This window comes from Lolium perenne, chromosome 1 (genome assembly GCF_019359855.2).
Source record: "Lolium perenne isolate Kyuss_39 chromosome 1, Kyuss_2.0, whole genome shotgun sequence".
Lineage (NCBI taxonomy): Eukaryota > Viridiplantae > Streptophyta > Magnoliopsida > Poales > Poaceae > Lolium > Lolium perenne.
In genome coordinates this window covers 31,538,041-31,682,219 of record NC_067244.2, presented here as the reverse complement: position 1 = coordinate 31,682,219, position 144,179 = coordinate 31,538,041, and the positions used below count along the sequence as shown (strand labels likewise).

Here is a 144,179-nt window from a genome sequence, read left to right as displayed (position 1 = left end):
AGGAGAGCCGGGAGGCTCCCAGGACTGCGGTTGGCCCTGGTCCCTCCGAGCGACGGCCCGCAAAGACTTCGGCATGCACGTCCGATGCTGGTGCAAGGGCGTGCCACCTGACCTATACCTGGTCAGGAAGGTGATGGAGATGCCTCGCTTAGTTTCCTGCATGGCATACACGTAAACATTAAATACGAGCCTCGATCGGCTCTCAGGTTGTCCTGTGAATCGGCTCAAAGAGCTGATCCACCCATGATTCGTACGAGGTGTACGAATATATGGTGGTCCTGCTTGATCAGAATAAAGCTAAAACGACCTACTATGATTTAGGGTTTTCACCACATAATCGGAACATCCTACTCGTGATTGAGCCTGGCGGCCACGCACGGTGATCGTAAGCCGTCCCTAGACAAGGCCTAAAAACCAACACGAGGTTGATCCCCGGAACATCCTGTCTAGGGCTAGCAAACTACACCCTACGCGCCACTGGATCCTTCAACCCGTTTGTAAGGCCTAACTATGCAGATATTAAACTAATCCTTGAAGAACAAGGAGCAATCATAACGGATCGGATCTACTAAATAATGATCAAGCGGGGTGCCGCCCTTACACCTAAGATAGGCGTAAGGGCGGCTAGATGTCTAAGGGTTGCACGACGATAGCATATGATACGATGAACAATGCTAACCCTAACACATCTAAGATAACTACGTTGCTCGCCATCAAAAAGGCTTCAGTACGAGCAACGCATGGATAGCGAATAAACTTGTACTGCCTAGATCGCAAGATGCGATCTAGGCAGCATGTTGCTTACCCGGAAGAAAACCCTCGGGACAAGGGAGTTGGCGATGCGCCTAGATTGGTTTGTGGTGAACGTGATTGTTGTTTATTTCATAAACCCTAGATACATATTTATAGTCCGTAGACTTTCTAACGTGGGAATAATCCCAACCGGGCACGAGCCAAACTCTATCTAATCAACACGCATCCTACTATATTACAGATACACGGGCCAACTAGCCCAAACTTTGCATATAAGGCCGATTCACGTATATTCTTCCATATATATTCTTCAAGCCCATCTTGATCGCGGCCCACCTCTAATTCGGTCAAATTCTGGTGATAACACATGCCCCCCTGGTTTTGGAATTGATAATTCCAAAATCACCCTGCTTTTCTTCGTCGGGTCATGTCGTGGCAGAGCAGAACCGTCGCAGTATCCTTCATCATGATGCCTTGCCTTCTCAACTTCTCCGCGTGACTTGGCAGTTTTTTTTTTCTTGGGCACCACTCCCTCGGAAACTGCTATGGCATTTAATTTCCACTATATCCCCTTTTATTTAACCGCTCCAAACAGTTTGCTTCTTCAGCCCCTTCGCATTAGCACTCCAAAAGCCCTCCTGTGCCACCATGTCTTCTTCCTCCTCTGCCTCATCGGATCTTTCCACCCAATCCTCCTCTTCCCGCGAGCCGACGCCGGAGTGGAACCCGGAGGAGGCCCACGCGGCCAACATCCGCCGCGCCATCGAAGCCAGGGAGGAGTCTAGTCACGACTTCTCCGTCTGGTCTGGGGACGACAAGTCCTCGACTGACGGGGAAAGCGACCTCCGCTTCCTCGCCGACGGGGAAACGGAGGAGGAGAGCGATGACGATCGCTTCTCCTGTGACGACTTCACCTCCCCCGAGGAGGAGGAGGAGGAGAAGGAGGAGGAGGACGACACCTCCTCCGACGAACCGCCGGCCAAGCGCTTCTGCCCCTGGCCGGGGAACCTCAGCAACTTCGACAGCGACGACGACGACGCTGACGAAGAGGACGAGGACAACGAGGGTCCTATCGGCGGCCGCTACAGCAGCGACGAGGAGCCCGCCGGGAGTAGCGCCGACAGCGGCGACGACGGCGACGACAAGGGCAGCGACGGCCCATAGATAGGACCCTTAGCATAGGATCAGTAGTGGTAGATGGGGCAATGTATCCCCTAGTACTTCCTTTTGAGAGCAATCAGCTCTTTTTATGTAAGAAATCCTGCTTATCAATGAAGAATTTCCCCCAATTGGATTTTGCCGATTTCCCTTGAGCTAATTTAGCCGATTTCCCCTCATACTGATTTTGCCGATTTTTCCACTTAGCCAATGCTTAATGAGCCGATAGCAACGCATCGGTCCTTCACAATCCATCCTTCAATTCTTCAACTGATGACTTTGAGATCTAGTGGATAATGTGGAGTCTTCAAGAGAGCCCTTAAATTCCTCCCACCAGGTCCAGTGATCCTCTTCTGCAAGAATTCACCATTTTTGAAGAAGGTTGCGACGAAGGATCAGCCGATGACACCCCAATCGGCTTCTAAAACAGAGCATCTACCAGGCCAGCTGCCCCCCGAGCCTTAGTCAAGGCGAGAATAATGGTGAGGATGCACAGATTTGAACTCAGGTAATTCTGAGACAGCCACCATGCAGAACCAGCCGAACTTGCCCCCATCGATCGCCTCTTCCTCCGTTGAAAGCCGATATTGTAGACGAAACACCAACGGCTTAATGAGCAAAAGGCTGCCTTGCATGCCAAAACTGACTTCTGACAGTACCGCTGAACTGGCGCAAAGGGTTGGAAGTCCTCGAAGAGAAGGTTCGGGCACCAAAATCGGCTCCTTGCAGCTGAGGCAGCTCTCATTGTTCACCCCTTCGAGGAAGCAGAAGGCCTCACAGATGAACTGGACTTGGTGAAAATCCGCGTCTTGAACACGCAACAGGTAGATCCTGTGTAATTGTACTAGAGTCGATGGCTGTACATCGGCTTTGTTTCTTAGCTCTAAAGTCGATGACCTTGCATCGGCTGTATACCATGAGAAATTTTTTTTTTACTGGCCGATTTTCTATCAGCCCCCAATATTTCACCGCACATGTATCGCACATGTTCATCCGATTAGGTGCCCCCCGAGCCGAATCTGTCAGGTAACTGCAGATATCGGCTCTGTAGTTAGCCAAGGCACTGTATTTGAATGTCGGCAACGTTAGGACTAACGTTGACTCTCATCAGCCGACGTAAAACCGCTGCCCATTAAATCGACGTTGAACACAGGCAGACTGTGTGGTGAGGATAATTTTGGCCGATTGCTGGAATCGGCCTCCATGTTGATCGAATCGCTCAATGAAGGTTTTGCAATGTTCCTCCATAGATATTAGGGGCCGATCCCAAGGATCGGCCTCGCCACGTTTGCCCATTGGTTTGTTCTTGCTACACGGTCAGGCCGGTGGATAAGACCAGCCTAACCCCATCCTTTGTCACGTCGATGCGCTCGCAGTCGTCCAAATTGATGCTTGAGAGTGGCTCTTGGCCTGCTGTTTCCCAAGCGTTCATGCCAGCCGTTAAGATCTCGGCTGAGTCATCTGCATGGACGACCTCTACCTCATCTCCATCCCACTGTATTACGCATTGGTGCATCGTGGATGGAATGCAACAGTTGGCGTGGATCCAATCTCTTCCTAGCAGAACAGCATAGGTGCTCTTGCTATCGACAATAAAGAACGTCGTAGGGATGGTTTTCCTTCCTACGGTCAGATCCACGTTCAGAACACCTTGTGCGTCAGATGCTTGGCCGTTGAAATCGCTCAGTGTCACGTTGGTCTTGATCAGCTCCGAGCTAGAGCGTCCCAACCGACGTAGCATGGAGTATGGCATAATGTTGATTGCCGCTCCGGTGTCCACCAGCATCTTGTTGACAGGCTGCCCATTGATATAACCTCGCAAGTACAGGGCCTTCAGATGTCTGTAGCTTCTTTCTCGTGGCTTCTCAAAGATAACTGGCCGTGGGCCGCAGTCAAGTTGTGCCACAGGTGCTTCATCTAATCCTGGAGCACTAAACTCCGTCGGAAGGATGAACACCATATTCGTGCCAGCCGATGTTTCATCATCGGCTTTCCTTTGCTTGGGGCGCCACTCCATTTTTTGTGGTCGACCCTCTTCATCCAGGGTTCGTTGAATTTTCGCGGCCAGATCAGGCCGCGCCTTCCTTAGCGTGTGCAGGTATAACCTTTCGGCTTCCTCCAAGCCATGCAGTCACTGAACCCTACGCTTTTGGGAACGGCTGAGTCCATCAGGGCACCACCTTGGCCGGTGGTACCTGTCTTCTTCTTCTTCATCATCGTCTTCCAAATCCTTGAGATCTTCCACCCGAGGGGACTCAGCGTGCTCGTTCCGAGGCGGGGGAGGCCCTAGACGTTTGAACACGGACACGTTAGCTGCATCCTTCCTCTTCTGTTTACATTTTGGGCAGTTGCCGATTGTAGGCAATCGGCTCATTCCTGAATCCCAGCAGTGTCTGAAGAAGGGACAGTCCCAGTGCCTATCCTCGTCGTCTTGCTCCCTTGACTTTTCCTTGGCACGGCGCTCGTATTCCTCCTCATCGCGATCATGCCGACGATGTCTCCTGGCGTCCCTAGCCAGACGATCTCTTTCACCATCGTCGTTGGGTCGTCGGCGTTGGTCATATTGACTCACATACTTGTTGAGGAGGTGATCAGAGAGAGGTCGCTGATATCTCACATTCCTTACTTCTCCCTCTGTGATGTAGCGCTTGCCATCATGACGGAGCCGATCGCGTGGAGCGGCCTCCTCTGTGTCCTTGCTACGAGAGCAGCTGCCCTCGTCTCCGCCCTTACCAGAGTGGTGTCCAGGTCCTACCATGTTGATGTTGAACGAGAATCCTGGCTGGCACCCTCCAGGGTAAGTGCACTCCACCATGTTAATGGCGGGGAAGGGGTGAGTGTCGACTTTCATGGCATACTGGTTGAAAATTAGACGTCCTTGTTCTATCGCCATTTGGATCTGCTGACGCCACACCCTGCAGTCGTTGGTGGTATGGGAGAACGAGTTATGCCATTTGCAGTATGGCTTTCCGTTCAGCTCCTGTACCGTGGGGATTTTGAGGCCTTCGGGTAACTTCAACTGCTTCTCCTTAAGTAAGAGGTCAAAAATTTGCTCAGTTTTAGTTACGTCGAAATCAAACCCTCTGGGCGGACCTGGTGGCTTAACCCATTTGCAGGATATGGGGGTTGCCCCCCGAGTCCATTCAGCCACTGCTACCTCTTGATCTCCCGCAGACCCTTCATCTTCATTTGCTTCAACCAAGACTACCGCACGCTTGAATTTGCCCTGGTACAAGTCTGGGTGGCGCTGTTCATATAACGACAGTTTCTGAACCATGTGCGCCAGTGAAGGGTAGTCTGCTTGGGAGGCCATATCCTTGATTGGTGATGCAAGGCCCACCACTGCCAACTCGACTGCTTCTTTTTCAGTCACACGAGCCGAATAACATCGGTTCCTAACAGTTCTGAAGCGCTGGACGTATTCTGCCACAGTTTCTCCACGCTTCTGACGTACTTGTGCTAGATCGGCAATGCCGGCCTCGGAAGCCTCTGAATAATACTGCATGTGGAACTGCTCTTCCAACTGCTTCCACGTCCGGATTGAGTCTGGTGGCAGCGATGTGTACCACCCGAAAGCCGATCCCGTGAGGGACTGTGCGAAGAACCTCACACGCAGTTCATCTGCCGCTGAGATCGTGCCCAGCTGTGCCAAATATCGGCTCACATGCTCGATGGAGCTGGAACCATCTGATCCATTAAACTTGGAGAAATCAGGGAGCCGATATTTGGGTGGTAGCGGGATCAACTCGTACTCGTTGGGGTACGGCTTGGAATAGCCGATTGTCCTCCTTTTCGGCACCATGCCGAACTGGTCTCTCAGGATTGTACTGATTTGATCCGCGGTGCTGGCTGCAGGAGTCGAACTCTGAAGATTCGCCGGAGTGGCATACTTAGCCAGCCATGCTTGCTTTTCCATCTCTGAGCCAACTGCAGGAGCTGAGCTCTGGAGGTTTGTCGGAGTGGCATACTTAGCTAGCCACGTCTGCTTCTCAAGATCTGTCGCTGAAGTTCCTCCTGCTTTTCCAGAAGCCCCTGCTGTTGCAGTCTGGTTTGTGAGCGCGCAGTTACTGCAGTCTGGCACGTATGTGCACGTGTATCCGTGAGGGATCACCTTAGGCGCCTCATGCATGAACTGGTAGTCGCTAGGGTCACCACCGATCTTGTAGACGACGTATGCCGGTGAATTCGGCACTTCTGGTGCTGCCAACACGAATGGCAGCGGTGGACGGGACTGGAGTGGCATCTCTCCTTGGTAAGTCCCGAGAGCTGGTCCTGACGGAGAGTACTGATACCTCATGATTTCCTGGATCACCCGAAGAGCGACACGCTCCAAAGTGTTCACCAGGCTCTCAGAATGGCGGTGCAGCGAGTGGGCTACCATGTAGTTAATCTCCTGACGCAGGGACCTGGTGCGTTCTTCTGACGGGGCGGACAGGTCCACTCCATCGAGCGCGCCTTCAGGTGAGAACCCTTTCCACCTGACGCCATGTGAGCGGGTTCTGTGAAAAGAGCCGATGAGGTCGGCTTCGAGGATTGCTTTGACCTCGTCATACTTCTTCTTGAGCTCCTCGGTCAGATCCTCGTACGTGACTGGGGTGCCGTCCGCCATCTCAGATGTAGATGGCGATGTGGTTGATGTCGCAGATGGTCCCACCGGGCGTGCCAGAATGTGTTGCGGTCAGAAACCCACCGGCGAGCAGCGACGGGCAACACAGGAGAGCCGGGAGGCTCCCAGGACTGCGGCTGGCCCTGGTCCCTCCGAGCAACGGCCCGCAAAGACTTCGGCAACTGCGGCTGGCCCTGGTCCCTCCGAGCAACGGCCCGCAAAGACTTCGGCACGCACGTCCGATGCTGGTGCAAGGGCGTGCCACCTGACCTATACCTGGTCAGGAAGGTGATGGAGATGCCTCGCTTAGTTTCCTGCATGGCATACACGTAAACATTAAATACGAGCCTCGATCGGCTCTCAGGTTGTCCTGTGAATCGGCTCAAAGAGCCGATCCACCCATGATTCGTACGAGGTGTACGAATATATGGTGGTCCTGCTTGATCAGAATAAAGCTAAAACGACCTACTACGATTTAGGGTTTTCACCACATAATCGGAACATCCTACTCGTGATTGAGCCTGGCGGCCACGCACGGTGATCGTAAGCCGTCCCTAGACAAGGCCTAAAAACCAACACGAGGTTGATCCCCGGAACATCCTGTCTAGGGCTAGCAAACTACACCCTACGCGCCACTGGATCCTTCAACCCGTTTGTAAGGCCTAACTATGCAGATATTAAACTAATCCTTGAAGAACAAGGAGCAATCATAACGGATCGGATCTACTAAATAATGATCAAGCGGGGTGCCGCCCTTACACCTAAGATAGGCGTAAGGGCGGCTAGATGTCTAAGGGCTGCACGACGATAGCATATGATACGATGAACAATGCTAACCCTAACACATCTAAGATAACTACGTTGCTCGCCATCAAAAAGGCTTCAGTACGAGCAACGCATGGATAGCGAATAAACTTGTACTGCCTAGATCGCAAGATGCGATCTAGGCAGCATGATGCTTACCCGGAAGAAAACCCTCGAGACAAGGGAGTTGGCGATGCGCCTAGATTGGTTTGTGGTGAACGTGATTGTTGTTTATTTCATAAACCCTAGATACATATTTATAGTCCGTAGACTTTCTAACGTGGGAATAATCCCAACCGGGCACGAGCCAAACTCTATCTAATCAACACGCATCCTACTATATTACAGATACACGGGCCAACTAGCCCAAACTTTGCATATAAGGCCGATTCACGTATATTCTTCCATATATATTCTTCAAGCCCATCTTGATCGCGGCCCACCTCTAATTCGGTCAAATTCTGGTGATAACACGAGCATAAATACTCCCTCTTGGAGTCACAAGTATCAACTTGGCCAGAGCCTCTACTAGCAACGGAGAGCATGCAAGAACATAAACAACACATATGATAGATTGATAATCAACTTGACATAGTATTCAATATCCATCGGATCCCAACAAACACAACATGTAGGATTACAAAGAAACGATCTTGATCATGATAGGCAGCTCACAAGATCGAGCATGATAGCACAATTAGGAGAAGACGACCATCTAGCTACTGCTATGGACCCATGGTCCAGGGGTGAACTACTCACACATCAATCCGGAGGCGATCATGGCGATGAAGAGACCTCCGGGAGATGATTCCCTTCTCCGGCAGGGTGTCGGAGGCGATCTCCTGAATCCCCCGAGATGGGATTGGCGGCGGCGGCGTCTTTGGAAGGTTTTCCGTATTGTGGCTCTCGGTACTAGGGGTTTCGCGACGAAGACTTTAAGTAGGTGGAAGGGCAGGTCAGGGGGCCACACGAGGGCCCCACACGCTAGGGCCGCGCGGCCAGCACCTGGGCCGCGCCGCCCTGTTGTGTGGCCGCCTCGTGGCCCCACTTCTTATCCTCTTCGGTCTTCTGGAAGCTTCGTGTGAAAATAGGACCCTGGGCGTTGATTTCGTCCAATTCCGAGAATATTTCCTTACTAGGATTTCTGAAACCAAAAAGCAATGACAAAGAATCGGCTCTTCAAAGATCTCGTCAATAGGTTACTGCCGGAAAATGCATAATAATGACATATAATGTGTATAAAACATGTGAGTATCATCAAAAAGTAGCATGGAACATAAGAAATTATAGATACGTTTGGGACGTATCAGTGCGGCAGAAGCGGGGAGAAACGGTGTCGGAATACATTCAGCATTTCAGGACTGTCAAGAACCGATGTTATTCGGCTCGTTTAACTGAGAAAGAAGCAGTCGATCTGGCAGCGTTGGGCCTCGCAGCGCCGATCAAGGATCTGGCTTTCCAAGTGAAATACAATTCACTGGCGCACATGGTCCAGAAATTAACATTGTATGAGCAGCGCCACCCAGAATTGTACCAAGAAAAGTTCAAACACCCGATAGGCCTGGTCGAGACAGAAGAAGTTGGGGACTCTGCAGAAGACCAGGAAGTAGCCGTGGCTGAATGGGCTCGGGGGGCAGATCCCGTGTCCTGCAAATGGGTGAAACAACAAGGGCCTGCAAAAGGGTTTGACTTTGATGTAAGCAAAGCTGAGCAGATATTCGATTTATTGCTTAAGGAAAAACAGCTGAAGTTACCCGAAGGCCATAAAATCCCTACAGCGCAAGAAATGAACGGGAGACCGTACTGCAAGTGGCATCACTCGTTCACCCATATCACCAATGACTGCAAAGAGTTGCGTCGGTAGATCCAAACGGCGATAGAACAAGGCCGTTTGATCCTTGGTCAGTTTGCCATAAAAGTGGACACGCAACTGTTTCCTGGCGTCAACATGGTGGAACACAATCACTCCACGAGGCGTCAGCTAGATTTCTCATTCGATGTTAACATGGCAGGCCTGTATACCACCATGGCAGGGATAAAGAAGAAATCGGTCACTCCCATGGCAAGGAAAAGGAGGAGGCCGGCCCACGCAACCGGCCCCGATATGATGACAGACAGTACATCACCGAGGAACAAGTGAGAAACATGCGGTATCAACGACCGCTCTCCGCGCATCTCCTTAACAAATATGAGCGTCAGTACGACCGACGCCGGCGGTACGACATTGATGACGAAAGATATCGTCGGTCTGATGTAGACAACGGAAAATGTCGTCGGTATGATCGAGACGACGAAGGATATGAGCACCGCGCTAAGGGGAAGTCAAGAGAGCAGGAAGACATGGACAGACACTGGGATTGTCCTTTCTTTAAGCACTGCTGGGATTCAGGAATGAGCCGATTGCCTACAATCGACAACTGCCCGGAATGTAGACAGCGGAAGGAGGACACAGGTGAGGTTTCAGTGTTCAAGCGTCTAGGGCCTCTCCCATCTCAGAACAGACGAGCTGAGTCATCTCGAGTGGAAGATTTCGAGTTGTCAGAAGATGAAGAAGAAGATAGATACCACCGGCCAAGGTGGTGCCCTGATGGACTCAGTCACTCCCAAAAGCGTAGGGTTCAGTGGCTACATAGCTTGGAGGAAGCCGAGGCACAATACCTGCACACGTTGAGGAAAGCGCGGCCCGATCTGGCTGTGAAAATTCAGCAAACTTTGGAGACGGAGATTAGTCCACAGAAGAAAGAATGGCGCCCCAAACAAATAAAAGCCGATGCGAAGGCATCGGCTGGCACAAATATGGTGTTCATACTTCCGTCGGAGTTTTGTGCTCCAAGAACCGAAGAAGTGCCGGTAGCACAGTTTGACTGCGGCCCACAGCCAGTTATCTTTGAAAAGCCACGAGAGAAGAGCTACAAACATTTGAAGGCCCTGTACCTAAGAGGTTATATCAACGGGCAGCCTGTCAGCAAGATGTTGGTTGACACGGGAGAGGCAGTCAATATAATGCCATACTCCATGCTACGGCGTTTGGGACGCTCTAACGCAGATCTGATCAAAACCAACGTCACACTAAGCGACTTCAACGGCCAAGCATCAGAAACGCAAGGCGTTCTGAACATGGATCTAACCGTGGGCCGAAAAACCATCCCTACATCAATCTTCATCGTCGACAACAAAAGCACCTACGCTGTCCTGCTAGGGAGGGATTGGATTCACGCCAACTGCTGCATTCCATCCACAATGCACCAATGCCTGATACAGTGGGATGGAGATGAAGTGGAGGTCGTTCATGCAGATGACTCGATCGAGATCTCAATAGCTGGCATGAATATTTGGGACGCAGAAGACCAAGAGCCGATCTCTGGAGTCAGTTTGGACGGCTGTGAGGGCATCGAAGCTACAAAAAACGGGGTGAGGCTGGTCTTATCCACCGGCCTGACAGAGTAGCAAGAGCAAAGTCAATGGACGTACGTGGTAAGGCCGATCCCTGCGATCGGCCCCAAAAAATAAAAAGCAATGATCTCACCTCAAGCATGTCACGTAGTCGTAGTAGGGAGACTCCCTCCCGTAGTAGAGCACAAATAAATTGTAAACCATCATTGAGCAATGCAATCGAAAAGGGGGCCGATTCCAGCAATCGGCCCAAATTATCCTCACCATACGTTTTGCCTGTGTTCAGCATCGATCTAGCAGGCGACGGAAAGCTAGGATATGGATTTACATCGGCTGATGAGCTAGAAGAGATTGACATTGGTCCTGGGGATAAGCCACGACCAACATTTGTCAGCAAAAAGTTAGATCCGCATCTGAGGGGCCTGATGATAGCTTTGTTGAAAGAATACCCAGATTGCTTTGCACAGGATTACACAGAGATGCCCGGGTTAGACAGGAGCATCATTGAGCATCGGCTCCCTCTTAAGAAAGGATTTCGGCCGTTCCAGCAGCGAGCACGACAGATGAAGGCCGAAATTTTAGAAGAAGTCAAGAAAGAGATCGAGAAAATGTTGAACGCCGGGTTCATCAGGCCATGCAGGTATGCCGAGTGGATTTCAAGTATCGTACCTGTAGAGAAAAAGGACGGCCGATGGCGCGTCGCCATAGATTTTCGGGGTCTCAATAGAGCCACTCCAAAGGATGAGTATCCAATGCCGGTAGCAGAGACATTGATCAATGCAGCTGCTGGTCATAAGGTTTTAAGTTTCATGGATGGCAATGCCGGTTACAACCAAATTTTTATGGCTCCAGAAGATATACACAAGACTGCGTTCAGAGTACCAGGTTCGGTGGGTTTGTTTGAATATGTAGTCATGACATTTGGACTGAAAAATGCCGGCGCAACATACCAAAGAGCCATGAATTACATCTTTCATGATCTGATCGGCAAGTTGGTGGAGATTTACATTGATGACGTGGTAGTCAAGTCTGTTTCAGTAGAAGGACACTTGGAGGATTTGCGACGCATCCTGGACCGAACTAGAAAATTCGGGCTAAGAATGAATCCAAAGAAGTGTGCTTTTGGTGTAACGGCCGGTCAATTCTTGGGTTTCTTGGTTCATGAACGCGGAATTGAGATCGGCCTGAAAAGTCAGGAGGCAGTGCGAACAATGAAGCCACCTACCACGAAGAAGGAACTCCAGTGTCTCATCGGCAAAATCAACTTCATCAGAAGGTTCATCTCCAATCTGTCAGGGCGAATCGAGCCGTTCATGGGATTGGTAAAAATTAAATCTGATGAGGAGTTTCGCTGGGGGGCAGAGCAACAGCGAGCATTTGACGAGATTAAAGAGTATCTAACGAAGCCACCTATGTTGGTTCCGCCCCAGCAAGACAGACCATTCTATATTTACTTGTCAGTAGCTAACACTTCCATCGCCTCAGTGGTGGTGCAAGTTTATGATGGTCTGGAGAGAGTCGCTTTCTACATCAGCAGAAGGATGTTGGATGCAGAGACTAGGTACCCTGAGATCGAGAAGTTGTGCCTCTGCCTATTTTTTACCTGCACCAAGCTTCGTCACATCTTGCTGTCAGCGGAAATTGTCATCATATGCAAATCAGATGTCATCAAACATATGCTATCGGCTCCTGTGTTGAAAGGCCGACTCGGTAAGTGGATGTTTGCATTATCGGAATTTGATATCCGGTATCAGCCTGCGAAAGCAGTCAAGGGACAAGCGTTGGCCGATCTTATTGCTGAACGAATCAACACTGATATAGCAGCACTATCTGTGCGTGCATGGGCCATGTTTTTCGATGGATCGGCTTGTGATGATGGTTGCGGCATCGGCATTCTACTCGTGTCGCCCCGGGGGGCAACATATTCCTTCTCCATCAGGCTACCTACCCCTTGCACCAACAATGTCGCTGAGTATGAAGCAATACGCAAGGGAATGGAGTTGCTTATGGAAGCCGGGGCAGAAGCAGTGGAACTTTTTGGAGACTCAAAATTGGTGATTTCCCAACTCACGGAGGAATACAAATGTAAGAGCGAGTTCCATTATGGATGCAATGCCATGAGCTGATGGCACAATTTAGGTACATAAACTTCAACTGGATCCCGAGGTTGCAAAATACCGAGGCGAACGATCTCACACAGATGGCGTCAGCCTACAAGGACGTAGCAGGTGGAGCCGATGTTTAGGTACAGTTCCTGGAATCGGATGACTGGAGAGCCGATATCTTCAATTACTTGAAAGATTCGGCTCGGGGGGCACCTAAACGGATAAGGTACAAGGCCATGAAGTATGTCCTTATTGGGGATGACATGTTCTACAGGACTTTGGAAGGCTTACTTCTCAGATGTCTGGGACCAGCCGAGTCAAATCGGCTCGTACACGAGGTACACGAAGGCGCCTGTGGAACTCACCAATCGGCTCATAAGATGAAATGGTTGATCAGGCGATCGGGGTTTTATTGGCCCACCATGCTTGAGGATTGTTTTAAGTACTATAAAGGGTGTCAAGCGTGTCAGAAGTTTGGGAAAATTCAGACGGTACCCGCATCAGCAATGAACCCCATCATCAAGCCTTGGCCATTTCGAGGTTGGGGCATGGATATGATCGGCAAAATCAATCCTCCATCGAGCAAAGGCCATATGTGGATTTTGGCCATTACAGATTATTTCACTAAATGGGTGGAGGCCATCCCTATGAAGTCAGTGGCATCGAAAGATGTTATCAATTTCGTGAAAGAACATGTCATTCATAGATTCGGGATTCCCCAGACTATCACGACCGACGGAGGTTCGGTCTTCGTTTCTCACGAGTTTAGAAAGTTCTGCGAGGACATGGGAATTAAGTTGATCCGATCGTCTCCATACTATGCTCAAGCAAATGGGCAAGCTGAAGCGTCCAACCAGAGCCTTATCAAGCTGATTAAGAGGAAAGTCGACGAGCACCCTAGACGTTGGCACGAGGTATTGTCAGAGGCTTTGTGGGCTTATCGCATGTCATGTCATGGAGCGATAAAAACCTCGCCATACCATCTGGTCTATGGACAAGAAGCCGTATTGCCCTGGGAAATCATGGCTGGGTCGAGACGTATTACGTTTCAGAATGATTTAACAACTGAAGAATATGCAGCCCTGATGAGTGATAGCATTGAGGATCTAACAGAACTTAGACTGTGGTCGCTTGAGAAAATTAAAGAGAACAAAGCCAAGGTAGCTCGCGCATATAATAAGAAGGTGAGACCAAAGGAGTTCCACGTTGGTGATCTGGTATGGGAAGCTGTATTGCCATTGGGGACTAAGGATGCAACGTATGGTAAATGGTCTCCAAATTGGCACGGGCCGTACAGGGTCGACCAAGTTTTAAAGGGTAACGCATACATGCTCGAGGAGCTGAGCGGTGTGATGTTCCCAGTGGCTGTCAATGGTCAGTGATACGTCCAATTTGCATCACTATTTTATATCATAATTTGCTGTTATTCATTGATATATTTCATATTGGGACACAATACTTATGTTATTTCATCTATTTTGCATGTTTCATCATTATTGGAGGATCGAACACCGGAGCCAGGATTCTGCTGGAAAAAGCACCGTCAGAACGCAATATTTCGGAAGATCAACTCTGGAAGGAAATTATACCAAAAATCCTATTTTTCAAGATGACGAAGGAAGCCAGAAGGAGGAGCCAGGAGCCGCCAGGGTGGGCCCACACCCTAGGGAGGCGCGGCCCAGGCCCTGGCCGCGCCGGCCTATGGTCTGGGGGGCCCACGACCCTTTTCGCCTCCTTTTCTTCGCCAAGCCCTTCGTCCCGAAGACCTAAGCCACAGAGGGTACCTCGCGAAGAGTTACAGCCGCCTCTGCGGGGCGGAGAACACCAGAGAGAAAAGAGCTCTCCGGCGGGCAGGAATCCGCCGGGGAAATTCCCTCCGGGAGGGGGAAATCGACGCCATCGACACCGTCATCGAGCTGGACATCATCGCCATCACCATCATCATCATCTCCACCATCATCACCGCCGTCATCACCGCTGGACACCGCCACCGCCGTAGCAATTTGGGTTTGATCTTGATTGTTTGATAGGGGAAACTCTCCCGGTATCGATTTCTACTTGTTGTTGATGCTATTGAGTGAAACCATTGAACCAAGTTTATGTTCAGATTGTTATTCATCATCATATCACCTCTGATCATGTTCCGTATGATGTCTTGTGAGTAGTTCGTTTAGTTCTTGAGGACATGGGTGAAGTCTAAATGTTAGTAGTGAACTATGGTTGAGTAATATTCAATGGTGTGATATTTAAGTTGTGGTGTTATTCTTCTAGTGGTGTCATGTGAACGTCGACTACATTACACTTCACCATTTATGGGCCTAGGGGAATGCATCTTGTACTCGTTTGCCAATTGCGGGGTTGCCGGAGTGACAGAAACCTAAACCCCCGTTGGTATATCGATGCAGGAGGGATCGCAGGATCTCAGAGTTTAAGGCTGTGGTTAGATTTAATTCTTAATTACTTTCTTGTAGTTGCGGATGCTTGCAAGGGGTATAATCACAAGTATGTATTAGTCCTAGGAAGGGCGGTACATTAGCATAGGTTCACCCACACAACACTTATCACAACAATGAAGATTATTTAGCCGTATGTAGCGAAAGCACTAGACTAAAATCCCGTGTGTCCTCGAGAACGTTTGGTCATTATAAGTAAACAAACCGGCTTGTCCTTTGTGCTAAAAAGGATTGGGCCACTCGCTATTATTACTCTCGCACTTTACATACTCGTACTTTATTCAACTGTTACATCAAAACCCCCTGAATACTTGTCTGTGAGCATTTACAGTGAATCCTTCATCGAAACTACTTGTCAACACCTTCTGCTCCTCGTTGGGATCGACATTCTTACTTATCGAAGATACTATGATACACCCCCTATACTTGTGGGTCATCAAGACTATTTTCTGGCGCCGTTGCCGGGGAGTGAAGCGCTATTGGTAAGTGGAATTGGTAAGGAAGACCTTTACTGTTGTGCTGATTTTATTTCTCGCTGCTATAAGTCATTATGGAGAGATCTTCTCTTCAATTTCTATTTGGGAAATCTACTACTACTGCAACGGTAGTGGATGAGGCGCCAGGTGAGGAAGTGATACCATATAAAATACCTATGAAAATTATTGAACGTGTTATGGATAACCGCTATGAAGGGGATGGAACTGTCCATCCTGGTGATCATTTACTGTTTTTGCATGAATTATGCGGGTTATTCAAATGTGCAGGTATTGCTATGGATGAAGTGAGGAAGAAACTATTCTCTTTGTCGCTGTCCCAGGTGGCGGCGCATTGGTATAAATTACTGGATAATGGGGATTCTCTTGAATGGAATGATATTGTGCCCCGGTTTTATTCTAAGTTCTATCCTCCAAGTGAAATTCATAAGGATCGGAATCGCATATATAATTTTTGGCCTCATGATGGAGAGAGCATCGCCCAAGCTTGGGGGAGATTGAAGTCTTTAATGCTCAAATGCCCCATTCATGAGCTTCCTGGTAATGTTATTATTGATAATTTCTATGCAAGACTTTCTTTTCAAGACAAGACCTTGCCGGATACTTCTTGTTCTGGATCATTTACACGCAACAAAGAAGAGTTTAAAAGGGACCTTCTTGATCGGATCCAAGAAAATATCGAAGGTTGGGAGAACGACAAGGATAGAGACTCAGGTAAAATTTATGATTATCAATGCATTGAAGCTTTTATGGATACTGATAAATTTCGTAATATGAGTGCTATATATGGTCTTGATTCTCAAGTTGCTGTAAATCTTTATAAAGCTTTTGCCTCTCATTATGAATTGCCAAAGAAGAATTTTGATAAGTATCATGAACCGTATAAAGATAAAATTGATTCATCTATTAATAAATGCATTGTAGTTGAAACTGCTGATCGTGTTATTCCTGAAGCTTATATTGAAAAAACTCCTTTCCCTGCTAAAATGAAAGAGTACTCTGTTATAAATAGTGCGGTTCATAAAAGTGAAAAGAAACCTGTAGAACCTGAAGAACAAATAAAAGTTGAACCTGCTGTTGCAATAGTTAAAGATCTTGTGACTGAAAATGTGGAGGATGGTCATATTATTTTCTGTGAAGATGCTTCTAATATTGTTTCACATCCTAATAAACCCAAACAAGCTAGTGTTCCTATGATATCTGTTAAAATTGGTGATCATTGTTATTATGGATTATGTGATATTGGTGCAAGTGTTAGTGCTATTCCGTATGAGCTTTACATGGAGATTATGCACGAAATTGATTCTTGTGAACTTGAAGATATTGATGTGGTTATTCAGCTGGCTAATAGAGAAACTATTTCTCCAATTGGTATTGTTCGAGATGTGGAAGTTTTATGCGGTAAGATTAAATATCCTGCTGACTTTTTGGTACTTGGTTCTGCTGCAAGTGATTATTGTCCTATTATTTTTGGTAGACCTTTTCTAAATACTTGTGGAGCTATTATAGATTGCAAGAAAGAGAAAATTTTGACTAAATTTGCTGGTGAATCTTATGAGTTTAACTTCTCTAAATTTACTAAAACTCCTTATAAAGCTGATTTGCCTAGTAATGATTTTAAAATGGAGCAATGTGCATCTATTGTTCTTGTTCCTAATAATCCTTTGCAGCAACATTTGGAGGATAGCGAGAGCGAACTTTTTAGGAAAGAAAGAGATGAGCTTGAGGAAATTTTTCTTCGCCAACCTATTCTCAAGCATGATTTACCGGTGGAAGATTTGGGTACAACACCGCCACCAAAGGAAGATCCTGTTTTTGATTTAAGGCCTTTACCTGATAATCTTAAATATGCTCATATTGATGATAAGAAAATATATCCTGTTATTATTAGTTCTAAGCTTTCAGAGATTGAGGAAGAAAGGTTATTGGAAATATTGAAGAAGCATCGAGGCGCTATTGGCTACACTCTTGATGATTTGAAGGGGATTTCTCCGTCTATATGCCAACATGCTATTAATATGGAAGATGATGCAAAGCCTGTTGTTGAACCTCAGCCATTGCCTAATTCCAAAGATGAAGGAAGTGGTAAGGAATGAGGTATTACGACTTCTTGAAGCTGGTATTATATATCCTATTGCTGATAGTAGATGGGTTAGTCCTGTGCATTGCGTTCCCAAGAAAGGAGGTATGACTGTTGTGCCTAATGATAATGATGAGCTCATTCCTCAAAGAGTAGTTGTAGGGTATAGAATGTGCATTGATTTTCGAAAAGTTAATAAAGTTACAAAGAAAGATCATTACCCTTTACCATTTATTGATCAAATGCTAGAAAGATTGTCTAAAAATACTCATTTTTGCTTTCTTGATGGTTATTCTGGGTTTTCACAAATTGCTGTTAAAGCTAAAGATCAAGAGAAAACCACTTTTACTTGTCCCTATGGAACTTATGCTTATAGACGCATGCCTTTTGGTTTATGTAATGCTCCTGCTACTTTTCAAAGATGCATGTCTGCTATTTTTCATGGTTTTTGTGAAAGTATTGTAGAGGTATTCATGGATGATTTTTCCGTCTATGGGAATTCTTTTGATAGTTGCTTGCGAAACCTTGATAAAGTTTTGCAGAGATGTGAAGAAACTAACCTTGTTCTTAATTGGGAGAAATGCCACTTTATGGTTAATGAAGGAATTGTATTGGGACATAAAATTTCTGAGAGAGGTATCGAAGTTGATAGAGCTAAAGTTGAAGCAATTGAGAAGATGCCCTATCCAAGGGATGTAAAAGGTATTCGTAGTGTTCTTGGTCATGCTGGGTTTTATAGAAGATTTATTAAAGATTTCTCCAAGATTTCAAAGCCTCTTACTAATCTTCTTCAAAAAGATGTACCATTTGTTTTTGATGACGATTGTAAGGAAGCTTTTGAAACTCTTAAGAAAGCCTTAACAACTGCTCCTATAGTTGAACCTCCTGATTGGAACTTACCCTTTGAAATTATGTGTGATGCTAGTGATTTTCTTTGTAGGCGCTGTTCTTGGACAGCGAGTAGATAAAAAACTGAATGTTATTCATTATGCTAGTAAAACTCTTGATGCTGCTCAAAGAAATTATGCTACAACTGAAAAGGAATTATTAGCTGTAGTCTTTGCTTGTGATAAATTTAGATCTTATATTGTTGATTCAAAAGTTACTATTCATACTGATCATGCTGCAATTAGATACCTAATGACAAAGAAAGATGCTAAGCCTAGGCTTATTAGATGGGTACTTCTTTTGCAAGAATTTGATCTACATATTGTAGATAGGAAAGGTGTTGATAATCCTGTTGCTGATAATTTGTCTAGATTGGAAAATATTGCTTATGATCCTGTTCCTGTTAATGATAGTTTTCCAAATGAACAATTGGCTGTAATAAAGGTGACCTCGCGAGACAGTCCTTGGTATGCTGATTATGCTAACTTTATTGTTTCCAAGTACTTGCCTCCAACCTTTTCAGCTCAGCAAAGGAGGAAATTCTTTTATGACTTGAGGCATTATTTCTGGGATGACCCACACTTATATAAAGAAGGAGTGGATGGTATTATGCGAAGATGTGTCCCTGAATATGAACAACAGGAGATATTGAGTAAATGTCATGGTAGTGCTTATGGAGGACATCACGCAGGAGAAAGAACCGCGCAAAAGGTTCTACAATCAGGTTTTTATTGGCCAACTCTCTTCAAGGATGCGAGAAAGTTTATTTTATCTTGTGATGAATGCCAAAGGGTTGGTAATATCTCCAGACGCAATGAAATGCCTATGAATTATACTCTTGTTATTGAACCGTTTGATTGTTGGGGATTTGACTTTATGGGACCTTTTCCGTCTTCGGAAGGTAACACTCATATACTTGTTGCTGTTGATTATGTTACTAAATGGGTGGAAGCTATACCTACAAAAAGTGCTGATGGTGAGACCTCTTTAAGAATGCTCTTAGATATTATTTTTCCTAGATTTGGAGTACCTAGATATATTATGACTGATGGAGGTTCTCATTTTATTCATGGAGGTTTTAGAAAAACTCTTGCTAAGTATGGTATTAATCATAGAATTGCTTCGCTTATCATCCTCAAACTAGTGGTCAAGTAGAATTATCAAATAGAGAGATTAAATCTATTTTGGGAAAGACCGTTAATAAAACTAGAAAGAATTGGGCTAGTAAATTGAAGGATGCACTTTGGGCTTATAGAACTGCTTATAAAAATCCCATGGGAATGTCACCTTATAAAATGGTTTATGGGAAAGCTTGTCATTTACCTCTAGAACTAGAGCACAAAGCTTATTGGGCTGTTAGAGAATTAAATAAAGATCCTAAACTTGCCGGTGATAAGAGGTTGTTGCAATTGAGTTCTCTAGATGAATGGAGAAGTGAAGCATATGAAAATGCTAAACTCTTTAAAGAGAAAGTTAAAAAATGGCATGATAGGAGGATTATCAAAAGAGAATTTAATATTGGGGATAAAGTCCTATTGTATCGGTCTCGTCTCAGATTCTTTGCAGGGAAATTACTCTCGAAATGGGAAGGACCATATGTTGTCGAGGAGGTGTATCGTTCAGAGCAATCAAAATTAGCTCTCTCCAAGGCAATGCTACGCAAGTGGTGAATGGACAAAGACTCAAGCATTATATCTCAGGTGATTCCTATAATGTTGATGTTGATATTATTCAAGTGGAAACACCGGAAGCTTTCATCAAAGGACAAATTGACAAGTCCGCGTAACTCGACTTTGAATAGGTAATGATCTTGGTAATGAAAAGTACGCAATTTACTTTCCGAACTATATTTTTGCTGTTTTTGGAAAATATGAGAAATTACGAGTTCGAAACGGAGTGGAAAGGACGCACGAGGGGTGCCACCATAGGGCGGCGCGGCTGACCTGGCCCGCGCCGGCCTATGGTTTGGCCGCCCGTCGCCCCCTTTCCGACTGGTTCGATCTGGTACTTTCCTTTTGTCGAGAAAATTTTTGCTATATAATCCCCCCAGACCCCTGGAGGTCCGTATATCGTTTTCTCGACGTGTTTTGTTTCGAGCTGTTTCTGCCAGGATCTGTTTTTGGTTTAGAAGTACCATGGTCTCCAAGAACAAGGGCAAGGAGTTTCCGGATGAAGATGATCGAGATCTCGGGTGGAAAGAGGAAGACAAGGACGTCAAGGAAGAAGATGAAGAAGAGGTGGAGGAAGACTCGCGCACGCCCGCGTGCTACCATCGCAAGCATCAAGGTGGTGGACAACCCTTTTTGTGCAAACAAGAGCGCAAGAATTCGCACCTGAGGAGCAGTCCCACGTCATTACCTAGCTCCGAAAACATCTCCATCAGGCACTCATCACCCCTTCCACAATCTAATTTTCAATAATCAAATTGAAGGGACTCCCAAGGCAGCATTGCCTAGCCAATGGGATATAGATCGCTCTAACACTGCAGGAGAAGGAGCCTGAGGCTGAAGAGTGGGGAAATAACTCCAAGAGCTGGGACTCGCCATCGACATACTCTTTAACCGTCGAGCACAATTCGGAGATGATTCGCAATCTCATATACGGGATTGACGAGCTTCGTGAGCTTATTGAGAAGCTTGTCAGAATTCATCACCACCATCACCGAAGGAGTAATTCATCATCGGTATTGGCATCCCCTTGGTTTGTTCCAAGCTTGGGGGAGTGCCGCGGTATCACATTATCACTACCTTTTACTTTTATTGTCAAGTAGTATCATATCATGAGTAGGGAAGTTATCATATAAGATGGGTTGCGTTTGGAAGTATCTCTCCTTTAGTTGGTTATCTATGTATCCCTTGGTGTGAGTTATCGTTATGGAATATTAATGAGAAGTCTTATCATTTACATATTGCACATCTTATTTTAGTTTGCAATCTCTACTATATGATTCACCTTGTTGTTAGTATTGGTATCACTTTGGGAGCATTGAATAAATCTATTTGGTTTTGGCAAACTTAGCATTGGTCAATAGCAACAACACTTTGAGGTTTAAATAGAAAAGAGAAATACATGTAGATGTTTCATTGTCTTTCTTGTTAGCTCATAGCTTATTATTCTGAAGTTAAAATTGTTTGTACTTACAAGGAAGATGCATGATTGTTTCTATCACATGTATATTTGTTTGTTTCCTCGACTCTTATGCTTGCTAATTAACCTTGCTAGCCAAAGACCTGTCGAGAGGGAATACTTCTCGTGCATCCCAACCTTAACCCAAACCTATGCCATTTGTGTCCACCATACCTACCTACTACATGGTATTTTCTGCCATTCCAAGTAAATACTTCATGTGCTACCTTTAAACAATTCAAAACTTAGTATCTCTTATTTGTGTCAATGTTTCATAGCTCATGAGGAAGTATGTGGTGTTTTATCTTTCAATCTTGTTGGGCAACTTTCACCAATGGACTAGTGGCTTCATCCGCTTATCCAATAACTTTGCAAAAAGAGCTGGCAATGGGATTCCCAGTCCCAAATTAATTAAACTAAATAGACACTCCTCCATGGTATGTGATTGATGGACGGCACCCGAAGGATTCGGTTAGCCATGGCTTGTGTAAGCAAAGGTTGGGGGAGTGTCATCATCATAATAAAGCTAAAATAAAAGGCACTCCTTCATGGTATGAGATTGTTGGCAGGCACCCGAGGATTCGGTTAGCCATGGTTTGTGAAAGAAAGGTTGGAAGGAGTGCCACACAAAATGAAAATAATATGGGAGCCGCTCTTAGGAGGTTGTCTGGCAAGGGGGTTAGAGTACCCGCTACCAGTCGTTGACAACAACAAACACCTCTCAAAATGTTACTTTTATTCTCTCTATATGATTGCAAAAATTGAAAAAGCTCTAGCACATGATTTAATCCCTGCTTCCCTCTGCGAAGGGCCTGTCTTTTACTTTATGTTGAGTCAGTAAACCTATTTCCCTCCATCTCAAGCAAGCATTTGAGTAGTTGTGATCAAACCATTATATTGTGATTTGCTACATCATGTCTTTTATTCTTCTTTGTTTAGTACAAGTTTTATCTGAATGAATATAGCTTTGCAAGTTATCAATGATCATGAGAAAACCATTATGATTGAGTATGCAAGTTGTGCCTTATAAACTTTAACATGGGAGCGCTGCTCAATGAGATATAATCTGTTAATTGTTCTCGACCAAGAACGAAGTTTGCCATCACCAATTATGATTTCTTATGCACCTTTACTTGTGATTACCTTATACTTGTTTCAATATGAGTTATAAGAGATTGTTTACTATAATGTCCTGTGTGAATGAATATGATGCTTCTTGTCCGTATTTTATTCATCGACTCTTCACTCCATAAACATGTGGTCATGTCTATCGAGCTCAGTTTCGCTTGGGGACAAGCGAAGTCTAAGCTTGGGGGAGTTGATACGTCCAATTTGCATCACTATTTTATATCATAATTTGCTGTTATTCATTGATATATTTCATATTGGGACACAATACTTATGTTATTTCATCTATTTTGCATGTTTCATCATTATTGGAGGATCGAACACCGGAGCCAGGATTCTGCTGGAAAAAGCACCGTCAGAACGCAATATTTTGGAAGATCAACTCTGGAAGGAAATTATACCAAAAATCCTATTTTTCAAGATGACGAAGGAAGCCAGAAGGAGGAGCCAGGAGCAGCCAGGGTGGGCCCACACCCTAGGGCGGCGCGGCCCAGGCCCTGGCCGCGCCGGCCTATGGTCTGGGGGGCCCACGACCCTTTTCGCCTCCTTTTCTTCGCCAAGCCCTTCGTCCCGAAGACCTAAGCCACAGAGGGTACCTCGCGAAGAGTTACAGCCGCCTCTGCGGGGCGGAGAACACCAGAGAGAAAAGAGCTCTCCGGCGGGCAGGAATCCGCCGGGGAAATTCCCTCCGGGAGGGGGAAATCGACGCCATCGACACCGTCATCGAGCTGGACATCATCGCCATCACCATCATCATCATCTCCACCATCATCACCGCCGTCATCACCGCTGGACACCGCCACCGCCGTAGCAATTTGGGTTTGATCTTGATTGTTTGATAGGGGAAACTCTCCCGGTATCGATTTCTACTTGTTGTTGATGCTATTGAGTGAAACCATTGAACCAAGTTTATGTTCAGATTGTTATTCATCATCATATCACCTCTGATCATGTTCCGTATGATGTCTTGTGAGTAGTTCGTTTAGTTCTTGAGGACATGGGTGAAGTCTAAATGTTAGTAGTGAACTATGGTTGAGTAATATTCAATGGTGTGATATTTAAGTTGTGGTGTTATTCTTCTAGTGGTGTCATGTGAACGTCGACTACATGACACTTCACCATTTATGGGCCTAGGGGAATGCATCTTGTACTCGTTTGCCAATTGCGGGGTTGCCGGAGTGACAGAAACCTAAACCCCCGTTGGTATATCGATGCAGGAGGGATCGCAGGATCTCAGAGTTTAAGGCTGTGGTTAGATTTAATTCTTAATTACTTTCTTGTAGTTGCGGATGCTTGCAAGGGGTATAATCACAAGTATGTATTAGTCCTAGGAAGGGCGGTACATTAGCATAGGTTCACCCACACAACACTTATCACAACAATGAAGATTATTTAGCCGTATGTAGCGAAAGCACTAGACTAAAATCCCGTGTGTCCTCGAGAACGTTTGGTCATTATAAGTAAACAAACCGGCTTGTCCTTTGTGCTAAAAAGGATTGGGCCACTCGCTGCAATTATTACTCTCGCACTTTACATACTCGTACTTTATTCAACTGTTACATCAAAACCCCCTGAATACTTGTCTGTGAGCATTTACAGTGAATCCTTCATCGAAACTACTTGTCAACACCTTCTGCTCCTCGTTGGGATCGACATTCTTACTTATCGAAGATACTACGATACACCCCCTATACTTGTGGGTCATCAGTCAGCATCTCAAGAAATATTTCCCAAGTATGTGGGATGATGGACAGTGAAATATGGGGGCCGATGCATGAAATCAGCCAGTAAAAAAATAAAGAAAATATACAAAGCAACAGGACGCAAAGCACAGCCGATGCACAGACATCGACTTTAGACTAAAAAGCCGATGCGCAGCCATCGACTCTGGAGGTACAAACTGTTACGAGCAGGTATCAGGTTACATGGATAGGCTCTACTGAAGGAATGCCTCGAAGGCACGGAGGGCGTCAGCACGGACACGATCCACCTCGGCGATCTCGGCCTCGTCATCTTCGTCCTCGCCCGTCACTAGCCGTTTGTTCAGGGCACGTATTTCTGCCAGATCAGTTTTCAGTTGAGCTTTGAGGCCTTCTGCTTCCTCTTGGGAGCGGACAATAAGAGCTTCCTTATCGTAAATAAGCTGTTTGGTTGCCCGGACCCTCTCTTCAAGGTCCTCCAATTCCTTTCGCAAGGTCTCAAGTTCGGCGGTGCTGACAGAGGTGTCAGTTTTGGCATCTAAGGCCGCCTTTTTCTCATTGAGCAGCTGACATTTGTCTGCAATGTCGGCTTTCAACGGAAGTTGGGCGTGGCATAGATCGATTCTCTGACGAGCTAACTTCACCCTTGACCCGTAGACAGACAGAGTCACAACTGGCCAAAGTTTCACCTGCAACGTTACCGGGAGATGGTGGTTGATTTCTTCAAGAACGCTCTTCACTTCCTCGGGGTCTTCGACCAACGTCTCGACCGGGGAGGAAAGCAAGGCTTTGAGACGCTGGAATTGACGTAGGACAGCGCTGGGTCGTGGTTCATCGCATGCCGTAGAAGGAGCTGGTTCGATGGATTCAGGGTCGAACGTTAGCAAGCCCGAGAGGTCACAACCCTGACAAACAGAAACAGCGTCAGTATGTAGCAAATGGGGAGGGTAAGCCAAACGAAAGGAGTATACCTCTCCTGAGACCAGGGGGACAGCCGATAATGAGGTAATCGGCTCTTGTGTTTCTGCTGGGGGCTTGGCCAAATTGGCGACCTTGTCAACGGCACCTTTAGGGATTACTAGATCCAGGTTTGCGGAGGGCATCTGTACTTCCTCGACTCCCCCACTAGAAGTGTCATCAGTCTGCAAAGGAGGTGGTTAGCCTATGTGAGCAGCAATGGATTAGCATGAAAGATGAGCCGGGGAGAGTATGGAGGGTAATTACATTTGAAGCCTCTTGGTTTGATGAAGGGGCTTGCGGTTCCTTTCGAGTCCTCTTGCTGCTCACGCCCTGCCCCGCTTTGATTGGAGCTTGGGGGGCAATAGGTTCAGGAACTGGCCTTTTCCTGGAAGCCGATGGTGGCAAATCTGGCTAGCTCTGCGTGGTGATTTTCCCAGAGTTGTCCGAGCTCGAATCCCCTCGATTGGATTGTGTTTCCTCGCTGGAGTTGTCTTCGGTGGAGGCCTATAAAAAAAAGTTAGTAAGCACAAGCATGTTTGCAGAAGCCCATAAGGATAGATGAAATCAGTCAAGGCATGGATCAACATACGTGCAAGCTCTCTTGATCTGGAGAAGGGCTCCGGCGCTTCAAAGTTTTCCTGGCGGTGATGTCTACTTCCCCCTCCTTTTCCTGTAGACAGTGTTGGGCCTCCAAGAGCAGAGGTTTGTAGAACAGCAGCAAGTTTTCCCTTAAGTGGATCACCCAAGGTTTATCGAACTCAGGGAGGAAGAGGTCAAAGATATCCCTCTCATGCAACCCTGCAACCACAAAGCAAGAAGTCTCTTGTGTCCCCAACACACCTAATAGGTGCACTAGTTCGGCGAAGAGATAGTGAAATACAGGTGGTATGAATATATATGAGCAGTAGCAACGGTGCCAGAAAATAGCTTGCTGGCGTGTAGTTGATGGTGGTGGTATTGCAGCAGTAGTAACCCAGTCCCACAGAACACAAGCAGTAGTAACTCAGCAGTATTTAGGAACAAGGCCTAGGGATTACACTTTCACTAGTGGACACTCTCAACATTGATCACATAACAGAATAGATAAATGCATACTCTACACTTTTGTTGGATGATGAACGCATTGCGTAGGATTACACGAACCCTCAATGCCGGAGTTAACAAGCTCCACAATTTGTTCATATTTAAGTAACCTTATAGTGTAAGATAGATCAACATAACCAGATAGATCACATCAATACCATCATAATGATAATTAACTCCACAATCTACAAGAGATCATGATCATAGCCTACGACAAGAACCACACGGTGCACACACTAGTCACCTTTACACACGTGCAGGAGGAATAGAACTACTTTAATAACATCACTAGAGTAGCACATAGATGAATTGTGATACAAAACTCATATGAATCTCAATCATGTAAAGCAGCTCATGAGATCATTGTATTGAAGTACATGGAGAGAGATTAACCACATAGCTACCGGTACAGCCCCGAGCCTCGATGGAGAACTACTCCCTCCTCATGGGAGTAGCAGCGGTGATGAAGATGGCGGTGGAGATGGCAGCGGTGTCGATGGAGAAGCCTTCCGGGGGCACTTCCCCGTCCCGGCGGCGTGCCGGAACAGAGACTCCTGTCCCCCAGATCTTGGCTTCGCGATGGCGGCGGCTCTGGAAGGTTTCTGTGGGTTTCGTCAATTGGTGTCGAGGTTTTAGGTCACGACGGCTTAAATAGGCGAAGAATCGGAGTCGGAGGGGGCCTGGGCTGGCCACACCATAGGGGGGCGCGCCCCCCCCTTGGGCCGCGCCACCCTAGGGTGTGGGGCCCCCCTGGCACTCCTCCGACTCTCCTTCGGTGTTCTGGAGCCTTCCGGGAAAAATAGGAGGTTTGGCGTTGATTTCGTCCAATTCCGAGAATATTGCCCGAACAGCCTTTCTGGAACCAAAAACAGCAGAAAACAGCAACTGGCCTCTCGGCATCTCGTCAATAGGTTAGTTCCGAAAAACGCATAAAAATGATATAAAGTGTGAACAAAACATGTTGGTATTGTCATAAAACAAGCATGGAACATCGGAAATTATAGATACGTTGGAGACGTATCAGCATCCCCAAGCTTAGTTCCTACTCGTCCTCGAGTAGGTAAACGATAAAAGATAATTTCTGAGGTGACATGCTACCAACATAATCTTAATCATACCATTGTAAAGCATATGAGATGAATGCAGCGATTCGAAACAATGTAAATGCAATGAGTAAACAATTGAATCATATAGCAAAGACTTTTCATGAATAGTACTTTCGAGACAAGCATCAACAAGTCTTGCATAAGAATTACTCATAAAGCAATAAATTCTTAGTAAAGGTATTGAAGCAACACAATGGAAGATTAAGTTTCAGCGGTTGCTTTCAACTTGTAACATGTATATCTCATGGATATTGTCAACATAGAGTAATATAATAAGTGCAATAAGCAAATATGTAGGAATCAATGCACAGTTCACACAAGTGTTTGCTTCTTGAGGTGGAGAGAGATAGGTGAACTGACTCAACATTGAAAGTAAAAGAATGGTCCTCCATAGAGGAAAAGCATCGATTGCTATATTTGTGCTAGAGCTTTGATTTTGAAAACATGAAACAATTTTGTCAACGGTAGTAATAAAGCATATGTATCATGTAAATTATATCTTACAAGTTGCAAGCCTCATGCATAGTATACTAATAGTGCCCGCACCTTGTCCTAATTAGCTTGGACTACCGGATCATCACAATGCACATGTTTTAACCAAGTGTCACAAAGGGGTACCTCTATGCCGCCTGTACAAAGGTCTAAGGAGAAAGCTCGCATTGGATTTCTCGCTATTGATTATTCTCAACTTAGACATCCATACCGGGACAACATAGACAACAGATAATGGACTCCTCTTTTATGCATAAGCATGTAACAACAATTAATAATTTTCTCATATGAGATTGAGGATATATGTCCAAAACTGAAACTTCCACCATGGATCATGGCTTTAGTTAGCGGCCCAATGTTCTTCTCTAACAATATGCATGCTTAACCATAAGGTGGTAGATCTCTCTTACTTCAGACAAGACGAACATGCATAGCAACTCACATGAAATTCAACAAAGAATAGTTGATGGCGTCCCCAGTGAACATGGTTATCGCACAACAAGCAACTTAATAAGAGATAAAGTGCATAAGTACATATTCAATACCACAATAGTTTTTAAGCTATTTGTCCCATGAGCTATATATTGCAAAGGTGAATGATGGAATTTTAAAGGTAGCACTCAAGCAATTTACTTTGGAATGGCAGAAAATACCATGTAGTAGGTAGGTATGGTGGACACAAATGGCATAGTGTTGTTTGGCTCAGGATTTGGATGCATGAGAAGTATTCCCTCTCGATACAAGGTTTAGGCTAGCAAGGCTTATTTGAAACAAACACAAGGATGAACCGGTGCAGCAAAACTCACATAAAAGACATATTGAAAACATTATAAGACTCTACACCATCTTCCTTGTTGTTCAAACTCAATACTAGAAATTATCTAGACCTTAGAGAAACCAAATATGCAAACCAAATTTTAGCATGCTCTATGTATTTCTTCATTAATGGGTGCAAAGCATATGATGCAAGAGCTTAATCATGAGCACAACAATTGCCAAGTATCACATTACCCAAAACATTTATAGCAATTACTACATGTATCATTTTCCAATTCCAACCATATAACAATTTAACGAAGGAGAAACTTCGCCATGAATACTATGAGTAGAAACCAAGGACATACTTGTCCATATGCTACAGCGGAGCGTGTCTCTCTCCCACACAAGCATGATGTAATCCAATTTATTCAAACACAAACAAAAACAAAAACAAACCGACGCTCCAAGCAAAGCACATAAGATGTGACGGAATAAAAATATAGTTTCAGGGGAGGAACCTGATAAGTTGTCGATGAAGAAGGGGATGCCTTGGGCATCCCCAAGCTTAGATGCTTGAGTCTTCTTGAAGTATGCAGGGATGAACCATCGGGGCATCCCCAAGCTTAGAGCTTTCACTCTCCTTGATCATAGTATATCATCCTCCTCTCTTGACCCTTGAAAACTTCCTCCACACCAAACTCGAAACAACTCATTAGAGGGTTAGTGCACAATAAAAATTAACATATTCAGAGGTGACACAATCATTCTTAACACTTCTGGACATTGCATAATGCTACTGGACATTAATGGATCAAAGAAATTCATCCGACATAGCGAAAGAGGCAATGCGAAATAAAAGGCAGAATCTGTCAAAACAGAACAGTTCGTATTGACGAATTTTAAAATGGGACCAGACTTGCTCAAATGAAAATGCTCAAATTGAATGAAAGTTGCGTACATATCTGAGGATCATGCACGTAAATTGGCTTAATTTTCTGAGCTACCTACAGGGAGGTGGACCCAGATTTGTGACAGCAAAGAAATCTGGAACTGTGCAGTAATCCAAATCTAGTACTTACTTTTCTATCAACGGCTTTACTTGGCACAACAAAACACAAAACTAAGATAAGGAGAGGTTGCTACAGTAGTAAACAACTTCCAAGACACAAAATAAAAACAAAGTACTGTAGCAAAATAACACATGGGTTATCTCCCAAGAAGTTCTTTTCTTTATAGCCATTAAGATGGGCTCAGCAGTTTTAATGATGCACTCGCAAGAAATAGTATTTGAAGCAAAAGAGAGCATCAAGAGGCAAATTCAAAACATATTTAAGTCTAACATGCTTCCTATGCAAAGGAATCTTGTAAATAAACAAGTTCATGAAGAGCAAAGTAACAAGCATAGGAAGATAAAACAAGTGTAGCTTGAAAAATTTCAGCACATAGAGAGGTGTTTTAGTAACATGAAAATTTCTACAACCATATTTTCCTCTCTCATAATAACTTTCAGTAGCAACATGAGCAAACTCAACAATATAACTATCACATAAAGCATTCTTATCATGAGTCTCATGCATAAAATTATTACTCTCCACATAAGCATAATCAATTTTATTAGTAATAGTGGGAGCAAATTCAACAAAGTAGCTATCATTATTATTCTCATCAAGTGTTGGAGGCATAGTATAATCACAACAAAATTTACTCTCCATAGTAGGTGGTACCAAAAGACCACTATCATTATAATCATCATATATGGGAGGCAAAGTATCATCAAAGAAAATTTTCTCCTCAATGCTTGGTGGACTAAAAAGATCATGCTCATCAAAACCAGCTTCCCCAAGCTTAGAATTTTCCATATCATTAGCAACAATGGTGTTCAAAGTATTCATGCTAACATGTTCCATGGGTTTTTTAATTTTCGCATTAAACCATTCATGTCTTGACTCAGGAAATAGTACAAAGAGCTCACAGATGTTTTCCATTATGCCTAACTAGTGTAAACAAGAAACAAAAAGTTGCAATTGCAGGATCTAAAGGAAATAGCTTCGAGCACAAACACAATGGCGCCAGAAAAGTACTTTACCTGGAACCGGAGTATGAGTGCCTTTTTCCTTTCCTCCCCGGCAACGGCGCCAGAAAAGTGCTTGATGTCTACTTCCCCCTCCTTTTCCTGTAGACAGTGTTGGGCCTCCAAGAGCAGAGGTTTGTAGAACAGCAGCAAGTTTTCCCTTAAGTGGATCACCCAAGGTTTATCGAACTCAGGGAGGAAGAGGTCAAAGATATCCCTCTCATGCAACCCTGCAACCACAAAGCAAGAAGTCTCTTGTGTCCCCAACACACCTAATAGGTGCACTAGTTCGGTGAAGAGATAGTGAAATACAGGTGGTATGAATATATATGAGCAGTAGCAACGGTGCCAGAAAATAGCTTGCTGGCGTGTAGTTGATGGTGGTGGTATTGCAGCAGTAGTAACACAAGAAACGGTAAACAAGCAGTAGTAACTCAGCAGTATTTAGGAACAAGGCCTAGGGATTACACTTTCACTAGTGGACACTCTCAACATTGATCACATAACAGAATAGATAAATGCATACTCTACACTTTTGTTGGATGATGAACGCATTGCGTAGGATTACACGAACCCTCAATGCCGAAGTTAACAAGCTCCACAATTTGTTCATATTTAAGTAACCTTATAGTGTAAGATAGATCAACATAACCAGATAGATCACATCAATACCATCATAATGATAATTAACTCCACAATCTACAAGAGATCATGATCATAGCCTACGACAAGAACCACACGGTGCACACACTAGTCACCTTTACACACGTGCAGGAGGAATAGAACTACTTTAATAACATCACTAGAGTAGCACATAGATGAATTGTGATACAAAACTCATATGAATCTCAATCATGTAAAGCAGCTCATGAGATCATTGTATTGAAGTACATGGAGAGAGATTAACCACATAGCTACCGGTACAGCCCCGAGCCTCGATGGAGAACTACTCCCTCCTCATGGGAGTAGCAGCGGTGATGAAGATGGCGGTGGAGATGGCAGCGGTGTCGATGGAGAAGCCTTCCGGGGGCACTTCCCCGTCCCGGCGGCGTGCCGGAACAGAGACTCCTGTCCACAAATCTTGGCTTCGCGATGGCGGCGGCTCTGGAAGGTTTCTGTGGGTTTCGTCAATTGGTGTCGAGGTTTTAGGTCACAACGGCTTAAATAGGCGAAGAATCGGAGTCGGAGGGGGCCTGGGCTGGCCACACCATAGGGGGGCGCGCCCCCCCCTTGGGCCGCGCCACCCTAGGGTGTGGGGCCCCCCTGGCACTCCTCCGACTCTCCTTCGGTGTTCTGGAGCCTTCCGGGAAAAATAGGAGGTTTGGCGTTGATTTCGTCCAATTCCGAGAATATTGCCCGAACAGCCTTTCTGGAACCAAAAACAGCAGAAAACAGCAACTGGCCTCTCGGCATCTCGTCAATAGGTTAGTTCCGGAAAACGCATAAAAATGATATAAAGTGTGAACAAAACATGTTGGTATTGTCATAAAACAAGCATGGAACATCGGAAATTATAGATACGTTGGAGACGTATCAGGCGGCTACATTCCTCACCGTCGTTCTCGCCTTGGTTGGGGCTCGGGGGGCAGCTGGCCCGGAAGATACTTTGCTCTTGGAAGCCGATTTTGGTGAAATCGGCTGGCTCTGCATCACGACCTTTTTCAAGGGCGGCGAGCTTTTGCAGAAGAGGACCACAGGAGCCGGTGGGATGAATTCAAAGGGGGAGCCGTCATCATGTGTAGGTTCTGGACCATCTTGTTGCTGCAAGGAGACAGAGCAAGGTTATAAAAATCATTGTAAGCCACTTCAAGAAAATTTGCGAGTGGTAGTACCTGTTCTGCGGGGATATTATATTCAGCATCGAGTTGTTTCAGCAACGGTCCCAGAGCTCTCCTGAAGGCATGAGTTTTCCACATTGACCACCAGGTCTCAAAACCATCGGTTGACGAGGTGAAAGAGAGGTTGTTAGGGACTGGGATGGCTAGAGCATCAAAGAAAGAGTAACACCTCTGACCGGTGAGGAGATCGGGCAAGTCAGCTCTGCTCTGTGTTAAGTGGTGGAGGAAGAAATGGGGAGACACCTGCCCAAGACCAAACTGCCGGGCTGCTACGACCGGCTGATAGGACTCATAACTAGGTTTGATTATTCTGTTTGATGTGCTCATGCCAACTGGAAGGAAGCAGGGACGGATCATGGTGGAATACAATTGTCGGGTGCTGGTGTCATCGGCAAAGCTGTCTAGCCTGAAGGAGACTGGGTTTTCAAAATTTTCAGATTCCGTGTAAGGAAAGAAAGAGAGGATTGTCCAGGCCTTGGAAGAAAATGCTGAACCACTTTGATGCTTCCTTGGGGATCAGTTTACTACCTGGATGGCTATACAAGGCTTGGCCATAGCTAGTGCATCGGATCTGCTTCCCGTTAGCATCTGGAAAGGTGCAAGTGGCCAAAAGTGGAAGTTTGGGATATGGTTCTGGAAATACAGCTGAGCCCATAGCTGAATAAACCACCAGGGATCTCCTGTTTTGACTGTTTTTTGGGAAGATAATTTGACGGACATTAGTTGGAGATATCGATAGACCTCTCCAAGGAACAGTTTGCCGATGCCAAGCTGGGTGCCTCTGGCAAGTTCATAGGCCAAGGGAAGATAATTCTTGGTCGGAGCAAGTGAAGGGCCACAGAATATGAAGTGTTCCAACCAGAAATTTAGGAAGGCCGTGTGTTCTTTCTCTGTTACAGGGCCTTTATTTTTCATGTGGCGTCGAAGGTAAGCACCCCAGTTTGTGCACTCTGTTTTGGAACAGAGCTTGAAAGGGACCCTTGGTAGCATAAAAGCAGAGGGGCTGGGGGATGTAACATCTAGGCCAGTGATCATTACCACATCTAGCAGAGTTGGTGTCATGGGGCCATGGCCAAACATGAAGCAGTTCAGAGCATCAGACCAGAAGTAGCCGATGGTTTTTAGAAGGTTTTCATGCTTCTCAAGGGGAGACAATGATAAGGATAGAGCATCGGCTATTCCTGTGGTTTCCCATTTGGATTGGTAAGTTTTGGATACTCTACTATACCAGGAAACCCAATCTTCAGGAGGGTTAGGCCAGGCTCGTAAGCAGTCGGCCCAAGAAGTTAGATCTAAATTCTGGTTCACGAAGGGGATCCTATGGGCCTCGCAAGAAATCAGATGGGCAGGACTCTCGACAGTACGGGGGCCAAGACAAAGAGAGTTAATTCATGGTGAAATAAGGCATTAATGGTGGAATAAGGCATTAATTCAGATGTTTGCTATTAGTTCTAACACTATGCTCGGATGGCGAGGGGCAGTTAAAGATTACCTTCAGGCCAGAGACCGTTGCGTTGGCATTGGACGATTCCGCCATCTGATTCGCTGGCGGAGATGAATCTGCGCGGTTGGGGATCTGGGATTCGCATTTCCGCGAGTTGAATCTGTTCGATGGGCAATTGGAGATCTGAGTTTGGTCCTTTAGAAGAGGGTCACAGGTTACCGTTTGAATTTGGGGAATGTCCGCTTGGACCTGTCTAAATAGGTAACTGAGTCTGGCCTTACTGGCGTTTTATGGTAAAAGACCGATGCGTTGCTATCGGCTCTTTGTGCGTTGACCTACTTTGACAATCGGAAAAATCAGACATAGAAGCATTCTTCATTGATTAAAAGGGGTTTTTACAATAAGAGCCGATTGCTCACAAAAGGGAGATCTGCTACCTAATGTACTACTACTAGCCCTATTCTAGTAGTCCCTAATCTAGGGGCCGGCGCCGGTGCTGCCCTCGTCGTCGCCGTCCTCGCTGCCATCGGCGTTGCTACCGGCGATGTCTTCGTCGCTGCTTCTGAAGCCGTCGGCAGGGGCTTCTTCTTCGTCATCATCGTCGTCGTCCTCCGACCCGGCGCGGAAGCGCTTCGCCGGCGGGTATTCATCGGAGGAGGTGTCGTCCTCCGTTTCATCCTCTTCGTCGAAGGAGATGTCCTCGCCCCAGGAGAAAGCGTCGTCGTCGCTCTCTTCCTCCAACTCCCCGTCAACGAGGAATTGGAAGTTATCCTCCCCGTCGGTCAAGGATTCGTCATCCTCTGACCTGACGGCAAAATCCCAATCCGCCTCATCCCACCACAGTGGGGCGAGGGCCTCGTACGCCGCTATCGGGTCGTACTCCGGCATCGGCTCATGGGAGGAGGAGGATTGGGAGGAGAGACCCGAAGAGCAGGAGGCAGAGGAGGAGTCCATGGTTGCAGAGGAGGGGAGTTTCAATTGCTAATGCAGAACAAGAGGATGAGGAGGCAAACTGCTTGGATGAGGTTAAATAAAGGGGATACAGTGGAAGATGATTCAATGCTGTGGCGGTTTTCGAGGATGCGGTGCCAAAACTGTCAAATCGTGCAGTACGGAGAAGTTGAGAAGGCAAGGCATCATGATGGAAGGGCACTGTAGCGATTCTGCTCTGCAACGCGTAAACTGATGAAGGAAAACAGAGTGGTTTTGGAATTATTATTGCCAAAACCAGGGGGGCATGTGTTATCGCCGGATTTTAGCCAAATTAGGAGATGGGTAGTGATTGAGATGGGCTTAGACGATATGCACATAAAGTGTTTCTGAATCGGCCTCGTGCGAGAGTTTGGGCTAGATTGCCCGTATATCTGTACATTATGGTAGATCACGTTTCAGTTTAGAATTAAGAGATAGAGTTTGGTTCGTACACAGTTAGGTTTATTCCAAAGATAGAAAGTCTACGGACTATAAATATGTACCTAGGGTTATTGAAAAAGGAAGACGATCACGTTCACAACAAACACAATCTAGGCGCATCGCCACCCCTTGTTTCGAGGGTTTCTTTCGGGTAAGCGTCATGCTGCCCAGATCGCATCTTGCGATCTGGGCAGTATCAGTTTATTCGTTGTTTTGTGTTGCTCATACTGAAGCCTTGTTGATGGCGAGTAATACCGTTATCATAGATGTTTTGGGGCTAACATCGATACTTTTCTGATATGTTTACTTAGTTATGCTGCCCCTAAATATCTAGCTGCCTTTGCACCTATCTTAGGTGTAAGGGCAGCATCTTGCTTGGTCTTTATTTAGTAGATCTGATCTATTATGGTTGTTCCTTTTTCTCCAAGGATTAGTTTGATATCCGCATGGTTAGGCCTTGCAAACGGGTTGAACGATCCAGTAGTGCGTAAGGTATGGTTTGCCGATCCAAGAGGGGTTGTTCCGGGAATCGACTCTGTGTTGGTTTTTAGGCCTCTTCCAGGACTAGTTTTATGTTATCTTTCGTATCTGCCAGGCTCAACTACGCGTAGGACGTTCCAATTATGCGGTGAAAGCCCTAGACTGTCGTAGATCGATTTAACTTGGTATTAATAAAGCAGGATCCCCATATTATCGTAGATCCAATACGAACCATTGGTCAATCGGCTCTTTGAGCCGATTCACAGGGTAACCTGAGAGCCCATCGAGGCTCAGATTTAATGTTTACGTGTCTGCCATGCAGGAAACTAATTGAAGCAATCCATCACCTTCCTGACCAGGTATAGGTCAGGTGGCACGCCCTCGCAATAGCCAGGACGTGTGCCGGATTTTGCGGGCCGTCGCCCGAGGGACCAGGGCCCACCAGCAGTTCTGGGAGCCTCCCGGTGATGTCTACGGGTGCTTCTATTCTTGTAGATAGTGTTGGGCCTCCAAGAGCAGAGGTTTGTAGAACAGCAGCAAGTTTCCCTTAAGTGGATCACCCAAGGTTTATCGAACTCAGGGAGGAAGAGGTCAAAGATATCCCTCTCAAGCAACCCTGCAATCACGATACAAGAAGTCTCTTGTGTCCCCAACACACCCAATACACTTGTCAGATGTATAGATGCACTAGTTCAGCGAAGAGATAGTGAAATACAAGTGGTATGAATGAATATGAGCAGTAGTAACGGCGCCAGAAAAGTGCTTGCTGGCGTGCAGTTGATGGTAGTAATATTGCAGGAAGTAAAGATGCAGTAAAACAGTAAACAAGCGATGATTGCAGTATTTGGAAACAAGGCCTAGGGATTATACTTTCACTAGTGGACACTCTCAACATTGATCACATAACAGAATAAATAGATAAATGCTATACTCTTGTTGACTGCCAAAACCCACCGGCGGGCAGCGGCTGTCAACACTGTAGAGCCGGGAACAACCTAGAGCTGCGGCTGGCTGAGGTCCCTCCGAGCGACGGCCCGCAAAGCACTTCTGGTCACACGTCCGATGCTGGGTGCAAGGGCGTGCCACCTGACCTATACCTGGTCAGGAAGGTGATGGAGATGCCTCGCTTAGTTTCCTGCATGGCATCACGAATATATGGTGGTCCTGCTTGATCAAGATAAAGCTAATGAGATCTACGACGATTTAGGGTTTTCACCGCATAATCGGATCATCCTACTCCAGGTTGGGCCTCGCGGCCACGCACGGTGATCGTAAGCCGATCCTAAACAAGGCCTAAAAACCAACACGAAGTTGATCCCCGGAACATCCTGTTTAGGACTTGCGAACGATACCCTACGTGCCGCTGGATCCTCCCCCCCTTTGTAAGGCCTAACTATTGCAGATATTAAACTAATCCTTGTAGAACAAGGAGCAATCGTAACGGATCAGATCTACTAAATAATGATCAAGCGGGGTGCCGCCCCCACACCTAAGATAGGTGTGAGGGCGGCTAGATATGCAAGGGTTGCACTACGCTAGCATGTTACGCGAAGAACTATGCTAACCCTAACAAATCTATGATAACTACGTTGCTCGCCATCAACAAGGCTTCAGTACGAGCAACGCATGAACAACGTGGAGCTTGTGCTGCCTAGATCGCAAGATGCGATCTAGGCAGCATGTCGCTTACCGGATAGAAACCCTCGAGACGAAGGAGTTGGCGATGCGCCGAGATTGGTTTGTTTGGGTTGAACGTGTGTTGTTGTTTATTCCATAAACCCTAGGTACATATTTATAGTCCAGCGGACTTTCTACCGTGGGAATAATCCCCACCGTACACGATACAAACTCTAACTTTCAATCTAAGATGAAATCTACTATAATTAAAGATACACAGGCAATTTAGCCCAAACTCCTCGTGCAAGGCCGCTTCAGAGATCCTCCACGTGTAATCTTCCAAGCCCATCTCTCTTACGGCCCACCTCCTGATTTGACCAAAATCTGGTGATAACACATGCCCCCCTGGTTTTGGCAATGATAATTCCAAAACCACTCTGTTTTTCCTTCGAAGGGTCATGTCATAGCAGAGCAGAGCCGTTGCAGCATCCGTCATCATTATGCCCTGTCTTCTCAGCTTCTCTGCAAAATTCGATAGCTCTGGCATCACCTCCTCGGAAACTGTAATGGCGTTAAAGTTCCACCAGGCTTCTCATTATTTAACTGTGCCGACTGATTAGCTCTCTTTATCCCCTTCCTCTGCTCCAGCCATCGGCACCCAAAAAACCCTCTTCTCCTGTAGCAATGTCTTCCTCTTCCTCTTCCCTCTCAGGCCTCTCCCACCAATCCTCGCCGAAGAAGAAGAACGAGGACAACCTTCACTCCGAGGTGAACCCCCTCCCCTCCGACAATGAGAAGAAAGAAGGAGAAGTAGCGAAGGCCAAGGCCTCCCCCTCCGCCAAGCTCCCGCCGAAGAAGCGCTCCCACATGTGGGCGGACAGCGAGGACGAAGATGAAGACGAAGAAGGAGAAGAAGAGGAGGAAGATGAATCTTCCTCTTCCGCAGGGTATCCGCCAACCAAGCGCTTCCGCTCCTGGGCGGACAGCGAGGATGATGATGATGATGAGGAGGAAGAGGCTCCGGCCAAGGGCTGGGGTAGCAGCGACGAGGAGCTTCCTGGGAGCAGCGCCGATGACATCGACGGCGGTGACGACGAGGACAGCGACGACTAGTAGAATAGGGCTAGTAGTAGCAGTGCACTAGGCACCAAATCCCTCTTTTGAGAGCCATCGGCTCTTTCTTGTAAAGCCACTCCTTTGAATTAATGAAATTGTCCTTTCAATCAATCCAATTTCATTCCTTTCGCCTGTCTCGCCAAGACCGATAGCAACATATCGGATTTCTTTTCTTTTGGACGCCCATGAAGCCGGACTCTCATGTCAATTAGCCCGTCGGTCAAGCACTTCTCAATTTCAGGCTGCGATTTGATATCTGACCATAATTCTTCGCAATCCCTTAGCCGATGACTGCTCATCGGCTCTTTTGAGAATCCAGTCCCTTTGCAGCGACAGGACAGTCCAAAATCTGTAAAAGCCGACGGCCTCCTTTTCTGATTCCTCTCCATAGCTTCAGCAATCTTCTTTCGCAACCGGAACTGCTTTCAGAGAGGATCACGATGCAGGGTCGGTCGATGCAACTCCAATCGGTTTCTTAAGAACCGAATATCTATGTAGTCCGTTGCCCCCCGAGCCTTCATCAAGGCGAGAACAGTAGTGAGCCAACCACATGTGCCACCATCGGCCTCCGAATCGTAATGCAGAATCAGCCGATTCCATCAAAATCGGCTCTCCAAAGAATTTTTAGGGCGAGCTGCCCCCGAGCCTTAATCAAGGCAAGAATACCGGCGAGGATGCATAGGTCGCTGATCAGCTTTCTTCTACTGAACGTCGACGTTGATGTAAACCTTGAGCACATAGCCAGTAGGTCTTGGTCTTGTGTAACTGTACTAGAGTCGATGGCTGCGCATCGGCTTCGCAAATTTTTTTTTATTTGGCCGATTTTTCTTAATCGGCCCCCAATGTTTCACTGCACGCATGTTTACACACATTTATCTGCACATGTTCATCTGACTGCATGCCCCCCGAGCCGAATCTGCCAAATGACTGCAGATATCGGCTTCTATGGTTAGTCAGGGCACTGCACTTGCACGTCGGCTCCGTAAGTATTCATGCTGACTTTCATCTGCCGACGTGGCCGCTGCCCAGTGGATCGTTGCTGAACACAAGCAGAATATGTGCTGAATATGGGGTGAACATAATTTTGGCCGATTGCTGGAATCAGCCTCCATATCCATTAGAGTGCTGACTGAAGGTTCTGTAATGCTCCTTCATAATTTATGGGGCCGATCACAAGGATCAGCCTCGCCTGGTTTGCTCATTAGTATGTTCTTGCTACTCGGTCAGGCTGGATAAAACCAACCCGACCTCTGACTTTATGCGCTTGCTGTCGTCCACCTTGAGTGCATCGTAGAATCGTGGAGTACTAAGCTCCGTCGGAAGGACGAGTACCATGTTTGTACCAGCCGATGTTTCATCATCGGCTTTCTTCTGCTTGGGACGCCATTCCATTTTCCGTGGACGACCCTCTTCATCCAGGGCTCGCTGAACTTTCGCAGCCAGATCAGGCCGTGCCTTCCTTAGCGTATGCAGGTATAACCTTTCGGCTTCCTCCAGGCCGCGCAATCGCTGAACCCTGCGCTTTTGTGAATGGCTGAGTCCGTCAGGGCACCACCTTGGACGGTGGTACCTGTCTTCTTCTTCTTCTTCTTGTCCCTCGTCTTCGGAATCCTCGAGATCTGCCCACCGAGGGGACTCAGCACGTTTGCTTTGTGGCGGGAGAGGCCCTAGGCGCTTGAACACAGACACGTTGGCTGCCTCCTTCTTCTTCTGGTTGCAGTCTTGGCAATTGCCGATTGTGGGCAATCGGCTCATTCCTGAATCCCAGCAGTGTCTGAAGAAGGGGCAGTCCCAGTGCCTGGCGTTGTCATCTTGCTCCCTTGATCTTTCCGTGGCACGGCGCTCGTGCTCCTCCTCATCGCGATCGTGCCGATGATGGCTTCTGGCTTCTCTAGCCAGACGATCTCCTTCATCATCATAGCTGGACCGTCGGCGTTGGCCATACTGACTCACATATTTGTTGAGGAGGTGATCAGAGAGGGGTCGCTGATATCTTATGTTCTTCACCCCTCCCTCTGTGACGTAGCGCTTGCCATCATGACGGAGCCGATCGCGTGGAGCGGCCTCCTCTGTGTCCTTGCTACGAGAGCAGCTGCCCTCGTCTCCATCTTTGCCAGAGTGGTTCCCAGGTCCTACCATGTTGATGCTGAACGAGGATCCTGGCTGGCAACCTTCAGGGTAAGTGCACTCCACCATGTTAACGGCGGGAAAGGGCTGGGTGTCGACCTTCATGGCGTACTGGTTGAAAATTAGACGCCCCTTTTCTATCGCCGCTTGGATGTGCTGACGCCATACCCTGCAGTCGTTGGTGGCATGGGAGAGCGAGTTGTGCCATTTGCAGTATGGCTTTCCGTTCAGCTCTTGCACCGTGGGGAATTTGAGACCTTCAGGAATCGTCAACTGTTTCTCCTTGAGCAGGAGGTCGAAGATTTGCTCAGTCTTGGTCACGTCAAAATCAAATCCCCTGGGTGGGCCTGGTGGCTTTACCCATTTGCAGGGCACGGGGGTTCCTCCCCGAGTCCATTCAGCCACTGCTACCTCTTGGTCTCCCGCAGGAACTTCGTCTTCCTCTGCATCGACCAGGACCACTGCACGCTTGAACTTGTCTTGGTACAGGTCCGGGTGGCGCTGTTCATATGCCGATAGTTTCTGAACCATATGCGCCAGTGAGGGATAATCTGCTTGGGAGGCCATGTCCTTGAGCTGTGATGCAAGGCCTGCTACTGCCAACTCGACTGCTTCCTTTACAGTTATACGAACCGAATAACATCGGTTCCTAAGATTCCTGAAGCGCTGGATGTATTCTGTCACAGTTTCTCCGCGCTTCTGACGTAGTTGTGCTAGATCGGCAATGCCAGACTCGGAAGCCTCTGAATGGTACTGCATATGGAACTGCTCTTCCAACTGCTTCCAAGTCCGAATGGAGTCTGGTGGCAAAGAGGTGTACCACCCGAAAGCCGATCCCATGAGGGACTGTGAGAAGAGCCTCACGCGTAGCTGATCCGACACTGAAGCCGGTCCTAGTTGCGCCAAATATCGGCAGACGTGCTCGATGGAGCTGGAGCCATCTGATCCACTGAATTTGGAGAAATCAGGGAGCCGATATTTGGGTGGTAGCGGGATCATCTCGTTTTCGTCGGGGTACGGCTTGGAATAGCCGATTGCCCTCCTTTTCGGCACCATGCCGAACTGGTCTCTCAAGATAGTACCGATCTGATCCATTGTGCTGGCTGCAGGAGTTGAACTACGAAGATTCGCCGGGGTGGCGTGCTTAGCCAGCCATGCTTGCTTTTCCAGCTCGAGCCAACTGCAGGAGCTGGGCTCGGAGGTTCGTCGGGGTGGCGTACTTAGTTAGCCACGTACGCTTCTCAAGCTCGTCGGCGACGTTCCTCCTGTTTTCCCAGAAGTCCCTGATGTTGTGGCCTGGTTTGTGAGTGCCCAGTTGCCACAATCCGGCACATACGTGCACGCGTACCCGTGAGGGATCTCCTTAGGCGCCTCGGTCAAGAACTGGTAGTCACTAGGGTCACCACCGATCTTGTAGACGACGAATGCCGGTGTAGCCGGCACTTCTGGTGCTGCCAACGCATATGGCAACGGTGGACGGGACTGGAGTGGCAACTCTCCTTGATGTGTCCCGAGAGCTGGTCCTGACGGCGAGTACTGGTGCCTCATGATCTCCTGGATCATGCGAAGAGCGACACGCTCCAACGTGTTGACCAGGTTCTCAGAGTGGCGGTGTAGCGAGTGAGCCACCAAGTAGTTGATCTCCGCCGCAGCCCCTGGTGCGTTCCTCCGACGGGGCGTAGAGGTCTATCCCATCGAGTGCACCTTCCGGTGAGAACCCCTTCCATCTCGATGCCATGGGAACGGGTTCTGCGGAAAGAGCCGATGAGGTCGGCTTCGAGGGTGACTTTGATCTCGTCATACCTCTTCTTGAGCTCGTCGGGCAGCTCCTCGTACGTGACTGGCGTGCCATCCGCCATCTCAGATGTAGATGGCGATGTGGTTGATGTAGAAGATAGTCCCACCGGGCGTGCCAGAATGTGTTGACTGCCAAAACCCACCGGCGGGCAGCGGCTGTCAACACTGTAGAGCCGGGAACAACCTAGAGCTGCGGCTGGCTGAGGTCCCTCCGAGCGACGGCCCGCAAAGCACTTCTGGTCACACGTCCGATGCTGGGTGCAAGGGCGTGCCACCTGACCTATACCTGGTCGTGAAGGTGATGGAGATGCCTCGCTTAGTTTCCTGCATGGCATACACGTAAACATTAAATACGAGCCTCGATCGGCTCTCGGGTTATCTGTGAATCGGCTCAAAGAGCCGATCCACCCATGATTCGTACGGGGTGCACGAATATATGGTGGTCCTGCTTGATCAAGATAAAGCTAATGAGATCTACGACGATTTAGGGTTTTCACCGCATAATCGGATCATCCTACTCCAGGTTGGGCCTCGCGGCCACGCACGGTGATCGTAAGCCGATCCTAAACAAGGCCTAAAAACCAACACGAAGTTGATCCCCGGAACATCCTGTTTAGGACTTGCGAACGACACCCTACGTGCCGCTGGATCCTCCCCCCCCCCTTTGTAAGGCCTAACTATTGCAGATATTAAACTAATCCTTGTAGAACAAGGAGCAATCGTAACGGATCAGATCTACTAAATAATGATCAAGCGGTGCCCCCACACCTAAGATAGGTGTGAGGGCGGCTAGATATGCAAGGGTTGCACTACGCTAGCATGTTACGCGAAGAACTATGCTAACCCTAACAAATCTATGATAACTACGTTGCTCGCCATCAACAAGGCTTCAGTACGAGCAACGCATGAACAACGTGGAGCTTGTGCTGCCTAGATCGCAAGATGCGATCTAGGCAGCATGTCGCTTACCGGATAGAAACCCTCGAGACGAAGGAGTTGGCGATGCGCCGAGATTGGTTTGTTTGGGTTGAATGTGTGTTGTTGTTTATTCCATAAACCCTAGGTACATATTTATAGTCCAGCGGACTTTCTACCGTGGGAATAATTCCCACCGTACACGATACAAACTCTAACTTTCAATCTAAGATGAAATCTACTATAATTAAAGATACACAGGCAATTTAGCCCAAACTCCTCGTGCAAGGCCGCTTCAGAGATCCTCCACGTGTAATCTTCCAAGCCCATCTCTCTTACGGCCCACCTCCTGATTTGACCAAAATCTGGTGATAACAACTCTACACTCTCTTGTTGGATGATGAACACCACTAATTGTGTAGGATTACACAAACCCTCAATGCCGGAGTTAACAAGCTCCACAATATTTGATATTCATGTTTAAATAACCTTAGAGTGCACGATAGATCAACACAACTAAACCAAGTACTAACATAGCATGCACACTGTCACCATCACACTATGAAGGAGGCATAGATCACATCAATACTATCATAGCAATAGTTAACTTCATAATCTACAAGAGATCACAATCATAACCTACGCCAAGTACTACACGATGCACACACTGTCACCATTACACCGTGCAGGAGGAATAGACTACTTTAATAACATCACTAGAGTAGCACATAGATGAATAGTGATACAAAACACATTGCAATCATAAAGGGATATAAATAAGCACTTCACTATGCTATTCATAACAGTGAATAAGTATTCTGTGAAATATAGCCTAAGAGACCCACACGGTGCACACACTGTCACCTTTACACACGTGGGACAAGGAGTCTCCGGAGATCACATAAGTAAAATCCACTTGACTAGCATAATGACATCTAGATTACAAGCATCATCATATGAATCTCAATCATGTAAGGCAGCTCATGAGATTATTGTATTGAAGTACATAGGAGAGAGATTAACCACATAGCTACCGGTACAGCCCTTAGCCTCGAGGGAGAACTACTCCCTCCTCATGGGAGACAGCAGCGTTGATGAAGATGGCGGTGGTGTCGATGGAGAAGCCTTCCGGGGGCACTTCCCCGTCCCGGCGGCGTGCCGGAACAGAGACTCCTGTCCCCCAGATCTTGGCTTCGCGATGGCGGCGGCTCTGGAAGGTTTCTCGTACCGTGGCTTTTCTGTATCGAGGTTTTAGGTCGAGGACCTTTAAATAGGCGAAGAGGCGGAGTCGGAGGGCTGACGAGGCGACGACACAATAGGGGGGCGCGGCCCAGGCCCTGGCCGCGCCGCCCTATCATCTGGTGGCCCTGTGGCCCCCCTCTGCTGGCTCTCAGGTGTTCTGGAAGCTTCGTGGAAAAATAGGATGCTGGGCATTGATTTCGTCCGATTCCGAGAATATTTCCTTACTAGGATTTCTGAAACCAAAAACAGCAACTGGCCCTTCGGCATCTCGTCAATAGGTTAGTTCCGGAAAACGCATCAAAACGATATAAAGTGTTAACAAAACATGTAGGTATTGTCATAAAACTAGCATGGAACATAAGAAATTATAGATACGTTTGAGACGTATCAAGCATCCCCAAGCTTAGTTCCTACTCACCCTCGAGTAGGTAAACGATAACAAAGATAATTTCTGAAGTGACATGCTATCATAATCTTGATCATTACTATTGTAAAGCACATGAGATGAATGCAGCGATTCGAAGCAATGATGAAGATAATGAGTAAACAAATGAATCATATAGCAAAGACTTTTCATGAATAATACTTTCAAGACAAGCATCAATAAGACTTGCATAAGAGTTACTCATAAGCAATAAGTTCTTAGTAGAAAGCTTTGAAACAACACAAAGGAAGATATAAGTTTCAGCGGTTGCTTTCAACTTCAACATGTATATCTCATGGATAATTGTCAACACAAAGTAATATAACAAGTGCAATAGGTAAACATGTAAGAATCAATGCACACAGTTCACACAAGTGTTTGCTTCTAGGATAGAAAGAAGTAGGTAAACTGACTCAACATAAAGTAAAAGAAAGGCCCTTCGCAGAGGGAAGCAGGGATTAAATCATGTGCTAGAGCTTTTTAAGTTTTGAAATCATATAGAGAGCATAAAAGTAAAGTTTTGAGAGGTGTTTGTTGTTGTCAACGAATGGTAGTGGGCACTCTAACTACCTCATCAACCAGACTTTCAAGAGCGGCTCCCATGAAGGACGTTATCTCTACCAGCAAGGTAGATCATCCCTCTTCTCTTTTGTCTACACATGTACTTTAGTTTAGTTTTTATTTTTTTATTTTTTTAGATGACACTCCTCCCAACCTTTGCTTTCTCAAGCCATGGCTAACCGAATCCTCGGGTGCCTTCCAACATTTCACATACCATGGAGGAGTGTCTATTTGCAAAATTAAGTTGCTTACTGATGAATCAGAGCAAAACATATGAAGAGAATTATTAATGCAAGTTAATTAATAGGGGCTGGGAACCCCATTGCCAGCTCTTTTTGCAAAATTATTGGATAAGCGGATATGCCACTAGTCCATTGGTGAAAGTCTGTCCGAAGTAAATGACAAGATCGAAAGATAAACACCACATACTTCCTCATGAGCTATAAAACATTGACACAAATAAGAGATAATATCTTTTGAATTGTTTAAAGGTAGCACATGAAGTATTTGCTTGGAATGGCAGAGAAATACCATGTAGTAGGTAGGTATGGTGGACACAAATGGCATATCTTTTTGGCTCAAGGATTTGGATGCACGAGAAGAATTCCTCTCAATACAAGGCTAGGCTAGCAAGGTTGTTGAAGCAAACTCAAGTATAAAATGGTGCAGCAAGACTCACATATGAACATATTGTAAGCATTATAAGACTTTACATCGTCTTCCTTGTTGTTCAAACACCTTAACCAGAAAATATCTAGACTTAGAGAGACCAATCATGCAAACCAAATTTTAACAAGCTCTATGTAGTTCTTCATTAATGGGTGCAAAGTACATGATGCAAGAGCTTAAACATGATCTATATGAGCACAACAATTGCCAAGTATCAAATTATTCAAGACATTATACCAATTACCACATGAAGCATTTTCTGTTTCCAACCATATAACAATGAACGAAGCAGTTTTCAACCTTCGCCATGAACATTAAAAGCTAAGAACACATGTGTTCATATGAACCAGCGGAGCGTGTCTCTCTCCCACACAAGCATTTATTCAGAGAATGAAAATAACAAAACGAAAATAAAAACAAACAGACGCTCCAAGTAAAGTACATAAGATGTGAACGAATAAAAATATAGTTTCAAGAGAAGAAACTTGATAAGTTGTCAATGAAGAAGGGGATGCCTTGGGCATCCCCAAGCTTAGATGCTTGAGTCTTCTTGAAATATGCAGGGATGAACCACGGGGGCATCCCCAAGCTTAGACTTTTCACTCTTCTTGATCATAGTATATCATCCTCCTCACTTGACCCTTGAAAACTTCCTCCACACCAAACTCGAAACAAACTCATTAGAGGGTTAGTGCATAATCAAAAATTTCACATGTTCAGAGGTGACACAATCATTCTTAACACTTCTGGACATTGCCCAAAGCTACTGGAAGTTAATGGAACAAAGAAATCCATCCAACACAGCAAAAGAGGCAATGCGAAATAAAAGGCAGAATCTGTCAAAACAGAACAGTCCGTAAAGACGAATTTTAAAGTGGCACCAGACTTGCTCAGATGAAAATGCCCAAATTGAATGAAAGTTGCGTACATATCTGAGGATCACGCACATAAATTGGCAGATATTTCTGAGTTACCTACAGAGAGCCCTGCACAAATTCGTGACAGACAGAAATCTGTTTCTGCGCAATAATCCAAATATAGTATCAACCTTGCTATCAAAGACTTTACTTGGCACAACAATGCAATAAAATAAAGATAAGGAGAGGTTGCTACAGTATTAACAACTTCCAAGACACAAATATAAAACAAAAGTACTGTAGTAAAATAAACACATGGGTTATCTCCCAAGAAGTGCTTTCTTTATAGCCATTAAGATGGGCTCAGTAATTTCAATGATGCACTCGCAAGAAATAGAAGTTGAAGCAAAAGAGAGCATCAAAAAGCAAATTCAAAACACATTTAAGTCTAACATGTTTCCTATGCATAGGAATCTTGTAAATAAACAAGTTCATGAAGAGCAAAGTAACAAGCATAGGAAGATAAAACAAGTGTAACTTCAAAAATTTCAGCATATAGAGAGGTGTTTTAGTAACATGAAAATTTCTACAACCATATTTTCCTCTCGCATAATAATTTTCAGAGGCATCATGAACAAACTCAACAATATAAGTATCACATAAAGCATTCTTATTCACATGCATAAAAGTATCATTACTCTCCACATAAGCATAATCAATTTAATTAGTTGTAGTGGGAGCAAATTCAACAAAGTAGCTATCATTATTATTCTCATCAAGTGTAGGAGGCATATTGTAATCATAATTAAACTTATCCTCCATAGTAGGCGGCACCAAAAGACCATTATCATTATAATCATCATATATGGGAGGCATATCATAATCAACATAAACTTTCTCCTCAATACCCGGAGGACTAAAGAGATCATTTTCATCAAAACCGACCTCCCCAAGCTTAAATTCTTCCATAGCATTAGCAACAATGGTGTTTAAAGCATTCATACTAATAACATTCCCATTAGCATGCATAAGTTTCATGGGTTTTTTAATTTTATCTTCAAACACATCATGTCCTAATTCAAGATAAAGTTCATAAAGATCTCTCATTTTGTTGTTGTCTTCCATTAAGCCTTACTAGTGTAAAACAAGAAACCAAAAGATGCAATTGCAGGATCTAAAGGAAATAGCTTCGAGCACACACACAACAGCAACAGAAAAGTACTTAGTTACCTGGGACCGGAGTGTGAGTGCCTTTTACATTTCCTCCCCGGCAACGGCGCCAGAAAAGTGCTTGATGTCTACGGGTGCTTCTATTCTTGTAGACAGTGTTGGGCCTCCAAGAGCAGAGGTTTGTAGAACAGCAGCAAGTTTCCCTTAAGTGGATCACCCAAGGTTTATCGAACTCAGGGAGGAAGAGGTCAAAGATATCCCTCTCAAGCAACCCTGCAATCACGATACAAGAAGTCTCTTGTGTCCCCAACACACCCAATACACTTGTCAGATGTATAGGTGCACTAGTTCGGCGAAGAGATAGTGAAATACAAGTGGTATGAATGAATATGAGCAGTAGTAACGGCGCCAGAAAAGTGCTTGCTGGCGTGCAGTTGATGGTAGTAATATTGCAGGAAGTAAAGATGCAGTAAAACAGTAAACAAGCGATGATTGCAGTATTTGGAAACAAGGCATAGGGATTATACTTTCACTAGTGGACACTCTCAACATTGATCACATAACAGAATAAATAGATAAATGCTATACTCTACACTCTCTTGTTGGATGATGAACACCACTAATTGTGTAGGATTACACGAACCCTCAATGCCGGAGTTAACAAGCTCCACAATATTCGATATTCATGTTTAAATAACCTTAGAGTGCACGATAGATCAACACAACTAAACCAAGTACTAACATAGCATGCACACTGTCACCATCACACTATGAAGGAGGCATAGATCACATCAATACTATCATAGCAATAGTTAACTTCATAATCTACAAGAGATCACAATCATAACCTACGCCAAGTACTACACGATGCACACACTGTCACCATTACACCGCAAGTGTGAGGAATAGACTACTTTAATAACATCACTAGAGTAGCACATAGATGAATAGTGATACAAAACACATTGCAATCATAAAGGGATATAAATAAGCACTTCACTATGCTATTCATAACAGTGAATAAGTATTCTGTGAAATATAGCCTAAGAGACCCACACGGTGCACACACTGTCACCTTTACACACGTGGGACAAGGAGTCTCCGGAGATCACATAAGTAAAATCCACTTGACTAGCATAATGACATCTAGATTACAAGCATCATCATATGAATCTCAATCATGTAAGGCAGCTCATGAGATTATTGTATTGAAGTACATAGGAGAGAGATTAACCACATAGCTACCGGTACAGCCCTTAGCCTCGAGGGAGAACTACTCCCTCCTCATGGGAGACAGCAACGTTGATGAAGATGGCGGTGGTGTCGATGGAGAAGCCTTCCGGGGGCACTTCCCCATCCCGGCGGCGTGCCGGAACAGAGACTCCTGTCCCCCAGATCTTGGCTTCACGATGGCGGCGGCTCTGGAAGGTTTCTTGTACCGTGGCTTTTCCGTATCGAGGTTTTAGGTCGAGGACCTTTAAATAGGCGAAGAGGCGGAGTCGGAGGGCTGACGAGGCGACGACACAATAGGGGGGCGCGGCCCAGGCCCTGGCCGCGCCGCCCTATCATCTGGTGGCCCTGTGGCCCCCCTCTGCTGGCTCTCGGGTGTTCTGGAAGCTTCGTGGAAAAATAGGATGCTGGACATTGATTTCGTCCGATTCCGAGAATATTTCCTTACTAGGATTTCTGAAACCAAAAACAGCAGAAAACAGCAACTGGACCTTCGGCATCTCGTCAATTGGTTAGTTCGGGAAAACGCATCAAAACGATATAAAGTGTGAACAAAACATGTAGGTATTGTCATAAAACTAGCATGGAACATAAGAAATTATAGATACGTTTGAGACGTATCACCCGGCTCTTCGTGTTGCTCGTCGCTACTCGCCGGTGGGTTTTGGCAGGCAGCATGATTATACTATGCCTCCTACACTTGATGAGAATAATAATGATAGCTACTTTGTTGAATTTGCTCCCACTACAACTAGTAAAATTGATTATGCTTATGTGGAGAGTAATAATTTTATGCATGTAGCTCATGATAAGAATGTTTCATGTGATAGTTATATTGTTGAATTTGTTCATGATGCTACTGAAAATTATTATGAGAGAGGAAAATATGGTTGTAGAAATTTTCATGTTACTAAAACACCTCTCTATATGCTAATTTTTTTGAAGTTACACTGGTTTTATCTTCCTATGCTTGTTACTTTGCTCTTCATGAACTTGTTTATTTACAAGATTCCTATGCATAGAAAGCATGTTAGACTTAAATGTGTTTTGAATTTGCTTCTTGATGCTCTCTTTTGCTTCAACTCTTATTTCTTGCGAGTGCATCATTAAAATTGCTGAGCCCATCTTAATGGCTATAAAGAAAGAACTTCTTGGGAGATAAACCATGTCTTTATTTTGCTAATGTTTTGTTGTGTCTTGGAAGTTGTTTACTACTGTAGCAACCTCTCCTTATCTTTATTTTATTGCATTGTTGTGCCAAGTAAAGTCTTTGATAGCAAGGTTCATACTAGATTTGGATTACTGCGCAGAAACAGATTTCTGTCTGTCACGAATTTGGGCAGGGTTCTCTGTAGGTAACTCAGAAAAATCTGCCAATTTACGTGTGTGATCCTCAGATATGTACGCAACTTTCATTCAATTTGAGCATTTTCATCTGAGCAAGTCCAGTGCCTCTAAAAAATTGTTCTTTACGGACTCTTCTGTTTTGACAGATTCTGCCTTTTATTTCGCATTGCCTCTTTTGCTGTGTTGGATGGATTTCTTTGTTCCATTGACTTCCAGTAGCTTTGTGCAATGTCCAGAAGTGTTAAGAATGATTGTGTCACCTCTGAACATGTGAAATTTTGATTATGCACTAACCCTCTAATGAGTTTGTTTCGAGTTTGGTGTGGAGGAAGTTTTCAAGGGTCAAGAGAGGAGGATGATATACTATGATCAAGAAGAGTGAAAAGTCTAAGCTTGGGGATGCCCCAGTGGTTCATCCCTGCATATTTCAAGAAGACCCAAGCGTCTAAGCTTGGGGATGCCCAAGGCATCCCCTTCTTCATCGACAACTTATCAGGTTTCTTCTCTTGAAACTATATTTTTATTCGGTCACATCTTATGTACTTTACTTGGAGCGTATGTTTGATTTTATTTTTTATTTTTGATTATGTTTGAATAAATTCATGCTTGTGTGGGAGAGAGACACGCTCCACTGTTGCGTATGAACACATGTGTTCTTAGTTCTATCTTTAATGTTCATGGCGGAGTTGAAAACCGCTTCGTTAATTGCTATATGGTTGGAAACAGAAAATGCTGCATGTGGTAATTGGTATAATGTCTTGAATAATTTGATACTTCGCAATTGTTGTGCTCATATAGATCATGTTTAAGCTCTTGCATCATGTACTTTGCACCTATTAATGAAGAACTACATAGAGCTTGTTAAAATTTGGTTTGCATGATTGGTCTCTCTAAGTCTAGATATTTTCTGGTTAAGGTGCTTGAACAACAAGGAGACGATGTAAAGTCTTATAATGCTTACAATATGTTCATATGTGAGTCTTGCTGCACCGTTTTATGCTTGAGTTTGCTTCAAACAATCTTGCTAGCCTAGCCTTGTATTGAGAGGAATTCTTCTCGTGCATCCAAATCCTTGAGCCAAAAACTATGCCATTTGTGTCCACCATACCTACCTACTACATGGTATTTCTCTGCCATTCCAAAGTAAATTACTTGAGTGCTACCTTTAAAATTTCATTCTTTATCTTTGCAATATATAGCTCATGGGAAAATAGCCTTAAAAACTATTGTGGTATTGAATATGTTGCTATGTATCTTATTTCTTATAAGTTGCTTGTTGAGCGGTAACCATGTTTCTGGGGACGCCATCAACTTTTACACCTTTGTTGAATATCATGTGAGTTGCTATGCATGTTTGTCTTGTGTGAAGTAATGGTGATTTTCATGATCAAATGGTTTGAGTATGCATATTGTTAGAGAAGAACATTGGGCCGCTAACTAAAGCCATGAATCATGGTGGAAGTTTCAGTTTGGACACAAATCCTCAATCTCTTATGAGAATATTACCTGTTGTTAAAATGCTTAAGCATTAAAAGAGGAGTCCATTATCTGTTGTCTATGTTGTCCCAGTATGGATGTCTAAGTTGAGAATAATCAAAAGCAAGAAATCCAATGCGAACTTTCTCCTTAGACCTCTGTACAGGCGGCATAGAGGTACCCCTTTGTGCCACTTGGTTGAAACATATGTTATGCAATGATAATCCGTGTTAATCCAAGCTAATTAGGACAAGGTGCGAGCACTATTAGTATACTATGCATGAGGCTTGCAACTTATAGGATGTCTTATACATAACACATATGCTTTATTACTACCGTTGACAAAATTGTTTCTATGTTTTCAAAATGAAAAGCTCTAGCACAAAAATAGTAATCCATGCTTCCCTCTGCGAAGGGCCATTCTTCTACTTTATTGTTGAGTCAGTTTACCCACTTCTTTCTATCTTAGAAGCAAACACTTGTGTCAACAGTGCATTGATTCTTACATGTTTACCTATTGCACTTGTTATATTACTTTGTGTTGACAATTATCCATGAGATATACATGTTGAAGTTGAAAGCAACCGCTGAAACTTATATCTTCCTTTGTGTTGTTTCAAAGCCTTCTACTAAGAATTTATTGCTTTATGAGTAACTCTTATGCAAGACTTATTGATGCTTGTCTTGAAAGTACTATTCATGAAAAGTCTTTGCTATATGATTCAGTTGTTTAGTCATTGTCTTTACCATTGCTTTGAATTACTTCATTCATCTTATATGCTTTACAATAGTATTGATCAAGATCATGTTGGTAGCATGTCACTACAGAAATTATTCTTTTTATCGTTTACCTACTCGAGGGCGAGTAGGAACTAAGCTTGGGGATGCTTGATACGTCTCAAACGTATCTATAATTTCTTATGTTCCATGCTAGTTTTATGACAATACCTACATGTTTTGTTCACACTTTATGTCATTGTTATGCGTTTTCCGGAACTAACCTATTGACGAGATGCCGAAGTGCCAGTTCTTGTTTTCTGCTGTTTTTGGTTTCAGAAATCCTAGTAAGGAAATATTCTCGGAATTGGACGAAATCAACGCCCAGCATCTTAGAATTCCACGAAGCTTCCAGAACACCCGAGAGCCACCAGAGGAGAGCCACAGGGGGCCCACACATGGGGCCGGCGCGGCCAGGGCTGGGCCCGCGCCGCCCTATTGTGTGGTGGCTCCGTACCCCCTCCGACTCCGCCTCTTCGCCTATAAGAAGCCCCCTGACCTAAATCTTCGGGACGAAAAAGCCACGGTACGAGAAACCTTCCAGAGCCGCCGCCATCGCGAAGCCAAGATCTGGGGGACAGGAGTCTCTGTTCCGGCATGCCACCGGGACGGGGAAGTGCCCCCGGAAGGCATCTCCATCGACACCACCGCCATCTTCATAACCGCTACTGTCTCCCATGAGGAGGGAGTAGTTCTCCATCGAGGCTAAGGGCTGTACCGGTAGCTATGTGGTTAATCTCTCTCCTATGTACTTCAATAGAATGATCTCATGAGCTGCCTTACATGATTGAGATTCATATGAGTTTTGTATCACTATTAGTCTATGTTCTACTCTTGTGATGTTATTAAAGTAGTCTATTCCTCCTTCACGGTGTAATGGTGACAGTGTGTGCATCGTGTAGTACTTGGCGTAGGTTATGATCATAATCTCTTGTAGGTTATGGAGTTAATTATTACTATGATAGTATTGATGTGATTCATTCCCCCTTCATAGTGTAAAGGTGACAGTGTGTATGCTATGTTAGTACTCGGTTTAAATTGCAAAGATCTATTATGCTCTAAAGGTTACTTAAATATGCATGCCGAATGTTGTGGAGCTTGTTAACTCCGGCATTGAGGTGCTCTTGTAGCCCTACACAACGAATGGTGTTCATTATCAAACAAGAGCATATGTAGCACAAAGGAAGAGAACTTATTTATTTTTGTGATCAATGTTGAGAGTGTCCACTAGTGAAAGTATGATCCCTAGGCCTTGTTTCCAAATACTGCAATCATCGCTTGTTTACTGTTTTACTGCATCTTTACTTCCTGCAATATTACTACCATCAACTGCACGCCAGCAAGCACTTTTCTGGCGCCGTTACTACTGCTCATATTCATCCATATTACTTGTATTTCACTATCTCTTCGCCGAACTAGTGCACCTATACATCTGACAAGTGTATTAGGTGTGTTGGGGACACAAGAGACTTCTTGTATCGTGATTGCAGGGTTGCTTGAGAGGGATATCTTTGACCTCTTCCTCCTTGAGTTCGATAAACCTTGGGTGATCCACTTAAGGGAAACTTGCTGCTGTTCTACAAACCTCTGCTCTTGGAGGCCCAACACTGTCTACAGGAATAGAAGCGTGCGTAGACATCACATAGTATTCAATATTCATTGGATCCCAACAAACACAACATGTAGCATTACAAATAGATGATCTTGATCATGATAGGCGGCTCACAAGATCTAACATGATAGCACAATGAGGAGAAGACAACCATCTAGCTACTGCTATGGACCCATAGTCCAGGGGTGGACTACTGATGTCTACGGGTGCTTCTATTCTTGTAGACAGTGTTGGGCCTCCAAGAGCAGAGGTTTGTAGAACAGCAGCAAGTTTCCCTTAAGTGGATCACCCAAGGTTTATCGAACTCAGGGAGGAAGAGGTCAAAGATATCCCTCTCAAGCAACCCTGCAATCACGATACAAGAAGTCTCTTGTGTCCCCAACACACCTAATACACTTGTCAGATGTATAGGTGCACTAGTTCGGCGAAGAGATAGTAAAATACAGGTGGTATAGATGGTGGTAATATTGCAGGAAGTAAAGATGCAGTAAACGAACATGTAGCAGAACAGTAAGTAGGCGGTGTTTGCAGTATTGGAAACAAGGCCTAGGGATCATACTTTCACTAGTGGACACTCTCAACATTGATCACATAATAAAACCACTCTACACTCTCTTGTTGGATGATGAACACCATTAATTGTGTAGGGCTACAAGAGCACCTCAATGCCGGAGTTAACAAGCTCCACAACATTCGATGTTCATATTTAAATAACCTTAGAATGCATGATAGATCATTGCAATTACATCTCAAAAAAAAAAAGATCATTGCAATTATACCAAGTACTAACATAGCATGCACACTGTCACCATCACACTATGAAGGAGGAATAGATCACATCAATACTATCATAGTAATAGTTAACTCCATAATCTACAAGAGATTACAATCATAACCTACGCCAAGAACTACATGATGCACACACTGTCACCATTACATCATGAAGGAGGAATAGAGTACTTTAATAACATCACTAGAGTAACACATAGATGAATAGTGATACAAAGCTCATATGAATCGCAATCATGTAAGGCAGCTCATGAGATCATTGTATTGAAGTACATAGGAGAGATATTAACCACATAGCTACCGGTACAGCCCTTAGCCTCGATGGAGAAGTACTCCCTCCTCATGGGAGACAGCAGCGGTGATGAAGATGGCGGTGGTGTCGATGGAGATGCCTTCCGGGGGCACTTCCCCGTCCTAACGGCGTGCCGGAACAGAGACTCCTGTCCCCCAGATCTTGGCTTCGCGATGGCGGCGGCTCTGGAAGGTTTCTCGTACCGTGGCTTTTCCGTATCGATGTTTTAGGTCAGGGGGCTTCTTATAGGCGAAGAGGCGGAGTCGGAAGGGTCACGGGGGACCCACACAGTAGGGGGGCGCGCCTGGCTCCTTGGCCGCGCCGCCCACACGTGTGGGGCCACCAGGGCTCCCCTCTGGTGCCTCTCGGGTGTTCTGGAAGCTTCGTGCAATTATAAGATGCTGGGCGTTGATTTCGTCCAATTCCGAGAATATTTCCTTACTAGGATTTCTGAAACCAAAAACAGCAGAAAACAGGAACTGGCACTTCGGCATCTCGTTAATAGGTTAGTTCCGGAAAATGCATAATAATGACATAAAGTGTGTATAAAACATGTGTGTATCATCATAAAAGTAGCATGGAACATAAGAAATTATAGATACGTTTGGGACGTATCAAGCATCCCCAAGCTTAGTTCCTACTCGCCCTCGAGTAGGTAAACGATAACAAAGATAATTTCTTAAGTGACATGCTATCAACATGATCTTGATCAATACTATTGTAAAGCATATGAGATGAATGCAGAGATTCAAAGCAATGATGAAGACAATGAGTAAACAACTGAACCATATAACAAAGACTTTTCATGAATAGTACTTTCAAGACAAGCATCAATAAGTCTTGCATAAGAGTTACTCATAAAGCAATAAATTCAAAGTAGAAGGCATTGAAGCAACACAAAGGATGATTAAGTTTCAGCAATTGCTTTCAACTTGTAACATGTATATCTCATGGAGAGTTGTCAACATAAAGTAATATAACAAGTGCAATAGGTAAACATGTAAGAATCAATGCACACAGTTTACACAAGTGTTTGCTTCTAAGATAGAAAGAATTAGGTAAACTGACTCAACATAAAGTAGAAGAAAGGCCCTTCGCAGAGGGCAGCATGGATTACTATTTTTGTGCTAGAGCTTTTATTTTGAAAACATAGAAGCAATTTTGTCAACGGTAGTAATAAAGCATATGCATTATGTATAAGATATCCTATAAGTTGCAAGCCTCATGCATAGTATACCAATAGTGCCCGCACCTTGTCCTAATTAGCTTGGATTAACATGGATTATCATTGCATACATATGTTTCAACCAAGTGTCACAAAGGGGTACCTCTATGCCGCCTGTACAGAGGTCTAAGGAGAAAGTTCGCATTGGATTTCTCGCTTTTGATTATTCTCAACTTAGACATCCATACCGGGACAACATAGACAACAGATAATGGACTCCTCTTTAATGCATAAGCATTTAACAACAGATAAAATTCTCATAAGAGATTGAGGATTTGTGTCCAAACTGAAACTTCCACCATGATTCATGGCTTTAGTTAGCGGCCCAATGTTCTTCTCTAACAATATGCATACTCAAACCATTTTATCATGAAAATCGCCCTTACTTCAGACAAGACGAACATGCATAGCAACTCACATGATATTCAACAAAGGTAAAAGTTGATGGCGTCCCCAGAAACATGGTTACCGCTCAACAAGCAACTTATAAGAAATAAGATACATAGCAACATATTCAATACCACAGTAGTTTTTAAGGCTATTTTCCCATGAGCTATGTATTGTAAAGGCAAAGAATAGAAGTTTAAAGGTAGCACTCAAGTAATTTACTTTGGAATGGCACAGAAATACCATGTAGTAGGTAGGTATGGTGGACACAAATGGCATAGGTTTTGGCTCAAGGATTTGGATGCACGAGAAGTATTCCTCTCAATACAAGGCTAGGCTAGCAAGGTTGTTTGAAGCAAACTCAAGTATAAAACGGTACAGCAAGACTCACATATAAACATATTGTAAGCATTATAAGACTTTACATCGTCTTCCTTGTTGTTCAAACACCTTAACCAGAAAATATCTAGACTCTAGAGACCAATCATGCAAACCAAATTTTAACAAGCTCTATGTAGTTCTTCATTAATAGGTGCAAAGTACATGATGCAAGAGCTTAAACATGATCTATATGCGCACAACAATTGCCAAGTATCAAATTATTCAAGACATTATACCAATTACCACATGCAGCATTTTCTGTTTCCAACCATATAACAATTAACGAAGCGGTTTTCAACTCCGCCATGAACATTAAAGATAGAACTAAGAACACCAGTGTTCATACGCAACAGCGGAGCATGTCTCTCTCCCACACAAGCATGAATTTATTCAAACAAAACAAAAACAAACAGGCGCTCCAAGTAAAGTACATAAGATGTGACCGAATAAAAATATAGTTTCAAGAGAAGAAACCTGATAAATTGTTGATGAAGAAGGGGATGCCTTGGGCATCCCCAAGCTTACACGCTTGAGTCTTCTTGAAATATGCAGGGATGAACCACGGGGGCATCCCCAAGCTTAGACTTTTCACTCTTCTTGATCATATATCATCCTCCTCTCTTGACCCTTGAAAACTTCCTCCACACCAAACTCGAAACAACTCATTAGAGGGTTAGTGCATAATCAAAAATTCACATGTTCAGAGGTAACAGAATCATTCTTAACACTTCTGGACATTGCCCAAATCTACTGGAAGTCAATGGAACAAAGAAATCCATCCAACACAGCAAAAAAAGCAATGCGAAATAAAAGGCAGAATCTGTCAAAACAGAACAGTCCGTAAAGACGAATTTTTAAGAGGCACTGGACTTGCTCAGATGAAAATGCTCAAATTGAATGAAAGTTGCGTACATATCTGAGGATCACGCACGTAAATTGGCAGATTTTTGTCAGTTACCTACAGAGAACCCTGCCCAAATTCGTGACAGACAGAAATCTGTTTCTGCGCAGTAATCCAAATCTAGTATCAACCTTGCTATCAAAGACTTTACTTGGCACAACAATGCAATAAAATAAAGATAAGGAGAGGTTGCTACAGTAGTAACAACTTCCAAGACTCAAATATAAAACAAAAGTACTGTAGCAAAATAAAAACATGGGTTATCTCCCAAGAAGTTCTTTCTTTATCGCCATTAAGATGGGCTCAGCAGTTTTAATGATGCACTCCCAAGAAATAAGAGTTGAAGCAAAATAGAGCATCAAGAAGCAAATTCAAAACAAATTTAAGCCTAACCCACTTCCTATGAAAAGGAATCTTGTAAATAAACAAGTCATGTAGGCATAATGCAACAAGCATAGGAAAACTAGACAAGCGCAACTTCTAGATTTTCAGCATATAGAGAGGTGTTTTAGTAACTTGAAAACTTCTACAACCATATTTTCCTCTCTCATAATGATTTTCAGTAGCATCATGAACAAACTCAACAATATAACTATCAAATGAAACATTCTTATCATGAGCTATATGCATAAAATTATTACTCTCCACATAAGCATAATCAATTTTATTAGTTGTAGTGGGAGCAAATTCAACAAAGTAGCTATCATTATTATTCTCATCAAGTGTAGGAGGAATAGTATAATCATAATAAAATTTACTCTCCATAGTAGGCGGCACCAAAAGACCACTATCATTATAATCATCATATATGGGAGGCATATCATAATCAACATAAACTTTCTCCTCAATACCCGGAGGGCTAAAGAGATCATTCTCATCAAAACCGACCTCCCCAAGCTTAGAATTTTCTATATCATTATCAACAATGGTGTTCAAAGCGTTCATACTAATATTACTACTAGCATGCAAATAAGGTTCCATAGGTTTTTTAATTTTCGCATTAAACCATTCATGTTTTGACTCAGGAAATAGTTTAAAAAGCTCACAGATGTTTTCCATTATGCCTTACTAGTGTTTAACAAGAAACAAAAAGATGCAATTGCGGGATCTAAAGGAAATAGCTTCGAGCACACACACAACGGCAACAGAAAAGTACTTAGTTACCTGGGACCGGAGTATGAGTGCCTTTTACCTTTCTTCCCCAGCAACGGCGCCAGAAAAGTGCTTGATGTCTACGGGTGCTTCTATTCTTGTAGACAGTGTTGGACCTCCAAGAGCAGAGGTTTGTAGAACAGCAGCAAGTTTCCCTTAAGTGGATCACCCAAGGTTTATCGAACTCAGGGAGGAAGAGGTCAAAGATATCCCTCTCAAGCAACCCTGCAATCACGATACAAGAAGTCTCTTGTGTCCCCAACACACCTAATACACTTGTCAGATGTATAGGTGCACTAGTTCGGCGAAGAGATAGTAAAATACAGGTGGTATAGATGGTGGTAATATTGCAGGAAGTAAAGATGCAGTAAACGAACATGTAGCAGAACAGTAAGTAGGCGGTGTTTGTAGTATTGGAAACAAGGCCTAGGGATCATACTTTAACTAGTGGACACTCTCAACATTGATCACATAATAAAACCACTCTACACTCTCTTGTTGGATGATGAACACCATTAATTGTGTAGGGCTACAAGAGCACCTCAATGCCGGAGTTAACAAGCTCCACAACATTCGATGTTCATATTTAAATAACCTTAGAGTGCATGATAGATCATTGCAATTATACCAAGTACTAACATAGCATACACACTGTCACCATCACACTATGAAGGAGGAATAGATCACATCAATACTATCATAGTAATAGTTAACTCCATAATCTACAAGAGATTACAATCATAACCTACGCCAAGAACTACATGATGCACACACTGTCACCATTACATCATGAAGGAGGAATAGAGTACTTTAATAACATCACCAGAGTAACACATAGATGAATAGTGATACAAAGCTCATATGAATCTCAATCATGTAAGGCAGCTCATGAGATCATTGTATTGAAGTACATAGGAGAGATATTAACCACATAGCTACCGGTACAGCCCTTAGCCTCGATGGAGAACTACTCCCTCCTCATGGGAGACAGCAGCGGTGATGAAGATGGCGGTGGTGTCGATGGATATGCCTTCCGGGGGCACTTCCCCGTCCCGGCGGCGTGCTGGAACAGAGACTCATGTCCCCCAGATCTTGGCTTCGCGATGGCGGCGGCTCTGGAAGGTTTCTCGTACCGTGGCTTTTCCGTATCAATGTTTTAGGTCAGGGGGCTTCTTATAGGCGAAGAGGCGGAGTCGGAAGGGTCACGGGGGACCCACACAGTAGGGGGGCGCGCCTGGCTCCTTGGCCGCGCTGCCCACACGTGTGGGGCCACCAGGGCTCCCCTCTGGTGCCTCTCGGGTGTTCTGGAAGCTTCGTGCAATTATAAGATGCTGGGCGTTGATTTCGTCCAATTCCGAGAATATTTCCTTACTAGGATTTCTGAAACCAAAAACAACAGAAAACAGGAACTGGCACTTCGGCATCTCGTTAATAGGTTAGTTCCGGAAAATGCATAATAATGACATAAAGTGTGTATAAAACATGTGTGTATCATCATAAAAGTAGCATGGAACATAAGAAATTATAGATACGTTTGGGACGTATCAACTACTCACACATCGATCCGGAGGCGATCATGGCGATGAAGAGACCTCCGGGAGATGATTCCCCTCTCCGGCAGGGTGCCGGAGGCGATCTCCTAAATCCCCCGAGATGGGATTGGCGGCGGCGGCGTCTCTGGAAGGTTTTCCGTATCGTGGCTCTCGGTACTGGAGTTATTCTCGACGAAGGCTTATGTAGGTGGAAGGGTAGGTCAGGGGGCGCCACGAGGGGCCCACACGCTAGGGCCGCGCGGCCCCAGGCCTGGCCGCGCCGCCCTAGTGTGTCGCCGCCTCGTGGCCCCACTTCGTTTCCTCTTCGGACTTCTGGAAGCTTCGTGGAAAAATAGGACCCTGGGCATTGATTTCGTCCAATTCCGAGAATATTTCCTTACTAGGATTTCTGAAACCAAAAACAGCAGAAAACAGCAACTGGCTCTTCGGCATCTCTTCAATAGGTTAGTGCCGGAAAATGCATAATAATGACATATAATGTGTATAAAACATGTGAGTATCATCATAAAAGTAGCATGGAACATAAGAAATTATAGATACGTTTGGGACGTATCAAGCATCCCCAAGCTTAGTTCCTACTCGCCCTCGAGTAGGTAAACGATAACAAAGATAATTTCTGAAGTGACATGCTATCATAATCTTGATCATACTATTGTAAGCATATGAGATGAATGCAGCGATTCGAAGCAATGATGAAGATAATGAATAAACAAATGAATCATATAGCAAAGACTTTTCATGAATAATACTTTCAAGACAAGCATCAATAAGACTTGCATAAGAGTTACTCATAAAGCGATAAATTCTTAGTAAAGGCATTGAAGCAACACAAAGGAAGATATAAGTTTCAGCGGTTGCTTTCAACTTCAACATGTATATCTCATGGATAATTGTCAACACAAAGTAATATAACAAGTGCAATAGGTAAACATGTAAGAATCAATGCACTCAGTTTACACAAGTGTTTGCTTCTGGGATAGAAAGAATAGGTAAACTGACTCAACAATAAAGTAGAAGATAGGCCCTTCGTAGAGGGAAGCATGGATTACTATATTTGTGCTAGAGCTTTTCATTTTGAAAACAAGAAACAATTTTGTCAACGGTAGTAATAAAGCATATGTGTTATGTATAAGATATCCTATAAGTTGCAAGCCTCATGCATAGTATACCAATAGTGCTCGCACCTTGTCCTAATTAGCTTGGATTAACATGGATTATCATTGCATAGCATATGTTTCAACCAAGTGTCACAAAGGGGTACCTCTATGCCGCCTGTACAAAGGTCTAAGGAGAAAGTTCGCATTGGATTTATCGCTTTTGATTATTCTCAACTTAGACATCCATACTGGGACAGCATAGACAACAGATAATGGACTCCTCTTTAATGCATAAGCATTTAACAACAGATAATATTCTCATAAGAGATTGAGGATTAGTTGTCCAAACTGAAACTTCCACCATGGATCATGGCTTTAGTTTGCGGCCCAATGTTCTTCTCTAACATTATGCATACTCAAATCATTTGATCATGAAAATCTCCCTTACTTCAGACAAGACGAACATGCATAGCAACTCACAAGATATTCAACAAAGGGTAAAAGAGTTGATGACGTCCCAAGAAACATGGTTACCGCTCAACAAGCAACTTATTAAGAAATAAGACACATAAGTACATATTCTTCACCACAATAGTTTTTAAGGCTATTTTTTCCATGAGCTATATATTGTAAAGACAAAGAATAGAATTTTAAAGGTAGCACTCAAGTAATGTACTTTGGAATGGCAGAGAAATACCATGTGGTAGGTAGGTATGGTGGACACAAATGGCATAGTATTTGGCTCAAGGATTTGGATGCACGAGAAGAATTCCTCTCAATACAAGGCTAGGCTAGCAAGGTTGTTTGAAGCAAACTCAAGTGTAAAAGGTGCAGCAAAGCTCACATATGAACATATTGTAACTATTATAAGACTTTACATTGTCTCCTTGTTGTTCAAACACCTTAACCAGAAAATATCTATACTCTAGAGACCAATCATGCAAACCAAATTTTAACAAGCTCTATGTAATTCTTCATTAATGGGTACAAGATACATGATGCAAGAGCTTAAACATGATCTATATGAGCACAACAATTGCCAAGTATCACATTATTCAAGACATTATACCATTTACCACATGCGGCATTTTCCGTTTCCAACCATATAGCAATGAATGAAATAGTCCAACTTTCGCAATGAACATTAAAGATAAAGCAAAGAACACATGTGTTCATACGAAACAGCGGAGCGTGTCTCTCTCCCACATAAAGAATGCTAGGATCCGATTTTATTCAAACAAAAAACAAAAACAAAAACAAACAGACGCTCCAAGTAAAGCACATAAGATGTGACGGAATAAAAATATAGTTTCACTAGAGGTGACCTGATAAGTTGTCGATGAAGAAGGGATGCCTTGGGCATCCCCAAGCTTAGACGCTTGAGTCTTCTTAAAATATGCAGGGATGAACCACGGGGGCATCCCCAAGCTTAGACTTTTCACTCTTCTTGATCATATTGTATCATCCTCCTCTCTTGACCCTTGAAAACTTCCTCCACACCAAACTCAAAACAAACTCATTAGAGGGTCAGTGCATAATTCATATATTCAGAGGTGACATAATCATTCTTAACACTTCTGGACATTGCACAAAGCTACTGAAAGTTAATGGAACAAAGAAATCCATCAAACATAGCAAAACAGGCAATGCGAAATAAAAGGCAGAATCTGTCAAAACAGAACAATCCGTAAAGACGAATTTTTTAGAGGCACCAGACTTGCTCAGATGAAAATGCCCAAATTGAATGAAAGTGTACATATCTGAGGATCACACACGTAAATTGGCAGATTTTTCTGAGTTACCTACAGAGAACCATGCCCAAATTCGTAACAGCAAGAAATCTGTTTCTGCGCAGTAATCCAAATCTAGTATTGACTTTACTATCAAAGACTTTACTTGGCACAACAATGCAATAAAATAAAGATAAGGAGAGGTTGCTACAGTAATAACAACTTCCAAGACTCAAATATAAAACAAAGTGCAGAAGTAAAATAATGGGTTGTCTCCCATAAGCGTTTTTCTTTAACGCCTTTCAGCTAGGCGCAGAAAGTGTGAATCAAGTAACATCAAGAGAAGAAGCATTGACATCAAAAAATTTCTCACAAACAAAACTTGTTGCAGAGGGTACCTTAGATGCTCCATTATCTAAATTTACCATAGTGGTACTAAGGGTTTTATCAATTTTAGGCTTATAATAATTCTTTGGCTTAGGCACCTTAGAAACATACATAAATTTTTGCTCCTTTCCCACATAAGCTTTCTCCTTAAATTTAAGAGAAGAAAAAGTTGAACCCAATGTTCCCATAGCTTCTTCAAGTTTACGAATTCTATGGGTTTGATTATCATGGATAGCACAAGTTTCTAAAGTAGCAATTCTTTCATTAATTCCTCCTAGGGATTTATCAAGTTTATCAGTATTATCAAGTAATACCCCCAATTTAGTCTCAACACTTGGAAGATTTTTCTCTATGGCTTCCAACTTTTTCATGACATCCTCAAGAGAGATTTCAATTTTAGTTTCATTAATAGGTGGTATTCCAACTAGACTCTCAATGATGCAACTAGCTTCTAAAGCAGGAGTACCTAGGAAATTACCCCCGAAAGAGTATCAAGAATATACCTATTCCAGCTAGATATACCAACATAAAAGTTCCTAAGTAGGATAATAGTGGAGTGTTTCTTAGTGCACCTATGATGGGCATCACTAATTCTATACCAAGCATCTTTAAAACTTTCTCCACCTTGTTGCTTAAAAGAACGAACTTCAACTTTAGGATTACTCATTTTTAGCAGTAGTAAATAAAGCAAATTAAATAAAGTAAATGCAAGTAATTAATTTTTTTGGTTTTGATATGGAGAACAAGACAGTAAATAAAGTAAAACTAGCAACTAATTTTTTTGTGTTTTGTTTTAGTGCAGCAAACAAAGTAGTAAATAAAATAAAGCAAGACAAAAACAAAGTAAAGAGATTGGAAGTGGAGACTCCCCTTGCAGCGTGTCTTGATCTCCCCGGCAACGGCGCCAGAAAATATGCTTGATGCGTGCAGTTAACACACGTCCGTTGGGAACCCGAAGAGGAAGGTGTGATGCGTACAGTAGCAAGTTTTCCCTCAGAAAGAAACCAAGGTTTATCGAACCAGTAGGAGCCAAGAAGCACGTTGAAGGTTGATGGCGGCGGAGTGTAGTGCGGCGCAACACCAGGGATTCCGGCGCCAACGTGGAACCTGCACAACACAATCAAAATACTTTGCCCCAACGTAACAGTGAGGTTGTCAATCTCACCGGCTTGCTGTAAACAAAGGATTAGATGTATAGTGTGGATGATGATGATTGTTTGCGAAGAACAGTAAGAACAATTGCAGTAGATTGTATTTCAGATGTAAAGAATAGGACCGGGGTCCATAGTTCACTAGTGGTGTCTCTCCCATAAGATAAACAGATGTTGGGTGAACAAATTACAGTTGGGCAATTGACAAATAAAGAAGGCATAACAATGCACATACATATATCATGATGAGTACTATGAGATTTAATCAGGGCATTACGACAAAGTACATAGACCGCTATCCAGCATGCATCTATGCCTAGAAAGTCCACTTTCAGGTTATCATCCGAACCCCTTCCGGTATTAAGTTGCAAACAACAGACAATTGCATTAAGTATGGTGCGTAATGTAATCAACACAAATATCCTTAGACAAAGCATCGATGTTTTATCCCTAGTAGCAACAACACATCCACAACCTTAGAACTTTCTCGTCATCGTCCTGCATTTAATGGAGGCATGAACCCACTATCGAGCATAAATACTCCCTCTTGGAGTCACAATTATCAACTTGGCCAGAGCCTCTACTAGCAACGGAGAGCATGCAAGAACATAAATAACATATATGATAGATTGATAATCAACTTGACATAGTATTCAATATTCATCGGATCCCAACAAACACAACATGTAGCATTACAAATAGATGATCTTGATCATGATAGGCAGCTCACAAGATCTAACATGATAGCACAATGAGGAGAAGACAACCATCTAGCTACTGCTATGGACCCATAGTCCAGGGGTGGACTACTCACACATCGATCCGGAGGCGATCATGGCGATGAAGAGACCTCCGGGAGATGATTCCCCTCTCCGACAGGGTGCCGGAGGCGATCTCCTGAATCCCCAGAGATGGGATTGGCGGCGACGGCGTCTCTGGAAGGTTTTCCGTATCGTGGCTCTCGGTACTAGAGTTATTCTCGACGAAGGCTTATGTAGGCGGAAGGGTAGGTCAGGGGGCGCCACGAGGGGCCCACACGCTAGGGCCGCGCGGCCCCAGGCCTGGCCGCGCCGCCCTATTGAGTTGCCGCCTCGTGGCCCCACTTCGTTTCCTCTTCGGACTTCTGGAAGCTTCGTGGAAAAATAGGACCCTGGGCGTTGATTTCGTCCAATTCCGAGAATATTTCCTTACTAGGATTTCTGAAACCAGAAACAGCAGAAAACAGCAACTGGCTCTTCGGCATCTCGTCAATAGGTTAGTGCCGGAAAATGCATAATAATGACATATAATGTGTATAAAACATGTGAGTATCATCATAAAAGTAGCATGGAACATAAGAAATTATAGATACGTTTGGGACGTATCAAGGTGCGTTACTTTTCCCATAAGAGAACTTATCCTTGTTTCCAACCAGGCGTCGACTTTCCCTGCCCTTTATCTATGGAGAAACCGGCCCAGGCATTTGTGCACCTATACCAATAAGGTGGACCGTTCCGAACAATTCATATGCCCTGCCCTATACACCATAGATAGACCGACCCGAACAACCCTTACAATCCATCATAGACCTTTAATAAGTCTGCCCTCTCCTATATCTAATGGTAGACCATTACGGACCATTGTCCTCACCTTTACCAATAGATAGACCGATACATGCAACCCTTATCACTAGTCTGTTGATACAGGGAAAAGATACTGACTTCCCCAGAGCCATTATAGATATTATGGTTAACGAAATATTTACGGCGCTAGAACCACTAGACGGCATTGGTACTTAGTCCTAGATGAGTAGTACCCTTGCAATGGAAGCGACTGGTGATGCTCTAATACTATCTCTCATAGATCGATTTCCCACCCCTCTCGACGTGGCGACACCAATTAAACATACCGAAGTAGGGGAACCAATCTACTCTTCTTTTTTTTTACATCAATATAAGATGTTTCACGTACTTTTAAATTAGACTAGTTACAAACTAAAGCCAGTGAACCTACAAATAAAATTATATAACATACAATTTTTTTTTGAACAACAGATAACATACAAATTAAAGTGCATGAACAAAATAAAATGCTTCAACATCTTATATTTCCAAAACTCGGAGGGAGTATAAAAGAGGCGGAGGTGGAGTTTCATATTATTTGTTGCAAATTTGTTTGCAATCGTGTAGAAAAGGGACGAGTTTGAGTAACTCCCCTGGGCCCTATAGATATGCTTGTCATCGTTGTTCTTTTCCCCAAATCAATCAGTATCGTCAACCACATGGCGCAAAAGGCCGTGTCAGCGAACGGCACTAGCGGCCGGACGAAGCCGCACGCCGTGGTGATCCCGTTCCCGCTGCAGGGCCATGTCATCCCGGCGGTGCACCTCGCGCTGCGTCTGGCCGCGCGGGGCTTCGCCGTCACGTTCGTCAACACGGAGTCCGTGCACCAGCAGATGGCCGGAGCCCTCGGCATCGGCGTTGACCGGGACCGCTACGACATCTTCGCCGGCGCCGGCGCGGACGTGCGGTACGAGCTGGTGAGCGACGGCTTCCCGCTGGGGTTCGACCGGTCGCTGAACCACGACCAGTTCATGGAGGGCGTGCTGCACGTGCTCCCGGCGCACGTGGAGGAGCTGCTCCGCCGCCTCGTCGTCGACCCTGCCTCCACGTGCCTCCTCGCCGACACCTTCTTCGTGTCGCCGGCGACGCTGGCGAGGAAGCTCGGCGTGCCGTGCGTGTCCTTCTGGACGCAGCCGGCGCTCAGCTTCGCCCTCTACCACCACATGGACCTGCTCGCCAAGCACGGCCACTTCAGATGCGAAGGTAACCATCTCGTTATGCCATGGCGTTGCAAATCATCAGTTACGTTTCTGCAAATCGTGTTAACTAATTTAAGTAATTAGAACGAACATCGAAGGTAGCATCACAAATTCACAAATTCGGAATGTCTTCTTGCTCTCTTCTCTTTGTCCACCGCTGTTCCGGGCAAGAACGAAGATGATGAAACGGACAAGTCATGATGAACTGTCCCCCAATCGATAAGAGGCAGAGCCATCACATCCCCTTTTGTTTGTTGGCTTCTTCTGTGTACAAGTTCCATTTCGGCAACCGAGTTTTTTCTTTTTACTTGGAACAGCTCGACTCCAATTAAACAGGCTCAGCTAATATACTGGCCACCAGAGTACTCACAGACGAGGCGTCCCGCCAGATCTGGCGAGGGACTAGCTGGTCAGCACCAACTGCTGCCATGGCATGTGCTACCTTATTACAAGAACGTGAAGCAAAGCGAACCTTCACATAGATAAAGTTTGGGAGCATCTAGAGCTCAGTCAACTGAGATTTAATAAATCTCAATCGCTGACATCAGGCATTGTGTATTAGCTAATTTCTTCCATTGGTGTTTAGTGGGATGCGTTAACCTGTGCATGTTACTTTTTTGCGTTTGACTGTTCTAAACGTACAACGGAGATGCACTAGAAGGCCACGGAAGCATTCACAATCACAAATAGTATAAGAAAAAAAATGCAAACTCTGTACTTGTATTTTTCGCTAAAAAAAGCTGCTGCATCCACGTATAAAAATAGTAATATCTTAGATGCGATCGAAAAAGCCTTAGTTGGAACCACACGTAACTGATAAAATATTAACTGCAACACAGCTGGAAAAAATCTCAGTTGCAACCCACGTATATCTTTAAAAAAACTTAGTTGCAATATACATGTAACTGGAACACTCTCAGTTGCAACCTATATGCAACTAGAAACATCTCAGTTGTAAGTTGTAACCCACGTGGAACTTCAAAAATCTCAGTTCCAACTCAGGTGAACCGAAAAATCCTCAGTTACGGCCCACGTGCAACTAGAAAAAATATCCATTACATCCACGTGCAATGAGAAAACCTCAGTTGCAACCCACATGTAACTAGGAAAATCTCAGTTATAGTTCACGTGCAACTAGAAAAATTTATCCGTTACATCCACGTGCAATGAGAAAACCTCGGTTGCAACCCACATGTAACTGGGAAAATCCTTAGTTGAGACTCACATGCAATTAGGAAAATCTCAGTTGCAACCCACATGAAATTGAAAAACTATCAGTTGCAACCCCTGAAAAAATGTTAGTTACGACCCACGTGCAATAGAAAAAATCTTAGTTGCAACAAATGTGTAATTTCTCATGCTAGCACAAATCTGAACGTATGCCAAGGGTTTTTCTCAGTTGCAGTGTTCTTAAATTTTCAACAGTAGGGCACACACACAAAAAAAATCTAATTTTTTTTATGAAGCCCACGACAAAGGAGCAGCCACATCAGCCCACAAATAAAGCAATACCCAGCGGCAGCCCAGACCAATTCTTTTTACGCCAAATGGTAGCCCACCTAACAAAACAAGAGCTAAATTGTACGAATCGTAAAACAGTAATTCAATGGTAAATTAGGTGACTGAGATTTATTAAATCTCAGACGCCTTAGAACTAGCAATTCCGATAAAGTTTAGCCTAAGAAACGACTTAATATCGCGGAAAATAATTCCTTCAGGTGCCAGGTCACGGTCTGAGGAATTCATAGCATTGACTAGATTGAGAGAGTCCGATTCAAATTGCACATGCCCCATCCCCCAGTCATTTGTTGCTTGGATAGCTTCGCCGCACCCCACCGCTTCAGCCTGCAGTGCTGATCCTACATGTTCGATATACCCAGCACCAGTGTGGGGATCCCGGACTAGCTGTCCGAAATTCCTGTTATGTACACAGTTCACGATCCCATGATCAGTGCGTCGTGAACACATAACCGAACTGATATCAAATTACATCATCCTTTACAAAATGGAAAAGAAAATTACAATAAGGTCACATGACCAAACTTTACATAATAGCCTCAAAAGGCCTAATCTAATCATCAGAGTCGCAGAATCACTTCAATCAGCGTAGAACCCAAGTCATCTGCCATAACCCTACAGGCAACTGACTGGGAAGACGTTCCTAGCTCGCATAGACGTCGTCAACTCCTTCTTCATCTGTCGAAGTCCTGCAGGTCCGGCCAAGTAAATAGCCAGGGACAAAGCCGTGAGTATATTTGAATTGTACTCGCAAACCATCAAGAAGGTGATAACAATTCTAACTAAAGAAGACAAGAGAGGAAAAATAGTTTCTCTGGTGGATATAGCATGTGAAAGAGAATCAGTTTCTCTTGTGGATATAGCATCCCACATCACAGTTGAAGGGGACACTAAGAAAGTCCTATGACATCTCTATATCTTTGTTAAAGCAGAGTTCCTCTACATGAAACACTAGGATGGGTCACCCTCTTTTGTTTCATTTTCCTCGACCATCTCCACATGGTCGGCACACCATCTTTCCCGTACCCTTCCGGTACTTCCAACGCACATTTCCTTTGGAAATCATTTTCAAAACCAAAACTCGACACAGCTCTGTAACGGCCATCCCAACCGTCCATGACCGCGGACGCGGCTATTCGAATAGTTTTAACTCTGCAGAGTGTGCACACTTTCACCACAACTATCCGGATACCTATCGTGTGGGCATCGTCCCCGCATAACAACATATGCCACGACGGATACCCGGACATAACCTTTCGCCCATTCGACTTAACACGAGGTCCTACCCTATGGAGTATGTACCTCCCCGGCACCGTGGCAGCTCACCTCCTCTTGAGCGTGGCTCCACCGCCAAGCCAGGAGACCCATAGTGTCTTCCGGACGGGTCAGCCCCGAAGGCCTCCCGTTATACTATTGTCCCAACCATGACAACCCGGACTCGGGGGGTAACCGTACCCTTGTATAGTTGTGCGGTGCCTCATGCTAAGAAGAACAAACGTCAAGTTAAGCCCCGTGCCCACGTTGGAGTAGCTATGGTTGCGCTGTTTAGTTGTTCCGGGCGAATACAAAGAACCATGTGTCGTTTTTCTCAAAGCCCAAGTCACACACACATTCATTTTCTCAATCATCTTTGACAAGATCCTTTTTGCCTTCATAAACCATACACTTGGGTAAGGTCATCTCACCCAAGGTTTTCATAAACATTTACAACAAGGTAAACCTTGAGGGGTTCCCAACCTAAAGTTTTATGTAGGAGCTAAGATATAACAATGGCATGATACTAGCCGTCATACCTCTAAGGAGATGGTAATTGAGGTGTCAAGGGGATCATACATGCTTAGGATAAGCACGCATGGGGACAACATAAGTAGGAGGATTCGACAAAGGGTCATGATGTTGATCATCATACCACTAAGAAGATGGTAAAATAGGTGGTCAAGGGGGCATACATGCTCGGGGTAAGCATGCATAACAACAACAAGGAGTTCAACATACTCGAGAGTAAGTATGCATAACATCAACAAGGGGAAATGATGCTAACCATCATACCTCTAAGTGGTGCAAGAAGGGTGTCAAGAGGTCGACACACACAAGATAAGTGGGCGTACCCATCACACTTAGAGGGGTACACCAAGATCGTGATGTTGACCACCACTTCCCTAAAGGGGATGGTAGGTGAGGTGTCAAAGAGAATTCAACATGCTCACGGTGAGCATGCTCCATCAACATAAGTAGATACCACACAAAATAGATCAAGAGACAAGAATAACAACAAAGTAACCACAATATGTGATTTAACATTCAGAGATCAAGAGATGGCTTGCCTTGGTTGGCTTATTTGTCCCTGGACTTCTTCCATTTCTCCAAATCCTTCTCCTTCAACTTCTCCCACGTTCGTATCTAGCGTCGCGAAAATAAACGGCAACATACAATCAATCAAATAGTTCAAGATCCTAAGATTTTATGTGATGCAAAGTAAATATGCAGGGGTACTTGTTTTGTAAAGTGAACCAAGAATGGATTAAGTTTTCAAGAAAAAGGAAAATTGTTGAGAAACAAATAAAAAGAAAGATTAAGAAGGGCTATCATTCCATGTAACAAACCAATTTTTCAAATGGACATAAAAATATTCAAAATGGGCCTAGTAGTATTTTTCCTAGATGAACAACAATAATACCAGAATAACACAAGTGGAATTAATCAAAAATATAAAATCTATGATTTTACAACTAAGATGGAGTGTGCAGAATCAAACAACATGTTTATTCTACCAAAAATCGCAGAAAAATCCTAAAAACATAGGACCAGTGGCACGTGAAAGATCTTGAAATTATCTTTCTAACGCAACTGGTTTCATCTCAATTGGACGTATAAAACTCGAGCTATTAGCAATTTGGTGTACAGGTGCAAAACAGAAATTTTTAAACGGAATTCAAACTGGAATGGGCGGGAAGGGAACTGGGCCGCGCTGTGAGGGAGATGGGCCGGCCCAGGGAGTTTGCCACGCGGGCAGAGAAGAAAAAAGAATAAAAGAAAAGGAGGAGGGCCCGGGGTGGGCCAAGGCCATGCATGGGCCGACGTGGCCATGCATGCTCACGCACGGGACGAACCCGGCGTCTCCTTCCTCGCGATACCCCGCAGCGACGCAGGCGTCGGACGGAAAGAAGACGTGGGCGGCAAGGGCTTACCGGCGGCGAGCAGAAAACGACGGCGGCAGCAGGGTGGGTCGATGGAGACTTGGGGCAGGCTTGGTGCGCGTTCAGGGCTTCCACCGGGCGAACAGCAGCTTCCCCCAGCGGTTTTTCTTCGCAGGAACTTCCGCGAAGATGGCGGCGGCGTGGCTCCCCGGCGATCCTGGTGAAGAAAGAGGGTGGGGTTAGTCTTCTAGGCTGGCCAGGGGTGGAATGGAACGGAGGTAAGAGGGCGGCGTTGACGGTGAGGCGCGTGGCGATCTTCTCTCCTCCGACGATGACCACGGGCGGCGTCGGGGTTGTGGCGAGCGGCGGCCCTGAGCAGCGCCCTGGGGAGCTCTCAGGGAGTGTCTGAGGAGGTGGGAAGGGGTGGAGTGGTGTTGTGAGGGAGAGGAGGGTGCGGGCTGGGGTTTATATAGGCGGGGAAGGGCAGAGGGCGGGCGACGGGCGGTGCCCGTGGCCAACCAGAAGACGAGGGCGGCGTCATTGCTGACGAAGGGCGAGCGACATCACTCGGGAGGGAGTCGAGGAGGTGAGGGAGGGTCGAGGCGTCAGGGAAGCGATCGAGGAGTAGGGAGCCGATCGAGGCGCGCGTGCGTTGCCCCGCGCGGGAGAGGTGCGTCATGCGCGGGAGGGCTCCTGAGCGTGCTCTCTCCCTGGGCTAGGGTTACAGTGGGGTGGGCTGTACAGGGCTGGTTTAGAGAGGGGACGAGGGTCCAGGGTGGCCCAAGAGAGGAGGGAGCGCAGGCCAGATAGTTGCAAAGAGAGGGGTGGTGCATGGCACCTTTGGCTCGGCCATGCAAAGAGGGAGGGAAAAGAAAAGGGGTGCATGCGGCCCCCAACTTGGAAGGAGGGGTGACACATGAGAAGAAAAGAAAGGAGGGATCAAAAAGGAAAATGTGAGGGAGAGGGGGAAGTGTCCCCTCTTCCAAAGTTTTGCTCAAAAGAAAAGAGAGCAAAAAGGGGAGTAAGGGTGGTGGCATGCAAATGCATGTGCACTCAAATCTCCAATATTTTTGATCAAGAGGTCAATTTTCAAAAAGTGGAGAAAACAAAGAGGTTGGAGGTGAGGTGATGATGGAAAAATAATAAAGGATTGAGATGGGTATGATGAAATATAAGTTGCGCTTCAAATAAGAGGTCAATTGGGAGTGGTTTGAAATACTCCCCGAGTCTAGGGTTTTGTTGAAGGGATTCCACTTGAAAGTATCAAATGATCATCCATACGATCAAGAATTGGATGATGGGGGATACAATGTGGTGGATCAGAGATGTGCATAAAATGTGCAAGTGTTGCCATTTGAAATAGAATTTAGTTGAAAGGTATTCGAAACACCTCAATTGTCTAGGGACAATTGGGAAGGAAATTAATTTAAAAAAAGGACTTTGAAAAGGATTGAGAGAAGTTAGGTAGAACATAGGATTCAAAATGTTCTACTTACTTTATCAAGTAAGGTGGAGTTTTCTCAATTTTAAATAACCAAGAGAAAAACAAGAAATGGTATAAGTACCATAAGCAAGCCTTTTGTAAAAAGGAAAACAAAATAGAAAGTAATGTTTTAGAAATCAGTACTTGGTAGAAATGGGATGAAAAACAAAACCCATTTCAGTTCTGTGTTTTCTTTGAAGAAATATCCTGAAAAGATTTTATAAAACTAGAAGTAGTTTTGTGATCAAAACTAGAGAAGGAAAACAATAGGGTTTTTGAGAAAGAAAACTAATTTAGGGAGGAGTGTTCTCAAGGGTAGATGGTGGCTACAAAATGTACCCATCATTCCCACTCTTGGTCTTGTGAAGATTAAACTTGAATAAAAACCAGAGATAAAAGAGGAGGAAGTGATCTAGTGTTGAACATTGGATAGGGTACAAGATCAGGGTGAATGTAAGAGTTGTTGTGGTAGATTGGGACATGCAAGACGTGGAAGTTGCATATGGTGATGCATAGATGATATCCATGCATTGAGGTCACCAATAACAGTTGTGGGTGCTTAGAGATCGACTGCCAAAGTTGGAATCTTATAAGCCTGCCAAAATAGATTGTTGACTTGGCTTCAGAATCAGCCAGGAGGAGTGGGTATAAGAGAAGGATGTAGCAAGGGGTAGATGATCCCAAGTTTAGAATTTAGGATGATTGAGCTAGGTTGTGCCACAAGGAGAAAAATTAAGAAGGCACACTCAGGTTGCCATCAGGGGAAGAGTTGGATGTAGAAAAAAGGAAAACAACTTTTCCTAGGACACACATGTGTTTTATTAGGTGAGTTGTTTGTTTTACCACTAGAGGTGTTGTTCTTTGAAGTAGCTCAAGACAAAACTCAACAAGCAAAACAAGACAATACATCTACCAACAGATCAAAGCAGTTCATATTAACAGACAGATCAAGGCAATTCATCTAATTAGTCTTTAGAAAAAGTTTTTGTTCCCCCTAATTTTTGCAATAAGGACAACTAATCAAGGTTGCAAAAGTTGGGGTGTTACAGATCTTCCACCCTTAAAATAATCTCGTCCCGAGATTACTGGGTGTAGAACTAGAGGGGTTGTAAAGTTTAACTAAAGTTAGACTCCATTCTTTTGTAGATGTGCCATTTTTGAGAAGGTCGTTGCTTCATCTTCTGGGAGACATGATGGATTCCTGCCGATGGTGAGCTTCATGAAGAGGTTGAATACTCCAAGCAGGTGTTAGAGTCCACGATTCAAGGAGAGTTAGCGCACTCCAGCGGTGCTTTAGCAGGGTTGAAAACTTTTTAGAGTTAACTTTAAATTTTAGTGGAAGACGAAGTCTTCCACCCTTAAAATTGTTCATAGGGGGGTTTAAAAACTCTAAGCTTCGGCCAAGGGTCTTGTCAGTGCTTTCGAAGAAGTGATCTTTCTCTCGTCTTGAGTTGAAGCATCTTCAGGGAACGAGGTGCAGTCCACAGCTTCAAGGGAAGTTAGTGCATCCCAAATTCCCAACGGTGTTTTTAGAAAGGTTTAAAATTCTAGGGTTAGCTCCAACTTTTAGTGGAAGACGGAGTCTTCCACCCTTAAGATTTTTCATCGGGTTCTCGGAAAAACTCAAAGCTTCTGCCTTGTGGTTCTGCCTGGGGCTTCTGAAGAAGTCATCGATCTTCCGTATTCAGTTGAAGAACCTTCAGGGGCGACGTACAGACCACAACTTCAAGAGGCACTCACGGTGTTAACTAAACCGTTTGGGACATGCGGTGAGTTAGTACGTCGATGAAACACCTGGTTGGTATCTATTTGAAGCACCAATAGGGGTCGTCGAAGACAATCTTCAGCTTGAGGGTCGATGCTGACTTCTACCAGCTAAGAAGTTAGCGGGTAACTACGCCTAAACTCTTGAGTCTTGAAGTATCTTCAGGAGCTTCACTTGATGAGGACCTGATGAACCATGTGATGTAGCTTGGCTTTGACGCTATTGTTCGCTCAGTTTGTTAGACGGTGTGTTAGAGGGTGGTTTCAAAAAGATATCCTCGAGGTTAGCGCGATTATACTCCAAGGTTAGACAAAGTTAGTATGCATGTCTTCTTGCAGAGGTGCAGTCACTCTTGAAGGTAGGGTCTTCTGTCTTCTCGGCTTAGTAGAGATGCTTCAGCTGATCTTGAAAGTAGTTGGCGTAGATAGGGGTCTAGGTCAGTTTCTCTGACGGTTGAGAATCGATGGTTAACAGGGTTAACTTATCCATTTAGCTAGCAGTAAGCATTTTATCGGCGAGGTAGATGACTGTGAAAACGTCTTAGAGGGGCTTCCTACGCTGGTTTATCACACCAAGAGTGTTTTTCAGACCTAAAGACCAAGACAATCAAACACACAACAAACAAATAAAAACACTCAAGACAACACACTTAGGGAACTACAAGCAATCATCAAACCAGACATGGTAACACAAGTACCCATGGATGACTAATACGCGGGGGTAGCTCAATCAAAGCGATTGAGTTTTGTCCTATCCATCCTATAGGTTTGGGCTGGTCACATATGTTGCAGTCTTCAGCTTGTTGACATCGTCTTCAACAAGGATTCTTGAAGCAGAGAGTGGTGATGCGGCCTGGTGTTGAGTCGTCGAGGTTGAGGTAGAGGCTAAAACTGTGTAGTCTTCTTGCTCAACATCCCGGGGACGTGGGGTCTTCGAAGGGGTAGTTGTGTAGGTACTCCCAAAGTCGGCATCTTCTGGTGGCTGGCCTAAAAATTACTAGTCAAAAACTGAGGACTTGATCCCTGACGACTGCAAAAAGTGCAAGTCCACGGAGGAACAAGGTCAGATCTTTGACATACTTTGGTGACAACCAAAGACATGATATTATCATTCTTTTATGTGCACACTAAGTCGGCCTCCAATCTTCAATAGCTGTCGTTGGAGATTCATGAGTCTTCCTGAGGGATTGATGTATCTTTGAGTTCGAGTCTCCGGTCTGAGTTGGGGACATCGTCCAATATGTAGGTTTGAAGTGGATGAGACAACAGAGTAAGAACTTTCAAACATTTTTATAAGCGGAGAGATAAGAATTTAGAAGTTTTGAAGAAATAAGAGGAGTAGAAGCTATGCTTCCGACTAAAGAAAGAATTTGTTTCGTAAATAGTTTTTCCCAAAGTATTTGTGCCCTAACTAACGTCCATGCTAACTAAGGTCTCCTACAGTCAGGATAGCTCTGATACCAGCTCTGTGGGGACCCCGGACTAGCTGTCCAAAATTCCCGTTATGTACACAGTTCACGATCCCATGATCAGTGCGTCGTGAACACATAACCGAACTGATATCAAATTACATCATCCTTTACAAAATGGAAAAGAAAATTACAATAAGGTCACATGACCAAACTTTACATAATAGCCTCAAAGGGCCTAATCTAATCATCAGAGTCGCAGAATCACTTCAATCAGCGTAGAACCCAAGTCATCTGCCATAACCCTACAGGCAACTGACTGGGAAGACGTTCCTAGCTCGCATAGACGTCGTCAACTCCTTCTTCATCTGTCGAAGTCCTCCAGGTCTGGCCAAGTAAATAGCCAGGGACAAAGCCGTGAGTACATTTGAATTGTACTCGCAAACCATCAAGAAGGTGATAACAATTCTAACTAAAGAAGACAAGAGAGGAAGAATAGTTTCTCTGGTGGATATAGCATGTGAAAGAGAATCAGTTTCTCTTGTGGATATAGCATCCCACATCACAGTTGAAGGGGACACTAAGAAAGTCCTATGACATCTCTATATCTTTGTTAAAGCAGAGTTCCTCTACATGAAACACTAGGATGGGTCACCCTCTTTTGTTTCATTTTCCTCGACCATCTCCACATGGTCGGCACACCATCTTTCCCGTACCCTTCCGGTACTTCCAACACACATTTCCTTTGGAAATCATTTTCAAAACCAAAACTCGACACAGCTCTGTAACGGCCATCCCAACCGTCCATGACCGCGGACGCGGCTATTCGAATAGTTTTAACTCTGCAGAGTGTGCACACTTTCACCACAACTATCCGGATACCTATCGTGTGGGCATCATCCCCGCATAACAACATATGCCACGACGGATACCCGGACATAACCTTTCGCCCATTCGACTTAACACGAGGTCCTACCCTATGGAGTATGTACCTCCCCGGCACCGGGGCAGCGCACGTCCTCTTGAGCGTGGCTCCACCGCCAAGCCAGGAGACCCATAGTGTCTTCCGGACGGGTCAGCCCCGAAGGCCTCCCGTTATACTATTTTCCCAACCATGACAACCCGGACTCGGGGGTAACCGTACCCTTGTATAGTTGTGCGGTGCCTCATGCTAAGAAGAACAAACGTCAAGTTAAGCCCCGTGCCCACGTTGGAGTAGCTATGGTTGCGCTGTTTAGTTGTTCCGGGCGAATACAAAGAACCATGTGTCGTTTTTCTCAAAGCCCAAGTCACACACACATTCATTTTCTCAATCATCTTTGACAAGATCCTTTTTGCCTTCATAAACCATACACTTGGGTAAGGTTATCTCACCCAAGGTTTTCATAAACATTTACAACAAGGTAAACCTTGAGGGGTTCCCAACCTAAAGTTTTATGTAGGAGCTAAGATATAACAATGGCATGATACTAGCCGTCATACCTCTAAGGAGATGATAATTGAGGTGTCAAGGGGATCATACATGCTTAGGATAAGCACGCATGGGGACAACATAAGTAGGAGGATTCGACAAAGGGTCATGATGTTGATCATCATACCACTAAGAAGATGGTAAAATAGGTGGTCAAGGGGGCATACATGCTCGGGGTAAGCATGCATAACAACAACAAGGAGTTCAACATACTCGAGAGTAAGTATGCATAACATCAACAAGGGGAAATGATGCTAACCATCATACCTCTAAGTGGTGCAAGAAGGGTGTCAAGAGGTCGACACACACAAGATAAGTGGGCGTACCCATCACACTTAGAGGGGTACACCAAGATCGTGATGTTGACCACCACTTCCCTAAAGGGGATGGTAGGTGAGGTGTCAAAGAGAATTCAACATGCTCACGGTGAGCATGCTCCATCAACATAAGTAGATACCACACAAAATAGATCAAGAGACAAGAATAACAACAAAGTAACCACAATATGTGATTCAACAGTCAGAGATCAAGAGATGGCTTGCCTTGGTTGGCTTATTTGTACCTGGACTTCTTTCATTTCTCCAAATCCTTCTCCTTCAACTTCTCCCACGTTCGTATCTACCGTCGCGAAAATAAACGGCAACATACAATCAATCAAATAGTTCAAGATCCTAAGATTTTATGTGATGCAAAGTAAATATGCAGGGGTACTTGTTTTGTAAAGTGAACCAAGAATGGATTAAGTTTTCAAGAAAAAGGAAAATTGTTGAGAAACAAATAAAAAGAAAGATTAAGAAGGGCTATCATTCCATGTAACAAACCAATTTTTCAAATGGACATAAAAATATTCAAAATGGGCCTAGTAGTATTTTTCCTAGATGAACAACAATAATACCAGAATAACACAAGTGGAATTAATCAAAAATATAAAATCTATGATTTTACAACTAAGATGGAGTGTGCAGAATCAAACAACATGTTTATTCTACCAAAAATCACAGAAAAATCCTAAAAACATAGGACCCGTGGCACGTGAAAGATCTTGAAATTATCTTTCTAACGCAACAGGTTTCATCTCAATTGGACGTATAAAACTCGAGCTATTAGCAATTTGGTGTACAGGTGCAAAACAGAAATTTTTAAACGGAATTCAAACTGGAATGGGCGGGAAGGGAACTGGGCCGCGCTGTGAGGGAGATGGGCCGGCCCAGGGAATTTGCCACACGGGCAGAGAAGAAAAAAGAATAAAAGAAAAGGAGGAGGGCCCGGGGTGGGCCAAGGCCATGCATGGGCCGATGTGGCCATGCATGCTCACGCACGGGACGAACCCGGCGTCTCCTTCCTCGCGATACCCCGCAGCGACGCAGGCGTCGGACGGAAAGAAGACGTGGGCGGCAAGGGCTTACCGGCGGCGAGCAGAAAACGACGGCGGCAGCAGGGTGGGTCGATGGAGACTTGGGGCAGGCTTGGTGCGCGTTCAGGGCTTCCACCGGGCGAACAACAGCTTCCCCCAGCGGTTTTTCTTCGCAGGAACTTCCGGGAAGATGGCGGCGGCGTGGCTCCCCGGCGATCCTGGTGAAGAAAGAGGGTGGGGTTAGTCTTCTAGGCTGGCCAGGGGTGGAATGGAACGGAGGGAAGAGGGCGGCGTTGACGGTGAGGCGCGTGGCGATCTTCTCTCCTCCGACGATGACCACGGGCGGCGTCGGGGTTGTGGCGAGCGGCGGCCCAGAGCAGCGCCCTGGGGCGCTCTCAGGGAGTGTCTGAGGAGGTGGGAAGGGGTGGAGTGGTGTTGTGAGGGAGAGGAGGGTGCGGGCTGGGGTTTATATAGGCGGGGAAGGGCAGAGGGCGGGCGACGGGCGGTGCCCGTGGCCAACCAGAAGACGAGGGCGGCGTCATTGCTGACGAAGGGCGAGCGACGTCACTCGGGAGGGAGTCGAGGAGGTGAGGGAGGTTCGAGGCGTCAGGGAAGAGATCGAGGAGTAGAGAGCCGATCGAGGCGCGCGTGCGTTGCCCCGCGCGGGAGAGGTGCGTCATGCGCGGGAGGGCTCCTGAGCGTGCTCTCTCCCTGGGCTAGGGTTACAGTGGGGTGGGCTGGCCAGTACAGGGCTGGTTTAGAGAGGGGAAGAGGGTCCAGGGTGGCCCAAGAGAGGAGGGAGCGCAGGCCAGATAGTTGCAAAGAAAGGGGTGGTGCATGGCACCTTTGGCCCGGCCATGCAAAGAGGGAGGGAAAAGAAAAGGGGTGCATGCGGCCCCCAACTTGGAAGGAGGGGTGACACATGAGAAGAAAAGAAAGGAGGGATCAAAAAGGAAAATGTGAGGGAGAGGGGGAAGTGTCCCCTCTTCCAAAGTTTTGCTCAAAAGAAAAGAGAGCAAAAAGGGGAGTAAGGGTGGTGGCATGCAAATGCATGTGCACTCAAATCTCCAATATTTTTGATCAAGAGGTCAATTTTCAAAAAGTGGAGAAAACAAAGAGGTTGGAGGTGAGGTGATGATGGAAAAATAATAAAGGATTGAGATGGGTATGATGAAATATAAGTTGCGCTTCAAATAAGAGGTCAATTGGGAGTGGTTTGAAATACTCCCCGAGTCTAGGGTTTTGTTGAAGGGATTCCACTTGAAAGTATCAAATGATCATCCATACGATCAAGAATTGGATGATGGGGGATACAATGTGGTGGATCAGAGATGTGCATAAAATGTGCAAGTGTTGCCATTTGAAATAGAATTTAGTTGAAAGGTATTCGAAACACCTCAATTGTCTAGGGACAATTGGGAAGGAAATTAATTTAAAAAAAGGACTTTGAAAAGGATTGAGAGAAGTTAGGTAGAACATAGGATTCAAAATGTTCTACTTACTTTATCAAGTAAGGTGGAGTTTTCTCAATTTTAAATAACCAAGAGAAAAACAAGAAATGGTATAAGTACCATAAGCAAGCCTTTTGTAAAAAGGAAAACAAAATAGAAAGTAATGTTTTAGAAATCAGTACTTGGTAGAAATGGGATGAAAAACAAAACCCATTTCAGTTCTGTGTTTTCTTTGAAGAAATATCCTGAAAAGATTTTATAAAACTAGAAGTAGTTTTGTGATCAAAACTAGAGAAGGAAAACAATAGGGGTTTTGAGAAAGAAAACTAATTTAGGGAGGAGTGTTCTCAAGGGTAGATGGTGGCTACAAAATGTACCCATCATTCCTACTCTTGGTCTTGTGAAGATTAAACTTGAATAAAAACCAGAGATAAAAGAGGAGGAAGTGATCTAGTGTTGAACATTGGATAGGGTACAAGATCAGGGTGAATGTAAGAGTTGTTATGGTAGAATGGGACATGCAAGACGTGGAAGTTGCAGATGGTGATGCATAGATGATATCCATGCATTGAGGTCACCAATAACAGTTGTGGGTGCTTAGAGATCGACTGCCAAAGTTGGAATCTTATAAGCCTGCCAAAATAGATTGTTGACTTGGCTTCAGAATCAGCCAGGAGGAGTGGGTATAAGAGAAGGATGTAGCAAGGGGTAGATGATCCCAAGTTTAGAATTTAGGATGATTAAGCTAGGTTGTGCCACAAGGAGAAAAATTAAGAAGGCACACTCAGGTTGCCATCAGGGGAAGAGTTGGATGTAGAAAAAAGGAAAACAACTTTTCCTAGGACACACATGTGTTTTATTAGGTGAGTTGTTTGTTTTACCACTAGAGGTGTTGTTCTTTGAAGTAGCTCAAGACAAAACTCAACAAGCAAAACAAGACAATACATCTACCAACAGATCAAAGCAGTTCATATTAACAGACAGATCAAGGCAATTCATCTAATTAGTCTTTAGAAAAAGTTTTTGTTCCCCCTAATTTTTGCAATAAGGACAACTAATCAAGGTTGCAAAAGTTGGGGTGTTACAACCAGAGCCTCCGACTCTTCCATCAGAATCACGTGCAACGAAACCCTATTCGCCTTGTCTAGTGGAATCACAGAACGCCCCATCGAAGTTTATTTTGATGATATCTGCGATTGGCCGCTGCCAAAGCTGTGAAGTTTTTGTTGATTCATGCTCTTTCTCCTTGACATAGAATTGTCGACACTCTCTTACCCAGTATCGAATCTGACCAATCAGCTCCTTGTTTCTCTGGCTCTTCCCCTCTGCTTTTAGTTTGTTCCTTCGTAGCTACGTGCGCCACAAGAGACAACAAATCAAAATTTTGTACTCCTCCTTCATGCCCAGAACTTCTTGTACCACTGAATTCGCAGACTCGTGCCCACACAAGCGATCACATACCTCCTCAAGGCCAAACGCCTTCCACACTTCTCTGATATTTTTGCATTTGGCGAATAAATGTGCACCATCCTCATCTAATCTCTTACAGCTTACGCACAGTGTTTCACACTCAATGCCTCTTCTCTTGATATTTGTTTTTACCGGAAACTATTGTGTGTAAATCTCCATATGAATTGCTTCACTTTAGGCAGACATGGCAGATCCCAAAGTTTTCTCCAGAAATTTTGTCCATCGTTCAGCTGTGCACTCGCACTCATCTGTTCATCCCTCTTCACTACATATAATTGATAAGCTGATTTTACTGAAAACACTCCTTTCTCGTCAAAATGCCAGGCTGGGTAGTCCTCAAAGTCTGATCGGATTGGTGTTGACAGAATAATACGTGCATCCATCTCCCAGAATGTGTCCCTTACTAGAGCTTCATCCCATTGACATGTGAACGGATCCACTAGCTCGCTAACTCTTGTTAGAACAGATTGGCGCCGAGGTGTAACCGGCTGTGAGGCTGTCTAGAACCCCCTCTGTTGAGCCATGGGTCTGACCAAATCTTCACATCGACACCATTGCCAATGTGCCAAATTTTAAACATAAGACCATAGGCTCGACTTTATATATAAATACTATATATAGTTGTCTATGATACTACATCTATAATACTAGTAGTATTAGTTTTTTTTTTCGAAATGGACTAGTATTAGTATTAGTTAAGCATACTAATGTCAAATGTATAACACTACTCTACAGTGGCGGAGCTAGGAAGAAAATTATGGGCGGGCCAGCTAGATAAAAGCATAGAAAATTTGTTTTCAAACACACCATTTTTACTAAACATAAGTGCATTGGTTACAGATCAGCCGACACGTACATATATACTATTAGTATAAACAAAACAGGCTACCAAAAGATGCTACCTAAGGAGCTAGATCAGAGATGTTCAGGCATACATACTTATACTACAAGTCAGCTTTTCGATCTTTTTTGCCACTAAAATCTGCAATGATATCTTCATAGCTGTATGTCTCCAAAATTTCACCCTCTATGTTGACTAACAGATTGTTGGCAAGATAATCATCCTCCATTTTGTTGCGCAACCTCGTTTTAATGATTTTCATACTAGAAAATGCACGTTCTGCACTTGCCGTAGAAACTGGAAGAGTAATGAGCAACCGTAGCAACCTTTCAATCAGATTGTACATAGTATGTCTACCTGTCTCCACAAAGCATCGACAAAGATCAATTAATGTAGATATACTTTTTAACTCTTCATCTCTGGAAGCATCCACAACAAAATGATTTAGTTGCTGTTGTAATGCATACACATCTTGGGGGAAATCTGCTGGATAATACTTCTTCACCATCTCACATATATCAGTAGCTTTGAATCCTTTGAATTTGTTTCTAGGAATCAAAGTGGCACTAGTAGATAGAAGATCCATTACCTTCTCATTGAACCTTCGGTTTAACTCAAATAGTTGAGTATCCAGTGTTGCAAGGAAAATTTCCACTCGAAAGTAATGCTCCTTGGTGAGTTGATCAGGCTGATGACGAGCACGACCACCACGCAGAATGTATGTGTCCTCAAAGTTAGGAATGTCGATGGAGTGGTTTACACAAAATTCAATAACCTTGTCGATAAATTGTTGATAACCATCATCTGATCTAAGTTGCTGAAGACACTCTTTTGTTGAGGACACTAAGCGAACAGCATTTACAATATCCTGTGACTTCTTCTGGACAGCTTGGCCAAGCACTTCTGTTATCTCAAATATTTCCTTTATTCTTGGATTGAGGTGTCTCATCATGCCCTCTAAAAGCACAAGCTTGCAATGCAAGCCATTTGACAGTGGCAATTGAGACTCTTAGCCGCAAACGGTTTCTTTCAACCTTCTCCTTGTCCTTTGTCGCTATAACATTTTCTATGTGACATGGTTGATGCATCAAGTCGCGACAATTGGTGGCTGCATTGTTGTGTGGAGAGCATGGTCCAGAACCTATGTGAGTCAAGAATGCACAATGTTTTCCACAATTAACCCTCTTCCAACTATTAAATCCATCCACTGTGAAGACATGAGAACCACCTCGTGTGTTTTCCTTATTGCTGGACACAAAGCAAAAGAGGCAATATGCAGACTGTTTGTCCTCGGAGTACTCCAACCATGACGGAAAGAGACCAAACCAACTATACTGGAAGCGGCGTCGATGCCCTTGTTCACCTGAAAGCCTGTAATTTTGAAGATGGGGTTGCATAGGGCCTAACGACAAATATGCTCTCCTCACAGTATCTCTTTGCTCCGGTCGATATTGCCAGATTTGAGGGCGCAATCCAGGGTCTCGCTGTAAGAACTCGACACCTCGAAAAGTAACAGGTTCATTTGATTGTTCTTCGGCATGGTTGTGTTGTTGTTCTTCCAATTCAAGCAAAAGCAAGGGCAAACCATCAGATGCTGGTGTTGGAGGATCTTCGTCAACTTCATTTCGTTTTCTTTTCAAAACAATATCGATTCTTCTCTGAGTTGCCTTTCCCATGACTGTTAAATTTTGTAAAGCTGAAAATAAATTCAGAGAACAGGTTACAGGCAGTTACAGGGTTACAGTATACAGACTACAGACTACAACATTTTGCCCATTTGGGGAAAATGGGAAACCACTAGTACATTGAAATTCAGGACTTGATTCAGTACAAGGTTACATGCTTGATTGTTGATTCCATACCTGGTCGGTGGGCTTGGCTGCTGGACCTCCGGCGGCAGTGGTGTCCGGCGGACCGGCCGCCCCTTGCTGCGGGAGGGCGGAGGCGCAGTGTGGAGGCGGTCCCTGGCTGCGGGCAGAGGTCCAGCGCTGCTGCTGTGCTGCCTTGCTCCTTCTCCCCTCCATGCCCCCGGTTTCCCCTTCCGATTTCCCCAACCTAGCTCCGCCCACGCGCCTCCATTGTTTCTGTCGTGGCCGAGTGAGTCAACGAGGCAGAGAGGAAAGGATCGTGTGCGTTCTGGACGACTGAACTTCTCACTTCTAGTCATCTTGTGGGCTGCTGTTGGGCTGGACAGCTGATGCATAGTAGTTGATTTTATTTTGGCCAAAAACCTGGGCGGGCCGTGGCCCGGTTCGGCCCCTTCATAGCTCCGCCAGTGCTACTCTATATTAGTCTTCATTATAACTTGCCTATGAAGGACACGATCACTCGCTGGAAAATATAAATTTAACGACCCCTTCCGGAATGTGGTGCAGTGCCTCGGAAGGACACGATCACGTACATCCCGGGCGTGCCGGAGATCGAGCCGCACGAGCTCACGTCGTTCCTCCAGGAGACGGACACCAGCAGCGCGGCGCACCGCATCATCTTCAAGTCGTTCGAGGAGTCGCGCGGCGCCGACTACGTCCTCTGCAACACCGTGGAGGAGCTGGAGCCGTCCGCCATCGCCGCTCTCCGCGCCGAGAAGCCCTTCTACGCCGTTGGTCCCATCTTCCCCGCCGGATTCTCCCGCAGCGCCGTCGCCACCTCCATGTGGGCCGAGTCCGACTGCTCCAGCTGGCTGGATGCGCAGCCGGCGGGGTCCGTGCTCTACATCTCTTTCGGCAGCTACGCGCACGTGACCAAGCAGGACCTGCACGAGATCGCGGGGGGCGTCCTAGCCAGCGGGGCGAGGTTCCTGTGGGTGATGCGGCCGGACATTGTGAGCTCCCAAGACCCGGACCCGCTGCCGGAGGGCTTCGCAGCGGCGTCCGCCGGGCGCGGGCTGGTGGTGCCGTGGTGCTGCCAGGTGGAGGTGCTCTCCCACGCCGCGGTGGGCGGCTTCCTGACGCACTGCGGGTGGAACTCCGTGCTGGAGAGCGTGTGGGCGGGCGTGCCCATGCTCTGCTTCCCGCTGGTCTCCGAGCAGCCCACCAACCGTCGGCTCGTCGCGCGGGAGTGGCGCGTTGGCGTGCCCATCGGGGATCGGGGCGCAGTGTTCACAGACGAGGTGAGCGCGAGGATCGAGGGGGTGATGTCTGGGAAGGAGGGAGAGGAGCTCCGGCAGGCGGTGAAGAAGGTCAGGGCGACGCTCGAGGCCGCCGCAGCGCCCGGCGGGTCGTCGCAACGGAGCTTCGACCAGTTCGTCGATGAGCTGATGCGCCGTTGTGGCCGACGCTGAGTTGAGCGAGCTCCGCGTGCTGGGGCGGCGTGAAATGACCGCGGGTCCAGCTTATATTCAGCGTTTTCTATTCGGTCGTGTTCAGCGTGTATGGTGATACCATAGAAGAAGTCGTTTGCTGCTTCTCCAAAACACTAGCCTCCTCCAATTCAGCCTCCTCCATATATCGGTGCTCCCTCTTTCGGTCGACTTCGTCGCGTCGGGAGAGTGGGGAACTCGATCTATGCGTGAAGTTTTCAATAAAAGTAGTGTTTTCAGTTGATTTTGTTAAGTTTTTGGTAGTCGTCTTCTTGTTGGTTTCCCATTAATGGAGATGACACCGTCTGTAATAAGTGATTTTCGGGCTTTCGTTCAACGAAGAGACCTCTTTCCCTAATGGTGGTGTTGAAAGATTACAATCCACTAGGTATGGGCCTCCAGATCTTGCTTCGCCAGATCGATTTTTGGATCTTTTGTCGTTGTTGCTGCGAGGAGGATTATCCTCGCAGTTTTTTTCCCGACTGCTACATCCTCGACAATGGTGATTCGTACTCTCGGCTCTCCATCGACAACGACAAAGCTAGTCGGTTGTTATTCCCTGATATACTGGTGTTGGTACTCCTGCCGATTTTGAATGGCTGCTTTAATGGTTGTGTGCGTGCACGCAGCCTTGGCATTGCTGTTCAAAAAATTATGGGAGAAATTTCGTCGGTATTTACAGGGCTATGGTTCGTTATCTATGGTTGGCCGCCTTCAGAAGAGTACAAGATTGTGTTCTAGAAGAAGAAAACATTTGAAAACCTCGAAAATTGTTACTATCTTTTAGACTTTATTTTGTAATCGTTGGAGTCAGTTTATGTACCTCTACCATGTACTATTTTTTACTATAAATATATGTGGTATTGATTGTCAAAAAAAGGTCGTTTGCTGCTTTTTTTATAGAGAGAATACGTCACTTTATTGATTAAAGCAAACCATTACCAAGTATCTCTCGGATACGTCCAGAGGCACATCGTGTAAAATATTTAAAAATGCTAAAATCTCTGCTATTTAAAAAATGAAATAATATTTTATTTTTTTGAAGAAAAGGCAAAAGATTTGCCTTAATTCATTAACAAAGAAGAAGGTTGGGAAGCCAAGTTTTAGTTTAGTCTTACAACCACAGAGAGATCACAAAAGCCTAGTCTCCCGCCATGAAAAAACTCAAATGTTTGGCACCGGCAATACACAAGTCCTAACTTCCGACTTGATACGATCGAAGATGATGGTAGGCATGGTGTCCACATGCTTGAAAGTCCTAGCGTTGCGTTCATTCCACAACTCCCACACAACCAACATGAAGAGGGTGCCATAGCTTTCTTTCGGCCTCCATGAGCAAACACGATGGAGGTCCACCAAAGCTCAACATTGTCAAACCCATCCCATGAGGAAGGATCGAAGTCGTGTATGTGAAGTCCTTGACCATCTTCCAAATCCGAATAAAGAAGCAGCACTTGAAGAGAAGGTGAGAGGCCGTCTCGTCATGACGCCGACAAAGAGGGCAAACTCTCCCATTTGGCCACCCCCGCTTTGCAAGTCGGTCCGTCGTCCAAACGCGGGTTTGGATGATGAGCCAGTAAAAGAGCTTGCATTTGGGAGGAGCCCAAGCCTTGCAAACGATGGAATCCATGCAGGAGCGAATTGTCCCCGCGAACCGCGCTTTATAAGCTGACGAGCAAGAGTAGGCGTCATTGTCGGTGAGCTTCCAAATGATGGAGTCTGGAACATCATCATGAAGAGTGAGCTGCGAGGTGTGCGACCAAAGCGTGATGAATTCCTGCAGATTTGGTACCGAGAGGCCCGCTGAAGTATCAAGGTGGAGGACCCAAGCATTGTCGGCAATGGAATTCCTCACATTCTAGCCCTTCTTCTTGGACATGGCAAAGATGGAGGGGGCTATGCATTTGGCGCTGAGGCTCATCCGCCCAAGGATCGCGCCAAAAACTCGCTTTATTCCCATCCCCAATGTTGACCTTGGTGAGCGCGTGGAAAAGCTCCATATCCTCTTCACTGCAAGGGTTCTCCATCCTAACTCAAGGCTTCTCCGGCGTCGTCCAAGCTAACCAAGGCCAATGGAGGCGTAAGTCCCTCCCAAATTTCTCCATGTTGAGGATGCCAAGGCCACCAAGAGAAGTGGGGCGGCAAACGACACTCCAGTTAACCTTGCACTCCCCCCCCCCCCCGGTGGCATTTTTGGAACCCGCCCAAAAGAAAGTCCAAATGAGTTTAGTGATAGCTTGCAGTGGCTCCACCGGAACATGAAGGGCCGTGAGAGGGTAAACCGCTTGGGAGGTGAGAACCGACTTGACAAGGGCCTTTCTTCCGGTGATGTTGAAGTATCTCCCATGCAAGGGAGCAAGGCGAGCCACGGCCTTATCCTCAAAATATTGGAAGTGTGATCTCTTGAGCCTTCACACTCCAAGAGGAAGGCCAAGGTACTTCAAAGGGAATGATGTCGTAGTGGCCGGTAACCCAGTGAGAACCTTAGAGAGGTCGATATCATTTCATCTAATTGGGCCGACAAGGATCTTTTCGAAGCTTGTCAAGAGGCCGGTGACCATGCCAAAGTTTCCCAAGATTTGTGTGAGAGAGGAGATATCCTCTTGAATAGGAGCCATGAAGATGCCGCATCATCGGCTTAGAGGGAGGTCCGATATCTAGCCCGAGAAGGCGGCTAAGGAGGCCAATGCCGGTAGCTACTTGAAGAATGCGCCGGAGTGGGTCTATGACAATGTCGAAGAGAAGAGGAGAAAGTGGGTCTCTGATACGTCTCCGACGTATCGATAATTTCTTGTGTTTCATGCCACATTATTGATGTTATCTACATGTTTTATGCACACTTTATGTCATATTCGTGCATTTTCTGGAACTAACCTATTAACAAGATGCCGAAGTGCCAGTTGTTGTTTTCTGCTGTTTTTGGTTTCAGAAATCCTAGTAACGAAATATTCTCGGAATTGGACGAAATCAACGCCCAGGGTCCTATTTTGCCACGAAGCTTCCAGAAGACCGAAGAGGAGACGAAGTGGGGCCACGAGGCGGCCACACCCTAGGGCGGCGCGGCCCAAGCCCTGGCCGCGCCGACCTATAGTGTGGGCCCCTCGTGTGGCCCCCTGACCTGCCCTTCCGCCTACTTAAAGCCTCCGTCGCGAAACCCCCAGTACCGAGAGCCACGATACGGAAAACCTTCCAGAGACGCCGCCGCCGCCAATCCCATCTCGGGGGATTCAGGAGATCGCCTCCGGCACCCTGCCGGAGAGGGGATTCATCTCCCGGAGGACTCTACGCCGCCATGGTCGCCTCCGGAGTGATGAGTGAGTAGTTCACCCCTGGACTATGGGTCCATAGCAGTAGCTAGATGGTTGTCTTCTCCTCATTATGCTTCATTGTCGGGTCTTGTGAGCTGCCTAACATGATCAAGATCATCTATCTGTAATGCTATATGTTGTGTTTGTTGGGATCCGATGGATAGAGAATACTATGTTATGTTGATTATCAATCTATGTGTTGTTTATGATCTTGCATGCTCTCCGTTACTAGTAGATGCTCTGGCCAAGTAGATGCTTGTAACTCCAAGAGGGAGTATTTATGCTCGATAGTGGGTTCATGTCTCCGTGAATCTGGGGAAGTGACAGAAATCTCTAAGATTATGGATGTGTTGTTGCCACTAGGGATAAAACATTGGTGCTATGTTCGAGGATGTAGTTACTGATTACATTACGCGCAATACTTAATGCAATTGTCTGTTGTTAGCAACTTAATACTGGAGGGGGTTCGGATGATAACCTGAAGGTGGACTTTTTAGGCATAGATGCATGCTGGATAGCGGTCTATGTACTTTGTCGTAATGCCCAATTAAATCTCACTATACTCATCATAATATGTATGTGCATGATCATGCCCTCTTTATTTGTCAATTGTCCAACTGTAATTTGTTCACCCAACATGCTGTTTATCTTATGGGAGAGACACCTCTAGTGAACTGTGGACCCCGGTCCAATTCTCTATACTGAAATACAATCTACTGCAATACTGTTTTACTGTTTTCTGCAAACAATCATCTTCCACACAATACGGTTAATCCTTTGTTACAGCAAGCCGGTGAGATTGACAACCTCACTGTTTCGTTGGGGCAAAGTACTTTGGTTGTGTTGTGCAGGTTCCACGTTGGCGCCGGAATCTCTGGTGTTGCGCCGCACTACATCCCGCCGCCATCAATCTTCAACGTGCTTCTTGACTCCTACTGGTTCGATTAAACCTTGGTTTCTTACTGAGGGAAACTTGCCGCTGTGCGCATCACACCTTCCTCTTGGGGTTCCCAACGGACGTGTCAACTACACGCATCAAGCAAATTTCTGGCGCCGTTGCCGGGGAGATCAAGACACGCTGCAAGGGGAGTCTCCACTTCCCAATCTCTTTACTTTGTTTTTGTCTTGCTTAGTTTTATTTGCTACTTTGTTTGCTGCATTATATCAAAACACAAAAAAATTAGTTGCTAGTTTTACTTTATTTACTATCTTGCACTCTATATCGAAAACACAAAAAAATTAGTTACTTATATTTGCTTTACTTGTTTCAACATGTTTCCTTTTAATTTTACCGTAAAAAACATGCCGTAGGGCGCGGGTCTATAATTGGGAGAAATAATATAGAAGAATTTTTCAACCATGTTAGTACCATTGATGATTTTGAAGATAGACACTTGGTAGACCTTGCTCCTACTTATGAAATTGCTGCTGCTGCTTTAGTTCGCATGTTGGAAACTAAATTTGTTAATCTCAATCCTATAATCCAACACATGTTTCTCACACTTGGTGATATGGAAGAAGGGGAAAAGAAAGATTTTATTTTAGAAACCCTTCTTAGAGAATTTGGTGGTATAGCAAGAGAAGCTAGAAAGGTCTTTGCTAAATATGATATGCTTGGTTCTTATACCAATTTTGTTAGTCTCCTTGAAAAGATGGATATGGATAGAATAAAGTACACTAATAATATTAATGATGGTGGGGAGATCAAAGCACCAATACCATGTAAGCTCCTAGCGATGAATGATGCACTAGAAAATAATTATGCTTGGCTTGTTCCTGAAAATTTGTTTGATGAGAGTAGCAAGCCCAAGACTAATGAAAAGGGGGACGCTAAAACTTATGTATCTAATATATTATACCTGGTTGAGAAAACTCCGCATCCCGCTGTAGATGCACCATCTCTTGATAATACTTGATACACACTTTCTGCGCCTAGCTGAAAGGCGTTAAAGAAAAGCGCTTATGGGAGACAACCCATGTTTTTACTACAGTACTTTGTTTTTATTTTGTGTCTTGGAAGTTGTTTACTACTGTAGCAACCTCTCCTTATCTTAGTTTAGTGTTTTGTTGTGCCAAGTAAAGTCGTTGATAGTAAAGTTCATACTAGATTTGGATTACTGCGCAGAAACAGATTTCTTTGCTGTCACGAATCTGGGCTGTTTTCTCTGTAGGTAACTCAGAAAATTATGCCAATTTACGTGAGTAATCCTCAGATATGTACGCAACTTTCATTCAATTTGAGCATTTTCATTTGAGCAAGTCTGGTGCCTCGATAAAATTCGTCAATACGAACTGTTCTGTTTTGACAGATTCTGCCTTTTATTTCGCATTGCCTGTTTTGTTATGTTCGATGGATATTTCAATTCCATTGACTTTCAGTAGATTTGTGCAATGTTCAGAAGTGTTAAGAATGATTATGTCACCTCTGAACATGTATATTTTTATTGTGCACTAACCCTCTAATGAGTTGTTCTAAGTTTGGTGTGGAGGAAGTTTTCAAGGATCAAGAGAGGGAGATGATACAACATGATCAAGGAGAGTGAAAGCTCTAAGCTTGGGGATGCCCCGGTGGTTCACCCCTGCATATATCAAGAAGACTCAAGCGTCTAAGCTTGGGGATGCCCAAGGCATCCCCTTCTTCATCGACAACATTATCAGGTTCCTCCCCTGAAACTATATTTTTATTCCATCACATCTTATGTACTTTACTTGGAGCGTCGGTTTGTTTTTGTTTTTGTTTTGTTTGAATAAAATGGATCCTAGCATTCACTTTGTGGGAGCGAGACACGCTCCGCTGTAGCATATGGACAAGTATGTCCTTAGGCTCTACTCATAGTATTCATGGCGAAGTTTCTTCTTCGTTAAATTGTTATATGGTTGGAATTGGAAAATGACACATGTAGTAATTGCTAAAATGTCTTGGATAATGTGATACTTGGCAATTGTTGTGCTCATGTTTAAGCTCTTGCATCATATACTTTGCACCCATTAATGAAGAAATACATAGAGCATGCTAAAATTTGGTTTGCATATTTGGTCTCTCTAAAGTCTAGATAATATCTAGTATTGAGTTTTGAACAACAAGGAAGACGGTGTAGATTCTTATAATGTTTACAATATGTCTTTTATGTGAGTTTTGCTGCACCGGTTCATCCTTGTGTTTGTTTCAAATAACCTTGCTAGCCTAAACCTTGTATCGAGAGGGATTACTTCTCATGCATCCAAAATCCTTGAGCCAACCACTATGCCATTTGTGTCCACCATACCTACCTACTACATGGTATTTCTCCGCCATTCCAAAGTAAATTGCTTGAGTGCTACCTTTAAAATTCAATCATTCACCTTTGCAATATATAGCTCATGGGACAAATAGCTTAAAAACTATTGTGGTATTGAATATGTACTTATGCACTTTATCTCTTATTAAGTTGCTTGTTGTGCGATAACCATGTTTCTGGGGACGCCATCAACTATTCTTTGTTGAATATCATGTGAGTTGCTATGCATGTCCGTCTTGTCTGAAGTAAGGGAGATCTACCACCTTATGGTTAAGCATGCATATTGTTAGAGAAGAACATTGGGCCGCTAACTAAAGCCATGATTCATGGTGGAAGTTTCAGTTTTGGACATATATCCTCAATCTCATATGAGAATAATAATTGTTGCCACATGCTTATGCATTTAAGAGGAGTCCATTATCTGTTGTCCATGTTGTCCCGGTATGGATGTCTAAGTTGAGAATAATCAATAGCGAGAAATCCGATGCGAGCTTTCTCCTTAGACCTTTGTACAGGCGGCATGGAGGTACCCCATTGTGACACTTGGTTAAAACATGTGCATTGCGATGATCCCGGTAGTCCAAGCTAATTAGGACAAGGTGCAGGCACTATTAGTATACTATGCATGAGGCTTGCAACTTGTAAGATATAATTTACATAACTCATATGCTTTATTACTACCGTTGACAAAATTGTTTCATGTTTTCAAAATAAAAGCTCTAGCACAAATATAGCAATCGATGCTTTCCTCTTTGAAGGACCATTCTTTTACTTTTATTGTTGAGTCAGTTCACCTATTTCTCTCCACCTCAAGAAGCAAACACTTGTGTGAACTGTGCATTGATTCCTACATACTTGCATATTGCACTTATTATATTACTCTATGTTGACAATATCCATGAGATATACATGTTATAAGTTGAAAGCAACAGCTGAAACTTAATCTTCCTTTGTGTTGCTTCAATGCCTCTACTATGAATTATTGCTTTATGAGTTAACTCTTATGCAAGACTTATTGATGCTTGTCTTGAAGTGCTATTCATGAAAAGTCTTTGCTATATGATTCACTTGTTTACTCATGTCATATACATTGTTTTGATCGCTGCATTCACTACATATGCTTTACAAATAGTATGATCAAGGTTATGATGGCATGTCACTCCAGAAATTATCTTTGTTATCGTTTTACCTGCTCGGGACGAGCAGAACTAAGCTTGGGGATGCTGATACGTCTCCGACGTATCGATAATTTCTTGTGTTTCATGCCACATTATTGATGTTATCTACATGTTTTATGCACACTTTATGTCATATTCGTGCATTTTCTGGAACTAACCTATTAACAAGATGCCGAAGTGCTAGTTGCTGTTTTCTGCTGTTTTTGGTTTCAGAAATCCTAGTAACGAAATATTCTCGGAATTGGACGAAATCAACGCCCAGGGTCCTATTTTGCCACGAAGCTTCCAGAAGACCGAAGAGGAGACGAAGTGGGGCCACGAGGCGGCCACACCCTAGGGCGGCGCGGCCCAAGCCCTGGCCGCGCCGACCTATAGTGTGGGCCCCTCGTGTGGCCCCCTGACCTGCCCTTCCGCCTACTTAAAGCCTCCGTCGTGAAACCCCCAGTACCGAGAGCCACGATACGGAAAACCTTCCAGAGACGCCGCCGCCGCCAATCCCATCTCGGGGGATTCAGGAGATCGCCTCCGGCACCCTGCCGGAGAGGGGATTCATCTCCCGGAGGACTCTACGCCGCCATGGTTGCCTCCGGAGTGATGTGTGAGTAGTCTACCCACTGGACTATGGGTCCATAGCAGTAGCTAGATGGTTGTCTTCTCCCCATTGTGCTTAATTGTCGGGTCTTGTGAGCTGCCTAACATGATCAAGATCATCTATCTGTAATTCTATATGTTGCGTTTGTTGGGATCCGATGAATAGAGAATACTTGTTATGTTGATTATCAAAGTTATGTCTATGTGTTGTTTATGATCTTGCATGCTCTCCGTTACTAGTAGATGCTCTGGCCAAGTAGATGCTTGTAACTCCAAGAGGGAGTATTTATGCTCGATAGTGGGTTCATGTCTCCGTGAATCTGGGGAAGTGACAGAAATCTCTAAGATTATGGATGTGCTGTTGCCACTAGGGATAAAACATTGGTGCTATGTTCGAGGATGTAGTTACTGATTACATTACGCGCAATACTTAATGCAATTGTCTGTTGTTAGCAACTTAATACTGGAGGGGGTTCGGATGATAACCTGAAGGTGGACTTTTTAGGCATAGATGCATGCTGGATAGCGGTCTATGTACTTTGTCGTAATGCCCAATTAAATCTCACTATACTCATCATAATATGTATGTGCATGGTCATGCCCTCTTTATTTGTCAATTGCCCAACTGTAATTTGTTCACCCAACATGTTGTTTATCTTATGGGAGAGACACCTCTAGTGAACTGTGGACCCCGGTCCAATTCTCTATACTGAAATACAATCTACTGCAATACTGTTTTACTGTTTTCTACAAACAATCATCTTCCACACAATACGGTTAATCCTTTGTTACAGCAAGCCGGTGAGATTGACAACCTCACTGTTTCGTTGGGGCAAAGTACTTTGGTTGTGTTGTGTAGGTTCCACGTTGGCGCCGGAATCTCTGGTGTTGCGCCGCACTACATCCCGCCGCCATCAACCTTCAACGTGCTTCTTGACTCCTACTGGTTCGATTAAACCTTGGTTTCTTACTGAGGGAAACTTGCCGCTGTGCGCATCACACCTTCCTCTTGGGGTTCCCAACGGACGTGTCAACTACACGCATCAGTCTCCTTGCCGTAACCCACGGCCGTGCTTGATGGGGTTCCCGGGAATGCCGTTTAGAAGGACCCTTGACGAGGAGGAGCCAAAAAGAGCCATGAGCCAATCCCGGAATTGAGGCGGGAAGCGGAGGCGTTGAAGGAGCTCAAGGATGTAGTCCCATCGGACGTGGTCGAATGCTTTCCTAATGTCAAGCTTGAAGAGGAGAGAAGCCTTCTTCCTTCGGTGAAGCCAACGAGCATAGTTGCGGACAAACATGAAGTTGTCATGGATGTGATAACCCACAAGTATAGGGGATCGCAACAGTCTTCGAGGGAAGTAAAACCCAAATTTATTGATTCGACACAAGGGGAGACAAAGAATACTTATAAGTCTTAACAACTGAGTTGTCAATTCAGCTGCACCTGGAAAAGCACTAGTAACAGGGGTGATGTGAAAGCAACAGTAATATGAGAGCAATAGTAACAGTAACACAGCAGCAGTAACAGTAACACAGAGGTGATGACACCAGAAAATAGTTGATACTACTTCTAATGATATATAGGACCGAGTGAGTATTTGACGATGAAAGATGGACCGGGGTTCCCACCTATCTACACTAGTGGTAACTCTCCAATAACAAGTGACAAGTGTTGGGTGAACAAATTATAGTTGGGCAATTGATAGGATTGAAATAGCATTAAGACAGAACATCAAGTATATTAATTATGTAGGCATGTTTTCCATATATAGTCATACGTGCTCGCAATGAGAAACTTGCATAACATCTTTTGTCCTACCAGCCGGTGGCAGCCGGGCCTCTAGGGAAACTACTGGTAATTAAGGTACTCCTTTTAATAGAGCACCAGAGCAAAGCATTAACACTTGGTGAAAACATGTGATCCTCATATCTAAGCCTTCCCCTCCAATTATCCCAGTTGCTGTCACTCTGGGGCCTCGGGTTCCGGACATAGACATGTGCAGACAACTTGTAGATACAATCTAAGCAATAATTATAGAGCTTAAATCTAAGATCATGCCACTCGTGCACTAGTGACAAGCATTAAACACAACAAGATTGCAGCAACAATAACTTCACAAACTTTATAGATAGACTGATCATAATGTAACAATTCATCGGATCCCAACAAACACAACATCGATTACATCAGATGGATCTCAATCATGTAAGGCAGCTCATGAGATCATTGTATTGAAGTACATGGGAGAGAGAGTACCAACTAGCTACTGCTAGAACCCGTAGTCCATGGGGGAACTACTCACGGAGCATGATGGAGGCGGTGGCGTCGATGGAGAAGGCTTCTGGGGGTCAATCCCCGTCCCGACAGGGTGCCGAAACAGGAACTTCTGACCCCCGAAACTATGTTTCGCGATGGCGGCGGCGCTCCTGGAGTCTTTCTGGAATATGATCTGTTGATCTAGGGTTTTCGCATCGCGAGGGAATATATAGGCGAAAAGGCGGCGTGAGGGGGTGCCCAGGGGGGCCACCCCATAGGGCGGCGCGCCCCCCCCTTGGCCGCGCCCCCATATGGTCTGGAGGCCGTGGGCCTCCCCCTGGCTTGCCCTTCTGGCTTCGTGTGTCCCTCGGAAAAATAGGAGGTTTGGCTTTTGTTTCGTCGAATTCCGAGAATATTGCCCGAACAGCTTTTCTGGAACCAAAAACAACAGAAAACAGGAACTGGCACTTCGGCATCTTGTTAATAGGTTAGTCCCGGAAAATGCATAAAAACATTATAAAGTGTGAGCAAAAGGTATTGTCATAAAACTAGCATGGAACATCAGAAATTATAGATACGTTGGAGACGTATCAAGCATCCCCAAGCTTAGTTCCTACTCGCCCTCGAGTAGGTAAACGATAAAAAGAATAATTTCTGAAGTGACATGGTACCAACATAATCTTAATCATACTATTGTAAAGCATATGAGATGAATGAAGTGACTCAAGGCAATGATCTATAGTTTGCTAACAAATAGATATTGACTAAACATATAGCAAAAACTTTTCATGAATAGTACTTTCAAGACAAGCATAAAAAAGTCTTGCATAAGAGTTAACTCATAAAACAATAAATATAAAGTAAAAGGCATTGAAGCAACACAAAGGATGATTAAGTTTCAGCAATTGCTTTCAACTTTCAACATGCATATCTCATCGATAATTGTCAACACAAAGTAATATAATAAGTGCAATAAGTAAGCATGTAAGAATCAATCAGTTGACACAAGTGTTTGCTTCTAATATAAAAAGGAGTAGGTAAACTGACTCAACTTAAAGTAAAAGAAAGGCCCTTCGCAGAGGGAAGCAGGGATTAAATCATGTGCTAGAGCTTTTTAAGTTTTGAAATCATATAGAGAGCATAAAAATAAAGTTTTGAGAGGTGTTTGTTGTTGTCAACGAATGGTAGTGGGTACTCTAACTACCTTATCAACCAGACTTTTAAGAGCAGCTCCCATGAAGGACGTTATCTCTACCAGCAAGGTAGATCATCCCTCTTCTCTTTTTTTACACATGTATTTTAGTTTCATTATTGATGACACTCCTCCCAACCTTTTGCTTACACAAGCCATGGCTAACCGAATCCTCGGGTGCCTTCCAACACTCACATACCATGGAGGAGTGTCTATTTGCAAAATTAAGTTGCTTACTGATAGATCAGGGCAAAACATGTGAAGAGAATTATTAATGAAAGTTAATTAATTGGGACTGGGCACCCCATTGCCAGCTCTTTTTGCAAAAAAATTGAATAAGCGGATGTATATGCCACTAGTCCATTGGTGAAAGTCTGTCAGAAGTAAATGACAAGGTTGAAAGATAAACACCACATACTTCCTCATGAGCTATAAAACATTGACACAAATAAGAGATAATAGCTTTTGAATTGTTTAAAGGTAGCAGATGAAGTATTTACTTGGAATGGCAGGGAATACCACATAGTAGGTAGATATGGTGGACACAAATGGCGTAGGTTTTGGCTCAAGGTTTTGGATGCACGAGAAGCACTCCCTCTCAGTACAAGGCTTTAGCTAGCAAGGTTGTTTGAAGCAAACACAAGTATGAACCGGTACAACAAAACTTACATAAGAACATATTGCAAGCATTATAAGACTCTACACTGTCTTCCTTGTTACTCAAACACTTTTACCAGAAAATATCTAGACCTTAGAGAGACCAATCACGCAAACCAAATTTCAACAAGCTCTACGGTAGTTCTCCACTAATAGGTTTAAACTACATGATGCAAGAGCTTAAACATGATCTACTTGAGAGCTCAAAACAATTGCCAAGTATCAAATTATTCAAGACAATATAAAGCATTTTCTGTTTCCAACCAAATATCAATAAGTGCTGCGGCTCTCAGCTTCGCTATGAACATGAAAAATAAAACAAAAAACACCAGTGTTCATATGAAAAAGAGGAGCGTGTCTCTCTCCCACACAAGGATTGCTAGGATCCGAATTTATTCAAACAAAAACAAAAATAAAAGCACACAGACGCTCCAAGTAAAGCACATATGATGTGGAAGAATAAAAATATAGTTTCACTAGAGATGACCTGATAAGTTGATGAAGAAGGGGATGCCTTGGGCATCCCCAAGCTTAGACGCTTGAGTCTTCTTGAAATATGCTTGGGTGAACCACGGGGGCATCCCCAAGCTTAGGCTCTTCACTCTTCTTGATCACATTATATCACCCTTCTCTCTTGACCCTTGAAAAATTCTGCCACACCAAACTTCTCATAAACTTCATTAGAGGGGTTAGTACTCAAAAAACTTTAATCCACTTTAGTTCTGTAGTGACATATTGCAAGAACTCAATAAAACATTAGCTACAGCTCTCCACGTCTAGAAAGCCTTACTTAAAGTCCAAAAGAGACAATGCAAAAAACAGAGACAGAATCTGTGAAAACAGAACAGCCAGTAAACATGAACTTTTTCGAGGTATTTCCGTTGCTCAAATCAGAAAACTCAAAACCAACGAAAGTTGCGTACATATCTGAGGATCACGCATGAATATTTTCAGAATTTTACGAGTTTCCTACAGAGAGATCAACTCAAATTCGTGACAGCTAAAAATCTGTTTCTGCGCAGAAATCCAAATCTAGCATCAACTTTCTATTAGAGACTTTACTTGGCACAACAATGCAAGAAAATAAAGATACAAAGGTATTGATACAGTAGTAACAAGCACCTTGACTCAAATATAAAAGAAAAATTGCAGAAATAAAATAATGGGTTGTCTCCCATAAGCGCCTTTCTTTAACGCATTTCAGCTAGGCGCAGAAGATTTTAATGATGCTCACATGAAAATAGAAAATGAAGCAAAAGGAGCATGAAGAAGCAAATTCAAAACACATTTAAGCCTAACCCACTTCCTATGCATAGGAATCTTGTACACAAATAAATTCATGAAGAACAAAGTGACAAGCATAGGAAGATAAAACACGAGTAACTTCAAAATTTTCAGCATGTAGAGAGGTGTTTTAGTACCATGAAAATTTGACAACCATATTTTCCTCTCTCATAATAATTTCCAGTAGCATCATGAACAAACTCAACAATATAAGTATCACATACAGCATGATTTTCATGATCTACAAACACATAATTTTTATCAAGCTCAAAAATAGTGGGATCAAAACTTTCAAACCCACTTCTTAAAAATCTATAACAAGATGATTGATCATTCTCAAGAGATATGGGACTCCTAGATAAAGTCAAGACCTCTCCAATCCCATTTTTATTAGTAGTACAATTAATATTATCAAGTAACATAGGACCATCATCTAGAGATTTATCATAAACATTTGCTAAGCAAAACTCTTTAGTACCATGCATTTCGATATGAGGCACAAACAAAGCATTATCATAAGATTTATCAAAATAGCATGGATTATCATAGATAACAGTAGCATAATTATTCTCACAAGTTTTACTCATAGGGAATATTTCAAGAGAATCCGCAGGAACATAACATTCATCCTCCTTTGGTAAGCATGGAGGACAATCAAATAGTGTAAGAGATAAAGAGTTACTCTCATTAGAAGGTTGGCATGGGTAGCTAATCCATTCTTGCTCCTTTTGTTCATCACTCTCCTCCTCTTTTTCATCCAATGAGCTTTCAGGTTCATCAGTTTCTTCTTTCACAGGTTCCTGCAAATTGTGAGTGCATTCTTGTGCATGAATAAGTCTCTCTTTATAATCAATGATATAAGGATTATTGTTGTAATGTTCTATGCAATAATCAAGGATAGAAGAGACATAATCTTTAAGGTCCTTACAAGCAACACAGGTTTCATAATTTTTAGACATGAAGGATTCTATTTCAGAAGCTCCCATAAATAAAACAAATTGTTCTACTTCTTCGAACCCAAGATGAATATAGTTATTCCAATGATAGTTCACAATTAAAACTTCTTCACTAAAGCCACATTGGAATTTAAGATGTTTAGTATCATGTTTAGAGCAACAGTTTATATCATGGCGTTTAAGCAAGATTTTAGCAATTGTATTCAATTTTTCTATAACGGCACTCATGACTTGACCCTTTCTTGATTCTCTATAATTCATATATAATTCTATAAGCTCCATACAGGTTATGGGTTCTCCCATAACAACCGTTTTTAATTTTTCGATTTTTCAAATTTTTATGGATTTTCTAGTATATAAGAAAAATAAAACAAGACAAAAACAAACTAGACAAAAATAAACTAAGCAAAATAATACTAGACAGAAATAAACTAAGCACAAATAAACTAGACAAAAGTAAACAAAGCAAAACAAAATAAAATAAAAACAGAGAGAGAGAGGTAGAGTGTACTCCTCAGGTGAACTTATGAGTAGAGCTATGCCTCCCCGGCAACGGCTCCAGAAAATAGTCTTGATAACCCACAAGTATAGGGGATCGCAACAGTCTTCGAGGGAAGTAAAACCCATATTTATTGATTCGACACAAGGGGAGACAAAGAATACTTATAAGCCTTAACAACTGAGTGGTCAATTCAGCTGCACCTGGAAAATCACTAGTAACAGGGGTGATGTGAAAGCAGCAGTAATATGAGAGCAATAGTAACAGTAACACAACAGCAGTAACAGTAACACAGAGGTGATGGCACCAAAAAATAGTTGATACTACTTCTAATGACATCTAGGACCGAGTGAGTATTTGATGATGAAAGATGGACCGGGGTTCACAGCTATCTACACTAGTGGTAACTCTCCAATAACAAGTGACAAGTGTTGGGTGAACAAATTACAGTTGGGCAATTGATAGAATTGAAATAGCATTAAGACAGAACATCAAGTCTATTAATTATGTAGGCATGTTTTCCATATATAGTCATACGTGCTCGCAATGAGAAACTTGCATAACATCTTTTGTTCTACCAGCCGGTGGCAGCCGGGCCTCTAGGGAAACTACTGGTAATTAAGGTACTCCTTTTAATAGAGCACCGGAGCAAAGCATTAACACTTGGGGAAAACATGTGATCCTCATATCTAAGCCTTCCCCTCCAGTTATCCCAGTTGCTGTCACTCTGGGGCCTCGGGTTCCGGACATAGACATGTGCAAACAACTTTTAGATACAATCTAAGCAATAATTATAGAGCTTAAATCTAAGATCATGCCACTCGTGCACTAGTGACAAGCATTAAACACAACAAGATTGCAGCAACAATAACTTCACAAACTTTATAGATAGACTGATCATAATGTAACAATTCATCGGATCCCAACAAACACAACACCGATTACATCAGATGGATCTCAATCATGTAAGGCAGCTCATGAGATCATTGTATTGAAGTACATGAGAGAGAGAGTACCAACTAGCTACTGCTAGAACCCGTAGTCCATGGGGGAACTACTCACGGAGCATGATGGAGGCAGTGGCGTCGATGGAGAAGGCTTCCGGGGGTCAATCCCCGTCCTGGCAGGGTGCCGAAACAGGAACTTCTGACCCCCGAAACTATGTTTCGCGATGGCGGCGGCGCTCCTAGAGTCTTTCTGGAATATGATCTGTTGATCTAGGGTTTTCGCGTCGCGGGGGAATATATAGGCGAAAAGGCGGCGCGAGGGGGTGCCCGGGGGGCCCACCCCATAGGGCGGCGCGCCCCCCTCCTTGGCCGCGCCCCCATATGGTCTGGAGGCCGTGGGCCTCCCCCTGGCTTGCCTTTCTGGCTCCATGTGTCCCTCGGAAAAATAGGAGGTTTGGCTTTTGTTTCGTCGAATTCCGAGAATATTGCCCGAACAGCTTTTCTGGAACCAAACACAGCAGAAAATAGGAACTGGCACTTCGGCATCTTGTTAATAGGTTAGTCCCGGAAAATGCATAAAAACATTATAAAGTGTGAGCAAAACATGTAGGTATTGTCATAAAAATAGCATGGAACATCAGAAATTATAGATACGTTGGAGACGTATCAGGATGCTTCTAGACTTGATGAACACACTTTGCGCCTGCGAGACGATGTCATTCACGCGAGGGGCCAACCGCCTAGGGAGAACCTTCGCCACAATCTTGGCGAACCCGTGAGTGAGGCTAATAGGCCTAAAATCGGTGATCTCTTCGGTCGCATCCTTCTTTGGTAGGAGAACAATGCTAGCGGTGTTCAGCCGTTGAAGATTCCTAGCGCGAAGATCGGAGAAACGGTTCATGGCCGCCATGACATCACCTTTAATAATCTCCGAACATGCCTTGAAGAACTTCCCATTGAAATCGTCCGTCCCCGAGGCCTTGTCGGATGGCATGTCCATGATGGCCTCCTTGACCTCCTTCTCCGTGAAGGCATCATCCAACCCGTCCAAGTTTGGAGAAGGGAGATTAAGAGCATCCCAATTGAAGGAGATGGAGCGGGGATTGGCGCGCCCAATGGCCGCTTTGAAGTGGGATTGGGCCACCTTTTGCTTCTCATCATGTGTAGTCACCCATCCATTATTATGACGAAGCTTTAGGATAACGTTGTTCCTCCTTCGTGTATTCACTTTCCAATGAAAGAACTTGGTATTTGCGTCACCATGACGGAGATTATTTATACTTGCCCTTTGTTTCTTCCTAGACCTCTCAAGGGCCGCCAAGCCAATCACCCTTCTTTTTAGACGGGCACGATTATCCCTTTCTTCCGGGGAGAGTTGTCTATTCTCCATGGACAACTTGGTCTTCTCGTCGTTCTTTAGATCTAGCGCGATCAGTTTCTCGGTGTGTCATTGGCATTCGTTGTTATCCGCGATGGCGTTGGCGGCCGGGGCGAGGTGGTTCTTCTGGAGCGAAGATGTTGGTCCGGAGGCGGTGATATGTCGTTCTTCTCCTATTTCATTCACGGGAGGCGGTGGATCTTGGTCCAAGACAACACGGGAACATCTCCCGGTTGACGTGCCCCATCAGTATGTGTCGCGTGTTCACCGACTCACAAAATCCTTTTGGAATGGTGCCTTTTGGATCATGCAATGATGGAGGCTTGACGTCTCTTTCAGTATCCCTTCGGCGTCTCTTCTAGTATCTGTCTCGGCGGCCGCGGGCTACGGTAGTTGCAGAAAATCCTATGAATTATTTTGTATTTCTCGATCTATTAAAATTTTATCTGCAAATTTAGAATAATTGTTTTTGTTGTCGTTTAGTTTTCGCACGTGTACCGATTAATGAAACATGTGGCTCCTCTCCAGAAAAAAAAATCTCTTTCTATAAACATGTTTTGTGTCGATGTTGTAACCATACATCAGATGCCTTCTTACCAAAGTTAGTCCAAACTCATGGATATCCCTACATGCACACACGAACAAGAAATAGAGGTCATGAGTCAAGTGAGTGACTACTCAAGAAAGGAGGGTTTGGACAGAGTGATAGGTAATTTACCATATAATGTTTTTTTCAAGAACATTTACTACTCCACAATCTTGGCTGGGTATGAAAATCATTAGCATAATACGCATGGTTTCGGTTAAGTAGAGTGTTTGCTTGCCGTATAAAAGTGCACAACGATGTACACTACACATTGCAGCTTGTTTTGCATACTAAAAGGAGTTTGTTTTTTCATTTATGCAAATGAAATTATATGGTAAAAGAAAGAAAAAATCTAGCCGTGTAGGGCCGTGTTGCCCAATGGCCAATGCAGCTCAAATGAAAGAGAAAACTGGAGAAGGGCTACCACTCTCCACTCCACACGAACCACGCCTGTACTCCATCAGCACAAGACGAGAGCCACGCCTTTGATGCCTCGCGTCGACTCCACCGCGCCGCTGTCCCTGTTCCTCCTCCAGCGCTTCCGCCGCCCCACCTCGCCGCCGCCGCCAGCCTTCTGGTCCCCCATCGCCGCTTTTACCGCGGCCACGGAGCGCGTCAGGGCTGGGACGCTCCGCCCCGAAGACGCACACCACCTGTTCGATGAATTGCTGCGCCAGGCCACCCCGGTCCCGGAGCGCTTCCTGAACGCCTTCCTGGCCGCGCTCGCCCACGCACCGGCCTCCCACGCGTGCAGAGATGGCCCCGCCCTCGCCGTGGCTCTCTTCAACCGCGTCCGCCGGGAAGAAGCTGGCCCGCGGGTGGTGCCCCCTGCAGTCCACACCTACAATATCCTCATGGACTGCTGTTGCCACCTCTGTCGCCCCAAGCTAGGGCTTGCCATCTTCGGCTGCCTCCTCAGGATGGGTCTCAAGACAAACCAGATCACCGCCAACACCTTCCTCAAGTGCCTCTGCTACGCAAAACAGACGGACGAGGCTGTGAACACGCTGCTTCACAAGATGCCCGAGTTTGGCTGTGTGCCTAATGCCGTATCATACACCACAGTTCTTAAGAGCTTATGTGACAGTACAAGGAGCCAGCAGGCGCTTGACCTGCTCAAGATGATGCCACAACGAGGTGGCTGCTCCCCCGACCTGGTGGCCTATAACACGGTCATCCACGGCTTACTTAAGGAAGGCGAAGTAAGACAGGCATACAATCTATTCGATCAAATGATACAGCGTGGGTTTGCGCCTGATGTGGTGACATATACCGCGATTATTGATTCACTGTGCAAGGCCAGAGCAGTGGACATGGCAGAGTTGATCCTTCGGCAGATGGTTGATAATGGTGTTCAACCGGATAGAGTGACATATTATACCATGATCCGTGGATATTCCTCTTTGGGCCAGCGGAAAGAGGCACGTAAAATGTTTGGAGAAATGCTAAGCCGTGGCCTTATACCAAATCAGAAATTTAAGAAATGATGCACGCATGGAGACTGGAAATAAGAAGGATGCAGATGTGGAGCATTCTGCTAAGATTGTCTTGAGTATTTATCAGTGTATCTAGATGTGCAACGTCTTCTGAAATTCCCGCTTTGATGCAGCATCATACATCACACCCTGATTCAACCTGCAAGCGGAAAAGATCGAGCATTTGGAGCTGTCAGCGATAATCACATCCAGGATAATGTAGCATGCTCCCGCAGTATTTAACATTAAAAACCTGAGGGCATGTTTAGTCGATCCCTTAAAATCAGTTAGAGGAGTAAAAAATCTACTCCTCTTCCGCTTATATTTAAGTTGGCTTCATAGGATGTTTGAGTTCGGCTCTGTGCCTTTGTGTCCTATCATACTCCACAGTTCTTAAGAGCTTATGTGACAATAGAAGGAGCCAGCAGGCGCTTGACCAGCTCAAGATGATTCCACAGTCATTGGTGGCTTATTTAAGGAAGGCAAACTAAGCAAGGCATCCAATCTATTCAATGAAATCATGCACAAAGGGGTCCTTTCTAATGTGGTGATACGTAGTTTGATGCATTGTGTAAGGCCAGAGCAATGGAGTGACATATACTAGCATGATACATGGATGTTCCACTTTGGGCCCGTGGAAACAGGCAAGTAAAATGTTCAAAGAAATGACTAGCCAGGGTCTTATACCAAATATTGGTATGTGGAATCATGGCATCCCTTCCCAAACATGGAAGAACCAGAGAAGCTGCAGATATTTTTGAGTCCATGACTGCCAACTGCCAAGGGCCACATACCTCATAATGTATGAAGTCTTTTACGGTACCTCCAATTCACTATGCGCATCCATGTTATTGGACCCAAAGGCATATATCATCCCATACTAGTAGTGATAAAAAAAAGAGTACTAAAAAGGAGTAGTTTTGCTTTGAGAGGCATGATGCCCATTACAAATCATGCACGTGTGAGGGTACTCTGGGAAAATATTAAAACAACTCAGCATAGGCAGCCCAGAAGATCTCACATGGTGCTGTTGCGATAGCCAAGGAGTTGGTTACCGAAATGATGACCAAAGTAATCCTTGTTTTAACATTGTGCTCTTCAGTTCAGTAATATACAGTCTTTGCAGAGAAAGAAGGGTTACAAATTCACACAACGTTTTCAAATTGGTAATACACATGGTCTAGAGACCTGATGTTATGACATTTAATTCATTGATTGAAGGATATTGCTTTGTCGGCGAGATGGGTAAAGCATTCGGAATAGTTCATGCCACTGTACCAACTGGAGTTGGTTCTGGTGTTGTACGTGTAATTCACTTCATGATGTCTATTCTAGAAATGTAAGAATTGATGATTGGTTGAAGCTAATCCAAGAAGTGTTGTCTAAGAGAGTTAACCTACAACCTTTACATGTAACATCATGCTGGCTGCGTTTATTTATGCTGGGACAATTGTTGCTGCAAAGAAAATGTTCATGAGATTATTATCGGAAGAACATTTCTACATATGGTATAATTCTCGGTGGTGCAGAAATAATTACACTTATGAAGCAGCCACCCTATTCCAGAAATTAGATGCAATGACAACAGTATCAGCTTTGTGGGTTGGTACTTAATGTGGGTTGTTACGCTTGCCATAAGTAGGTCGGTAATGGTTTGGGTTCTAATATCTTTCAGCTTTTTGGTTCTTAGTTTTCTTCTGTTTAAATCAGTTGAAATGGGTTGAGTTTGCTAAGTGATGTTGTCCTGAATATGGCTATAGAATTGCGGCCTTCTGGTGCTTGCTTATTGGTATTTCTTGTTCCTATATGTGAGATCTCTTATTAATTCTTTCAAGCTGACGAGTTCCTTGCGTTTATTTCAGGTGGGTATTACATTGCCCTGTGGGAGGATTGTTCCTGATTTATTAGGCTGGTTGCCTCTTCCGCTGGCTACGCAGGCAAGTTTGTCTTCTATGTTCATTTGTTTGCCTTTTCTTGTCTGCCTCCAAAATGAGAACTTTCCCACTTAATTAGAGTAAGATTGCAACATGTATCATGTATGCTTATGATTTCTTCTCCGTGCAAGTAGCGGAAGTCTGTCATGCCACTGTGATTGATAAGTATAGGCATTCACAAGCTTAAGAATATTACCAAGATGGTTAAGATAGCTATCTCAGGCTTAAAAGAAGAATACACTTGGGACATATCATTGAATTTTACCAACACAAAGTGTGCTTGCTCGATCGGCCTGTGCCAGTTTTCATCCTTCGTGTTACTATAATACTCGGCACATTTGGTCAGACCCGGCACAAAGAGGTCTCGTTTCTTTGTATTTAACAACCTCCGCGCTGAGAAGCCAGCACCCCACCTCACCACTGCGCCCACCGCGTCCCCGGGGCCGCTGCCTGGCTTGCCTGCGCCGGCGGCTGCCATCGTCTTCCCTAGCCGAGCCCGACGGCTTCAGCCGGACCACCGCACCCAGGAACCGGCAGGCCACCTCACAACCTGCACCCACCACATCCCTAGGGCTGCCGCCCCGGCTTGCCTGCTCGGGCGGCCGCGATAATCTTCCCCAGCCAAGCCCAACGGCTGTCAATACCACGCGCGAGAGGGACCTCCCCCAACACCTTTTGGCAGCGGGGGGCCGCCGCCACTGCGCCAGCAGCGATGGGTGAGCACCGGAAGGGAGGGGCGGTGAGCGGCGAGCGCCCCGGTGTCGCATGGGGAGCGACCTGTGGTTCAAAAATGGCAAAAAAAATCATTTCCAGGATAATCCACCTGTGGTTCAGGAACGTTGAATGGAAACAATTTACCAAATAATCAGATAAACGTTATCATGGTATCTTTGTAGAGTGTGGAACTTGCTAAAAAAGAGGCAAAGGATGGCATGCACAACACATGAGATGATAGAGCAGTGTGCACGTTTAGAGTGAAAAGTCATTAGCCAAGTGTTCCATTGCTAGATGATCTTGTGTACTAATCGTTTGTGCATGCAGGAATGCTGACCTTGGCTGCAGAATCGCAAATGGAGTGCTGCTCACATGTCACTGCAAATTCGTAAATTTGGAATGTCCTTGACATTGTCCCAGTAGTCACCTCCCCGTTTGCATCTTCTTGCTAGAGCAGGACAATGCGAAATATGGAGTGTTTCCAGGCTGTGCAGCCTCTGCTGGAGACCTTTAGGTAAAACCTTTATACCACGACAAGCACAAATATCTAAGCTTTTGAGAGCTGCTACATTCTGCATCCCTTCAGGCAGCGTCTTTAGGCTGCTGCAGCCCATCAGTTGAAGGTCTGTCAGATTTCTAAGACACTGGATGCTTTCTGGCAGGGACTTCAAGCTTGGGCATTCCATAATATCCAACGATTCTAGGGTGTCATGAGAGCCCAATCCTTCAGGTATAGACTCGAGTTTAGAAATGCCCCGAATATTAAATTTTTTTAGGGAGGTGAATGTAGGGAATGCCACCAAGTTTGGGCACTTCAAAATCTGCATGCATTCCACATTGTGCAGGCCCTCATCTGCTGATGGCTTCACTGAAAGTAAAGCTGTGAAGTTTTTACATCGATTAATATATAACCGTTTTAGTGAAGTCAAGCTTTGCAATTCCCCCAATGGCCAAAAGGTGAGACTATCACAGTTAAAGATAGTTAAGCATTCCAAACTGACAAAGAGTTCCCAAAAACAAAATGGTGACTGAAGGATATCTGGTTGGATGAAGAAATCACAACAACTGAGATGCAATCTCTTAATATATGTCATCTGATCACTTCTGTGTTCTTTATTATGTGGTGTTAGGCCATTGAATCCACCGAGGTTTAAGACGGTAAGAGACCCCCAGGGAATCAAGCTTTCCACCAAGATATTTTGCCTCACATCATTGTTCTGCTTACTCACAGTACGATCATTTATCATTTTTGGACTCATCAGACATTGGAGGGACAGAGATAACAACGTGGTTAAACCTGCCACTAAATCAATCTGTGCTCTTTTCCCTGCCAAGCTCAAGGACTTGAGTACAGGAACCTTAGGAAAAGTTGTCAGTTTAGGACAGGCAATAATTACCATAGTATCGAGCAATGGGAAAACAACTGATGGAACTTCGGTCCCATCATTTTCTTTCCAACTATCCAAGAGTTCCATCTTTTCTAGTAATAAGAACTTCAATTTGGGGAACATCTGTGCAGACTGATAACACCCATTCTCAACTATGAACTGGCTATTGCATAGGGTTGTCAATTTTTGCATCCCTTTCAGCTTGAGAACTTCAAGACAGGGAAGCTGCAACACAGATGGAATATCAGTACACTGTGCACACTCAGACAACGTGAGCTCCACTAGCCTGTGTAGGGTTGAATTATCAGTCCCCCACCTTGGGAACCTAGTACCCATGTATCCGTCAACTGTTAGAACTTGCAAACAGATGTGAGGTTTAAGAGCATCCAATATCTCTTCAGAAGGATATAATCGTGAATCCTCGGTGGGAAATTCTTGTTGATAAGTACTTTCCGATGCACCCCAGCACAACGTCAACTGCTCCAGATTTTGTTTACTTTCTAGGTTGGCTTCTTTTGCATCTGATTGATTAGTTACCTTAATCAAATCATATATCTGCAGCTTGCCGCCAAGTTCTAAATGTTTTAGCTCCTTGATTCCACAGCCAGGATCATTCCCAACTACATACCTAGTCAGGGTTCTCAAATAACTGAGGTGCCCAATATCAGCTGGCATACACGCTAAGCTGTTACAACCATCAAGGTATAGATGACGAAGGCTGATCATATATTTCATGCCCTCTGGTAGCCTCTGCAACCAGAAGCAGTCATTCAGCACCAATACTTGTAAATTATAAAGTGTGCATATGGAACTTGGCAATGCGCTTATGTTACTTCTTGAGAAGTCTAAATATCTCAGGTGCTTCATAAAAGCTACCTCAGTTGACAATCTCCCAGTGATGCAAGTGCCAAATACTCGCAGAGAGGTCGGGAAATAAATATCTGGCACAGAAAGATTGTAAGTATCTGTAGCAAATATACTTCGGATATTTCTGTTGTTCTGCATTACAACCTTAATCTTTGGCCATGTGAAATATACAGAATAATGTAGATGAAGCACATTCTCCGGCAACTCATTGATTTCAGTAAGCTTCTGCAAAGAAAAATATTCGCCATGACCAATATTTTGTGCAAGATCATGGAGGAGATCGTGAGTTTTGCATGTGGTCACATCAGAGTATCCATTTCCATTTGAAAAGGAATCGTGGAATCCAATTCCATTTCTGTCTGGGGATCGTGTGTGCTTAACATCCTGAAAAAATGACCTCCAAACCAGTTCTGAAAAGATGTTATTTCCAATTGTTTCCAAATCTAAGGCCCCCTCAGACAATATGAACCCATTAGCTATCCATAGATGTATCAAATCCTTTTTACTCATCTCGTAATCCTTAGGGAATACAGCACAAAAGGCAAAGCATTGTTTCATGTGAGAAGGCAAATGGTAGTAGCTCAACCTTAATGCAGGCATTATCTGGTTTTCCTCATTGAACACATCCCAAGTCTTGCTGTCCAGGAGAGCTAACCACTCTCTAACCTCTTGTTTTCTGCTCATCAAACTGCTGATAGACTTCACAGCTAATGGGACCCCACAACATTTCTTAACAATATCTTTACCAACTTCAGCAAGATCAGGAGACTCCACGACACCCAAGCTAAACGCTCTTCTTTTGAATAAAGTCCAAGCATCCTCTGGACTCAAGTGTTGTAAGCAGTGGACATCAAATGCCCCCATGATAGAAGCAACTTTCATCTGCCGAGTGGTAACGAGTACCACACTCCCCATTCCACCACAACAAAGCAATGTCCGTAGGGCATCCCATTTTTCCACTTCTTGATTCCAAACATCATCCACTACAAGAAAGTACCTCTTCCCACCCAGCTCATTCCGAAGACGCTGCTGCAGCAACTCCATGTTATCAGTCTTCGATCCACAGTCTCGTCCAATGGCTGAATCAATGATCTTCTTTGCAACATCTGCAACTATAAATGGATCAGACACACAAACCCAAACACAGACTTCAAACTGAGCCCTCACTCTTAGGTCATTGAACACTAGTTGCGCGAGAGTTGTCTTTCCCATTCCTCCTATGCCAACAACTGCGACGACCGAGAATTTCTCGCTCTCAGAAGAAAGCAACATGCGCACAATTTCCTCCCCATCTCCCTTCCTGCCAATAACTTCATCTTCATTGACATATGAGTGTGTCTGCCTGCTATCAACCACTGGTGCAGGCCGATCTCTACTGAATCCAAACTGGTTCATTTGGTTAACAAGGTCATCAATCCTTTCCACTACTTCCTGTAGTTTCTTCCCCACCTTATACTTGAAGAGCAAAGGATTATAATTCAGAGAGAAGAAAGCTCTTACACCAGTGTTGACGTCATGCCCTCGACGCAGAGCTTCACGGTGGAGCACTTCATAGTGCAGCTCATCGATGACATTGTCGGCATCGAGAGCTGCAGACTTAAGGCGGGTAATCCAACCCTTCACAGATGGCTTCTTGGGTGCCTGCTCTTCGGCGTCAGAGATGACATCGTTGATGGCGCTTAGCAAGCCACACAACCTCTTGCGGCGGCCATCGATGCCACGCATGAACGCAAGCTCCGTAAGAATGGAGTCACATGCTTTCTTCAGCAGGGTGGGTACAATCGCAGAGACCAACTCAGCCATGGGTTTGGTGCTCAGAGGTGAGAAGAGCGTACGTAGGAGAAACTGAAGCAACCCTGCAGTATCAGGTGTCTCCCGTTTTGTAAATCATTCATAAGGAAGCAGCCATCCCTCCTTGGAGGCATCGGCGGAGAGATTAGCCCTCCATCACCTCTATGCTACATAGTTGCTGTTTGCATCTGGATGAGCTCTCGGTCGGAGGCCCCGAGGGCAGAATCCGGTTGTTTCTAGGCTAGCATAGTATGGCAATTAGTTTGTGTTTTTTCTAGGTTATGTCTTTTTTGCCTGTAGTAGGCTTTTAGCAAAATATAATCAACCACAAGTGGACATGCAATCATGAAAGGGTGTAGACATCACATCATCCCTAATACTGCCAAATCTGGGCAACTTACTAGAAACATCCCTCTCACAAAGGCACCAAGAGAGAATTACAGAAGCAATACATAGTATTCAACAAAAGATGGGACCAACTTGGCAGCTTGCGCATTATATCAAATCACATCACTATGTCCAAAGCTTTTCTACAATACTAACCTGAAGAAATCATGGACAAAGTAGACTGAGACTTACACCACACTGCAGCAAGTGGTTGTAGCCATAGGCAAGGCAATGTGGAATTGTGGATAGTGGTACTATCCAAGGCAATGTAGCTCTAGAATATATTTTTTATCGGAAATGTAACTCTAGAATTATTAGAGTCAGACACTTTGGTTAAATTACAGAAGCATCAAAGGCGTGAAATTGAGAAGGAAGAGTGATACCATCAATATGCGTCGAGGCCGCGAAGGAGAGTGGATGACCGCGCCAGGCACTAGGAGGGGGCGGTGGCTTCCGCAGACCAGCCGCCGGTCATGGCAGCTCCCGACGCGGTGCTACGTTCCGCCGATCGACGCAGAGGCAGCGTGCGACGGAGCACTCCCGCCGGCGCCAGCGGCCCGTGGCGGAGACCGGATAGAGAGCCTGACCGGTGCCAGCGGTGGTGGGTTGCAGAACCCAAAACGGCAAACGGGTCTCTCATGCAGCGTCAAGACTCACTCCCACTTCATTCTGGTTCAGAAGCTGCGGCTTTTGTTTCGAGTGTCCTCCTGCTTTTTTCTGTTTTCGAATTCGGTTCTCTAAACGCTGGTTTCGTTTATGATATAAATGGAACTGGAGAGGATGTCTCCATGTGAATCTAAAAAAACGGCAAACAGGCCGATCTTCACAGCACTGCATGTTGGACCGAGCCTGAGTGAGAAGGAAGCTCAATTATAATCGGCATCCATTGCACTGGACTTGGGAGGTGCTATCCACCAAGCTGGTCGGTGCCGATCCGGTTACCGCACACCCCGCTGCCCCGCGTTACCAACTGGGCCGTAGCCCAATATCAGGTAAGCCGTTTTTTTTCATTTCTTTTTGTTTTCTGCTGTTTGTTTTCTTTTTTTAAAAGAAATCTTTTTTAAATTTGAACATTTGTCAAATTTTAATATTTATAAAATTAATAAGAAATCACTTTTAAATAATCTGAACATTTTTCAGATTTGAACAAAAATTTATTTTTTTCTATGAACAATTTCCAAATTTGAACATTTTTGAATTTGAACAAATTTTATATTTGAACAATTTTCGAATCTGAACGATTTTCATATTAGAACAATTTTCAAATTTGAACAAATTTCATATTTGAACAAATTTCGAATATGAACGATTTTCAAATTTGAACAATTTTTGAATTTGAACAGTTTTCATATTTGAACAATTTTCAAATTTTAGTAATTCTCAAATTTAAACGTTTTTAAAATTTAAACATTTTTCGTATATAGACTTTTTCAATTTGAACAAAAATAATAAACAGAAAGAAAAGAAAATAAAACAGAAAACAGAAAAACAAAATAAAAAAAGAAAAAGAGAAAACGAAAGAGAAAAAAGGGCTAGGGCCAGTACCCGACCAGGGTGTGCGGCGACCGCATCGGCATCGACCTGGTCGGTGTATAGGACTGGCCCTGGACTTGAGGCTCCAAGAAAAAAAACGGCTCTCTTCACGCAGCGTCAAGACTCACTAGTCCCACGCACACGTTACACTTTTCCCCTCCAGAGCTCTCGCCTCGCTACAGTAGATCGAGGGAGAGACTCCAAAGTTCTTGGTCTCGCCGGCGGATTCGCCGCTCCCCTTCGCCTCCGGTGGCCATGTGGGCACTGTGAGGTGGAGGGGAGCTCCGGATCTGACCGTGCGTGTACATAGTAGGTTAGGTTCCCCGGGCGGCGCTGGCGAGGTGGTGGCGGCGGCGGTGCTCTGGAGTTATGGTGCTGGTGCTCGATCCTCACCTCGGCGGCGCCCTTCGGGGCTCTGCTGGCGAGCTTTCGGCGTTGGTCTCGTGGGTGTGGTCCTGGCGAGGTGGGCTTCACCATCTTGCGAGTTTTGGTCCTCCCGGCTGCTTCCTCGTGCTTGCGTCGGTTGCTCCGTCGGCGCTGGCAAGCGTGTGGAGGACGGGGGCGGTGGTTCTGGTCTCCCAGATCCTCGGCGTCCGTGTACAGGAGTCCAGGCACCTCGTGATGTCGAGGTGTTTCTTCAGCTGCTTCCTCTTCTTCGGCACAAGCTACTGCAGGCTTTGCTGCTGGCTCCGGCCAGTTGGTCTGGCCTGACTGCCGGCGAGATGCGGGGCGTGTCCCCCGCCGATCTACGGTCAACCTTCTTCAGATCCCGGCGTCCGCGTCGGGTGGAAACTGCGGCGACTTCAACGAGGTTTATTCCTCTTCAGCATCTTTCCGGCAATACAGCTGCGGCCGGCGACGCCTCTTCTTCCGCTCCGGCGAGGTCGACGCGTTGGCTCAGGCGGTGGCAGATCTTGGATGTTCCAGAAGATCCCAAGGGCCTTTTTGTATTTTCAGTTTGTCTAGGGTTCTTTCTGAAGTTTGGGGACAGCTGTCTTTTATCTAGACAGTTCTTGTATTATCTTGTTTTCCTTTCGTAATATATTCCAGATATTAGTATCAAAAAAAAAAGAAAAAAAAAGACTCACTAGTCCCACTTCACTTCAACAAAAAAAGAAAGACTCACTCCGACTTCATGCTTGATGCGTCACCTCTACTCCACCACGCCGCCGATGTACTCCCGCCTCCTCCTCCGCCGCTCCTGCACCTCGCAGCCTTCACGCCGCTGGGATCCCGACGCCGCCCTTGCCGAGGCCACGGAGCGCGTCCGCGCCGGGACGCTCAGCCCGGAGGACGCGCACCACCTGTTCGACGAATTGCTGCACCAGGACACCCCGGCCCGCGCGCCCGTCCTGGACGGCTTCCTCGCCGCCCTCGCCCGCGCGCCGGACTCCTCCGCCTGCAGAGACGGCCGAGCGCTCGCCGTGGCCCTCTTCAACCGCGTGTGCCGAGAAGTAGCCGGCCCGCGGGTGGCGCCTCTCACAGCCCGTGCCTACAGAATCCTCATGGACTGCTGCTGCCGCGCCGGCCGCCCGGACCTGGGGCTCGCCTTCTTCGGCCGCCTCCTCAGGACGGGCCTCAAGACAAACGGCATCGACGCCTACACCCTCATCAAGTGCCTCTGCGGCGCGAAACGGGCCGACGAGGCTGTCGACGTGCTGCTCCGTAGGATGCCTGAACTCGGCTGCGCACCTGATGTCCTGTCATACTCCCTCGTTCTGAAGTTCCTATGTGACGATAGCAGGAGCCAGCGAGCGCTTGACCTGCTCCGGATGATGGTGAGACAAGGAGGTCGATGCTCCCCCAACACGGTGGCATATAGCACCGTCATCCACGGATTCTGTAAAGAAGGCAAAGTAAGTGAGGCATGCGATCTGTTCGTTGAAATGGTGCGGCAACGGGTTAAGCCTAATGTGGTCACGTATACCTCGGTTATCGATGCGTTGTGCAAGGCCAGAGCAATGGACAAGGCAGAGTCGCTCCTTCGGCACATGGTCGATAGTGGTGTTCGACCCAACAACGTGACGTATAATTCCATGATCCATGGATATTCCTCGCTGGGCTTGTGGGAAGAGGCAGTTAAAATGTTTAGAGAAATGACATGCCGGGGCGTTATACCAAATATTGCTACATGCACCTCATTCATGGTATCCCTTTGCAAGCATGGAAGAAGCAAAGAAGCTGCAGAAATTGCCCTTGCGGTGATCGAAAGTGGAATGACGGCGAGCGCTTCCACATACAGTGTAATTCTGGGAGGACTTTGTGGAGACAATTGCACTGATGAAGCAATCGTCCTGTTCCAGAAATTGGGTGCAACAAACGTGAAGCTCAATATTGCAACGTTCAATACCATGATTAATGCAATGTACAGGGCTCGGAGAAGAGAAGAAGCTAGCGATCTGTTTACCGCGATACCTGCCAACGGATTGGTACCTAATGCTTCTACTTATGAAATAATGATAACAAATCTTCTGAAACAAGGATCGATGGAAGAAGATGATCAGATGTTTTCATCAATGGAGAGGAGTGGTTGTGCTCCGACCTCTATTCTGTTAAATGATATCATCAGAATGCTGTTGGAAAAAGGTGAGATCGTCAAGGCTGGAAATTATTTGGATAAAGTTGACGGGAAGAGAATCTCACTTGAATCTTCAACTAGTTTGTTGATGATGTCTCTGTTTTCGTGTAAAGGCAAATACCAGGAGCAAATAAAATCGCTTCCTGCAAGGTATCAATTTTACACTTCAGTCAGCGACAGTTGAGTAGTTGATACATTGTGTATGAGTACAGTTCCTAGGAAGTTATAGCTGATTAGTTCCTTGTCATCTGGCCCTCCTGCTGGTATAATAAATGCAAGATACTTGCTTGTAGAAAATCAGTCTTCCATTCTTTCATTGAGTTCATATCTGTGTTTCTTTTAATCTTCGTTGGGTGAGGAAAGGTGGACCAAGTTGCATTTACAGTGATAATGGCTTCTGACTGTGAACAGGGAAGTTATGTATATACATGTGTTCTTTCCACAAGAAGCGTAGCGAATTCTAATACAATCTTTTTTACCATGTTTTATTCCAGCCAGATGAGATTGTTATAATCTCTCTAAAATAGTCAATTGTTATAATCTCTCTAAAATAGTCACTTTCCTTCTATGTACTTTGTTCTTAATATCCGCTTAGCTGTTATGGTCTATAGTGGACTGAGGCTGCATCTTCGCATAAGTGATTGCGTTTTTATTTCGATCCGCGTGTAGTCTGATAATTTCTGATATCCTGATTAAGTTCAGGTTAAGTTGCCTGGTTGGCCTGAGTAGAAAAACATGTTAGTTTATGAGATAGTGATTAAAACATAAATTCACAATGTCCTCTTGTATAAACGAGCAGCAAAAGACTACTATTGCAAATTTTCTGATGCAGAAAGACTAAAGAACTATCAGAGGATAACTCTCGGTGTTCATTTCTTTTATCTATGATGTTTAAGCCAAAACAAGCGGCAGATCAATAGTGGGTGATGCTGCTAGATTAAGAAAAAGGTTGTTCCTGTTTAATGCAAAGGTAACGTGCCTGCTTAATTTTCTCTTCCTATAAAACAGGATTTGCAATTATGAAGATTTTGTTCTTTTATTCTTTGATTTATCCTGATATTAGTAAAACCTCGCTCTGAAGGTTATGGACCCAAAAAGTTGGAGAGGAGAAGATAGTCCCAAAATATGATGGCATCCGATACTATATAGTTGGAGGTGTAGAAAGCCTGTAAAAATGTCAACAAGATAATATGACGATGGTCAACATCACTACCGTTAATTCTAGTTATAAAGGTAAGCTTGCTTAATGCAAATGGATGGTAAATAGGACTTACTGTAGAGATTATTATTCTTTTAACCTAGAAGCTCTGCATGTCTAAGTGTGGGATCAATCATTTAGCGATGTACTCTGCAATTATTTGCACTTGGTGTATATGCCAATATGAATATACATTTTTCTTTATCATTAGGGTTTCGTTGTAAACTTACTTCCTACTAATATGGCAGTGAAATGAAAAGACCATTAGGCCTGATCTTATTAAGTTTTAGAAATCTGATATTTATTTTGAACATGGGAAGAGATCATCTCCCATATCTTCCTGCAACTACATATTACTGCTGGACGGCAGCCACACTGATTTCAACGTCGACTATTTTTGTTACCAAAATCCTAGATTGTATAGAAAAACTATAGTACCTTATCTGAAGAAACCTTATTAACTCCCTAATAATTTTGTAATAAGTGATTGATAGGCACAGATGTTTTTTCGCATATCAGCCACTTAAAATTCACTCATCGAAGACATTGCTGCTCGGTAGGTGATACAAAGTGGTTGTGCAATATGGAGCAAAGGTGCTCATCTAGATCTTCTGATGATGACTTGTTCCCTAATCCAAGTACCCTACAATTAACACCTGAATGATTATTAGATGTTGTTTATGGTAAAATTAAAAATATCACGCTGGCCACCTCGAATGGCATATTGCATTTGGAAATTGTTTACTGAGATGATTATGGAGTGACGTTCGGTTCAACCAGTGAAATGCTGCTTCACAATAACATAATTTGGTCATCAGTTCATGCTTCCTTCATATCCCATGTTCTATTCATAAATTTTCCTTCTCACTACTTATCACTTGTACACTTGTAGTGCGCCTCTATTTGTATAGGCACGCTTTTTTATCATTTAGTGTTTACACTTTTCATACTACAACAGATATATTATTTTTTCTGTTTACATACTTCTTGTGATGCCTATGGTGAAATGTGCATTGTACGTGTAGTCATGCGTAGTAAGTAGTATTTTGTATGATCAAATTTACTTATATAACTTTGGATGATGATGTTACTACGTACTAATCTATCTCAGCGTCTTAAATCTTTAGTTGTTCCTGATGTACTCTAGTCAAGACCATTGCAAGTTGCAACTCATAAGCCTCGCCATTAAAGAGTTAATTTTGCGTACTCCTTACTTTAATGGTACTTCAACTCAACCCAAGCTTTGCAGCCATTCCATTATGTTCTGATTAATTTTCATGCATAAGATTGTGACTATGAATGAACATCTAAATATGCCCGTGAAATGGAACAGGGACAAGCAATATTATGCGGACAAGAACTATGTTTATCTTTTATTACCAGGTTTAGACTAGTACTGGCCGGGGGTCAAACATCTTAGCACATGCCACTTTATTTTTCACCGTTACATCGATCGGTCCATTGATGAAATAACGGTGATCCATCTATCTAGTACTAGAGCTCTTGTATTCTTCTCAAAAGGGAAAGACGCGGCTGGACGGGACGGTGGGGTAGTACGGCGGGACCTGCACATTACACATCGTTGGCAGGGTCTGGAGCGCAAACTTCCTCATCGCCTCGAACTGAGCTAGTTGTTGTGGTTGGATGAAGCTCTGGACCACCTGTTGTGGCTGAGGCTGGAAGAAGCCTTGATCCACCTGCTGCTGCTGAGGTGGGAAGAATTGTTGTTGTTGTTGTTGCATGATGATGGCCTGCACCACGCTATGTATAGCAGGATACCGGAGCTGCTTGGGAATCTGCGCCAGCTGCTGGCAACATTGTTTCTGCATCGCGTGGCAGTTCCTCTGTTGAAAGATCCACGGCCGAAGGATCGAGACAATTGCCAGTGGTTTGCATTGCTGCACGAGGAACTCTCGGCACTGGTTCAACTCTTGTTGTAGAATTGGCTGGAAAGACGGTTGTTGTTGCAGGGATGGTTGTTGTTGCTCGGGAAATTGTTGTTGTTCCTGCGGAAATGGTTGTTGCGGTTGAGGAAAGGGTTGTTGGGGTTGCGGAAATGGTTGTTGCGGTTGTGGAAATGATTCTTGTGGTTGGGGAAACAGCGGAAATGGTTGTTGGGGTTGGGGAAACAGCGGGAATGGTTGTTGTGGTTGCGGAAATGGTTGTTCTGGTTGAGGAAAGGGTTGTTGAGGTTGCGGAAATGGTTGTTGGGGTTGTGGAAATGGTTGTTGCGGTTGTGGAAACGGTTGTTGGGGTTGTGAAAATAGCGGAAACGGTTGTTGGGGTTGCGGAAATGGTTGCTGGGGTTGCGGAAACGGTTGTTGGGGTTGCGGAAATAGTGGAAATGGTTGTTGGGGTTGCGGGAATGGTTGTTGGGGTTGCGGAAACGGTTGTTGGGGTTGTGGAAACAGCGGAAACGGTTGTTGGGGTTGCGGAAATGGTTGTTGGGGTTGCGGAAACAGCGGAAACGGTTGTTGGGGTTGCGGAAACAGTGGAAACAGTTGCTTCGATTGCGGAAATGGTTGTTGAGGTTGCGAAAATGGTTGTTCGGGTCGATATTGACTTGTAGGGTTAAGCTGCACAGTGGCGTTGGCCATGGTTACCACCACGGTAAGGAGGGCAAGGATGAGGAAGGTCTTCATGATTGATTTGTGTTGACTATTGCTTGCCTGGCTTCGATGTTTTTGCTCTCTAGGGGTGTGAAGGATGGATGATGGAAGAGGATCTTCATGGTGTGGGTCTATTTATAGCTGTTGTGGCATGGTTTCTTTTTATCTTTCGATTTTATTTCCTTACAAGTGCTTGGATGCTTATCTAACTTATCATTTCTCTATGTAGTGTTTGGTGACACTAAATACAAATGTAGTTTTTGAATTGATCGTCAAAGATGTCTTGCTCTTGCACGTATCATTTGTCTCAGATGAAAGCTTGATAATTGGCAATGACTCATGTTATTCGCTTTACATGTCAAACACTGATCTAGATAGCGTCATTTTCTAAAACTAAGTTTGTAATGTTCTACATGTTAACCATATTGACATGATTTGTGTGGAACTAATTTGTAATCTTGTATGTGCTATTAAGATAGATCAGACAAGTGATATTGCCGGTTGTCTAACACAAATGCTTGATAATTGGCAGTGCTCATCTTATCCACTTTACATGTCAAACACTGATCTAGATAGTAATTTCCGAAAATAAAGTTTGTAATGTTCTACATGTTAACCAATTTAACTTGTCTTGTGTGGAACTAATTTAGAATCTTGTATGTGTTGTTAAGATAGATCGAACTAGCAACATGAAGGCGTGTCCTAGACTCTCTTTTCTTTTCTCTCTTTGGACTAACTTTGTAGTGTTGTACACGATGGTAAGATGAATTAGTTCTTAGTTGCTCACTTTTAGACTCTTTAAATCAAAAAAAAAATTATGTCGAGGAATGTTATGGTGTATGAGTTACTAGCTATATTATACCCTATATCAAACCTGCAGGGATTTGCTGAAACCTCAGCCATTATGTAACTACTCATGGTTTCTTTTCCTGGGAAGTTGCCACGTTTGGTTTTTTCACTATAGATGGGAGATCGGTTATTGTTCCTTTTTTTTCCTTTGCATGGTAATCTCGTGGTAACCGCCTTCTTCAGGTCAACAACCCATTTCTCTCCCCTGCCTCCTCTCGTTCTCCACCACTCCATCCCCATTTGCGCATGCTTCTGCCATCAACCCTAAGGTTTGAGGTATGTTGAGTTGCCGCCGGGCCTAGCCCCTCCATTCCTTCCTCTCCTCGTTGCGCTAGGCCGCGCTGACGGGAGAAGCCCGATTGGCATTGTCGGCCGTTCTCTCTCCCCCGTTCGGTGGTGGATGGCGCGGGGCGACCGCGTCGGGTAGTGGTGTTGTGTTGGTGTAGGGAGCGGTAGATTGATGGTGAGCACTAGCGGTGGAGTGGTGGGAGTTGGTCTTCAACGTGGAGATTTTACTAGAGGTGGCACCCGTGGTTAAGGCTACTATCCAGCACACCCTCATCCGCTTCCGCACTCCAAGATGCGGGTCAACTTCAACACAGCAATGACAAGACGGGGCGTTATACCAAATACTGCTACTTGCACCTCATTCATGGTATCCTTTTGCAAGCACGGAAGAACCAAAGAAGCTGCAGAAATTGCCCTTGTGGTGATCGAAAGTGGAATGACAGTGAGCGCTTCCACATACGGTGTAATTCTTGGAGGACTTTGTGGAGACAATTGCACTGATGAAGCAATCGTCCTGTTCCAGAAATTGGGTGCAACAAATGTGAAGCTCAATATTGCAACATTCAATACCATGATTAATGCAATGTACAGTGCTCGGAGAAGGGAAGAAGCTAACGATTTGTTTACCGCGATGCCTGCCAACGGATTGGTACCTAATGCTTCTACTTATGAAATAATGATAACAAATCTTCTGAAACAAGGATCGATGGAAGAAGCTGATCAGATGTTTTCATCAATGGAGAGGAGTGGCATCGCGAAGGGCGCTTTTGGCCCCTTCTTTGCTGCCTCCTTTCCCGGTGGCTTGGTGGCCGATTTTTGGCCCGTTTTTTGGGGGCTACCAGCGCCATGGCTGCTCGGCGACGAGCCGGCAGTTGGTGGGCTGCTCGGAGACCATCGGGAAGCAGAGCATGGGCACGCCCGCCCACACGCTCTCCAGCACGGAGTTCCACCCACAGTGCGTCAGGAAGCCGCCCACCGCGGCGTGGGAGAGCACCTCCACCTGGCAGCACCACGAGTGGAGATGCTCTAAGACCTCGAAGAGGAGTTGTGAAGAATCTGAGTTCATGAAACTGATAGTGATGTGAGGAAAATTGACTAGTCTTTGTTTTAATCAGTTAATGTGTGTGTGCGCTTATCTTTATGTAGCATAACCTTCATGGTGCAGTCTAGGAACTGCTCTTATGTTCCTGAAATAAAGGGATGGGAACAAAAACCATACCGGTAACTCAGCAACTATTGCAGACATAACCCTCATGGTGCAGCTAGAAACTATCGATTACTCCCAGAAGAAAGCGACTCTCCTTTGCCGTGCCGTCCAATTGAGAGAAGAAAAGGGTGACGGCAGCACAAGGAAAACAAGATGGATTGATTACCTATTGCTGGATCCATCGATTTGAAGAGCAAGTACATGCTTGCTTCCCACAGCCACGCCACGCCACGCTGAAGTCATCGGAGTTCCATGGCCACACCGTCTCCTCTCTTCGCGACGCCAATGAAGCATGGCCGCTCGCCTCCCCTCGCCTCGCCAAAGTCCAAAGTCACAAGTCACGCGACGCCGACACGCGGCATGTGGCTATGAGGCTTGTATTTATAGAGGAAGGCTCGGTTTGAATTCTGGTGAGTGAAAATAAAGAGCGGGAATGAGATGATTTTTCGTTTATCTCATCTTGGTTCATTGCTTGATGGAAAACAGATGGATGGACAAGATTCATTGTGCCACGGATCAGTGACGTGGAGCAGGAGCGGCTCTCTATAAATGAAGAATTAATTGTGTTACTGCGTGATGCATCCTAGGAGTTGGGCACTTCCCATTATTTAAAGGTACAAGATGACAAAAACTCCCCTACATGCATTATCTCTTCTTTTCGGGGGAGGGATGCATGGGTGGTTTTCGGGAGTAGCATGTTAGCTGTGATTTACATAACTCATTAATTGCCCAGTTTTGCAGACTTCCCGATCATATTCAGCGCTAATGATGACCTCTTTTTCACTGAAAACGCTTGGCATCTTCTCATGTACGCTGCTAATCAAATAAAATACACCTGCTAGTATAATGAACCAAGATAACAATCCCTAAGATTAAGAAGAACCTTGATAGCCATGATTGACGTTGGAGCTTGAGTGTTGTATATACTACCTCCCTTTCCATGCATCAGACGTACATGTATTTCAAGGCAAACTTTGACTGAAAAAAAATAAGCAGCAACATCTTAATTATATTGTACCTAATTAGTATCGTTAGATTTGTATTGAAAAACAGTTTCTAATGATGTTTATTTTATACCTACAATATTTATATATTTGAAGTACTTTTTGGTTAAAGAAAAAACATGGAAATGGTGCACCTTATTTATTAAAATGGTGGGAGCATGTTTCGGGGCTGGTGCGGTCAATCCAGCTAGCTAAACAGGCTCAAGGTATCGGTCAAGAAAAAAATAAACTTAAACCAGAGATGAAGACGATCTGTGTTTGTTCGGGAAACCAACGCTTGGACTTGGTTCAATTGACATGCACGGTTCCAGCATATCAATTCAGCTGCCTCTGCGCCGGATGTTAATGGATCCATCTTTCTCAAGGTTGCTAGCTTGTTAACTTGGCCAAAGTAACCCCGCTATCTCAAGGAAGCTAGCACGCTGACTAGCTAGGTAATCCTGCTATCGACTTAATCTTTAGAGAATTACACTAGTAGTTCAGCTACTTAATCAATTAACTTGGCCAAAGTAATCCCGCTATCTCAAGGAAGCTAGCACGCTGACTAGCTAGGTAATCCTGCTATCGACTTAATCTTTAGAGAATTACACTAGTAGTTCAGCTACTTAATCAGCTACTTAATCCACAATAAGAATATATATACTTCACAAATATACTAAGTTCACATAGCACACAATCATACGATACACAATCTCAATAAGATGTCTAATCAAACAGATATCCCACGATACCCAACACAAACATCAACGAAAGCTGGGATTATAACCTACACCACAATCATTTTTCCGACCTACACTTCCGCGTCCATGTGGTCGTCGACGGCCTTCCCCCTTTCGCTTGGAGGCCGGAGGTGGTGGACCAACTTGTGGGACGCAAGTGCGCCGTCCAACGCCTCGATGATGGCTTTACTACTATGGAGGACACCTCCTCCTTCGGTCTATGGGCATGGACGCCTTCTCCCCACCGCATCCCCAAGGTACTATGGTGCACGCTTGTGAACAAGGGTGCGGGCGGCCTCTCCTCCAAGGTCCGCATCGAGGAGGATCGCCCGGATCAGTGGAAGAGGGGAGTCTCTTTCCGTGTCCTTCTTCACGTGGACTGCGTCGAGGACTACACTGCCGCACCGATCCTCGACGGTGGCGAGCCGATCTCCAGCTTCAAGCCAACCATGCACTCCTTGCCGCGTTGCCATTTGGGTACCATCGACGGTCGGCATGTGGATGTGGGTTCGGGTTCCATCCTGCCGGCCCCCATCCCAGCCTTGGGTGAGCTCGGCCCGGCCTTCAATCAGCGCCTTGACGACAGCGACCGCCGCGAACGGGCACGCTCGGCTGCCACGGAAGACCTCATCAGCACACGTCGCTCTCGCCCCTGGGAGGATGATAGACGTGCGCCGAGTCGCTCCCTTTCCAGGGCCAGGACACATCGTCGCTCTCGCTCTGCGGAGTCTAAGGATCGCCGCCGAAGCCGCTCTCGCATGGAATCTCGCTGCGATGATAGGCAGCTGCGCAAACGCCACCACCGGGAGGACGACGACGACGAAGATCGAAGGGAACCTCGCCGCGAGTCCTCACGCCGCTCCTCTTCCCGCTCCCTCCGCGCCAAGTCTGCAGGACATCATCGCGGCAGCAGAGAGGGACGCTCCTACGGGCATGGGGCCGACGGTTCTACAGGCCGTCGCGACGGCTACCGACGTCACTTCGTCAAAAAACATGGTGCCGCAGCCGAGCCCTTGGTTCGGCCGAAGCTCCCCTCCATCATCACTTGCGACACGGATGGCAAGGATTGGTCTTCCACCCTCAAGGAGTTGCCGCCGGCTTTTGCCCGAGGGTTCTCGCATCTGGCCTCGCCCCCCCTCAAGTGCTGCAACAGCCGTCCCACCCCAGCTCCTGGACGGATGATGGGCTTGACAACGCAGCGACGCCCCCTTTTTCGCCTCCCCGTCAAGCGTCCCCTTCCCCGACGCTTTCTCCGGTCGTGGTGCCGGACTCTTGGGAAGACGCTGAGGACGTCTCCGTCGAGGACGTCCTCCCTCAGGCTTCCGATGCCCCTGTGTTTGAAGTTGGAGCTCCTGCCGGCTCCGGCAACTTGTTTGCGCCTCCTCAAGTGCCGCTCCTTCCGTGCCCTACGCCGGCTCCGCCTCGGCGCAAGCCGCCAGAGGTCCAGCCCTCTTCTGAGTTAAGGCGCAGCGCCCGTTTGAGCAACAAACCGAAGATGCATGCTTTAGATAAAGCCGTCCAAGTTCTTAACACAAAGATGGGTGTCTCCGATGCTGGTTTCCCTCTGATGGACGCTAGGAAGGCTTACATCGACAAGTTTAAAACGCCGCTCCCAGACACGGCGATCGAGGCCCTCGCCAAGCTTTTCAAGCTTAACATCCACAGCATGACTGAAGCCGACGAGTCGCTCATCGCCATGGGAGGCCCAGGAGGGTGCGAGGCGGAGGCCCTTGACGTGTCTGTTTAGTTTGGTTGCTTCAGCTGCGTTTGCTTCATTCTTGTTTTCTTTTTTGGACAAGTTCCTGTTTTTCGTCTTTGTAGTGCTGCTACCCCGCCTTTTTTATCTTCACTATGATCGGTCCGGACATCTCCATCGCTGATTGGAACACCCGTGGACTTAATGATCAAGCCCGTAAAGACACTGTTCACGCCTTCCTCGCTGATACCCGCTGTCATATTGCTTGCATTCAGGAGACCAAGCTTGATCACATCGACCAACAAACGGCTTCTTATATCGGCGGTTTTAGGCTTCGATCCTTCGCCCATCGGCCGGCTATTGGCACTCGAGGCGGCATCCTCTTGCTATGGGACGAAGATCATGTGGAGGTCTCCAACGTCCACCTCGGCACCTTCTTGATCTCGGCCAACATCTCCATCCGGGCTTGCGGCACCACCTTCAAGCTTAGTACTGTTTATGGTCCTACAGACCACGCCGAAAAAGAAGCCTTCCTCAACGAGACCATCGCAGCCAAGCCCTCAGACGACTCCAAATGGCTCATCATTGGAGATTTCAATCTCATCTACAAAGCGGAAGATAAGAACAACAGCAACCTCAACTTCCGCCTTATGGGTCTGTTCGTAAGAGCCCTCACTACATGTCGGCTCAAGGAGCCGAAGCCGCAAAACCGCAAGTTTACCCGGAGCAATGAGAGGCAATCTCCAACTCTTGTGCGCCTCGACCGGGCTTTCTCTGTAATACGGCATGGGACCTTATGTTCGAGAATCATGTGCTTTTGCCCTGTCTTCGTCTCTGTCGATCACCGCCTCTCCCCTGTCCAACCAGAGTGGTCCGCGGAAATCGCCTCGTTTTTCGCTTTGAGTCCTTCTCGGATCAAGATGCCGGGGTTTATGGAGGTCGTTAAACAAGCTTGGTCTGCGCCCTCATCTCATACTCACCGACCCATATCATCGACCACAAGCTTAAGACCACGGCTCAAGGGCTCGGATCTTGGAGCAAGAGTCTCTTCTCCGACAAAGAAGCTTCAACTCCTTATGGCCCCGGACGTCATCCTTCAGCTGGATGTGGCTCAAGAATCCCGTGCTCTCTCCGAAGATGAATGTTGGCTCCGTGCCAATCTGAAACGTCGGGTAAAGGGACTTGCAGCGCTTGAAAGGTCCCGCAAGCGTCAAGCTTCCAAAATTCGTTACCTCCGCGACGGCGATGCCAACACCAAGTTCTTCCATCTACGGGTCAACGCGAGGAAGCGTAAAAACCACATCGCCAGACTTAAGCATAACTCCGGGTGGGCCGTGTCTCATGAAGACAAGGCTGGGCTGATCTTCGACCACTTCTCGCGCTCTCTCGGACGGCCTCCTCCTCGTTCTCTTGACTTCAACTGGGAAGTGTTGGACCCCCCAAACCACTCTCTGGAGGACCTCGGCCTACCTTTCTCTGAAGATGAAGTCAAGGCGGCTCTTGAGGACATGCCTGCCGATAAGGCCCCGGAGCCCGCACGGTTTTTCCATCGCCTTCTTTCAATCCCGTTGGGATGTGGTTAAGAATGACCTTATGGCCGTGATCAACGCCTTCTCCGAGCCGTTTCGCTTCTAGCTTTCACATCGTTAACACCGCCAACGTCGTGCTCCCGCCTAAGAAGGACGGTGCGGAAGCTATCTCCGACTTCAGACCCATCAGCCTCATCCACGCGGTCCCTAAGATCATTGCTAAAGCTATGGCACGCCGCCTCGGCCCGAAGATGAACGACATTGTTTCCCGAAGTCGAGCGCTTTCATCAAGACAAGAACTATCCATGATAATTTCATGTATGTCGTGAACATCGCCCGTCGGCCGCACCGTACAAGAACTCCTTCCCTCCTCATCAAACTAGATATTGCCAAGGCTTTCGACACGGTCCGTTGGGACTATATCTTTGGACCTCCTTCAACGCCTTGGTTTTCCTCGTAGGTGGAGAGCCCCGCTAGTGACTCTTTTCTCCACGGCCTCCTCTAGGATTATCCTTAACGGAATCCCTGGGAAAGACATCTTGCATGGTCGTGGCCTTCGTCAGGGTGATCCTCTCTCGACTCTCCTTTTCGACATCGCCATCGACCCTCTTCGTAGATCGCTGGATAAGGCGACGAGAATCGGGCGTGCTCTGCTTTGCTGTGGCTTTCGGGGCCCCGTAGTCTCTCTCTATGCGGATGATGCCGACATCTTCCTTTCGCCCACGAGGCACGATGTCGAAGGCTTGGCTAACATTCTCGCAAAGTTTTGGGGAAGTCTCGGCCTTGTAACCAATGTGACCAAGAGCTCCATCGCCCCCATCCAATGCGCCGCCTTAAACCTGGAGGAGGTCTTAATCGATTTCCCTGCCGCCACGACCCCCTTCCCCATCAAGTACCTAGGGTTGCCCCTCTCCCTTGGAAGACTTAGGCGGGTGGACCTCCAACCCTATATCGACAAGGCGGTTTCTCGCCTAAACCCGTGGAAGGGGAAGTTCCTAAATCGCGCCGGTTGTACGGCGCTTGTTAAGTCCGTGCTCTCCTCCATGCCAATCTTCTTGCCGACAGCCTTTAAAGGCGGACAAAGGCATCCTCAAGGCCTTTGCTAAGATCGATCGCGGCATGCATGCTCGGGGCTTGTAAGGAGGTGGTTAGCTGAGGGAGATGCAAAGTCAACTGGCAAAAGGTCTGCCGCCCCAAGGAACTCGGCGGGTTGGGGGTTCTAGACATGGAGAAGTTCTCTCGGGCCCTTAGGCTCCGTTGGCTTTGGTATGAGTGGACGGCTCCTGAGAAACCTTGGGTGGGTACTGAAACCCCCAACGACGCTTCCGACCGGGACCTCTTCAACGTGGCTACCCGTGTCACCATCGGGAATGGGGCTAAGGCCTCCTTCTGGTCCTCTTCTTGGCTTCACGGTGCCCCTCCAAAAGACCTGGCCCCCCTTATCTTCAAGGTCTCCAGGAGGAAAAATCGAACGGTCCAAGATGCCCTCACTGATTATAACTGGATCTCGGACATCGCGGTCGAGGCCTTCACTGTCGATCACCTGGACCAATATGTCCGCCTCTCGGGTTCTCCTAGCGGATGTTCGGCTCCACCCAGACAGGAGGACTCCATTACTTGGTCTTTGACCCCAAACGGTGCTACTCCGCCGGCTCCGCCTATAAGGTCCAGCTTCCTTGCCTCCTTGCCATGCCGGATTCGGACACATCGTTTGGAAGACCCGGGCCCCTCCAAAGTGCCGCTTCTTCACCTCGGCTTGTCAGACAAAATCGACTTTGGACCGCCGACCGCTTGGCTAAACGAGGTTGGCCACATCACCCCACTCGCGCCTATGCCGCAATTCCCCGCAGACAATGCTGTGCACTTGCTCTTTGAATGCCGTTTCTCCGTGCGCATCCGGATGCCCGCGGCTTCCCTGGCTTTCCGTCCGATCTTCAAGCAAAGATTGGTGTAGGACGGCCCAAAGTTACGGACTACTGGTTGGCCGCTTCGAAGACCACCACCTCCTCCCCTAAAGGTCTACGATCTGCCATTACTCTGATCGCTTGGGAGATCTGGAAGGAAAGGAATGAGAGGGTTTTCAACAATAAGTCCTCCTTGCCAGCGGTGGTCATGCACAGGATCAGAGAAGAGGGGAAAGATTGGATCCTCGCCGGAGCTTCCCACTTGGCGGATCTTTTAGGCTAATCTTTTCCTTAGGTCCGGGGGGTGGGGGCTGTTTGCCCCCGCGTTTGTTTCCTTTTTTTTATGTTTTCCATGGCTCTTGCCATAACCTTGTTTGCTTCTCCTATATCAATATAAGGCAAAAGCTTTTTTGCCCGTTTCAAAAAAAATAATCATTTTTCCGACATGAAACCTCTGCTGCTCATCCGATGCAACCATATATACCACACAGTTGACTAAGGCGACAGAAATAAAGCTAGTGTTGTTGCATAGAGATGGCCTGACAAACAAGGCGTTCAATGATGACCGTCTCCTTCTAGCTCTGGGTCTTCCACCTTCCATCCAAGGCACATAAGGCTGCAGGTCCCAGCTGCTAGGTCATCTGGCCCCCCTCGTGATACTGGAACAAGAACAAAACATGATAATAGTAATGCTCTAGAGCAGATATAGTATGAACAAACAGATTAGCAGCAGAGTTTCAACTTAACAACCCACATGACACGACGAAACAAGGCAGCAGCATCCGTGCATCTACCAACAGGCTTTCCAGTTTGTCTCCTAGAAATGACACCTATGTGGAACTACCACAATTTTCTAGCTATCAGGAAACATATATTAACGGATCAAGATTCTTCTCTATTGACTATAATGCAGACTAGAAGCACAAATAAGACATACATATCATTTATGTCGGTGCATGATCGCAGCTGCTCAAGATTGATTTGTCATGAGGTTAAAAAGTAGGCCTCTCATGTGTGATTACAATTATCAGCACTTCCACAACAGCAATCCATCAACCAGTTGCTACTAGAAACATAATAAAACTTGCACTATCAGGATGGACATGACATTGCTTTAGAGAAATGTTCATGTAAAAAATTTAACCACTAACCAGCAACTCGCACATCACATATATACCTAGTGTATACACTCAACCAGAGCAAGTCAATATTTAACAAAAGCTAGGCATTATATCCATAATTTCTAAAGATTTGCCCGCAAACTGTTTACCCAGTCAATTCCTACTAAAGCCAGTAGCTCCACTAATAAGCCAATATAGTGTCATTGACCACAACAAAACAATATTAGGCATACCGTGAATGAGCCTTCGATCAAAGTGTGAACCAGAAGCTCACCGGAGATGTTGTAGCCGAGGCCGAGTTACACATCAGTCCTAGCAACTAAAAAGATGCTATCAAACGCAGCAATCCTGGACCAAAGGTCACCACACAAATTTGAGCTTGTAACTCATGTTCATCCATGTTTGCGTCAAATGGAACAAACAACATCAGTCAGACAAATTTAGTTGACGAAAGTAGCAAAGTTAGGTTGCTCAAATCAAATTTCATGCCACACTCCAGAGTATATTGGAAGTGCCCAAACCAAGAGAAAGAGAGTGCAGTCCGAAAATCCAGTAGGGGAAAATAAATTTAAGAGGCAATTCTATAAAACCAAACAGCTAATTGTGCTGATTCTGCAATTACCGAGCAAAACACATTAAACAAGCATGCATGGCAAAATGTACTAGACCAAACAGAGATTATTCATTTGAACAAAATTGCAATAGTCGTACATCAATGCTCCTATCCAAAAAAATTAATAGTTAAACAACATCACATGGTCACTATTGATTATTCAATTTGATAATATGCATGATGCAGCAAGACAAACAGCAACTCCTATATCTAACTTTGCCAATGTGGCTCAGTGTACCATGTAGTAGTTTGCGCTTTTTCTTTACATGACAGCCACCTTAAAGCATTGCCAAAAGATGAAGGCAAACAAGACAATTGAGATTTTTAATATTTATCACATACAAATAGATGATGAATTGTCTACTGAAAGCTAACTAGCCAAACTAAAAACTGGTGATTAAATTCGACAAGCGACCAGTATAACAGCAGATAAATTAAGAAAAAACAGAGATTTGTTGTTTAGTGACAAAAGAACAGCTAAGCAAGTAAGACAATCAGACATGACTGACACAGAAGATGAGAAGATTATGTTGCAAAGGAAATTTGATTGGCTGGTTACAGGTTTCTCTTTGTCGACACTTCCAATACCCTGATTGTTGGTATCCCATTGCTGAAAGGAATGTATGGCGATGAAGTTGTCAAGCTGATAAGTCAGATAGTAAGCCTAATATGGTACACGCTACTTCTCTTTCTGCTTGAATTTCGGGCTGCTAAAGGAATCGCTGCAACACCATCATCTGAACTTGTAGGTAAGAACCTTAAATCCATTAAGGATGACCTATAGAGTCATTTCATCTGTGCAGCATCAATTAAGTAGTCGTGTTTTTAATCGCGATTAAAGATGCAATATGTTCTTCCAGCATGCATTCATTTATTTTCCTTCTTCAAAATGCATTCTCAATGTTGTTGTTATTTTATGAGAACCTCCGGTGAGATGTAACACTATGAAAGTAGAGAGTAATATAAGTACTACGATTGTAAAAGACTAGTGAGCAAAACTGTGAAGTAAATTCCTTCTCCAGGATTATGACATAGGAGTGTTGCAAGTAATAAGAAAATTCCATGACCCCAATCTTCAAACATGACAGAAAATAAGAAAGGAAACGTGACAATAGTAACTATGCCAGGATTTGCTTCTGGATACTTGGATACCCTATACCAGATGTAACACAAAGTTAGCGCTTACAAAACTTAAGAGAATTCACCCAAACCCAAGTAACACGAAGGTCCCTTATTCATTTCAGACAAGCATTCCATGTTTTTTTAATTGAAAAGAAATGAACTATTAACATTCCATGAACATAGAAATAAGTTGCGGAAAATTCTGTCATTGGGGAAAAACACATTCTCCCCACAAAAAAAGAAGGTAAAGCACACAATTTCTAATAGAAAAATGCCAATGCTTCTTTGATGAATATGCTAAGATGATTTAAAGTGCTAAACATGCTCACAAAGAAAAAAAATTAAGGATTGAAAATACATGACCAAGAGAGACAACTTTCTTGGGAGTTCGGACATAAGGCTTTCTTGTTATTGTCCAAGACAGATAACTGTCCCGAGGCATGTTTTCATCTATATATAGAACAATAGCCGAGAGGGGGGTACAGGGAGATTTTTTTAAATCCATAAGAACGACAAAGAAACTAAAAATTATAGCATATCAAATATAGAATAGTCAACATACCCATATGCATCAACAATTTCCTGGAAGGCCTCAGTAAATTTGTTTGTCTGGAAGGAGATTGATTTGTGTTAAGAACTTGTAAAATTGAGCCCACTTGTGATTTGCTCTCAAGAGTAGCACGCTGTCAAGTCAACTATGTCAAAAGCTCAAGCCACCTTGATTCGCTGCGAGGACGAAGATGCGGTGCCTGTGTTACAGCTTCTTGGCTGCTCCGTGGTACAATTCCCCTTCTCTTATATTGGTATACCACTGACAATCCGGCGCCCTACTGCTGCCCAATTGCAACCTCTCATCGACAGAATGGCCAACAAACTTCCCTCCTGGAAGTCCAGGTTGATACAAAAACCTGGGAGACTTGCCTTGGTTAAATCAGTCCTAGATGCAATCCCCAAACAAGAACTGCTTGTGCTGGCACCCGTGAAGAAAACCCTAAAGCTGTTGGAGAGGATTCAAAGGGGATTCCTTTGGGAAGGGCGCGTCGCAGCTAATTGCGGAAACTTTCATGTCAATTGGCAGTGCGTCTGCCGGCCAATCTCCTTTTGTGGCCTCGGTATTCAAGACCTGGAGCGCAAGGTCTTGGCCCTGCGCATGTGATGGCAATGGCTGAGCCGGGCATGGTCCCCGGCCTTGACCTGCCTGCTGAAGAGAGGGATTTCTTCTTCGCCTCGACAACAATTGAACCTGGGAAATGGCCTGACTACTAAATCCTGGAAAGACCACTAGCTCCAAGGCTGCTCTTGTCTGAGAAATTGCGCCGCAGCTCTATGCTTGCATCCCCAAACGCAGACGCAAGGCGAGGACGGTGGCTAACGGCTTGGCTGCAAACCACTAGGCCTAAGACATTCAGGGCATCCTCGGCATTCACGAAATAGACGATTACCTCCATCTATGGAACCGAATCGAGCACACCCAGCTATCCACTGACGATGACAAGCTCGTCTGGAATGGCATGTGACACAGGCACATAATTAGGCATCAGGCTTAGAGTGAATTTTATTACTGACTAGTTGCGAAAACTGGACTCCAGCCCTCACCAACTAAGCATTTCTTTGTCACGTCAACACTCAACATGTTCAAAGTGTGGTAATTGATTTTTCCTTCTGGAAGATTTGAGCTCTAATTAACAATTTATTACGGAAAATAAAAAGAATATAAGTCCACCACACACCGCTAAAATAGCAACCAAACTACATGCAACACTTTTAGTTTTAAGAAATATAGCTCATCAAATTTAGGAACAAGCAATAGAAGCTCACCACATGGTTCTAGTGCTCAAACTTCATGGCAGATAGATTTAAGTAGTGTCATGATGAGCCAATGCCATGTCAATTGTTGCCTTCAATCCCTTTATCTTTCCAGATACCTGTATGTTACCCAAGTACTTCAGTACATGCTATATATTTCCTATCCAATACATCTGAGCTGCCAGGATCGAAATAGGCAAGATGATCATACTTGTATGAGGGATATAGGGAGAAATGCTAGTACTTAATTAAGCCATACAAATCATTGTTGAATAGCACAACACAGAAAAATCTCAGCTTTTCAATGAACTCATGGGATTCGTAGAGCAGTACATACTCAAGTGTTAGTAACAATGCATTGTTAAAAATACCAGAACAAAAAAAGCTCCAATATTTTAGTGAATTCAAGTAATTCCAAATAGCAGTACAACAACAATAACATCTATAGAAATATATAAATTATCCAACCACCTGCCAATAGTATTAATGTGCACTAAAGATGCATATGCAAATACATGAGTGGGAGGATCCAGATGTGCATGATGATCCTACTTATACATGGGATACAGGGAGAAATGAATATTTATGAATGAATCGCCAAATTTAAAACATGTGCACCAACAAGTATACATGACTAGTTTCCAATAATTTGGACAAACGGAATTGAATACAAAAAATAAAAAGAAATCACCCCCTCACATGTATGCATGATATCAAAACGATGAGAAAAAGGGAACCTAATTATTTCTTGCTCGGTTGCTAGCTAGTAACTCCCTAGGCAAGGATTGATCAAGACCAACGTAAGAACTAATTGCATTCATAACAAATAGTACCAAACTAGACCAACAGCACAAAATCATTCAATCTAGTGGCTTGCCATAAGTACTAGCATAAGAACCTCTAACAACTAGGCCTAGATGCAAATACAGCCACAATATCACAGAGCTCATAGAGGAAAAAAATTTGAAACCCAAAATCTTACCTGAGGCTGGTAGTTCACCTCCAGTGGCGCGCAGGCCTGAGACACGTATGAATAGGATCAGAAGGGAGTGTGTAAAATCCTAAAAGAATTGGGGGGAATTGTTTGTTTCTTACCTTTCGGATGGCGTCGAGCTCATGCAGTAGAACTTGGCAGAACTAGCCTTCACTTACACCATCCCTGTGAAAGGCAGACACCTTTAGTCCCAATACTAAACAGCTCAAGTACAGTACGTTGTCTATATGTTCACAAATTTTCAAAAGAAGCTTATGTTAAGGAAAAAAGAAAAAGAAGACTTAAGAGTCATAGAGCATGCTCAAGTATATTGTGAGATATTCTCGAATCAGACTTCAGTCTAGGCACCATAGAGAAAACAAGGAAGCCACATAACATTACCAAGACGTTCTGTACATGGGATTCCCATCTGTCATCTTAGACATATATTATGTTCTCATCATAAAAGAAAAATCAAACAATGTCACCTTGACTCGGTAAAACAAAGCAACAATAACTAGTCAATTCCATTATAGCTATCCACGATTTCAAGTGATTGGCCAGCTTAGTGCTGGTATTTTTGCTTACAAAACAACATGAGTGTAAGTTTCTGCCATGAAGCATACCAATATAACGTTTCTCTAGTTGATCTTTTGAAGGATATGAGAAATCCTCCCTTCCAATGCAAGCCACAGAATGTTTGCATGACTTGTGCCAGAAAGTATGACAGAAAAGGGGAGACTTGAGCAAATGAGGGATACTTGGTCACCTCACTACCTCAGGCGACAGAAAGTAGGATCATGGGTGACATTGCACAGATACTCCATCAAAATTTGCCTGTGAGCTTGAGCATGGACCAGGCCGGCATACTTAGTCACCTCACGCGAATTCTGGGAGGCCACAACCTGCATGGAAAATGGTTGCAGATCAATGTTTTTTCGCAAACACGTAGTGTGGAGTGGTATCGACAAGAACAATCACTAAACATGGAGCACGAACGAGATTTTTCAACTTACTGCAGCAATGGAAGGGCTACTGTCTTCACCAGGGTGGGGATGGGTAACATCGGTGCCAAATATGATCATCGGCATGTCAGTGACCAAAGGGATGCACCTCGACACCACATCCGCCAGCAAAGTGTTCCTTCCCACAACCTATGAAAGGAAAACAGAAGGTCATGTTAAACTCGACAACTGAAGAAATGCACAATACACAACAAGAAGACTAACCTTGGCATTGACCTTTAGAGCAAGGTTTGCCAGGATCTGCTTGTTCATCTTAAACAGTTGCTTGGTCAGACAAACTGAGATATCAGCCCGAGGTCGATCTCGCAGACGCGCTTCAGGTCAGCCGATACATACATGCACCATATCCATGAGCATTCAGCTTGAACCTCAAAGCTAATAGTGATAAATTGATGCGGTTGAAAGTTTACATACCATAGAGTGGTCCATTGTTATCAGGAAATATTCCAATGAGCAGTTTGAGCTCCTTGTAGTGCGGTCCGAGTACGGTCACCACATCGTGGAACCTAGCTTTCAGAGCTCGCTCCACCTGATCTGGACAAACGTATATAGTCAGAAGAATAGGCTCCAGAGCAAAGTCCTACAGTTGATAGTAATGTTGTTACTGTTGTAAACAGCAAGTACAAGGAAAGAAAATGTCATGTACAATGGGCAAAAGGAATTTCAGGGAAACTTGCCATTCCTGAGACCTGGCACATGCGAGCTAGTTCACGACAGAATCCAACACTGTCTTGTACATCCAGCTCCTGACTTTACCACCACTGACCATTTCTACATAAGGAAACATAAAAATGAACATTAAGCCTAGAGATACAGTAAACAGAGTGCATATACTTGAGATACAGTAAACAGAGGCCAAGACTTGCATTATGAAAATCTGTTCCGCGTAGTATTATTACCTTGTTCATCATGTTCCACTGGCCAACACTAGGCACGTAATCCTTCTCTCTACCGGTCGTGTTGTACTTAAGCTGCACATTTTCAGAAACAAAAGGAGAAGGCAGTAAAGATGTTGCATCCACTTATGTAGTGTTCTTAAGCATAATATTTTTTCATAAAACAGGATTACTAGCAAAGAAGGGACAATAAGACAAGATAAAAAAAACTACAATAGACGTTGTCTCAACATGATTGAGGTACTTCCACTTACCCAAAGAGCAGGTAAAACCCATGCCTCAAGCTACGCATGCCGCTCACTGATGTCGATGCCAAACTCTTTTGTGTAAGGATCATCGTGGTAAGAGTTGTGATTCACCATCTGCAGACACACAAATAAAATTGTGTTTTGCATAAGCATCTCAACTTGCTCTCTTGCACATAACTCCAACAATTTTGTAATAAGAATAAACGCTACATATACTTGAAATAGGTCACGCTACCGATCATGTGGGCGCTGGCATGTCCTCTCTAAAAGAGCTCTTATCTGACTCCAGGTCAGTCTCTTGGAGTATCTTTGTCCCTTCCACTATTTTGCAGACCTGACCAAAGTCAGATTTTCGCACGTGTCAAACAACAGTTGCAGATCTTCGTTAAAAGAAAAGGGGCCATACGTTAGTACTAGTATACCTCCTTGGTGAAAAAATTTAGACGTTTTTGATTGCGGACTTCCAGAGATAAGAGGTAGGTATGCTGGATAGCAAAGCCATATGTCTTCCACGGAAGTATTGGACAACAGACTTCACTGTGCCCCCTTGATCGACAGGAAAACTGTTGCAAAAGAAGATCATTTTTTAGGAGAATAAGAATAGTCTACCATATATAGGATTTTAATTCTACAAGAATGAAAAATAAAATGGGAATTACAGTAGTGCATGGGCCACAGTACCATATGCTTTTCAGAAAAATTGTTCAAGCATGAAGATACTTTATGACATAATCTAGAGGCCATAACCGTGATCAAACACTCCTGAAACATGATCAAATCCTAAGATTTGGGAGGCACGGTTCTGGACATAAAAAATTCCAAATTTTTGTCAACATACAAGCAAGTCTAGTACTCCTACATCTACATGATTACAAGCTATAAGATGTAGAACTCAAAATCTAAAATTTGGAATCTGAACAAAAATATTGCAATCCTACATCACATCTAGGACACCTCCTGAACCAACAGACGGTTGTGGAAATAACCGATGGGTTTGTCCTGCAGCACTACACAAGACTGTGAAGACGAGGGACGAGAGAGGGCTCACCATTCCTGTGGGCGAGCACCCTGCGGGCAGGGGACGAACGGGGCGGGTCAGGTCAGAGGAGGATGCGATGCGAGGAGAGAGCCACCGGCGGCAGCGACTTGACGTCTTGGTGGGCTTCCTCGACCACGGACACGCGCGCGCAAACGCCGGCAGGCGAGCTCGACGGACGCGCGCTCCGGCGAGCAAAGCCGCCGCGTGGTTGGACGAACGCGCGAGGCCGGGCCCTGTCGTCCTCGCCGCCGGCCTGCTTGGCGATTGGAGGCGCGGGTGGATGCCGCACTGGCGAGGAAATGGACCGGTAGGAGGTGCGGCGGCGGGTGGCGGAGCGGCGACAAAGGGCAGCAGCGGCGAACGGGGATGGAGCCATGGAGGGAGTCGGGAGTCGGGAGTCGGGAGTCGGGTTAGATGAGAGTGTTGGTTGCGTTGGCTGATTTTCCTTTTCTTTTTTCTTATTCCTTGCGTTGGCCTAACATAGTTGAAGTCTCGAAGAAGAGAAACGCCGCCGTCATCCACGTGCCCAACTGCAAGACGCCACACACAACTGCAGTAGTCGGCGCGACTGTCACCCGCGAGAGTGTCGAATGCCAACCACCGAACACAAATTTCACCAGATCCGGAGACCATCAAGACGACCAAGCCATCTACCACTGACGCCACCGATTGGAGCGACACCAAGATGGAGGAAGAGCAAAGGCAAATTATTCCAGCGCGGCTCAGTCTCCTCCATGGAACCGGTGTCTCAAGGAAACACTAAGCAACCCATAGTTGAAGTAGTCACTCTAGAGTCCCCGCCCCCTCCCGTCGCCGGAGCGGACGACGGAGGAGGCAGGGACCAGCGACCTACATGGAGCAGTTCTTTTGAGTGCGGCGGTTTATTAATGCCTTGTTATTATTGCGGCGGCAGACTGGATTCTTTAGTAGGAGCACGTGCATGGATGTTTTTTTTTTTTGCCTTTCTTCATCGTACATATTGATGCATCAGCACACACATAGCCAGCTTATTTTTCACTCCAAATCATGTTAAACAGACCGTTGGCGACAAAAAAAAAAAGACCAACTTAAAAAAAAGTACTCCCTCCGGTTCATATTAATTGACTCTAGTATGGATGTATCTAGACACATTTTAGTTTTAGATACATCCATATTGAAGTCAATTAATATGAATCGGAGAGAGTAATAGGAACATGTGATTAAGCCAAAAGGAGGTCAGCTTTGAGCCCACTGAGACAACTCTTGTAAGCAGTTGGCATCTTTTTGGGTATCTCATGTTTGTATGACCTATTATAAGAAAGAAAAATGAACTCACGCCAAATGAGACTCGAAGATCAGGGTTTATCCAAATGAAATCGCACGAGGAAAGGTCGGAAACCCTTCCACCTTTGCATGACGTCCTAATATGGGCATAAAAGGGTGGTTTAAATACAAAACTTCAAATGGCAGAACTTTCAAATAGACATTACAATGAAATGTTCAATGTCTTGATGGCTAGACATATAGTGGATCTAGTTTATACCATAAACCAGTAGATCATAGATGGATTAGCACACTAGCTCTTTCACATGAGGTGGATTTTTTGAGTGGGTATTGTTCGCATGCCCACTCAAAAAATCCACCTCTTGTGAAAGAGAGTGCCACAAAAGCTAAAACTGAATACATGAGGTGCAATTTTAGTTCTACTAGGCACGAGGAGGGAGAGGTTAGCCTTGATGGGCAGGTGGTACCGGAGAGAGACACTTTCCGATATTTGGGGTCCATGTTGCAGAAGGATGGCGATATCGATGAAGATGTGGGCCACCGAATCAAGGCTGGTTGGATGAAGTGGCGCCAAGCTTCTGGCGTACTCTGTGACAAGAGAGTGCCACAAAAGCTAAAAGGCAGGTTTTATAGGACAGCTATCCGACCTGCGATGTTGTATGGCGCTGAGTGTTGGCCAACGAAGAGACAACATATCCAACAGTTAAGTGTAGCAGAGATGCGCATGTTGAGATGGATATGTGGCCACACAAGAAAGGATCGGGTACGGAACGACGATATACGGGAGAGAGTTGGGGTAGCACCGATTGAAGAGAAGCTGGTCCAACATCGTCTCAGATGGTTTGGACATATCCAACGGAGGCCCCCGGAAGCGCCAGTGCATAGCGGACGGATAAAGCGTGCTGAGAATGTTAAGAGGGGTCGTGGTAGACCAAACTTGACATGGGAGGAGTCCGTTAAGAGAGACCTGAAGGTTTGGAATATCGACAAAGATTTAGCCATGGATAGGGGTGCGTGGAAGTTAGCTATCCACGTTTCGGAACCATGACTTGGCTTCGAGATCTTATGGGTTTCAACTCTAGCCTACCCCAACTTGTTTGGGACTGAAAGGCTTGGTTGTTGTTGTTGTTATTATTATTGTTCACATGTCCAATTTTATGACTAAGAAAGAGGAAAGTCACACAAATTTTCATGTGAAAGCGTGTATCCGTTTCAAGGGTCGTACAACAACTACACATGAAATCGTGCCTAAAACTGCCATAAACCATATATTTTTAATGTGGAGTCCTAATATCGGTATGTAAAGATGCTGGTAAAGAGGAATTTTCAATCTAAAGCTTTGAACTGATAGGCCCTTCACAATTAGGACTATCATGCAGCAAGCTTCTATGGCAGTAAACTCCCCCTTCGAAGCAACCGATTTTTTTTAACAACTTGGCTTACTTTTGGTCAACTTTTTCATATGCCTTACTTTAACTTAAAGGCGAGAGAAGTTACATAAAATCACCACATTAGGTGAAAAAGCTAGCGTGCTTCCTTGCTGTGGTCCCTAGAACATGGGAACACACAAAACACCCAATAGAAAGCCTATCCTTTTTTTTTTTGCCACAGAACCATAATATGGATATATAAGATTGTTGTAAATATGAAAATAAAATACACAACTTTTCCATGGAAACCTAGACCTAACCATATATTTATCCCCTAGCGCCCTAGATTTAGACCCTAATCCCGACCTGAACCCTACATCCTACGCTCTAGACCTAGGAGCACGGTTACGTAGATTCATATTGATGTTTTTGATTTTTGAAGGCTATATGGAACACTTTCATGGTGCCTCGTGCTCATTTTATGCATGGAATGATAGATATTGCCTGTGGTTTCATGTGATGTCTCGTTGTTGTGTTAGCTTGCTAGGAATTATGAGTCTTCGGAGATTCCCCATTAATATCTTTTTCTACAATCCATTACTATGAGCTC

At 44.8% G+C, this 144,179-nt stretch overlaps 6 protein-coding genes and 1 long non-coding RNA gene across 21 annotated transcripts; 3 read left to right on the top strand and 4 right to left on the bottom strand.

The window, feature by feature from the left end:
- The first annotated feature begins 68,547 nt into the window (after positions 1–68,547).
- On the top strand, positions 68,548–88,670 carry LOC127345524 (UDP-glycosyltransferase 86A1). The gene is made up of 2 exons (XM_051372010.2): positions 68,548–69,120; positions 87,390–88,670. The coding sequence occupies exons 1-2, from the start codon at positions 68,577–68,579 to the stop codon at positions 88,292–88,294; spliced, it is 1,449 nt and encodes a 482-aa protein (XP_051227970.1). The 5' UTR covers positions 68,548–68,576; the 3' UTR covers positions 88,295–88,670.
- LOC139836182 (uncharacterized) lies at positions 85,400–87,130 on the bottom strand. The gene is made up of 2 exons (XR_011752790.1): positions 86,877–87,130; positions 85,400–86,710 (listed from the first exon to the last, which is right to left on the bottom strand). It is a non-coding gene; the product is annotated as an uncharacterized lncRNA (long non-coding RNA).
- Positions 88,671–106,835: 18,165 nt separating the features above from the next.
- LOC127345508 (uncharacterized) lies at positions 106,836–110,783 on the top strand. The gene is made up of 2 exons (XM_051371995.2): positions 106,836–108,700; positions 109,761–110,783. The coding sequence occupies exon 1, from the start codon at positions 106,912–106,914 to the stop codon at positions 107,908–107,910; it is 999 nt and encodes a 332-aa protein (XP_051227955.1). The 5' UTR covers positions 106,836–106,911; the 3' UTR covers positions 107,911–108,700; positions 109,761–110,783.
- Positions 110,738–114,616, bottom strand: LOC127329526 (disease resistance protein RGA2-like). Its single transcript, XM_071826734.1, has one exon. The coding sequence runs from the start codon at positions 114,602–114,604 to the stop codon at positions 110,915–110,917; it is 3,690 nt and encodes a 1,229-aa protein (XP_071682835.1). The 5' UTR covers positions 114,605–114,616; the 3' UTR covers positions 110,738–110,914.
- A 2,964-nt stretch (positions 114,617–117,580) lies between these two features.
- LOC127345492 (uncharacterized) lies at positions 117,581–119,406 on the top strand. The gene has a single exon (XM_051371973.2). The coding sequence runs from the start codon at positions 117,655–117,657 to the stop codon at positions 119,272–119,274; it is 1,620 nt and encodes a 539-aa protein (XP_051227933.1). The 5' UTR covers positions 117,581–117,654; the 3' UTR covers positions 119,275–119,406.
- Positions 119,407–121,633: 2,227 nt separating this feature from the next.
- LOC127345502 (uncharacterized) lies at positions 121,634–123,083 on the bottom strand. Its single transcript, XM_051371986.2, has one exon. The coding sequence runs from the start codon at positions 122,928–122,930 to the stop codon at positions 121,803–121,805; it is 1,128 nt and encodes a 375-aa protein (XP_051227946.1). The 5' UTR covers positions 122,931–123,083; the 3' UTR covers positions 121,634–121,802.
- A 1,365-nt stretch (positions 123,084–124,448) lies between these two features.
- LOC127329517 (protein argonaute 1D-like) lies at positions 124,449–141,371 on the bottom strand. 15 transcript variants are annotated; one of them, XM_071826762.1, is made up of 16 exons: positions 140,946–141,371; positions 140,320–140,460; positions 140,133–140,231; positions 139,904–140,011; positions 139,653–139,724; positions 139,431–139,524; positions 139,168–139,333; positions 138,958–139,067; positions 138,745–138,882; positions 138,506–138,633; positions 137,851–137,914; positions 137,738–137,773; positions 136,768–136,874; positions 126,125–126,219; positions 125,408–125,648; positions 124,449–125,221 (listed from the first exon to the last, which is right to left on the bottom strand). In XM_071826762.1, the coding sequence occupies exons 6-11, from the start codon at positions 139,449–139,451 to the stop codon at positions 137,893–137,895; spliced, it is 585 nt and encodes a 194-aa protein (XP_071682863.1). In that variant the 5' UTR covers positions 139,452–139,524; positions 139,653–139,724; positions 139,904–140,011; positions 140,133–140,231; positions 140,320–140,460; positions 140,946–141,371; the 3' UTR covers positions 124,449–125,221; positions 125,408–125,648; positions 126,125–126,219; positions 136,768–136,874; positions 137,738–137,773; positions 137,851–137,892. The 15 variants fall into 15 exon arrangements, with proteins under 15 accessions (XP_071682863.1, XP_071682859.1, XP_071682862.1 ...); XM_071826758.1 differs by lacking the exons at positions 124,449–125,221; positions 125,408–125,648; positions 126,125–126,219 and adding exons at positions 126,842–127,035; positions 132,539–132,752; positions 133,448–133,562; XM_071826761.1 differs by lacking the exons at positions 124,449–125,221; positions 125,408–125,648; positions 126,125–126,219 and adding exons at positions 126,842–127,035; positions 132,539–132,752; positions 133,489–133,562.
- Between the last annotated feature and the right edge of the window lie 2,808 nt (positions 141,372–144,179).

Coding starts and splice junctions, on each gene's coding strand:
- LOC127329517 (XM_071826762.1), bottom strand. CDS start 139,451: ATGTGCCAGGTCTCAGGAATG. Junction 138,883..138,957: donor CTCTAAAGGTCAATGCCAAG/GTTAGTCTTCTT, acceptor TTCCTTTCATAG/GTTGTGGGAAGGAACACTTT. Junction 138,634..138,744: donor GTAGCCCTTCCATTGCTGCA/GTAAGTTGAAAA, acceptor TTTTCCATGCAG/GTTGTGGCCTCCCAGAATTC.
- LOC127329526 (XM_071826734.1), bottom strand. CDS start 114,604: ATGGCTGAGTTGGTCTCTGCGATTGTACCCACCCTGCTGAAGAAAGCA.
- LOC127345508 (XM_051371995.2), top strand. CDS start 106,912: ATGCCTCGCGTCGACTCCACCGCGCCGCTGTCCCTGTTCCTCCTCCAG.
- LOC127345524 (XM_051372010.2), top strand. CDS start 68,577: ATGGCGCAAAAGGCCGTGTCAGCGAACGGCACTAGCGGCCGGACGAAG. Junction 69,121..87,389: donor CGGCCACTTCAGATGCGAAG/GTAACCATCTCG, acceptor AATGTGGTGCAG/TGCCTCGGAAGGACACGATC.
- LOC127345502 (XM_051371986.2), bottom strand. CDS start 122,930: ATGAAGACCTTCCTCATCCTTGCCCTCCTTACCGTGGTGGTAACCATG.
- LOC127345492 (XM_051371973.2), top strand. CDS start 117,655: ATGCGTCACCTCTACTCCACCACGCCGCCGATGTACTCCCGCCTCCTC.